The 144,179-nt window shown below is 49.5% G+C and overlaps 1 protein-coding gene across 1 annotated transcript; it reads left to right on the top strand.

The window, feature by feature from the left end:
• The first annotated feature begins 58,153 nt into the window (after positions 1–58,153).
• LOC139263734 (cadherin-20-like) lies at positions 58,154–124,728 on the top strand. Its single transcript, XM_070879766.1, has 11 exons — positions 58,154–58,357; positions 59,298–59,592; positions 62,880–62,999; positions 65,705–65,872; positions 75,084–75,271; positions 83,705–83,958; positions 104,957–105,093; positions 108,500–108,621; positions 114,654–114,771; positions 120,144–120,395; positions 124,223–124,728. Exons 1-11 carry the CDS (start codon positions 58,154–58,156, stop codon positions 124,726–124,728), a joined length of 2,364 nt encoding a protein of 787 aa, XP_070735867.1.
• Positions 124,729–144,179: the final 19,451 nt, after the last annotated feature.

Raw genomic sequence — 144,179 nt, 5'->3', positions numbered from 1 at the left:
GGAGTGCTGCACTGTCGGAGGGACAGTACTGAGGGAGCGCTGCACTGTTGGAGGGACAGTACTGAGGGAGTGCTGCACTGTCGGAGGGACAGTACTGAGGGAGCGCTGCACTGTTGGTGGGACAGTACTGAGGGAGCACCACACTGTCGAAGGGGCTGTACTGAGGGAGCGCTGCACTGTCGAAGGGGCTGTACTGAGGGAGCGCTGCACTGTTGCAGGGACAGTACTGAGGGAGTGCTGCACTGTCGGAGGGGCAGTGCTGAGGGAGTGCTGCACTGTCGAAGGGGCAGTACTGAGGGAGCGCTGCACTGTTGCAGGGACAGTACTGAGGGAGTGCTGCACTGTTGGAGGGACAGGACTGAGGGAGCGCCGCACTGTCGGAGGGGCAGTACTGAGGGAGAGCTGCACTGTCGGAGGGACAGTACTGAGGGAGCGCTGCACTGTTGGAGGGACAGTACTGAGGGGGGGGCAGCACTGTCGGAGAGGCTGTACTGAGGGAGCGCCGCACTGTCGAGGGGCTGTACTGAGGGAGCGCCGCACTGTTGGAGGGGCAGTACTGAGGGAGCGCCGCACTGTCGGAGGGGCAGTACTGAGGGAGTGCTGCACTGTCGGAGGGGCAGTACTGAGGGAGCGCCGCACTGTCGGAGGGGCAGTACTGAGGGAGTGCTGCACTGTCACAGGGGCAGTACTGAGGGAGCACCACACTGTCTAAGGTGCTGTCTTTCATATGAGACGTTAAATCGAGGCCCTCTCAGGTGGAAGTAACAGATCCCATGGCACTATTTCGAAGAACTGGGAAGTTATCCCCGGTGTCCTGGGGCCAATATTTATCCCTCAATCAACATACCAAAAACAGATTATCTGGTCATTATCACATTGCTGTTTGTGGGAGCTTGCTGTGCGCAAATTGGCTGCCGTGGTTCCCACATTACAACAGTGACTACACTTCAAAAGTACTTCATTGGCTGTAAAGCGCTTTGGGACATCCGGTGGTCATGAACGGCACTATAGAAATGCAAGTCTTTCTTGAAAAAAGAAGGCAGAGGGGTGAGCTACAACAACAACAACAACAACTTGCATTTATATAGCCCCTTTAACATCGCAAAACATCCCAAGGAGTGTTACAAGACAAAAAAATAAATTTGACACCGAGCCACATAAGGTGATATTAGGGCAGGTGACCAAAAGCTTGGTCAAAGAGGTCGATTTTAAGGAGCGTCTTGAAGGAGGAAAGAGAGGTAGAGAGGCGGAGAGGTTTAGGGAGGGAGTTCCAGAGCTTGGGGCCCAGGCAGCTGAAGGCACGGCCACCGATGGTGGAGCGATTATAATCAGGGATGCTCAAGAGGGCAGAATTAGAGGAGCGCAGACATCTCGGGGGGTTGTGGGGCTGGAGGAGATTACAGAGATAGGGAGGGGCGAGGGCCATGGAGGGATTTGAAAACAAGGATGGGAATTTTGAAATTGAGGCGTTGCTTAACCGAGGGCCAATGTAGGCCAGTGACCTAATAGCGGTATTGGAAATGATGAAAGGTTTTGATAGAGTGGATACAGAGAGAGTGTTTCCACTTGTGGGGAAGAGCATAACTAGAGGCCATCAATATAAGATAGTCACCCAGAAATCCAATAGTGAATTCAGAAGAAACTCCTTTATCCAGAGAGTGGTGAGAATGTGGAACTCGCTGCCACAGGGAGGGGTTGAGGCGAATAGTATCAATGTATTTAAGGGGAGGTTGGACAAGCATATGGGGGAGAAGGGAATAGAGGGTTATGCTGATAGATTTAGATGGGGAAAGACAGGAGGAGGCTCGAGTGGAGCATAAACGCCGGCACGGACTGGTTGCGCCCAATGGTCTGTTTCTGGGCTGTATATCCTGTGTAGCCCCTAGCGTCTCTGTGGCATTATTGATAGAACCAAATGTTCTGATGTTTCATATGGATACACTCTGCCGTTTTTTTGGGTGGATGTATTCAATCACTGCCATTCCTTCCAGCGGAAAATTCCAGAAGTATCAGCAGGCTGCAGGGAGCTGGTATAACGGCTCCCCGCCTGAGTTACGAAGAACAATCTGTGGTACAGCTGTTTATTGCACTGCCCAACGACGCAAAGCTGTGGTGATTATTATTTATTCGTTCACGGGATGTGGGCGTCGCTGTCAAGCCCCGGCATTTATTGCCCATCCCTAATCGCCCTCGAGAAGATGGTGGTGAGCCACCTTCTTGAACTGCTGCAGTCCCACGATACTTCTTTGTCGCAGTTTGGTATTTAACCATTTCAGAGGGCAGTTAAGAGTCAACCACATTGCTGTGGGTCTGGAGTCACGTATAGACCAGACCGGGTAAGGGCGGCAGATTTCCTTCCCTAAAGGGACATTAGTGAACTAGATGGGTTTTTACGAAAATGCAGTAATTCAATGGTCGCCATTACTGATACTAGCTTTTTATTACAGATTTTAATTTTTAACTCCGCAGTCATGGTGGGATTTGAACTAATATCTCATTGGCTTGTTAGCCCAGGCCTATGGATTACTAGACCAGTAACATAACACTATGCTACCCCGTACCCTATAGATTGAGCCATGGCATACTGTCAGAGGTCTACCCTTCGTAAACTAGAGGCGATCCAAAACTCGGCTGCCCCGTGTCCTAACTCGCACCAAGCCCCGCTCACCCATCACCCCCTGTGCTCGCTGACCCGTGTCCTAACTCGCACCAAGTCCCGCTCACCCATCACCCTCTGTGCTCACTGCCCCGTGTCCTAACTCGCACCAAGTCCCGCTCTCCCATCGTCCCCTGTGTTCGCTGACCTACATTGGCTCTCGGTTAAGCAACACCTCGATTTCAAAATTCTCATCCTTGTTTTCAAATCCCTCCATGGCCCTCGCCCCCTCCCGATCTCTGTAATCTCCTCCAGCCCCACAACCCCCCGAGATGTCTGCGCTCCTCTAATTCTGGCCTGATTATAATCGCTCCACCATCGGTGGCCGTGCCTTCTGCTGCCTGGGCCCCAAGCTCTGGAACTCCCTCCCTAAACCTCTCCGCCTCTCTAACTTTCTTTCCTCCTTCAAGACGTTCCTTAAAACCTACCTCTTTGACCAAGCTTTTGGTCACCTGCCCTAATTTCTCCTTATGCGGCTCGGTGTCAAATTTTTATCTCATGATACTCCTGTGCAGCGCTTTGGGACGTTAAAGCCGCTATATAAATACAAGTTATTTTTGTCTAGTGGCTGTTACAATACTTTTTTTGTAATGTCAAGGTCTGTTTGGATTCATGTGACAATAAAAGTTGCTGGTCGGGTTTAAGGCCCTATCAATAGTGACGGAATGTGTGCCACAAATATTTTTTGAGCCCTTCCATTGAATGTAAACATTTAGTGCCGAATATCGCAAAACAGAAATGCATGCACACGACTTGGCGCGCCTATTATACAACAAATCAACGTTTAGTTCCTCTGGACAATTACTGTTTATGATGTGATGCAACATCGTGTGACAGAAATTCAAATGTGTTTGCTCTCCCTGGTGTCATATTCCCGGTGTCAAGTGCTGTCATTTCAAGGTTGATGCTCGCACAGGCATCGCATGTGATGGATCTGTGGAGCTCAATTTGAATACTTAAACGTTAATTAGCGAGACACTTCAGGACGTGTTTTCCCAACCTCTCATTTATATTTAAACTTGGACGCAAGAGCTGACAGAGAGAGAGATTTCTGCTTGAAGCAGTCAATGGGACAACAAACTTGCGAGGATAGGTTGAGTAGGTTGGACATCTCTCAGAAGACTGAGAGATGATCTTATCGAAACTTATAAGATAATGAGGGGGCTCGACAAGGTGGATGCAGAGAGGATGTTTCCATTGATGGGGGAGATTAGAACTAGAGGACATAGTCTCAGAATAAGGGGCCGCCCATTTAAAACAGAGATGAGGAGGAATTTCTTCTCTCAGAGGGCTGTAAATCTGTGGAATTCTCTGCCCCAGAGAGCTGTGGAGGCTGGGCCATTGAATATATTTAAGGTGGAGATAGACAGATTTTTGAGCGATAAGGGAGTAAAGGGTTATGGGGCGCGGGCGGGAAAGTGGAACTGAGTCCATGATCAGATCAGCCATGATCTTATTAAATGGCAGAGCAGGCGCGAGGGGCCAAACTCCTGCTCCTATTTCTTATGTTCTTATGTTCTTACCCGGTCTGGCCTATATGTGACTCCAGACCCACAGCAATGTGGTTGACTCTTAACTGCCCTCTGAAATGGCCCAGCGAGACACTCAGCTGTATTTAAAAAGATGGCTTCTGGCGGGCAATTAGGGATGGGCAATGGCCTTACCGACGGCACCCAGAATATGTCAATAAAAAATACAACTTTGAGCACGGCAGGGCATTCAGAGCTGATCAACCGGTTGCTTTCTCACTCTCCACAACAAAAGGAAAAGAAAGACTTGCATTTATATAGCGCCTTTCACAACCTCAGGACGTCGAAAGCACCTTACAGCCAATGAAGTACTTTTTATAGTGTAGTGACTGTAGTAATGTAGGTAATGCGGCAGCTAATTTGGGCACAGCAAGCTCCCACAATCATCATCATTATAGGCAGTCCCTCGGAGTCGAGGAAGACTTGCTTCCACTCTAAAAGTGAGTTCTCAGGTGACTGAACAGTCCAATACGGGAATTACAGGCTCTGTTACAGGTGGGACAGACAGTGGTTGAGGGAAAGGGTGGGTGAGGAGTCTGGTTTGCCGCACGCTCCTTCCGCTGCCTACGCTTGATTTCTGCATGCTTTCGGCGATGAGACTCGAGGTGCTCAGCACCCTCCCGGATGCACTTCCTCCACTTAGGGCGGTCTTTGGCCAGGGACTCCCAGGTGTCGGTGGGGATGTTGCATTTTATCAGGGAGGCTTTGAGGGTGTCCTTGTAACGTTTCCTCTGCCCACCTGGGGCTCGCTTGCCGTGTAGGAGTTCCGAGTAGAGCGCTTACTTTGGGAGTCTTGTGTCGGGCATGTGGACAATGTGGCCTGCCCAACGGAGCTGGTCGAGTGTGGTCAGTGCTTCGATGCTGGGGATGTTGACCTGAGCGAGATCACCGACGTTGGTACGTCTATCCGGCCAGCACACGTAAAAAAAATCCATGCACAGGCATCTTCCACCCTTCAACATGTAGTTTGCAACCTGGAATATTAGGTCCTTCATTGAAACATCTCTGAACTCATCTCTTTTTGGTGTGGAAGCAAGTAATCCTTGATACGAGGGAGCGCCTATGATAATGATGATGGATTTGCAGGATCTTGTGGAGGCAGCGTTGGTGGTATTTCTCCAGCGATTTGAGGTGTCTACTGTATTTGGTCCACGTCTCTAATTCATAAAGGAGGGCGGGTATCACAACTGTCCTGTAGACCATGAGCTTGGTGCCAGATTTGAGGGCCCGATTTTCGAACAATCTCTTCCTCAGGCGACCGAAGGCTGCGCTGGCGCACTGGAGGCGATGTTGGACCTCATCGTCGATGTCGGCCCTTGCTGACAGTAGGCTCTCGAGGTATGGATAGTGGTCCACGTTGTCCAAGGTTGTGGCCAACTGCAATGTAGTAACGAGCAGATAATCTGTTTTTTTTTAGTGGTGTAGATTGAGGGATAAATATTGGTCAGGACACCAGGGAGAACACCCCTAATCTTCTTTGAAATGTCCACCTGAGAGGTCAGACAGGGCCTCGGTTTAATGTCTCATCCAAAAGACGGCACCTCCGACAGTGCAGCACTCCCTCAGTACTGCCCCTCTGACAGTGCAGCACTCCCTCAGTATTGCCCCTCCGACAGTACAGCACTCCCTCAGTACTGCCCCTCTGACAGTGCAGCACTCCCTCAGTACTGCCCCTCTGAAAGTGCAGCACTCCCTTAGTACAGCCCCTCCGACAGTGCAGCACTCCCTCAGCACTGCACCTCCGACAGTGCGGCACTCCCTCAGTACTGCCCCTCCGACAGTGCGGCGCTCCCTCAGTATTGCCCCACTGACAGTGCAGCACTCCCTCAGTACTGCCCCTCCGACAGTGCAGCGCTCCCTCAGTACTGCCCCTCCGACAGTGCAGCACTCCCTCAGTACTGCCCCTCTGACAGTGCAGCACTCCCTCAGTACTGCCCCTCCGACAGTGCAGCACTCCCTCAGCACTGCACTCGGAGTGTCAGCCTAGATTTTTGTGCTCAAGTCTCCGGAGTGGTACTTGAACCCACAACCTTCTGACACAGAGGCGAAGGTGCTGCCCATTGAGCCACAGCTGACACTTGAAGGGTTCAAAGGCGTGAGAGGCTTTGTCTGCTCGATATAAAGTATGAAGGGTGGCTTCTTCACCATTTATTGTGCTGGTGGTTAAGTTGTGAATAATAATGATTTCAAAAAACAAGAATCTGTCTTTCATTATTGACAGAACGCTTATCTCTTGAAGAACATTATAAACGATGACATGTGGCTCAAAGAAAGGCTCAAAAAAATACTAGGCCTCCTGCTCAGGATCTCACCAGCAGAGGGAGCTATAGCTGCATGTTCCTTAGAGACACACTGGGGCATGGAAAGGGATCCTTGTAAACTTGCATCAAACTTGTTGTCATGATTTTTGGTCATGCTTTTCTATCAATATTTTACCTTTGTAAATTGCCCTCCCATTTAATTTTGTTGTGCCAATCATTACGATGCAGTGGCCAGGACAGCCACTAGGTGGAGCTGGGTAGTGAGTTTCTGAAGCCTCCCTCCAGACTCCAATGCCATCTTGTGACTATATACACATATATATATATATATATATATATATATTCATCATGTATCCATGACAGAGTGTCAGCCTTGGCTCAGTTATAGCACTTATCGCTCTCTCATTCAGAAGGTTGTGGGTTCAAGCACCCACTGTAATGTATTTGCTTCATGGGTTCTTTGCTTAAGAATTCATAGCAACACATTGTTATTGAGAACTAGTTGGTTTATTAACAAAGGTTTAGCAATCACACTACACCTTACCAGTTCATCCACCAGGCTCACAACCATCTGCCTCATCGTGGGTCCCCCGAACCCAACTGGCTGGGGTTTTATTGACCCTTGTGAACATCACATGACTGACTAAGCCACTCACAACTCAACAGCTCTACCACGCTTTTAAAAGTAATTTTAAATCAAGTGACTTTTTTTTGAGTGCACCTGTTGTGTATCTGTAAAGCATGCACTCCCAAGTTCCTCCACCAGGGAGCGCATCCCCTGAATTCCCAAGGGATCCCAGCATCCCTTGGGAGCATTGTATATAAGCCGGCCCCTAAGGCCTGTTCCTCACTCTGGAGTGTCTTAATAAAGACTGAGGTCACTGTTACTTTAACCTCCCTGTGTGCAGTCTCATCTGTGTTAGGAACGCAATAACTGGCGACGAGTGTACGAATCCAACGTAAAGATGCAGCAAACTGTCGGCATCCTGGAGAAGTTCTTGGAGGGTGAGGACTGGGAAGCCAATGTTGAATGGCTAGACCAGTACTTTGTAGCCAACGAGCTGGACAGAGAAGGAAGCGCTGCAAAAAGGAGAGCGGTCCTCTTCACGGTCTGCGGGGCACCGACCTACAGCCTCATGAAGAATCTTCTGGCTCCGGTGAAACCCACAGATAAGTCGTATGAGGAGCTGTGTACACTGGTTTGGGAGCATCGTAACCCGAGGGAGAGCGTGCTGATGGTGAGGTATCGGTTCTGCTCGTGCCAGCGATCTGAAGGTCAGGAAGTGGCGAGCTATGTTGCCGAGCTAAGGTGACTTGCAGGACAATGTGAGTTTGACGGCTACCTGGAGCAGATGCTCAGAGACTTTTTTGTATTGGGCATTGGCCATGAGACCATCTGACAAAAACTTTTGACTGTAGAGACACCGACCCTCAGAAAGGCCATTGCGATAGCACAGGCGTTTATGTCCACCAGTGATAACACCAAACAAATCTCTCAGCACACAAGTGCTAGCAATGTTCATAAATTAACTGGAACTGTGTTTGCGAGCAGAAATGTACAGGGCAGAACCCAAGAGTCTGCAACTGCCAGCAGGCCTCAGGTGACCCAGATGACTCAGAGTCCACAACAAAGGATGAATGCAAGGCAATTCACACCTTGTTGGCATTGTGGAGGCTCCCATTCAGCCTATTCATGCCACTTCAAAGGGTATGTTTGCAAGAGCTATGGAACAATGGGGCACCTCCATCGAGCTTGCAGATGAGCTGCAAGCTCTGCAAAACCTGCTAACCACCACGTGGCAGAGGACGATTGGTCCATGGTGAATCAAAGCAATTTCAAGTCTCAGAGAGAGGAGGCAGATGCTGAAGTACACGGGGTGCTCTCATTTTCGACGAAATGTCCACCTATAATGCTAAATGTAAAATTGAATGGCTTACCCATAGCCATGGAACTGGACACTGGTGCTAGCCAATCCATCATGAGTAAAAAGATGTTTGAGACTGGTGCAACAAGGCACTCAGACCAGCCCTGAGCCCCATCCACACGAAACTGAGAACATACACCAAAGAGCTCATCACTGTCCTGGGCAGCGCCATGGTCAAGGTCACCTACGAGGGCACGGTGCGCAAACTGCCACTCTGGATTGTCCCGGGCGATGGCCCCACACTGCTTGGAAGGAGCTGGCTGGGCAAAATCCGCTGGAACTGGGATGACATCCGAGCGCTATCACATGTCGATGAGACCTCATGTACCCAGGTTCTGAACAAGTTTCCTTCCTTTTTTGAGCCAGGCATTGGAAACTTTTCCGGGGCGAAGGTGCGGATCCACTTGGTCCCAGAGGCAGGACCCATTCACCACAAGGTGCGAGCGGTACCTCACATGATGAGGGAGAGAGTGGAAATTGAGCAGGCTGCAATGCGAGGGCATCATCTCCCCAGTGGAATTCAGCGAGTGGGCCAGCCCGATTGTTCCAGTACTCAAAAGTGATGGCACGGTCAGGATTTGCAGCGATTATAAAGTAACTACTAATCGTTTCGCGCTACAGGACCAATACTCGCTACCTAAGTCAGACGACCTATTTGCGACTCTGGCAGGAGGCAAGACATTCACCAAGCTCGACCTGACTTTGGCCTACATGAAGCAGGAGCTGGAGGAGTCTTCAAAGGGCTTCACCTGCATCAACACGCACAAGGGACTGTTCATCTACAACAGATGCCCGTTTGGAATTCAGTCGGCTGCAGCAATCTTCCAGAGAAACATGGAGAGCCTACTCAAGTCGGTATCACGCATGGTGGTTTTTCAGGACAACATATTGGTCACGGATCGGGACACCGTCGAGCACCTACAAAAACTGGAGGAGGTCCTCCAGCGACTGGATCGCGTGGGGCTGCGGCTGAAGAGGTCGAAATGCGTCGTCATGGCAGCAGAAATGGAGTTTTGGGGGAGAAAGATCGAGGCGGATGGCATTCGGCCCACAGACGCCAAGACAGAGGCTATCAGGAACGCGCCCAGGCCAGAGAACGTCACGGAGCTGCGGTCGTTCCTGGGACTCCTCAACTATTTTGGTAACTTCTGACCGGGGTTAAGCACCCTCTTAGAGCCCCGACATGTGTTATTGCATAAAGGTGAGAACTGGGTATGGGGAAAAAACCAAGTAATTGCTTTTGAGAAAGCCAGAAACATTTTATGCTCCAACAAGCTGCTTGTATTGTATAACCCGTGTAAAAGACTTGTGCTAGCATGTGATGCGTCGTCGTATGGAGTAGGGTGTGTATTACAACAAGCTAATGTTGCGGGGAAGTTGCAACCTGTCGCCTATGCTTCCAGGAGCTTGTCTAAGGCTGAGAGGGCCTACAGCATGATTGAGAAAGAGGCATTAGCGTGTGTGTTCGGGTTAAAGAAAATGCATCAGTACCTGTTTGGCCTCAAATTTGAGCTGGAAACCGATCACAAGCCCCTCATATCCCTGTTCGCTGAAAACAAGGGGATAAATACAAATGCCTCAGCCCGCATACAAAGGCGGTCACTCACGCTATCAGCGTATAACTATACCATCCGCCACAGGCCAGGCACCGAGAACTGTGCGGATGCTCTCAGTCGGCTACCATTGCCCACCACGGGGGTGGAAATGGCACAGCCTGCAAACTTGTTGATGGTGGCGCAGCCCGCAGACTTGTTGATGGTCATGGAAGTGTTTGAAAATAATAAATCACCTGTCACGGCCCGCCAGATTAGGACTTGGACCAGCCAAGATCCTCTGCTGTCCCTAGTAAAAAACTGTGTACTGCATGGGAGCTGGGCCAACATCCCCGTTAAAATGCAAGAGCCAATCAAGTCGTTCCAGCGGCGAAAAGACGAGCTGTCCATTCAGGCAGACTGCCTGTTGTGGGGTAACCGTGTAGTGCTACCCAAAAAGGGCAGGGAGATGTTCATCTCGGATCTCCACAGCACACATCCGGGTATAGTAATGATGAAAGCGAGAGCCAGATCCTATGTGTGGTGGCCCGGTATCGACTCTGACTTAGAGTCCTGTGTACGGCAATGCAGCGTGTGTGCTCAGTTGAGCAACATGCCTAGATAGGCACCACTAAGTTTGTGGTCCTGGCCCTCCAGACCATGGTCGAGGATCCATGTCGACTATGCGGGCCCGTTTCTCGGTAAAATGTTCCTGGTGGTGGTGGATACTTTTTCAAAATGGATTGAATGTGAAATAATGTCGGGAAGCACCGCCACCGCCACCATTGAAAGCCTGAGGGCCATGTTTGCCACCCACGGCCTGCCTGACATACTGGTCAGTGACAACGGGCCATGTTTCACCAGTGCCGAATTTAAAGAATTCATGACCCGCAATGGGATCAAACATGTCACCTCGGCCCCGTTTAAACCAGCCTCCAATGGGCAGGCAGAGCGGGCAGTACAAACAATCAAACAGAGCCTTAAACGAGTCACAGAAGGCTCACTCCAAACCCGCCTGTCCCGAGTACTGCTCAGCTTCCGCACGAGACCCCACTCGCTCACAGGGGTGCCCCAGGCTGAGCTACTCATGAAAAGGACACTTAAAACCAGACTCTCGCTGGTTCACCCCAACCTGCATGATCAGGTAGAGAGCAGGCGGCAGCAACTAAATGTAAACGATGATCGCGCCACTGTATCACGGGAAATTGATCTGAATGACCCTGTGTATGTGCTAAACTATGGACATGGTCCCAAGTGGATCACGGGCACAGTGATAGCTAAAGAAGGGAATAGGGTGTTTGTAGTCAAACTAGACAATGGACAAATTTGCAGAAAGCACCTGGACCAAACGAGGCTGCGGTTCACAGACTGCCCTGAACAACCCACAGCAGACACCACCTTTTTTGAGCCCACAACACACACCCAAAGGATCAACGACACCACCCCGGACCAGGAAATTGAACCCATCACATCCAACAGCCCAGCAAGGCCAGACTCACCCAGCAGCCCTGCAGGGCCAACAACACACCAGCCCAGCGAGGGCACAGCCAACACACCAGAACAGACATTTGTACCGAGGCGGTCGACCAGGGAAAGAAAGGCTCCCGACCGCCTCACCTTGTAAATAGTTTTTACTTTGACTTTGCAGGGGAGTGAGGTTGAGTATCTGTAAAGCATGCACTCCCATGTTCCGCCACCAGGGAGCACATCCCCTGAAGTCCCATGGGATCCCAGCATCCCTTGGGAGCACTGTATATAAGCCGGCCCCTAAGGCCTGTTCCTCACTCTGGAGTGCCTTATTAAAGACTGAGGTCACTGTTACTTTAACCTCCCTGTGTGCAGCCTCATCTGTGTTAGGAACGCAATTGCACCAAAAATCACAATTTAACAATTGGAAATTAAAGGGAACCCCTTTCAAATCCGATCAAATTAAAATTCTGTTCCCCGTTGAAATTATGCACTACAGTCCCTCCGGTGCCCACCTCTCGCGGAAGGCCACGAGCGTACCGATGGACACCGCGTGCTCCATCTCCAGGGACACCCTGGCTCAGATGTAACCGCGGAAGAGAGGCAGGTAGTCGGGATGAACGACCCCCTCGACCGCCCGCTGCCTGGACCGGTTAATGGCCCCCTTGGCCGTGCCCAGGAGCAGTCCTACGAGGAGGTCTTCCGACCTGCCCGCTCCCCTCCGCACAGGGTGCCCAAAGATCAGGAGCGTGGGACTGAAGTGCAACCAAAAATCAAGGAGCAGCCCTTTCAAATATTGGAAGAGGGGCTGCAACCTCATACACTGAACATACCCGTGGAACATGGACTCCTCCAGACTACAGAAATTGCAGGCGGCCTGGGAGCCCGTGAACCGACTTAAAAATTTATTGCACAGGACTGCTCCGTGCACCACCCTCCAGGCCAAGTCCCCAATAAATAGTGGGAGAACTCCCGCGTAGAGTGCACTCCATTGGGGACCCCCGCCTCCTCCGGATGGCAAGATGGTGCTCCATGGCGTGTCCGGACGGCAGACGAGGATGGCAAGGTGGAGAGAGTGCAGGAGCAGTCCGTACAGGAAACCCCTCCACGCAGAACTAAAAGGCACGGAGGGGATTTCCCCGAGGAGGCTCAAGTTGTGAGGAGCCGGCTCCCGAGGGAGGTTTCAGGGCTTGGTGCCGATGAGGAATTCCATCCGGACGGGGGTCAGTTCAGATCAACAGCTCTACAAACCAGTGCATACATTACACCCTCTGCAGAGACTTGAGCACAAAAAATCTAGACTGACTCTCCAGTGCAGTGCTGAGGGAGTGCGGCACTGTCGGAGGGGCAGTACTGAGGGAGCGCTGCATTGTCAGAGGGGCAGTACTGAGGGAGTGCCGCACTGTCGGAGGGGCAGTACTGAGGGAGCGCTGCACTGTCGGAGGGGCAGTACTGAGGGAGTGCCGTATTGTCAGAGGGGCAGTACTGAGGGAGTGCCGCACTGTCGGAGGGGCAGTACTGAGGGAGCACTGCACTGTCGGAGGGGCAGTACTGAGGGAGTGCCGCACTGTCGGAGGGGCAGTACTGAGGGAGTGGCGCATTGTCAGAGGTGCCGTCTTTCGGATGAAACTTTAAACCGAGGCCCTGTCTGCTCTCTCAGGTGGATGTAAAAGATCCCGTGGCACTATTTCAAAGAAGAGCAGGGGAGTTATCCCCGGTGTCCTGGGGCCAATATTTATCCCTCTATCAACATCACTAAAAAGCAGATTATCTGGCCATCATCATACTGCTGTTTGTGGGAGCTTGCTGTGCGCCAGTTGGCTGTCGCGTTTCCCACATTACAACAGTGACTGCACTCCAAATATACTTCATTGCTGTAAAGTGCTTTGGGACGTCCGGTGGTCTAAAAAAGGCGCTATCGAAATGCAAGTCTTTGTTTAACTCAGAAAAACATCCCAAGGCACTTTGCAAAGGTGTAATCAAACAAAAAAATTGATGTCCAGCTAAAGAACGATGTGTTAGGTGGATTTTATTTAGGGTCTTAAAAGGAGGAGGGTGAGATGGAGAGTCAGAGAGGTTTAGCAAAGAAATTCTAGAGCTTGGGGCCTAGACAACTGAAGGAATGACTGCCATTGGTGGCACGAAGGGAGGGGGAGATACATAAGAGGCCATCGTTGGAGGAATGCAGAGTTGTAGGGGGATGTGGGGCTTGAGGATATTACACAGCTAAGGAGGGGCAAGGCTACAGAGGAATTTAAACACGTGGATGAGAATTTTAAATTGGAGACATTGAGGGACCAGGAGCCAATATAGGTCAATGAGGACAAGGGTGATGGGTGAGCAGGACTTCGTATGAGATTCATCATCATGGGCAGTCCCTCGGAATCGAGGAAGACTTGCTGCCACTCTAAAAGTGAGTTTTCAGGTAACTGAACAGTCCAATACGAGAGCCACAGTCTCTGTCACAGGTGGGACAGACAGTGGTTGAGGGAAAGGGAGGGTGGGACTGGTTTGCCGCACGCTCCTTCCGCTGCCTGCGCTTGATTTTCTGCATGCTCTCGGCGACGAGACTCGAGGTGCTCAGCGCCCTCCCGGGTGCTCTTCCTCCACTTAGGGCGGTCTTTGGCCAGGGACTCCCAGGTGTCGGTGGGGATGCTGCACTTTATCAGGGAGGCTTTGATGGTGTCCGTTTAACGTTTCCTCTGCCCACCTGGGGCTCGCTTGCCGTGTAGGAATTCCGAGTAGAGCGCTTGCTTTGGGAGTCTCGTGTCTGGCATGTGGACAATGTGGCCCGGCCAGTGGAGCTGATCAAGTGTGGTCAGTGCTTCGATGCTGGGGATGTTGGCCTGGTCGAGGACGCTAACGTTGGTGCGTCTGTCCTCCCAGGGGATTTGTAGGATCTTGTGGAGGCATCGCTGGTGGTATTTCTCCAGCAACTTGAGGTGTCTGCTGTACATGGTCCATGTCTCTGAGCCATACAGGAGGGCGGGTATTACTACAGCCCTGTAGATCATGAGCTTGGTGCCAGAGTTGAGGGTCTGGTCATCAAACACTCTTTTCCTCAGGCGGCAGAAGCCTGCATTGGCTCACTGGAGGCAGTGTTGAATCTCGTCATCAATGTCTGCTCTTGTTGATAAGAGGCTCCCGAGGTATGGGAAATGGTCCACACAGCCATGGTCGCGTCTCACTATCTCCTGTTAGAAGAGATTCCTCTGGATCAAAAGATAGCTTGTGTGGTTTTGTCTGCAGATCCTTTGAGCCAAGCATCGAGGGGTTGAAATTCATTTCTAACATCATCCCTTTCCATCTGAGGAAGTAAAGGATGGTATCAAACTGAAAACAAAGGCATACAATGTTGCGAAGAACAGTGGAAGGCCAGAGGATTGGGAAATTTTTAGAAACCAGCAAAGGCCGACTCAAATAATGATAAAGGGAGAGAAGATAGCGTATGAGAGTAAACTAGCAAGAAATATAAAAACAGATATCAAAAGCTTCTACAGGTATATAAAAAGGCAGCGAGTAGCTAAAGTAAACATTGGTCCCTTAGTGGATGAGACTGGATAATTAATATTGGAAAAGGGAAATTGCAGAGAGTTTGAACAAATATTTTGTCTCGGTCTTCACGCTAGAAGGCACTAAAAGAATCCCAATAATTGATAATCAAGGGGCTATTGGTGGGGGGCGGGGGCAGGCGGGGGGGGCGATGGGGGAACTTAACACAATCACTATCACTGGAGAAAAAGTACTAGGCAAACTAATGGGACTAAATGTGGACAAGTCCCCTGGACCTGATGGCCTGCATCCTAGGGTCTTAAAAGAAGTGGCTGCAGAGATAGTGTAATTGACTGTAATCTACCAAAATTCCCTGAATTCTGGGGAAGTCCCAGCAGACTGGAAAATCACAAATGTAATGGCCCTATTTAAGAAAGGAGGCAGACAGAAAGCAGGAAACTATAGACCGGTTAGCCTAACATCTGTCGTTGGGAAAATGCTGGAGTGCATTATTAAGGAAGCAGTAGCAGGACATTTAGAAAATCATAATTCAACCAAGCAGAGTCAGCATGGTTTTATGAAAGGGAAATCATGTTTGAAAATTTGCTGGAGGATGTAATGAGCAGGGTGAATAAGGGGGAACCAGTAGATGTCGTGTATTTGGATTTCCAGAAAGCATTCGATAAGGTGCCACATAAAAGGTTACTGTACAAGATAAAAGCTCACGGGGTTGGGGGTAATATGTTAGCGTGGATAAAGGATTGGCTAATTAACAGAAAGCAGAGAGTCGGGATAAATGGGTCATTTTCAGGTTGGCAAACGGTAACTACTGGGGTGTCACAGGGATCAGTGCTGGGGCCTAAACTATTTTCAATTTATTTTAATGACTTGGATGAAGGGACCGAGTGTAATGTAGCCAAATTTGCTGATAATACAAAGATAGGTGGGAAAGCAAGTTGTGAGGAGGACACAAAGAATCTACAAAGGGATATGACAAGGTAAGTGAGTGGGCAAACATTTGGCAGATGGAGTATAAATGGGGAAAATGAGGTTATCCACTTTGGTAGGAAAAATAAAAAAGCAAATTATTATTTAAATGGGAAGAGATTACAAAATGCTTTGGTACAGAGGGACCTGGGGGTCCTTGTACATAAAACACAAAAAGTTAGTATGCAGGTACCGCAAGTGATCAGGAAGGCAAATGGGATGTTGGCCTTTATTGCAAGGGGGATAGAGTATAAAAATAAGGAAGTCTTGCTAGAACTGTACAGGGCATTGGTAAGGCCACACCTGGAGTACTGCGTGCAGTTTTGGTTTCCATATTTAAAAAAGAATATACTTGCTTTGGAGGCAGTTCAGAGAAGATTCGCTAGGTTGATTTCGGGGATGAGGGGGTTGACTTATGAGGAAAGGTTGAGTAGGTTGAGCCTCTACTCATTGGAGTTCAGAAGAATGAGAGGTGATCTTTTGAAATGTATAAGATTCTGAGGGGGCTCGACAGGGTGGATGCAGAGAGGATGTTTCCCCTTGTGGGGGAATCTAGAACTAGAGGGCATGGTTTCAGAATAAGGGGCCGCTGATTTAAAACTGGGATAAGGAGGAATTCCTTCTCTCAGAGGGTTGTAAATCTGTGGAATTCTCTGCCCCAGAGAGCTGTGGAGGCTGGGTCATTGAATATATTTAAGGCAGAGATAGACAGATTTTTGAGCGATAAGGGAGTAAAGGGTTATGGGCAGCGGGCGGGGAAGTGGATCTGAGTCCATGATCAGACCAGCCATGGTCTTATTGAATGGCGGAGCAGGCTCGAGGGGCCAAATCGTCGACACATGCTCCTATTTCTTATGTTCTTATGTTCATCGGAGACGGGCGGCTAAGTACCTAGTTAGCCGGGCAGTGGGGGCAGCGATAAGAAGGGCCGCTGCGTGCTCTGCCGCCGCTCACGTGGTGACATCATCGGGCGCGCTACGCCCCCTTGCCGCCACCGCTGCGATATTTGGTGAGTGCGGTGGCCTTATCGGCAGGCATCCATCCGTGCGGCCTGGGAAAGGTGGCGGGACAGCGGGGGTCCCGGGGGGGGGGCATGCAGGGATCAAGGTAAGCGGTTATGTTTATTGTTTTCAGCATTTATGTATTAATGATGTAGGGTGTTTGTCGTTCACTCTACTCTGATTCTAAGACCTCGGAACTTATAGTGGGAAAGGACAAAAGATTTTTGACAAGGTCCCACACAAGCGATTAGTGTGCAAAATTAAAGCACATGGTATTGGGGGTAATGTACTGACGTGGATAGAGAACAGGTTGGCAGACAGGAAGCAAAGAGTAGGAATAAACGGGTCCTTTTCAGAATGGCACGCAATGACTAGTGGGGTGCCGCAGGGTTCAGTGCTGGGACCCCAGCTATTTACAATATACATTAATGATTTGGATGAAGGAATTGAATGTAATATCTCCAAGTTTGCAGATGACACTAAGCTGGGTGGCAGTGTGAGCTGTGAAGAAGGCAAGTGGTATGTTGGCCTTCATAGCTAGGGAATTTGAGTATAGGAGCAGGAAGGTCTTACTGCAGTTGTACAGGGCCTTGGTGAGACCAGACCTTGAATATTGTGTACAGTTTTGGTCTCCTAATCTGAGGAAGAACATTCTTGCTATTGAGGGAGTGCAGTGAAGGTTCACCAGACTGATTCCTGGGATGGCAGGACTGACATATGAGGAAGGACTTTGGCTGGGGGCGGGATGTACATGGACTGGGGTAAGGCACTTCGGCTGGGGGAGGCACGCACTTGGACTGGGCTGAAATTGGTACTGAAGTTGTAAAAACCGCTTCCAGTTCCCTATAAATTATTGTTAAGCTCTCAGCAGCCTTTCATCAAATTCTCCCGTTTTCAAAATGGCGTCCGTACTGTCCGCTTAAGATGGGCTAAGATCAGGTCAAAACTTACTTTCCAGGACGGTATTTAGGTGATCAAATTTGCGTTCTTGGAGCCGTGGGCAATAAGTGGCAGTAATTGGTTTTATTTCATCAAATTTGCATTTCTGGGCAGTAACGGGCAGTAACATGATGAATTTCCAGCCCATAATATAATTCTGTGATTCTATAAACCTCCAACCAGATGAATAATTCAACTACGCCTAATTCTGTGCATGTTCTTTTATCCTCTGCCCAGATCTCAAATTGATCCAAAAGTGCTCAATCCCACCCATGAAATTTCAGGCAGAATTTCACCCTGCCCCGCCCATCCCCTCCCCCGCCCATCCCCTCCCCCGCCCCCCCCCCCCCCCCCACACCTAGTAAAACAAAGCAATCGTTCCAAATTTTGCAACTGCTCAGAATTCATGCCTTGTTTCCAGGGATGAGGGACTTCAGTGACGGGCATAGACTGGAGAAGCTGGGGTTGTTCTCCTTGGAGCAGAAAAGGTTGAGAGGGGATTTGATCGAGGTGTTCAAAATCATGAGGGGGTCTGGACAGAGTAGATCGAGAGAAACTGTTCCCATTGGCGGAAGGGTCGGGAACCAGAGGACACAGATTTAGGGCGATTGGCAGAAGAACCAAAGGCGACACGAGGAAAGACCTTTTTTACGCAGCGAGTGGTTAGGATCTGGAATGCGCTGCCTGAGAGGGCGGTGAAGGCAGACTCAATCGCGGCTTTCAAAAGGGAGTTGGATAAGTGCCTGAAGGAAATAAATGTGCAGGACCACGGGGAAAGGGCGGGGGTTGTGGGACTGGCTGAGGTGCTCTTACAGAGAGCCGGCACGGGCTCGACAGGCAGAATGGGCTCCTTCTGTGCTGTAACCGTTCAGTGACTCTGTGTGATCTGTGCCCTCTCTGCCACCATCTGCCCCACCTCCCTGTCTTCGGATGTTAACATGTCTGGGTGTTGTTTTACCGTGCCCCGAGTACATGTCTGCAGGGTGACTGTATCAAATCTATTGTCGGTAGCCGCGGTCGGTCTTGTTCCTGGGCTCCTTCCATTTTCACCGTGACGAGGGGCGACTCGGCTAAGCTCCCATTCAATTTGTTCTGGCAATTAGGCGATGGCTTCCACTACAGTGAAAGCCAGGCCCAGTGTTGCGGAAGGCCACCCAGCTCTAGTGCGTGGGGGCGGAGAGGGAGAGCGCGGTGGTGGGGGGAATGGAGAGACAAAAGGACACAGCCTTTTCTGATGGTTCACTCAGGCTTGTAGAGACAGGTTGCCTGGGTCATCAAACTGCTCGAGGCTGATTGCTAACACAGCAGTCGGGGAAATTAAGAAAAGGCCACACAAATGGGAGAAGTTATTCGATGCAAAATGTTTGATCAATTAAGGCGAGTTGATTTTAAAAAAAAACTTCAAGCCTTTGACCCACTGTCACTGTCTGATTATGTTGCGTTTTTGAAACCATTATCTGTATTTTGACTCATCCGACACATTCAATTGCTGTTTTGTGCAGCTGAAATTACTTTAAGAATAGAGAGCTGGCTGTTCTGGAAGAGAGAATTGTCCTGTCTCGCAGTTCAAAGAGGGAACAGTTTTTTTTTGTGACAAGGCTGCCGCAGAAATCAATATTTAAAATCTTGAAAGCAATTTCTTTCCCAAATGATCCCTCTATTTTTCTTTCTGAACCGTGTTTCACCCAGGAAGACGGGTTCTACATAATAATGTGGTTTTATTGAATGTTAATGAAACAGGGTTTTAAAAAAAAGAGCTTTGAGTGAATCGTGTCGCTCCTCAGCGGAGAGGCCTGTGTGTGCGCGCTGAGCGAGCGGGCACAATAATGAAAGGACTTTTGAGCCTGGATGGGTTGAAAATTGGAAAGGGGCTTGCGACAAATGTTTGGGATCGTGACAGGTTGCAGCGCTAAGATATTGTTCCACCCCGCCCCCAGCACCGTCTCTTAGTCCTTGCGGCGTAAGAACCAAAGTGGCGAAGCTTTCTGCACTTGACTTGCAAATACTTAAAACATGAAACCGGTCTCATTGTTCTTCTCTGACCTCCCGTTCACTCTGCCTCACCATTTTCCCAGTGACTGCCCCTCTCTCTACGACTGGTAGCTGTGCGTTTTCGAATGTAATTTGTATCCTTAACTTTTCGCTGGAAATAAACCTTGCCCCACCCCCGCACTCCCTCCCCAACCCTCCCACCAACTTTGAAAAATCTGCCTTTTCCCTGATTTGGTCCTACTTTAGGGAACTCTTGTCAAAGAAAGTCGATTTGATTGTCTAAAGGCTCTGCAAGTTATTTCGGAGGCAGCTGCGTTAAGTGTGTGTGTGTTGCAGCACAGTGCTCAGGGGGATCGCTACCAACCAAAGCCCTACCATACAGGACATGCGAGGGGCGATGGGTCACTTGCTGTTGCCAGCTTAGCAGCAAAATACAGCTTTCCTTACTTCAGCCAAAACGGACGTACTAAAGATCTCCCATCAGCTAATATTCCAGGAGGTAAGGATCGATGTTTCGTTTTTACAAAAGGTAACGATAAAAGCTGCTCTGATTGCCTTCAGTCCTCGAGGGCGAGGTTTCATCGTTGCATTCGTATCTTTCCTGGCTTTTCTCCTCGTTCGTCTTCCGTTGAAGCATTCACTGAAATAACTACATGAAGTTTGCCCGTGGGAGGCACCGCAATGATTTTTGATCTCGCTCGTTTCATTCCAGTTATCCATGAGTTCACGGCCGTGTTTCTACATCTGAGGGAGATGCAGAAATTGCAGGTGGCAAAATATGTTATCGAGAGTGGGAAATTGCAGCTATAAGCTGCTCGATAGCTGTTGAGACTTTGACAGCACGGAAACACATAGGATACTGAGGGGGCTGGACAGGGTGGATGCAGAGAGGATGTTTCCCCCTCGTGGGGGAATCTAGAACTAGGGGGGCATAGTTTCAGAATAAGGGGTCGCTCATTTAGAGCGGAGATGAGAAGGAGTATCTTCTCTCAGAGGGTTGTAAATCTGTGGAACTCTCTGCCCCAGAGAGCTGTGGAGGCTGGGTCATTGAATATATTTAAGGTGGAGGTGGACAGATTTTTGAGCGATAAGGGAGTAAAGGGTTCTGGGGAGCGGGCGGGGAAGTGGAGCTGAGTCCATGATCGGATCAGCCATGATCGTATTGAATGGCGGAGCAGGTTCGAGGGGCCGAATGGCCGACTCCTGCTCCTATTTCTTATTATCCTCACAGATTGGAAAGAAAGGTGGAAAGGCAGAAAAAAAGAGCAGATGTTGGACAGAGATAGAGAGAAACAGAAAGATGGAAAGCAAGATAGAAAGATAGAACACTGGGAAAGTGGAGTAACGTGGAGATGAATTGTGATGTAGAGATTAGTTTTATTCGTGTTTTTCTGCAAACCTTTCTGTATTACATTTAATAAAAGGCATTTTCCTTCTCCCACATTTTAGATTCTCACCTTCCCCAACATTTGTCACCACTTGGTACAAGAAGATGCACAAGAGAACCCCTCCTGCTTTCTAATTTATTCTCTCTCCCTATGGGAGGAGTTTATTCTCCACTTCCGCAGCATTTGACAGTCAAGATCACAGCCTATGTGAGCTTTGGTGCACCGATATTTTTTTTTAATTTGTTCCTGGGATGTGGGCGTCGCTGGCAAGGCCGGCATTTATTGCCCATCCCTAATTGCCCCTCGAGAAGGTGGTGGTGAGCCGCCTTCTTGAACCGCTGCAGTCCGTGTGGTGGAGGTGCTCCCACACAGTGCTGTTAGGGAGGGAGCTTCAAGATTCTGACCCAATATGATGTACCCTGACTGCTCACCCTGAGTGTTCTTAGAGCTGGAGGACATTGCTGCGTAACCTGAAGTACCAGAGGAGGCAGCATTTCGCCACCAGCTGCAAGGGACATTCAGCAGACCTTAATGCAGAACCTGTTCTCCCAATTTCCCCATGAACCATTCCCAATACTGGCCTCCTCCGCATCATCCCATCCTCTGCAATAAATCACAGTGCACAATAACAACTTGCATTTATATAGCGCCTTCAACATAGCAAAACGTCCCAAGGCGCTTCACAGGAGTGCTATGAGACAAAAGGTTTGACACCGAGCCGCATAAGGAGAAATTAGGGCAGGTGACCAAAAGCTTGGTCAAAGAGGCAGGTTTTAAGGAGGGTCTTAAAGGAGGAAAGAGAGGTAGAGAGGTGGAGAGGTTTAGGGAGGGAGTTCCAGAGCTTGTGGCCCAGGCAACAGAAGGCACGGCCACCGATGGTGAAGCGATTATAATCAGAGATGCTCAGGAGGGCAGAATTAGAGGAGCGCAGACATCTCGGGGGATTGTGGGGCTGGAGGAGAGTACAGAGATAGGGAGGGGCGAGAGCCATGGTTGGATTTGAAAACAAGGATGATAATTTTGAAATCGAGGCGTTGCTTAACCAGGAACCAATGTAGGTCAACGAGCACAGGGGGTGATGGGTGAGCGGGACTTGGTGCAAGTTAGGACATGGGTCAGCCGAATTTTGGATCACCTCTAGTTTACATAGGGTAGAATGTGGGAGGCCAGCCAGGAGCGCATTGGAATAGTCAAGTCTGGAGATAACAAAGGCATGGATGAGGGCTTCAGCAGCGGATGAGCTGAGGCAAGGGCGGCGACGAAGGTGGAAATAGGCGGTCATTGTTATGCTGCCGATAAATGGTCGAAAGCTCATTTCAGTACTAGTACTGTTCAACTTGGAACCACCTACCCAACAACCACCCCCCCCCCCCCCCCCCCACTCCCCATCCCCACAGCGGCTATAGTAATGTAAAGTTCCCCAGAGTCACTCAGGCGCGGGAAGAATGCGATCATTATAGGGAAAAAATTCAAAGTGATGTAAACAAGGGTATTTATTGCCAGTGAGCTATGTGGGGAACCCTTCTAAAGGTGCCATGGTTAGCCAAAGAATAGATCTACCTCACAAACAATGAAGCTCAACGCAAGCTCGAGGAACAGCAGCTCATCTTTCGATCAGCCTTCCGGACTCAACATCGAGTTCAACAATTTCAGATAATAAACTCTACTCCCATTTTTTCGGACAGAAGATGTCGGTAATGATTCTGGTTTTTGCCATGTCATAGGCAGTCCCTTGTATCGAGGATGACTTGCTTCCACAACAAAAAGGGATGAGTTCACAGGTGTTTCGATGAAGGACCTAATATTCCGGATCCCGAACTACATCCTGAAGGGTGGAAGGTGCCTGTGCGTGGATTTTTTTAACGTGGGGTGACCGTTGCACACCAGCCACCACACGGGCTTGGCAGAGCGAGGTCTTGGTCCAGTGGCAAGGGTTAACCAGGACGACTGGAGACCAGCTCTGCTGCACGGACCTAGTGCGCGTACATATCGCAGTGTGGGCTGGGCCCGTGCTGCCCCTGGGCCCTCGCCTCTCCTGGGCCCCGATCACATCCATCGACAATCACTCGCTGCTCCTTCGCCCCGACCTCGCTGCTCCTGCTGTACCTGCCCACGCTCCAATCACCGACCTGGATCTTGGTGACGTCCAATCCAGACGCCCTCTTCACTGCCATCGCCCTCTTGCACCAGCTCGTGCTGCTTTGCTATGTACAGCTCCTCGAGACCCATCTTTTGTTTGTTTACTTGTGCCATCACGGTACGGTATGGTGACATGTTAGTTATGTTCTGATTCTGATTCCTGGGATGGGGGGATTGTCCTATGAGGAGAGATTGAGTGCACCAGGCCTCTATTCCCTAGAGTTTAGAAACATACAAAATTCTTACAAGGCTCGAGAGGGTAGATGCTGAGAGGATGTTTCCCCCGGGCTGGGGAGTCTAGAACCAGGGGTCACAGTCTCAGGATAAGGGGTCGGCCATTTAGGACTGAGATGAGGAGGAATTTCTTCACTCAGAGGGTGGTGAATCTTCGGAATTCTCTGCCCCCTGAGGGCTGTGGAGGCTCAGTCGTTGAGTATATTCAAGGCTGAGATCGATAGATTTTTGGATATTAATGGAATCAAGGGATAAGGGGATAGTGCAGGAAAGTGGAGTTGAGGTCGAAGATCAGCCATGATCTTATTGAATGGCGGAGCAGGCTCGAGGGGCTGAATGGCCGACTCCTGGCTTACTAGATAAATATCGGATCCAATGAAGGACTAATAGAAATTCTGTTTGTGAACGCCTTAGAGAGGGCACAGAAAAGATTTACGAGAATGGTTCCAGGGATGAGGGACTTCAGTGATGTGGATAGACTGGAGAAGCTGGGGTTGTTCTCCTTGGAGCAGAGAAGGTTGAAAGGAGATTTGATTGAGGTGTTCAAAATCATGAGGGGTCTGGACAGAGTAGATAGAGAGAAACTGTTCCCATTGGTGGAAGGGTCGAGAACCAGAGGACACAGATTTAATGTGATTTGGCAGAAGAACCGAAAGCGACATGAGGAAAAACCTTTTTACGCAGCGAGTGGTTAGGATCTGGAATGCACTACCTGAAAGGGTGGTGGAGACAGACTCAATCGTGGCTTTCAAAAGGGAGTTGGATAAGTACCTGAAGGAAATTGCAGGGCTTAGGGGAAAGGGCGGGGGAGTGGGACTGGCTGAAGTGCTCTTGCAGAGAGCCGGCACGGGCCGAATGGTCTCCTTCTGTGCTGTAACCATTCTGTGATTCTATGATTGTTGTTCCTGTTGATATGAATTAGATAGAAATTACAACATGGAGGTATTCAACTCAACCAGTGCGTGTTGTTCTTTATCCTTCATGTCAGCAGGAGCCCTATTCCCATGGTCCTACCTTATTCCCAGACTCAGTGTTCCCTTTAATTGTTTCGGGGTGCGTGGCCCCTTTAAGGGGGGGAAAAGTCCAGAGCGCTGCGTGGTCACGTGACCGGCAAGCTTAAAGAGACCGTTGCCCATAAACCTTCACCATCCCATTCCTTCAACCACCTAACTAATCTGTTGTTAAATATTAACCTGGTCTCCGCTTCAGTTACTAACTCCCGTTGTTCGATTTTAAAATTCTCATCCTTGTTTACAAATCCCTCCATGGCCCTCGCTCCTCCCTATCTCTGTATTCTCCTCCAGCCTCACAACCCCCCCGAGATGTCTGCACTCCTCTAATTCTGCCCTCCTGACCATCCCTGATTATAATCACTCCACCATCGGTGGCCGTGCCTTCTGTTGCCTGGGTCCCAAGCTCTGGAACTCCCTCCCTAAACCTCTCCGCCTCTCTCTCCTTCAAGATGCTGCTTAAAACCTATCTCTTTGACCAAGCTTTTGGTCACGTGTCCTAATTTCTCCTTATGTGGCTCGGTGTCAAATATTTGACTTATAATACTCCCCGTGAAGTACCTTGGGACATTTCACTACGTTATCATCAGAGGCAGTCCCTCGAACGAGGATGACTTGCTTCCACGAGTTCACAGATGTTTCACTGAAGGACCCGATGTTCCAGTCTTGAACTCCAGTTGAGGGGGTGTAAGATGCCTGTGCGTGGATTTTTTTAACGTGGGGTGACCGTTGCACACCAGCCACCACACGGGGCTTGACAGAGCTAGGTCTTGGTCCAGTGGCAAGGGTTAACCAGGACGACTGGAGACCAGCTCTGCTGCATGGACCTCGTGCGCACACATATCGCAGTGTGGGCTGGGCCGTGCTGCCCCTGGGCCCTCGGCTCTTCTGGGCCCCGTACCTTCATTCGCCGCACCTCCGCCTACAATATTCCAGTACCCATTACGTTAAAGGCGCTAGACAAATACAGATTGCTGTTGTTGATGTTCTGCGGAGCTGTCCAGAGACACTAAGCACCAAGCCTGAATGTTATTCTTCCATAACATGTCAGAACCCACACTGACACACTGCCTCGAGGTACCGTGTCATCCATTTCCAGTGTTTTACGCTGCCAGATAAATATTAATCAGACTGCTTATGCCAAATCGTTGTGACATGGAAATATTCCATCAGGCCATCAGGAAAAAAACATCTTCAGTGATAAATTCAGAAGTGTTGAATATTCCATCACACTCCTGACTTGTGCCTTGTAGATGGTGGAAGGGCTTTGGGGAGTCAGGAGGTGAGACACTCACCGCAGAATACCCAGCCTCTGACCCGTTCTTGTAGCCACAGTATTTATGTGGCTGGTCCAGTTACGTTTCTGGTCAATGGTGACCCCCAGGATGTTGATGGTGGAGGATTCAGTGAGGGTAATGCCGTTGAATGTCAAGGGGCGGTGGTTAGACTCTCACTTGTTGGTGATGGTCATTGCCTGACACTTGTGTGTTGCGAATACATTTAAAAATTTAATTTAAGACAGAGATAGACGGTTTCTTAACCGATAAGGGAATAAGGGGTTATGGAGAGCAGGCAGGGAAATGGACCTGAGTCCATGATTGGATCAGCCATGATCGTATTAAATGGCGGAGCAGGTTCAAGGGGCCGTATAGCCTACTCCTGCTCCTATTTCTTATGTTCTTATGAATGTTACTTGTCACTGATCAGCCCAAGCCTGAATGTCGTCCAGGTCTTGCTGCATGCGGGCACGGACTGCTTCATTATCGAAGGAGTTGTAAATGGCACTGAACACTGTGCAGTCATCAGCGAACATCCTCACTTCTGACCTGATGATGGAGGGAAGGTCATTGATGGAGCAGCTGAAGATGGTTGGGCCGAGGGCACTGCCCTGAGGAACTCCTGCAGCGATGTCCTGAGGCTGTGATGATTGACCTCCAAAAACAATTGGATAAATACTTGTAAAGGAAAAGTGTGCAGGACTATGCGGAAAGAGTTGCGGCGTGGGATTAATGGGAGAGCTCTTTCAGAACCGGCACAGGCACAATGGGCTGAATGGCCTCCTTGCATGCTGTATCGTTCTATAATTCTATGATTCTATAATGCTGCAAATACATGTCCCTTATTTTCCGACTTTCCTATGTGACAGTAAGGAAGATATTGTGATTTTCCATTACAGAGTCGGTATGTGGCTATTAGATTCCATAACTGGTGCACCACATGTAATGAAACAGTATTACAGAAAAACAAGGATCAAATTATAGAACATGATCTGGTATCAAAACACTGGGGAAATTAGTCTGCAGAGGCATTTTATACTTGTTTGAAAATGTACCCAGGACTTAACCATCTCAGAGAGAGTAAAAAGAAAATTAAGTCTTGCATTTATATAGCGCCTTTCACAACCACCGGACGTCTCAAAATGCTTTACTACCAACAAAGTACTTTTGAAATGCAGTCACTGTTATAATGTGCCAATTTGCACACAGCAAGCTCCCACAATCAGCAATCTGATAATGACCCAGATCATCTGTTTTTTGTTATGTTGATTGAAGGATAAATATTGGCCCCAGGACACCGGGGATAACTCCCCTGCTCTTCTTCGAGATGGTGCCATGGGATATTTTACATGCACCTGAGAGAGCAGACGGTTTAATGTCTCAACCGAAAGGCGGCACCTCCGACAGTGCGGCGCTCCCTCAGTACTGCCCCTCCGACAGTGCAGCACTCCCTCAGTACTGCCCCTCCGACAGTGCAGCACTCCCTCAGTACTGCCCCTCCGACAGTGCAGCACTCCCTCAGTACTGCCCCTCCGACAGTGCAGCACTCCCTCAGTACTGCCCCTCCGACAGTGCAGCACTCCCTCAGTACTGCACTGGGAGTGTCAGCCTAGATGATTTTTGTGTTCAAGTCCCTGGAGTGGGACTTGAACCCACAACCTTCTGACTCAGAGGCGAGGGTGCTACCCACTGAGCCACTGTTATAAAAGCAATGGTGAGAAGGAATCAGTGGTGTGTGCTGAGGGAAAGCACTGCGACGGACTGCATTTAGGGGCGGGAGAGAAAAGCTTTATACATTTGGTTTAATTGCTTTGTGGAATCACTGATTAAATTTTTTTTTAAAACCTTTAAGTGTTGCTAACAACGCAAAGGCTGTGTAATGAATTGAACATTAACTAAGCACTGTATTATAGTCATTTCATATTGAATTGAGTTTGTAGCACAAAGCCATTAAGGTCACGCAAAAGCGGAATGCTGCGGATGCTGGAATCTGAAATAAAAACAGAAAATGCAGGAAATGAGTTAATCACTCGTCATTTATGTAGGTGCTGGCAATTCTTGAATGTCAGTATTATATCTCTTTATTGTGTGCACCTATTAAATATTCATATAAAGTATTCAGATGATACCTGTTATGTCTTGAATAAAGAGTCAGACTAGATACTGCAGGCTCAAAGTAAGGTGTGACCGTAATCCTTTATTACAGATCTCAGAGTGCCTCTCCAGCCTGTGAGGCCTCCTTATATACAGGTGCTCCCAAGGGATTGTGGGATATCTTGGGACTCCAGGGGATGAGCCCCCTGGTGGTTAAACATGGTATTTACAGGTTTACATACATAACACTACCCATCTTACAAACTGTGCAACAATCCGTAACCCGTTCACTCCTGAAAACCCTTTCTGACTTTCAAAATGACGTTATACCTTGAGCAGCTGCAGGGTAGATGCCTCCCATTGCCAATGGTGTGATCCAGAACTGGCAAAATCTAAGGGTTGGAAATTCGTTACTGCCCACTTTCAGGCGGTGACGGTGGCGGAGCGCGACCTTTAGCACTGGGCGATGTCTACCGCCTCAAAGTGAGATATTCGGTTGTGTCGCGCCAAGAGGGGAGTGGAGCGCGAAGGGAAGCGTTGGACACTGCTCCTTGGGTGGTAACGGAGCGATCGCGCAGGAGGCCGACTCAATGTTTTCCTGCTGGGATGCCGGCATCCTAACGTCTGAAGCTGGAAAAACAAAGATCCTGTTGAAAATGTCATTAAAACCTCACCCACACTTCCCCCACCGCTGCAACAAATACATAGAAGTTTAAAGACTGAACTTTCAGCAGTGACCTCGCACTGCGGACGATATCGCCCCCGGGATCTTCGCCGGACCAACTGCTTTCCCCCCGCCGGTATCAGGGCCCGGCTGTGTGGGATTGGTTAGCAGACAGAAATCAGAGTGTGGGAATAAACTGCATAGTTTCGGGATGGCAGGCTGTAACTAGTGGGGTACCGCAAGCGGAGAGGAGAGGACGGACGAGGAGCGGAGGTCGGGACGGGCGAGGAGCGGAGCGACGAGACACGGAGGTCGGGACGGGCGAGGAGCGGAGCGACGAGGCACGGAGGTCGGGACGGGCGAGGAGCAGAGGGACGAGGCACGGAGGTCGCGATGGGCGAGGAGCGGAGGGACGAGGCACGGAGGTCAGGACGGGCGAGGAGCGGAGGGACAAGGCACGGAGGTCGGGACGGGCGAGGAGCGGAGGGACGAGGCACGGAGGTCGGGATGGGCGAGGAGCGGAGGGACGAGGCACGGAGGTCGGGACGGGCAAGGAGCGGAGGGACGAGGCACGGAGGTCGGGATGGGCGAGGAGCGGAGGGACGAGGCACGGAGGTCGGGACGGGCGAGGAGCGGAGGGACGAGGCACGGAGGTCGGGACGGGCGAGGAGCGGAGGGACGAGGCACGGAGGTCGGGACGGGCGAGGAGCGGAGCGACGAGGCACGGAGGTCGGGACGGGCAAGGAGCGGAGCGACGAGGCACGGAGGTCGGGACGGGCGCGGAGCGGAGGGACGAGGCACGGAGGTCGCGACGGGCGAGGAGCGGAGCGCCGAGACACGGAGGTCGCGATGGGCGAGGAGCGGAGGGACGAGGCACGGAGGTCAGGACGGGCGAGGAGCGGAGGGACAAGGCACGGAGGTCGGGACGGGCGAGGAGCGGAGCGACGAGACACGGAGGTCGGGACGGGCGAGGAGCGGAGGGACGAGGCACGGAAGTCGGGACGGGCGAGGAGCGGAGGGACGAGGCACGGAAGTCGGGATGGGTGAGGAACGCAGGGAGCGGAGTGGTCGGAGCCCAGAGGTGGAGCAGCGTGGACAAGACCAAGGGAAGGCACAGCACGAGCCAATAGCGAGGTGGTGAGGCTCACATTGCGTCCTGTGAATCCCACGTAGAGAGAGGTCCTGTGGGAGGGAGGAAGGAAGGACAGTAGGAGTATGTTTGAGTGTGTGTGTGTGTGTGTGTGTATTGGCACATGCGGCAGAGCAGGTCTCCAGTCGTCCTGGTTAACCCTTGCCACTGGACCAAGACCTCGCTCCGACAAGCCCTTGTGGGGTCTGGTGTGCAACGACCACACCCTGTTAAAAGAATTCACGCACAGGCATCTTCCACCGTTTAAAATGAGCTCATCAGTCACCTGAGAACTCATTTTTAGTGTGGAAGCAGGTCATCCTCGACCCTGAAGGACTGCCTATGATGATCAGCGCCGGGCGCTAGCGCAGGCGGAAGAGCCAATTTAGCAAACAAGGGGATACGGGGGCGTTGCCCACTCGGTGATGTCACCCAGTGGGCGGGGCTAGCGAGCGCAGTGGAATCTGTCAGCGCCGTTGCTAAACCGTCACTGAAGTTCATGGCAGGCGCTGACAGCACGGCGCTCGGGCGCGAGATCTTTAGCGCCCCTCTCTGGCACAAACGGTGGCGCTAAGCAGTCCAATTTCTCCCCCTTAAGAGTCGATAGAACATATCGTAAACAAAAGGATTCTTCTGAAACAAAATTTTTTATTTTGATTTTACTTTGGGCCGTAGAGAGCTTTAATATTTCTGTGTTGCAACTCAGGCTGTGAGCTCATGATAAATCGTTTCATCTTGCCAACGTGTAACTTTTATACCCCTACTAATGTCTCGTTTCGAAAAAGACTGCCTTCATCTGACACTGCAGGAAACACTGCTGTGTTTATCATGGGATTTATTCTGCCATTGCACAGCGAAAGAAAGGCTTGCATTTATATAGCGTTTTTCACGGCCACCGGATGTCCTAAAGGGCTTTACAGCCAATGAAGCAATTTTTGGAGTGTAGTCACTGTTGGAATGTGGCAAATGCAGCAGCCAATTTGTGCACAGCAAGCTCCCACAAACAGCAATGTGATAATGACCGGATAATTTGTTTTAGTGATATTGATTGAGGGATAAATATTGGCCCCAGGACACCGGGGATAACTCCCCTGCTCTTCTTCGAAATAGTGCCACCTGAGAGAGCAGACAGAGCCTTGCTTTAATGTCTCATTGAAAAGACGGCGTCTCCGACAGTGCAGCGCTCCCTCAGCGCTGCCATTCTGACAGTGCGGCACTCCCTCAGTACTACCCCTCCGATAGTGCGGCGCTCCCTCAGTACTGCCCCTCTGACAGTGCGGCACTCCCTCAGTACTGCCCCTCCGACAGTGCGGCACTCCCTCAGTACTGCCCCACCGACAGTGCGGCGATCCCTCAGTACTGCCCCTCCGACAGTGCAGCACTCCCTCAGCACTGCCCCTCCGACAGTGCGGCGCACTCTCAGTACTACCCCACCGACAGTGCGGCGCTCCCTCAGTACTGCCCCTCCGATAGTGCGCGCTCCCTCAGTACTGCTCCTCCGATAGTGCAGCACTCCCTCATTACTGCTCCTCCAACAGTGTGGCGCTCCCTCAGTACTGCCCCTCCGACAGTGCGGCACTCCCTCAGTATTGCCCCTCCGACAGTGCGGCGCTCCCTCAGTATTACCCCTCCGACAGTGCAGTGCTCTCTCAGTACTGCCCCTCCGACAGTGCGGCACTCCCTCAGTACTGCCCCTCCGACAGGGCGGCGCTCCCTCAGTACTGCCCCTCCGACAGTGCGGCACTCCCTCAGCACTGCACTGGGAGTGTCAGCCTAGATTTTTGTGCTCAAGTCTCTGGAGTGGGACTTGAACCCACAACCTTCTGACTCAGAGTTGAGTGTGCTGCCCACTGAGCCATGGCTGACACATTGGACTTACGGAGACAGCCTGATGCAGATTAATTGTCTTGTTAATAAAGTCTGAGAGGCAGACACATTCACCATTCACCTACCGTGGCTCTTGCAAATGTTGTTAGCCGACCTCAAACCTTCTTTAAGCAACATGCGAGGAGGTTTGTGTTGATCATGGGTGTTGCCACATTGAGTGACTGTCCCTAGACCAGAAGAGAACTGCCAAGATGATCAATAGATCTCCTGGATACACAGGATTACATCGGATATACGGCACAGAAACAGGCCATTCGGCCCAACCAGTCCGTGCCGGCGTTTATGCTCCACTCGAGCCTCCTCCCGTCTTTCCTCATCTAAATCTATCAGCATAACCCTCTATTCCCTTCTCCCCCATACGCTTGTCCAGCCTCCCCTTAAATACATCGATACTATTCGCCTCAACCCCTCCCTGTGGCAGCGAGTTCCACATTCTCACCACTCTCTGGGTAAAGAAGTTTCTTCTGAATTCCCCATTGGATTTCTTGGTGATTATCATCATCATCATTATCATAGGTAATCCCTCGGAATCGAGAAAGACTTGCTTCCAATGTTAGAATGAGTCCTTAGGTGGCTGAACAGTCCAATATGAGAGCCACAGTCCCTGTCACAGGTGGGACAGACAGTGGTTGAGGGAAAGGGAGGGTGGGACTGGTTTGCCGCACGCTCCTTCCGCTGCCTGCGCTGGCTTTCTGCATGCTCTCGGCGACGAGACTCGAGGTGCTCAGCGCCCTCCCGGATGCACTTCCTCCACTTAGGGCGGTCTTTGACCAGGGACTCCCAGGTGTCGGTGGAGATGTTGCACTTTATCAGGGAGGCTTTGAGGGTGTCCTTGTAACGTTTCCTCTGCCCACCTATGGCTCGTTTGCCATGAAGGAGTTCCGAGTAGAGTGCTTGCTTTGGGAGTCTTGTGTCTGGCAATCCCAGCGGAGCTGGTCAAGTGTGGCCAATGGATATATGGATACAGATATCCAGTATGCCCTTAGGTACTTGGGATCAAAGTTCCCTTTAAGTTGTCTGGCCATGCAGCGCTCATTGAGCTCCCGTGTAGCCGATGAGCCGGCCACTTTAAAAATTTTAAATCGCACATGCGTGGAATCTTGTATGGTCCACGCAGCCCAAAAATAAAATGACAGGGTGTAAAGTAAGCACCTGTGAGGATGCTCACAGCTTTGTCGAGCTGTTGTCACTCTCCACATTCCCATCCTCGTCTGCCGTCCGGACACGCCATGGTGCACCATCTTGCCGTTGGAGGAGGTGGGGGTCCCCTATAGAGTGTACTCAATGCAGGAGTCCTCCCTCTATTTATTGGGGACTTGGCCTGGAGTGTGGTGCACGGAGCAGTCCTGTGCAATAAATTTTAAAGTCCGTTCACGGGCTCCCAGGCCGCCTGCAATTTCTGCGGTCTGGAGGAGTCCGTGTTCCACGGGTATGTTCAGTGTGTGAGGTTGCAGCCCCTGTTCCATTATTTGAAGGGGCCTGCTCCTCAAATTCTGGTTGTACTTCAGTCCCACGCCCCTGATCTTTGGGCACCCTGTGCGGAGGGGAGCGGGCAGGTCGGAAGGCCTCCTCGTAGGACTGCTCCTGGGCACGGCCTAGGGGGCCATCAGCCGGTCCAGGCAGCGGGCGGTCGAGGAGGTCGTTCAGCCCGACTGCCTGCCTCTCTTCCGCGGTTACATCTGAGCCAGGGTGTCCCTGGAGATGGAACACGCGGTGTCCATCGGTACGCTCATGGCCTTCCGCGAGAGGTGGGTACCGGAGGGACTGGAGTGCATCATCACCCCGGCAACCAAATTTTTATTTGATCCACTAATGTCTAAAGTTTAATTTGTTTTAAGTTTGTCGGTTTTAGTGACCCGCTTTAATCAGGGGGCACTTGATTGATGGTTTCAACTGAAATAGTTGTAGGGCTATTGCATTGTGAGTGGCTTAGCCAGTCACGTGATGTTCAGAAGACTCAATAAAACCCCAGCCAGTTAGGTCTAGGTCATCCATGATGAGGTATGCAATTGTGATGCTGAATGAGGGTTCGGGGGCCCAGAAGAGGCGAGGGCCCAGGGGCAGCACGGACCAGCCCACACTGCGATATGTGCGCGCACTAGGTCCGTGCAGCAGAGCAGGTCTCCAGTCGTCCTGGTTAACCCTTGCCACTGGATCAAGACCTAGCTCTGTCAAGCCCGTGTGGTGGCTGGTGTGCAACGGCCACCCCACGTTAAAAAAATCCACGCACAGGCATCTTCCACCCCCTCAACTGGAGTTCAGGACTGGAACATCGGGTCCTTCATTGAAACATCTGTGAACTCATGTGGAAGCAAGTCATCCTCGTTCCAGGGACCGCCTAAGAAGATGATGATGCAGTTGTGAGCCTGGTGGATGAACTAGTAATGTGTCATGTGATTATTAAACCTTTGTTCATTAACTAACTAGTTCTTAATCGCAATGTGTTGCTATGAATTCTTAAGCAAAGAACCCATGAAGCAAATACAGTACACAGGGAACATTTCTTGGGATTGTTCTTTGCCTCCCCAGTTCCCCTTAACGCCCTCGTCAAACCATGCTATGCATAAAAGTGGGCCTTTGTGTGCTGGTACACAGATGCCTTTGTGTTTGATGCCATTAGAGCACTGGGAACACAAAGCAACTCAACCGTTCGCCACGACTGGCTTCCAGTGCGGCCAGAGATGTGTACATGTGTATCGAGGATTGGTCTCCCTTCCTCCCACTCCCCTCCTCCCACTCCCCTCCTCCTCACTCCCCCCACTACTCCCATCTCCCTTCCCCCGCCCACTCACCCCCTCTCCCCACTCTCTCCTCCCCCACTCTCTCCTCCCCCACTCTCTCCTCCCCCACTCTCTCCCCCCCACTCTCTCCCCCCGCCCCACTCTCTCCCCCCCACCCTCACTCACTCGCCCCCACTCCCCCCATCCGACCCACTCTCCCTCCCTCCCCCCATTCCCCCCCTCACTCCCTCCCTCCCACTCTCCCCCCACTCTCCACCCCTACTCCCCCGCTCCTCCCACTCACCCCCCCCTTCCACTCTCCCCACTCTCCCCCCACTCACCCCTCCTCTCACTTCCCCCCCTACTCTTCCCCCCATTCTCCCCCCACTCACCTCTCCTCTCACTCTCCCTGACCCACTCTCCCTGACCCACTCTCCCTGACCCACTCTCCCCCACCCACTCTCCCCCACCCACTCCCCCCCACTCACCCCTCCTCTCACTCTCCCCCCCCACTCTTCCCCCCACTCTCCCTGACCCACTCTCCCCCACCCACTACCCCCCCACTCACCCCCACTCTCACTCTCCCCCTCCACTCTCCCTGACCCACTCTCCCTGACCCACTCTCCCCCACCCAATCTCCCCTCCCACTCTCCCCCCTCTCACTCACCCCTCGTCTCCCCCCCAATTCTCCCCCCCCACTCTCCCCCTCCTCCCACTCTCCCCCCCTCCTCCCACTCCCCCCCTCCTCCCACTCTCCCCCCTCCCACTCTCCCCCCTCCCACTCTCCCCCTCCACTCTCCCCCCCTCCCACTCCCCCTTCCTCGCACTTTCCCCCCACGCTCCCCCCACTCTCCCCCCACTCACCCCTCCTCTCACTCACCCTTCCTCTCCCCCCATTCTCCCCCACTCTCCCCCTCCCACTCTCCCCCCCCTCCACTCTCCCTCCTCCCACTCCCCCTCCTCCCACTTTCCCCCCATGCTCCCTCCACTCTCCCCCCCACTCCCCCCCCTTCTCCCACTCTCCCCCCCCACTCTCCTCCCACTTCCCCCTTACACTCCCCTCCTCCCACTCCCCCTCCCCTCCACTCCCCCTCCCACCCCCACTCCCCCCCCACACCTACCCTCCCCCTGCCCTGACTTCCCCCTCCCCCCTCATTCCCCCCCACTCCCCACTTCCCCTCCCTCCCACTCCGCTCCTCTCACTCCCCCCCCCCCCCACCCCCTGCCACACAACAACTGAGATTCATCCATCATTCCGACAGGCGCCTCCGTCACTGGCTGACGGATCGGATGTGTCCGGCTTAATTTGTTTAATCCGTCTTTCAGACAAGATGTTAAAACTGAGGCCCCCTGTCTACTCTCTCGGGTGGACGTAAAAGATCCCACGACCACTATTTCGAAGAAGAGTTCTCCCCGGTGTCCTGGAGCCAATATTTATCCCTCAATCAACATCACTAAAACAGATTATCCGGTCATTATCACATTGCTGTGTGTGGGAGCTTGCTGTGCTCAAATTGGCTGCTGCATTTCCCACATTACAACAGTGACTACACTTCAAAAAAGTACTTCATTGGCTGTAAAGCGCTTTGGAACGTCCGGTATCCGTGAAAGGCGCTATATAAATGCAAGTCTTTCTTTTTTTCTTTCTAAAACAAGATTCATTCTATCCCGTCTCGAAGGTGTGAAGAATTCAGTGCTCGTGCAAGACAGAAGTAGTAGCTAACACATTGGCCCTGAAATTCCGTTTTCGCCTTCACGCGGGCATTTTAGAGAAAAAATACGCTGCCTACGTTCGACTTCCCGACGCTGAGGCTTCTTCTGACTGCCAGTCGCAGCCCGTGCACGGCGACGCGTGCGCAGGCCTCGAGCTGGAGTCACATGGCTCTGGGCAGCCAATCAGGTAAAGTATCATAGTAATAGGAGTTCCGCAGGGTCCTAAACTCCTATTACTATGATTGTGACAGAGCCCTAAACACCCAAAACACTAATAAAAAATAGAAAATAATTACACTAATTTAAATTAAAGTTATTAATGTCTTAAAAAGAAATAATTTCCCTATTTTTAAAAAAGTTTTTTTAAATAAACTTACCGTGGTGGAGAGGGTTTTTAATGATAATATATGTTTTAATAACTTTATTTTTATATGTTTTTTAAAACACTTGCGCCTGTAACAGTAGGCTATGAGCCTGCTTTTTCAGGCGCAAGATTTTTGAGGACATTTGTAAGTGTAAATATTGGAAATTTGCACTCACAAGGGTCTTCGCTCCCGATCTGGCTACAATCTGTCAAGCCAGAAAATTGATCGATCAGAAATGCCTAGGGGTGTCCAGCGCATGCGCATTGCGCGCTGGAAACCAGCATTTCCGATGCCTTCCAGGGTCCGTAGGAACTCCGTACGGATCTGGGGAGGCCGGGATTTCAGGGCCAATGTAAAGAAGGGCTTGCTGTTCAACACTGTTTTGGAAATGTACAGAGTTGTAAGAACATTGCCAAGAGTATTGATCAAAGGGAGCAGATGAATTTTATACTTCTCTCCTAGAACTCCTTCTCAACCATATCTCTGGGGTCTACCACCCAGTTCATGCCTAGAGGCTATAGATGCCTGAATTTGGCTTGCAAAACAGTCTTACATCAATCGATGTGGATTCTGCTCGCTTTGATGCCGCCATCCTCCTGTTACTGGCCTCACCAGCTGAGGAGTGAATAAATAACCCTTGACTGGATAAGCTGGGCTTGTTCGTCTTGGAACCGAGAAGGCGGAGAGGCGACTTGATAGAGGAGGTCAAAATCGTGAAGGATCGAGACAGAGTAAATAAGGAAAAAACTGTTTCCAATGCCTGATAACCAGAGGGCACAGAATCAAGGTGATTGGCAAAAGAACCAGATGCGATATGAGGTAAAACATAGAAACATAGAAAATAGGTGCAGGAGTAGGCCATTCGACCCTTCAAGCCTGCACCGCCATTCAATATGATCATGGCTGATCATGCAACTTCAGTACCCCATTCCTGCTTTCTCTCCATACCCCTTGATCCCTTTAGCCGTAAGGGCCACATCTAACTCCCTTTTGAATATATCTAACGAACTAGCCTCAACAACTTTCTGTGGTAGAGAATTCCACAGGTTCACAATTCTCGGAGTGAAGAAGTTTCTCCTCATCTCGGTCCTAAATGGCTTACCACTTATCCTTAGACTGTGACCCCTGGTTCTGGACTTTCCCAACATCGGGAACATTTTTACCCAACGAATGGTTATGATCTGTTAGGGCAGTGAAGACAGATTCAATCGTAGCCTTTAAAAGGGAATTGGATAAAGATTGAAGGAGAAGAAATTGCAGGGAAATGGGGAAAAAGCAGAGGGGAGTGGGACTAACTGGATGGCTCTTCAAAAGATGGGCCGAATGGCCTACTTCTGTGCTACACTGTTCTATCATTCTATGAACTGCACCTTCTCGCACTATCCACACATCCCTTACTATCCAAGAATCTATCGATCTCTGTCTTGAATATTCTCGACAAATAAGAAACACAATCAATACCCTACCACAGAAAGTTGTTGATGCCAATTCATGAGATATATTCAAGAGGGAGTTAGATGTGGCCCTTACGGCTAAAGGGATCAAGGGGTATGGAGAGAAAGCAGGAATGGGGTATGAAGTTGCATGATCATATTGAATGGTGGTGCAGGCTCGAAGGGCCGAATGGTTTCTATGTTTCTATGGTACAAGACTTGGAGCTGACAGAAAGGCAAGGTGGTGCCCCCTTGTGTCAAAGCAACACAGTTGGACTTTCTGCAGCAGGTATCATGAGCAGTCTTGATCAACATCATGTGAGCACTGTTTTAAAAAAAATCCCCACAGCTAGAAATTAAAGAAAGACTTGCATTTATATAGCACCTTTCACGACCACCGGATGTCTCAAAGCATTTTACAGCTAATGAAGTACTTTTTGGAGTGTAGTCACTGTTGTAATGTAGGAAATGCAGCAGCCAATTTGTGCACAGCAAGCTCCCACAAACAGCAATGTGATAATGACCGGATAATCTGTTTTTAAAAATTTTGATTAAGGGATAAATATTGGCCCCAGGACACCGGGGATAACTCCCCTGCTCTTCGTCGAAATAGTGCCATGGGATCTTTTACATCCACCTGAGAGCAGACGGGGCCTCGGTTTAACGTCTCATTTGAAAGACGGCACCTCCGACATTGCAGCACTCACTCCCTCAATACCGCCCCTCCGACAGTGCAGTGCTCCCTCAGTACTGCCCCTCCAACAGTGCGGCACTGCCCCTCCGACAGTGCGGCACTCCCTCAGCACTGCCCCTCCGACAGTGCGGCACTCCCTCAGCACTGCCCCTCCGACAGTGCGGCACTCCCTCAGCACTGCCCCTCTGACAGTGCGGCGCTCCCTCAGCACTGCACTGGGAGTGTCATCCTAGATTTTTGTGCTCAAGTCCCTGGAATGGGACTTGAACCCACAACCTTCTGACTCCGACGTGAGGGTGCTGCCCATTCAGCCACGGCTGACAGATTAGTGATACAGGTGCGCTCAACACATTCATGTGGCATTCATATTCTCATTATTTTAAGGTAGCCATTAACCTGTTTGTGTTAAATGGGTAAATACCTGCACCATCATCACCAGCATCATAAGCAGTCCCTCGGAATCGAGGAAAACTTGCTTCCACTCTTAAATTGAGTCCTTAGGTGACTGAACAGTCCAATACGAGAGCCACAGTCCCTGTCACAGGTGGGACAGACAGTGGTTGAAGGAAAGGGTGGGTGGGGAATCTGGTTTACCGCACGCTCCTTCCGCTGCCTGCGCTTGATTTCTGCATGCTCTCGGCGACGAGACTCGAGGTGCTCAGCACCCTCCCGGATGCACTTCCTCCACTTAGGGCGGTCTTTGGCCAGGGACTCCCAAGTGTCGGTGGGGATGTTGCACTTTATCAGGGAGACTTTGAGGGTGCCCTTGTAACATTTCCTCTGCCCACCTTTGGCTCGTTTGCCGTATAATAGTGGACAAAGCAATTGGTACATATTAGGCTGTTCACTCCTAATAGCCGTTACAGTCATATCTCGGCTTATTATGGTAAAAAGCTTATCTCTGATATTTTACATTTTTATTTGAGGTCATTAACTGGGGGCATAGTTTTATAATCTAAGAAATATGGTAGCCAATTTGCGCGCAGCAAGCACTCTCAAACATCAATGTGATAACAATCGGATGGATTGGACGTCACCAAGGTCCAGGTTGGTGATTGGAGCGTGGGCAGATACAGCAGGAACGGCGAGGTCAGGCGAAGGAGCGTCGAGAGATTGTGGAGCGCGTGATCAGGGCCCAGGGGAGGCGAGAGTTCGGGGCTCAAAAGAGGCGAGGGCCCAGGGGCAGCACGGTCCAGCCCACACTGCGATATGTGTGCGCACTAGGTGCGTGCAGCAGAGCTGGTCTCCTGTCGTCTTGGTTAATCCTTGCCACTGGACCAAGACCTAGCTCTGTCAAGCCCGTGTGGTGGCTGGTGTGCAACGGCCACCCCTCGTTAAAAAAATCCACCCACAGGCATCTTCCACCCTTCAGGATGTAGTTCGGGATCTGGAATATTAGGTCCTTCATTGAAACACCTGTGAACTCATCCCTTTTTGGCGTGGAAGCAAGTCATCCTCGATACGAGGGACCGCCTAATGATGTTGACAAGATTTAAACATAAGACATAAGAATTAGGAGCAGGAGTTGGCCATACGGCTCCTCGAGCCTGCTCCGCCATTCAATGAGATCATGGCTGATCTTCGACCTCAACTCCACTTTCCCGCCCGATCCCCATATCGCTTGATTCCCCGAGAGTCCAAAAATCTATTGATCTCAGCCTTGAATATAGAAACATAGAAAATTGGTGGAGGAGTAGGCCATTCAGACCTTCGAGCCTGCACCACCATTCAATATGATCATGGCTGATCATGCAACTTCAGTACCCCATTCCTGCTTTCTCTCCATACCCCTTGATCCCTTTAGCCATAAGGGCCACATCTAACTCCCTTTTGAATATATCTAACAAACTGGCCTCAACAACTTTCTGTGGTAGAGAATTTCACAGGTTCACAATTCTCTGAGTGAAGAAGTTTCTCCTCATCTCACTCCTAAATGGCTTGCCCTTTATCCTTAGACTGTGACCCCTGGTTCTGGAATTCCCCAACATCGGGAACATTCTGCATCTAACCTGTCCAATCCCGTCAGAATTTTATATGTTTCTATGAGATCCCCTCTCATTCTTCTAAATTCCAGTGAATATAAGCCTAGTCGATCCATTCTTTCTTCACGTGTCAGTCCTGCCATCCCAGGAATCAGTCTGGTGAACCTTCGCTGCACTCTCTCAATAGCACGAATGTCCTTTCTCAGATTAGAAGAACAAAACTGCACACAATACTCAAGGTGTGGTCTCACCAAGGCTCTGTACAACTGCTATAAGACCTGCCTGCTCCTATATACAAATCCACTCACTGTGCAGGGCAGCATGCCATTTGCTTTCCTTACTGCCTTCTGTACCTGCATGCCTATCTTCAATGACTGATGTACCATGACACCCAGGTCTTGTTGCACCTCCCCTTTTACTAATCTGTCACCATTCAGATAATATTCTGCTTTCCTGTTTTTGCCACCAAAGTGGATAACCTCACATTTATCCACATTATACTGCATCTGCCATGCATTTGCCCACTCACCTAACCTGTCCAAGTCACCCTGCAGCCTCTTACCATCCTCCTCATAGCTCGCACTGCCACCCAGCTTAGTGTCATCTGCAAACTTGGAGATATTACATTCAATTCCTTCATCTAAATCATTAATATATATTGTAAATAGCTGGGGTCCCAGCAATGAACCCTGTGGCACTCCACTAGTCACTGCCTGCCATTCTGAAAAGGACCCGTTTATTCCCACTCTTTGCTTCCTGTCTGCCAACCAGTTCTCTATCCGTGTCAATACATTACCCCCAATACCATATGCCTTAATTTTGCACACTAATCTCTTGTATGGGACCTTGTCAAAAGCCTTTTGAAAATCCAAATACACCACATCCACTGGTTCTCCCTTGTCCACTCTACTAGTTACATCCTCAAAAAACTCTAGAAGATTTGTCAAGCATGATTTCCCTTTCATAAATCCATGCTGACTTGGACCGATTCTGTCACTGCTTTCCAAATGTGCTGCTATTACACCTTTCATAATTGATTCCAGCATTTTTCCCATCACCGATGTCAGGCTAACCTGTCAATAATTCCCTGTTTTCTCTCTCCCTTCTTTTTTAAAAAGTGGGGTTACATTAGCTACCCTCCAATCCATAGGTACTGATCCAGAGTCCATGGAATGTTGGAAAATGACCACCAATGCATCTACTATTTCTAGGGCCACTTCCTTAAGTACTCTGGGATGCAGACTATCAGGTCCTGGGGATTTATCGTCCTTCAGTCCCTTCAATTTCCCTAACATCATTTCCTGACTAATAAGGATTTCTCTCAGTTCCCCCTTCTCGCTCGACCCTCGGTCCCCTAGTATTTTCGGGAATTTATTCATGTCTTCCTTAGGTGAAGACAGAACCAAAGTATTTGTTCAATTAGTCTGCCATTTCCTTGTTCTCCATTATGAATTCACCTGATTCTGACTGCAAGGGACCTACATTAGTCTTCATTAATCTTTTTTTCTTCGCATATCTATAGAAGCTTTTGCAGTCAGTTTTTATGTTCCCTGCAAGCTTAGTCTCATACTCTATTTCCCCCCTCCTAATTAAATCCTTAGTCCTCCTCTGCTGAATTCTAAATTTCTCCCAGTCCTCAGGTTTGCTACTTTTTCTGGTCAATTTATATGCCACTTCCTTGGATTTAACACTTTCCCTAATTTCCCTTGTTAGCCACAGTTGAGCCACCTTCCCTTTTTTATTCTTACGTCACACAGGGATGTACAATTGTTGTAGTTCATCTATGTGATATTTAAATGTCTGCCATTGCCTATCCACCGTCAACCCTTTAAGTATCATTCTGCAGTCTATCCTAGCCAATTCAAGTCTCATACCATTGAAGTTTCCTTTCTTTAGGTTCAGGACCCTCGTCTCTGAATTAACTGTGTCACTCTCCATGTTAATGAAGAATTCTACCATATTATGATCACTCTTCCCCAAGGAGCCCCGCACGACCAGATTGCTAATTAATCCTCTCTCGTTACACAAGTCCCAGTCTAGGATGGCCTGCTCTCTAGTTGGTACCTCGACATATTTGTCGAGAATACCATCCCTTATACACCAGGAAATCCTCCTCCACCGTATTGCTACCAGTTTGGTTAGCCCAATCTATATGTAGATTAAAGTCACCCATGATAACTGCTGTTCCCTTATTGCACGCGTCCCTAATTTCCTGTTTGATGCCATCCCCAACCTCACTACTACTGTTTGGTGGTCTGTACACAACTCCCACTAGCGTTTTCAGTCCTTTGGTGTTTCGCAGCACTACCTATATAGATTCCAAATCATCCAAGCTAATGTCCTTCCTTATTATTGCATTAACCTCCTCTTTAACCAGTAACGCTACCCCACCTCCTTTTCCTTTCTGTCTATCCTTCTTGAATGTTGAATACCCCTGGATGTTGAGTTCCCAGCCTTGGTTAACTTGGAGCCATGTCTCCGTAATCCCAATTATATCATATCAGTTAACAGCTATCTGCGCAGTTAATTCATCCACATTATTACAAATGCTCCTCACATTGAGACTCAGAGCCTTCAGGCTTGTTTTTTTTAACACTCTTTGTCTTTTTAGAATTATGTTGTAATGTGGCCCTTTTTGATTTTTGCCCTTGATTTCTCTGCCCTCCATTCTTGCTTTTCTCCTTCCTACCTTTTGCTTCTGTCCCCTTTTTACAGTGCTGAGGGAGTGTTGCATTGTCGGAGGGGCAATACTGAGCGAGCGCCGCACTGTCGGAGGGGCAGTACTGAGGGAGTGCCGCACTGTCGGAGGTGCCATCTTTCAGATGAGGCATTAAACCGAGCCCCTGTCTGCTCTCTCTGGTGGATGTAAAAGATCCCACGGCACTATTTTGAAGAAGAGCAGGGGAGTTATCCCCGGTGTCCTGGGGCCAATCTTTATCCCTCAATCAACATCACTAAAAAACGGATCCATTATCACATTGCTGTTTGTGGGAGCTTGCTGTGTGCAAATTGGCTGCCATGTTTCCTACATTACAACAGTGACTACACTTCAAAAGTACTTTATTGGCTGTAAAGCGCTTTGGGACATAGGCGGTCGTGAAAGGCGCTATATAAATGACAAAGGAGCCATGGTTTACTCCACGTTCGTTAGTAAACAGAGATATAAAGTTCTTTCCAGTGTGTAAATCCGTGTTGATGATCCTGGGTGTTTATCCCTCAATCAATATCGCTAAAAAAACAGATGAGCTGGTTCATTATCACATTACTGTTTGTGGGAGCTTGCTGTGCACAAATTGGCTGCCGCGTTTCCTACATTAAAACAGTGACTACACTTCAAAAAGTACTTTATTGGCTGTTTTTGTTCCCGATATGACTCGTCATATGGGTTCCTGTCCTGACATTGTCAGCAGTCACCAATTGACCTAACTGCGGGGCCACTTGTACAGAAGCTATTCAAACCCATTGCCGTGTAGATAGAGGGACGTTTTGTGCTTGCTGAATGAATAATGAGGCTCATAGAACACGACAACAAAACAAAAACAAAAAGGAAGGGAAAAAAAATCGTGCCTGAACTCGCCGAGGTCTGGGGCTAATTTGAATTGATCTCAACAAAAGGCCTTTAACTTGGGAGAAAACCTGCTCCTGGACACTAGCCGAGGCTGTCAGGTTAGAGAGAGAGGAGACCCTGGAGCAAATAAATGCTAATTCTCAGGCGACGTGACCACCAGTATCCTGAGCTGCTGAATTATTTAGCGACCCTGGCATATATTGTCGACAGACTTCCATCAAACAACTGCCCAACTCTCCCAGTGTTTCTGCACTTTAAAGCCCTCTCGAGAAAGAATCTTGAACCTTTCCTCGTTTGTTTACACACGTAGAGGCAAATCGCCGAATCGAATTGAAATGCATCGTGTCACTTGTGTATATTGTCGCACGAACAAAAATCTTCTTCTCCCTCCCAACAGAAAGGATTGGCAATCATTACTACAGCAACGCGTTCACCTCTCTACAGCATATCTGATTTTTATCACGCTCCTACTTCTGATGGGTTAAATGACCTGCTAAATTTATTATGTATAGCGTCTTAAGCACTGTGATTTGCTATCAGGCCCCTGTCTTGAAATGACTTATCTTTTATTCCATGGGGTCCACTTTAAACCACAAGCTGTACTCGTGAAAGTGTCTCGGGTTCATTAACCTATTCCCAAGTATCAGTGTAGATTAATTGAAAGCAGCAATAAATTCCCTGCCTAAACCTCTCGGCCTCTCTACCTGTCGCTCATCCTTCAAGATGCTCCTTAAAACCTACCTCTTTCACCAACCGGTCCTAATACATCCTTACAAAGAAAGAAAGATTTGCCTTTACTTTGGTGGCAAAAACAGGAAGGCAGAATATTATCTGAATGGTGACAGATTAGGAAAAGGGGAGGTGCAACGAGACCTGGGTGTCATGGTACATCAGTCATTGAAGCTTGGCATGCAGGTACAGCAGGCACTGAAGTAGGCAAATAGCATGTTGGCCTTCATAGCTAGAAGATTTGAGTATAGGAGCAGGGTGGTCTTACTGCAGTTGTGCAGGGCCACACCTGGAATATTGTGTTGAGTTTTGGCCTCCTAATCTGAGGAAGGACGCTCTTGCTATTGAGGGGTTACAGCGAAGGTTCACCAGATTGATTCCCAGGATGGCGGGACTGACATATGAGGAGAGACTGGATCAACTGGGCTTGTATCCACTGGGGTTTAGAAGAATGAGCGGGGATCTCATAGAAACATGTAAAATTCTGATGGGATTGGACAGGTTAGAGGCAGGAAGAATGTTCCCATTGCTGGGGAGTTCCAGAACCAGGAGTTACAGTCTAAGAATAAGGGGTAAGCCATTTAGGACCGAGATGAGGAGAAACTTCTTCACTCAGAGTGGTTACCCTGTGGAATTCTCTACCACAGAAAGTTGTTGAGGCCAGTCCGTTAGATATAGTCAGAAGGGGGTTAGGTGTGGCCCTTACGGCCAAAGGGATCAAGGGGTATGGAGAGAAAGCAGGAAGGGGGAACTGAGGTTGAATGATCAGCCATGATCTTATTGAATGGTGGTGCAGGCTTGAAGGGCCGAATGGCCTATTCCTGCACCTATTTTCTATGTTTCTATGTTTATATAGCGCCTTTCACGACCACCGGACACATCGAATCACTTTACAGCCAATGAAGTACTTTTTGAAGAAGAGTTGCTGTTACAATGTACAAAAGCAAAATACTGCTGTTCTGCAAATCTGAGATAAGAACAGAAAATGCTGAAGGTGCTCAGCAGGTCAGGGAGCATCTGTGGAGAGAAACACAGAGTTCATTTTCCCCAATTATCTGCACCGTTTTTTTGGCATGCACCGTTTATTTTGGAGTAAATAAATATCTCCAAGTTTCCCCACAGTTTCTGCACCAGCGTAATTCAGTTAGGTTATGATTTGTTTGCATCATGGGGGCGTAACCTTATGTCTGCGCCAGGTTTACACATTTAAGCAAGTTTGGCCAACTTACATTTTTCCTAGGACGGCACATGTGACCGCTCCCGAAAAACCTTCTGGGCAATTAAGAAAAACCAGCGCACATTACGAAATCGGCGCAGAAAGACACCATTGTTTTTAGATAAAGTTGTGGAGGGTGTCAAGATGGCAAAGAAGATGGATCATAATTCTTAATTGTTTCAAAGTCAAAAGGGAGAAAATGGAAGTCTGATGCAATTCTTCACATTTTGATTTTTTTTCAAAGTAGCACCCCATCACCGAACGCGCAATCGCTCCCTCACCCGGACACAGGGGCTCGGGGCTCGGCTTCAAAAGAAGCCCCGGGGAGGGGGGCGATGGGGCGGGGGTGGAATCCCAACTGAACTGCCAGCCACTTATATAAGGGATAAATGAATCTGCCGGCCAACGCTCCGACCGCGAGCCCGGCGAGGAGACGTTCGGTGATGTGGTGCTACTTTGAAAAAAATCAAAAATGAAAGAATTGCATGAGATTTTGTTGCCGCAAATGTCTTCATTAAATGCCTAGCTTGCTGATCTAAGCAAGCCTATTGTGTGTGTGCAGACCAGGGTGTGGTCCATACTTGGGCGTCGACCTTGGGGGGAGAGAGGGAAGAAGGTGTGAGTGCTTTGAATATATTTTATTCAAAAGTTTAATACTTGTTTGTACTTAACTTTAATAAAAATATTCTTGTATCAAACTTTAAAGTATTCAGTTAAGATCACTTACAAACTTTAAGATCACTTACAAACTTTAAGATCACTTACAAACTTTTAAACTTGTAAATTTACATAACTTACAAAAAACTTTTAAATTGAGAACAGTTACAACAGTAACAACAATAATAACAACATCAGCAGCAAAGAAAGGCTGCACCCATCTCTCCTCCGCCTTATTCCAAGACCGCCCGCTGCGCTTGGTCTTGGTGACTCCACCCCTGCCCGCAGGCGCTGGCGCAGTGTTTCTCGGGTTGCTACCAAGCTTATTCTTTCGAACATCTCGGGTAATGCGCACTTCTTGATGGGAGGCGTGGAGGCGGGCAGGCGGTAATGTGGAAGTCCCGGCTTGGGCCTCTTCAGAGGCCGGTCTGAGGATTGGAGTGGGAGTGGCAGTTGATTCTGTCAATGGCCGCCGGGTCTGGGCGTGTTCCCTTATAGCAGCAGCTACCTGCGGCATTCCCTCCCTCTTGTGTACCAACAGTGTATCAGCTACCTGAGACATTCCCTCCCTCATGTTCCCGGATTGTGTTCCCATTTCTCGTGAGAGTGCCGTTACTTCTCCCGACAGTCCCGATACCTCACCATCCACCCCACTGATGGTGTCGAGGAGTGATCGGGTAAGGTCAATGCTCTCCGCACTCATTGCCATCATCTGAACCACATCAGTTGAATCCTGCACCTCAGGAGAGCGCGGTCAAGCTCTGCTTCTCCTCCTCACCCTGGGTGTGCCTCGCTGCATCCCACTGGGTCCCGCGGCCTCGGACTGTGTGAAGCCATGAAATGTCCCAACACTCGCACCATTCAGGGAAGGGCCTGGCACCTCAATGGGCGGCACGTCCTCCAGAGTGAGTACAACAGTGGGGGCTTCAATCTCCCCCTCCCCCTCCCCCTCCCCTCCATGCTCTTGGTCTGGAAGGTAGGATTGCAAGATGTTCTCCTCTGCAGGCTCGCCCGTGCCTGAATCTTTTTCTGCATCGGCTTCTGCCTCATCAAGGCTGGCCTCAAGTTCTACAAAATATAACAGAACAGACAAATGGTTCGCAGTAGAGGAGGGGGCAGGGTGGGTGGTATGAGTAGGCTCACACAGCGCAGGCAGCAGGCTGATTTGAAGGACCACGATGAATGATATCACATTGCATCAACTGAAGCGTAGCTGATGGAGACATCCCCATGAACCGAAGCATGGCTAGCCCGCGCAGTACTTAACATTTAGCAAAGCCAGACTGTGGAATTTGCAGGACTTACCCTCTCCCTCGAGTGTGGGCCCAGCTTGTGCAGTGGTGGTTGCTTTTCTCCAGGCAGGACCCATCAAAGCAGCGACCCTCTTTTCCAAAGGTGTCAGTGGGTGCAGATTTGCCGGGCCTCCTCCTGTTCGAGTTCCTTCCCTTTTGTTGTGTGCCACTTTCCTCTACAAAGATGAAAATATAACTTTTTAGAGAGGGTGTCTTTCTGCTGGGTGGGACATATATAACTGGTCACATTTACAATTGCAATTCCAGTGAATAAATGAAAATATTACTTACACTAACTGCTTGACCAAGGTCCAGCCACTTCTTTTTGCGCTGGCCTCCAGACCTCGGGGTGGTCACTATTGCACAGTAATCTTCTGCAAGTTGGTTCCAGTGTTTCTTCATTTCTTTTGGTGAAACTTTTATTTGACCTCTGCTGGTGTCCAGCTCATGCCATCAATTACAGTAACCAGTGCCTCCACTTCATCCTGAGGGAAATTCTTGGTCCTTGAGCCGCGTTGCATATTGCAGCTCCGATTTTAAGTTCTCACACACCACTCAGAATTAAAGTTCTCACACACAACTGGCTCTTTAAAAATGGCCGAATGCAGACCGGGAGCTATACTGGGCACGCGCGCGCCCGTAGTGGTCACGTTAAAAAAAAGGGCCTTTTTTTTCCGCGCATGCGCAGAAGGGGTGATCATCATTTTTTCGGCGCAGACATTAGGCTCCACCCCCTGAAACTACAGGACAGGCTGCGCGGCACCAATTAAAAAAATTAGAATGGGGAAACTTTCAAGTTATTTTTTTGGCGTAGTCGGGCCCAAAAAAAAACGGACGTAACTCTTGAAAAAATGGCATTGGGGAAAATTGAGTCCAAATGTTTCAGGACAATGGCCTTCCATCAGAACTGGTAAAAGTTAGAGATGTTCTGACGAAGGGTCATCGACCTGAAATGTTAACTCTGTTTCTCTCTCCATGTTAAATCTGCGTCTTAATGGGGGAGAAGATCTCCTGTTTAAATAATAGGGGAGGATATATGGGCAGTGCTTGATAATGGCATTGTGCTTTATTACAGTGTTGGGGTTTAACACATGGGAGTTTGAGGGTTAAAATGTAAGGGTCTGCAGACCCTCTTTAATGTCAGATACTACCTGACCTGCGGAGTACTTTAAGAACGTAAGTGTTATGTATGTATAATGTATGTACTATAACACTAGACCACTGAATGTATCTTCACACTGTATACACCATACCTGTACCACCAGAGGGTGCAACTGGTGGAGACCTAAGGGTCACCTGCACACTGCAAGTAACCAGGTATAAAAAGGGAGCTCACCTCATTGTGTCCTTACTCAAGGAGCTGCAATAAATGGACAAAGGTCACTACAGTTCAAGTACAATACCCTTACCTCGTGGAGTCATTATTAGAGTGCTTGCATATACTACAATAAAAACATAAGAAATAGGAGCAGGACTAGGCCATACGACCCCTCGAGCATTCTCCGCCATTCAATAAGATCATGGCTGATCTGATCACGGACTCAGCTCCACTTCCCTGCCCACTCCCCATAACCCCTTATTCCCTTATAGGTTAAGGAACTGTCTATCTCTGTCTTAAATTTACACACTTTAGCATTTTTCTGTTTTTATTTCTAATATCTCCTTATGCAGCTTGGTGTTAAGTTATTGCTTGATAACGCTCCTGTGAAGCGCCTTGGGACATTTTACTACGTTAAGGGCGCTATATAAATGCAAGTTTTTGTTGTTGTTGTATTGAAGACTGCCCTTTGTCAAGTAATTCACTGTTAAAAAACATTCAAGTTCTTCAAAGTGATATATCTAAGTGTTGAGTTACTCATTCAGATCGATTTTAGAACTTTAAACTGTTTCCCCTTTGTGCCAATACCTCGAAGTTTTATGTGCAAAAGCACCAAATCGGTAATTGCACCTTTAGGGTCTCAGAACCATTTGGTTCTGTAGTTAGCGGGGTTTCGCTACTTTTTTGCAGTCAGCAGCCTGTGAATTTCCACTCACTAAAAAAGTGAATGGTCGGAGAAAAATGTGAATGAGCAAAAAATCTTGGCCAGGACAAAGTCACGGCAGAAAATCCAAACCCATAAGCACATTTTAAATGGTGTTTAAATAATGTGCAATTGTTATTCTGTTACACATGAGTGAAAGGGATTTAGTTTAACGATTGCATTCAAAGATATTTTTACTGAAGTGCGGTGGTTTAAACACTGCTTCTGTACACTGTGCAGTCAGAAGTGAGATTATTCGGGGGAGAAATTCACTTTGGCCGCGTTTGGTGACGCTAATTTTGAAAAGATTGAAAAGTTAACGCCAGGCGCTAACGATTTCTAACTTGTAAAAAATTCACCGCTTGCGTTCCGAGAAGGAAGCGGAGTGCTAAATTGAGCGTTTCACTTCCTTCCGGGAGCGCTATCGGCAGCAGGCAGGGCGGAAACCTAAAACGGTGCTGTGCACTGGGCCGTGCAGCGCTGCCGTGTTCAAAGGGAGGGGCCATTGCAGCAGGCTCCACCATGTAAAACCGTTCCAACCTGGACCACCCAGGGAGCGCCGATCCCGCGGGGTCAGCCTGCCGCTCAAGCCGAGTGCCGGGCTGAACGGTCGCGGGGCGAGAACCCGCGAGAAAAGACCGGAACAAGAAAGGTACGTTTATTTTTTACTTACACCGCCATTAACCATCGCCGCCTGCCCGATCCGCGCATCCTGCCGCTGACGGTGTTTTCACCCGGCGATGCCACAGTGGGGGCAGGAGTGAATTTTAGGTCCGGGGCACTGAAGGGGCGATGCCCGCGGCGATGACATCACGATCTCCGGGCGCAGGGGTTCGGGGTGCGACGTCATAGCGCCGCTGCTAAAGCCCCGTCCAACATAGCAGGAGGCATTAACAGCGCCGCGCCCGGGGGCGGTAACAGGAGTCGCAAAGGTACCCAATTTCACCCCCTGAAGTCTTGTGTCATCAGAACCCATTTACAAAAACGCAAATACCCACAAAGAATTATGAAGAGCATTAACATAAGATCATAAGAATTAGGAGCTGGAGCCGGCCATTCGGCCCCTCGAGCCTGCTCCGCCATTCAATACGATCATGGCTGATCTGGCCGTGGACTCAGCTCCACTTCTCTGCCCGTTCCCCATAATCCCTTAATCCCTTTATCATTTAAAGACAGAAAAAGACAGTTTCTTAATGTCCCAGCTTCCACAGCTCTCTGAGGCAGAGAATTCCACAGATTTACAACCCTCTGAGAAGAAATTTCTCCTCATCTCTGTTTTAAATGGGCGGCCTCTTATTCTAAGATCATGCCCTCTAGTTCTAGTCTCCCCCATCAGTGGAAACATCCTCTCTGCATCCACCTTGTCAAGCCCCCTCATAATGTTTTACGTTTCGATAAGATCACCTCTCATTCTTCTGAATTCCAATGAGTAGAGGAGGCCCAACCTACTCAACCTTTCCTCATAAGTCAACCCACTCAACCCCGGGATCAAGCTAGTGAACCTTCTCTGAACTGCTTCCAAAGCAAGTATATCCTTTCGTAAATATGGAAACCAAAACTGCACGCAGTATTCCAGGTGTGGCCTCACCGATACCCTGTACAGCTGTAACTCTCCAGCCAGGGAGAAACAGCCTCTCAGCATCTGTCAAGCCCTGTAAGAATTTTATACGTTTCAAGAGATCATCTCTCATTCTTCTAAAAATCTAGGCGTCGTTGACACTACTGGAACACGGGCTGGAAGGGTTCACTGACCCCAACAGCATGAGGGATCAGGGAGAACATTAGCAGAGGTACAGCCATTAACCCCGCAATCATTAACTGTCGAGGTTAATTAAGCTCCTTCATATGAGGCAGTACTGCCCCATTCCTGCTGGTCACACCAAAAGATTAACGCAATCATAAATCTTTGTAACTCTTTGTTTCTGTCAAAGGTTCCTGATAGTAAGGTTTCCTCTTGTCAGTTCCAGTATCAGCCACCCACAGAATAAATGGGCTATTTTACCAAAAGTGAGTTCCAGGCATTCCTTTTGTTAATGTCATCATCATCGTAGGCAGCCCCTCGAAGCGAGGATGACTTGCTTCCACGCCAAAAAAGGATGAGTTCACAGGTGTTTCAATGTTCCAGATCCCGAACTAATATTCCGGATCCCGAACTACATCCTGAAGGGTGGAAGATGCCTCTGCGTGGATTTTTTTAACGTGGGGTGACCGTTGCACACCAGCCACCACACGGGGCTTGACAGAGCGAGGTCTTGATCCAGTGGCAAGGGTTAACCAGGACGACTGGAGACCAGCTCTGCTGCACGGACCTAGTGCGCGCTCACATATCGCAGTGTGGGCTGGGCCCGTGCTGCCCCTGGGCCCTCGCCTCTCCTGGGCCCCGGTCACCTCCATCTACAAACTCTTGCCGCTCCTTCGCCCCTCCAGCTGTGCCTGCCCGCACCGCAATCAGCGACCTGGCTTCGCAGCCGTCGCCCTCCTGCAGCAGCACGCGCTGCAAAGCATGGGATCACTCGAAGAGCATTCGACCAGCTCAACTTCTATTTTGCACCCCACCCCCCCCCCCCCCCCCCACCACCGCCGCATCGTCTGAATGTAGAAGAGCCATCATTACTCACTAAAGCCTGAGCACTTTTTTTTTGGCTGCTGCCAACGAACCGGAAGCGTTCTGCGCATGCGCATTTCAGTTTCGTCACTGTAGTGTATACACATGTGACCATGCTCGCAGGCCTGTGGAGCTGTTGCACTGTGAGTGGCCCGACTTTGGTGCTTACCATTGATCCGCTGAGTTCCTGGTGGTACAGGTGCAGTATCCCGAATCCAGAACCCTCGGGACTGAGGCCGTTCCGGATTCTGCGTTTTTCCGGACTCTGGAACATCTTTCTGACATCACGAATCCGGAAACACCCAAGCCCAGGTTTGGGTATTTCCGGATATCGGAACGTCAGAAGGTGGGGGGGGGGGGGGGTGGGGAGTGGGGGCTACCTGCCGAGGAGTTTTTTGGGCCATCCAGGGCCCGCTGAGGAGGTGTTTGCATCAAGGTCTCGAAGTCAGGGCCAGCGGCGGGACCCCGAGATCGGCAGGGTCGGCGGTTCCGGATTCCGGAGCATTTTACGGATTCCGGACGACCCTGCCACCGATTCGTCTGGAGTCCAGATCCTGGAACATTCCAGATTCTGGAACACCAGATTCTGGAACATTCTGGATTCCGGAATGCCGGATTCTGGACGCTGCACCTATATCACGGCGGCCCGTCGATTTTCACCGTTGGCAGACTGCCGAGATGCAAGGCCTCAACTTTGATCGCCTTCTTGTCGGCGGTCTGCTGATGTTGCGCGAGTGTTGCACAGCCGGGTGGTCTGGCAGCGTGGAGTCGGTCCAGGGAAAGGCTTTCCTTGATCGACGGTATCGCGGCGCACTGCGTATGCGCGAATTTTTCAAACCACTAAAGGCACTCCCAAAAAGCCTTCTTCGTTTTAAACTGACTATTTAAAGCCACTTACCCCAACTTCAGTGTTCTCCTCCAACTGGTAATGTTTTTCTCTGGTGTTCCCGATTTTTTAAATAATCATAATAACCTTCAGAAATCTTTCTTTCCCTCCAAAAAATGCTGTGCTCCAATGCTCCTGCTTATCTCCAAATGCCGCTGCTTCTCCCGATGTCCGAATGAACGCACCGCGGATGATCACCCACGTTACTCAGCATAAGAGCCTGTTTTCCTAAAACGGTGTGCGTCAGAGTGGTCATCATCATCATCATATCATAGGCGGTCCCTCGAACGAGGATGACTTGCTTCCACAAGAGTTCACAGGTGTTTCAGTGAAGGACCCGATGTTCCTGTCCTGAACTCCAATTGAGGGGGTGGAAGATGCCTGTGCGTGGATTGTTTTAACGTGGGGTGACCGTTGCACACCAGCCACCACACGGGGCTTGACAGAGCTAGGTCTTGGTCCAGTGGCAAGGGTTAACCAAGACGACTGGAGACCTGCTCTGCTGCACGGACCTAGTGCGCACACATATCGCAGTGTGGGCTGGGCCCGTGCTGCCCCCTGGGCCCTCGCCTCTTCCGGGCCCCGTACCCTCATTCGCCGCACCTCCGCCCGCGATGTTCCAGGGCCCGGTGCTCCAGCTCTATTTATAGCCCCGACCTGCGGTGGTACATCAGCAGTGAGTGACCAATGTTGGAGCTTTCGGCGGTATGCCGGATCTTCGGTGTTGGCAGACGGTGCGCATACCGCTCGGCGGGATGTCAGTCACCAAAGTCGCGCCGGGCGGTATGTCGGTGGCGTGCAGCTGTTTTTCCACCAAACTTCCCGTTCTCGGCAGTATGCGGGTGTTCCGCAGGCGGTAGTAGACGATATGTCCACCAAACCCAGGCCCCGAGTGGCTTAGCCGGTCACGTGATGTTCACAAGACTCAATAAAACCCCGTCCAGTTGAGTTCAGGTTCCCCACAATGTGACATGCCATTGTCAGCCTGGTGAATGAACTGGTCGGGTTCAGTGTGATTGTTAAACCTTTGCTAATAAACCACCAATTCTTTACAGCAAATGTGTCGCTGTGAATTGTTAAGCAAAGAAGCCCATGAAGCAAATACATCACCCCCACGAGAAGTAGCGGGCTCCTGGAAAAAAAACAGAAGCTTCCGATTACAGAGTAACGCGCGTTACGCTTCTGTGCAGCTTCCAGTCATTGGTAGTAGTCACTCTGTTTGACTTATTGGTAACAGAGGGTTGATGAGGGCAATGCGGTTGATGTAGCGTACATGGATTTCCAAAAGGCGTTGACAAAGTGCCACATAATAGGCTTGCCAGCAAAGTTGGAGCCCCTGGAATAAAAGGGACAGAGGCAGCATGGATACGGAATTGGCTCAGTGACAGGGAACAAAGAGTAGTGGTGAATGGTTGTTTCTCGGACTGGAGGAAGGTATACAGTGGTGTTCCCCAGGGGTCGGTTCGCGGACCACTGCTTTTCTTGATGTATATTAATGACTTGGACTTGGGTGTACAGGGCACAATTTCAAAATTTGCAGATGACACAAAACTTGGAAGTATAGTGAACAGTGAGGAGGGTAGTGATAGACTTCAAGAGGATCTAGACAGGCTGGTGGAAAGGGCGGACACGTGGCAAATGACATTTAACGCAGAAAAGTGCGAGGGAAAACCAATATAAACTAAAGGGTACAATTTGAAAGGGGCAAATGTGCACAACTCGTTGCCACGGTGACAGGGCAGGTTGAGAAAATGATTAAAAATGCTTACAGGATCCCGGGCTTCATAAATAGAGACATAGAGTACAAAAGCAAGGAAGTTATGATGAGCCCGAATAAAACACTGGTTCGGTCCCAACTGGAGTATTGTGTCCAATTCTGGGCACCGCACTTTAGGAAGGATGTGAAGGCCTTAGAGACGGTGCAGAAAAGATTTCCGAGAATGATTCCAGGGATGAGGGACTTCAGTTACGTGGATAGACTGGAGAAGCCGGGGTTGTTCTCCTTGGAGCAGAGAAGGTTGAGAGGAGATTTGATCGAGGTGTTCAAAATCATGAGGGGTCTGGACAGAGTAGATCGAGAGAAACTGTTCCCATTGGTGGAAGGGTGGAGAACCAGAGGACACAGATTTAAGGCGATTGGCAGAATAACCAAAGGCGACATGAGGAAAAACATTTTTACGCAGCGAGTGGTTAGGATCTGGAATGTGCTGCCTGAGAGGGTGGTGGAGGCAGACTCAATCGTGGCTTTCAAAAGGGAGTTGGATAAGTACCTGAAGGAAAACAATTGCAGGGCTACGGGGAAAGGGCGGGGGAGTGGGACTGGCTGAGGTGCTCTTGCAGAGAGCCGGCACGGGCTCGACGGGCCGAATATCCTCTTTCTGTGCTGTAACCATTCTATGATTCTACAGCTCATTGAGATGTTATTCTTCAAACTATCTAGCCGAAACAGTCAAAAAATAAGTAACAGTATTACTAAATCTCATGGTGAGCATAAAAATCTAGGCTGACACTCCAGTACAGTATTGAGGGAGCGCTGCACTGTCAGAGGTGCCGTCTTTCGGATGAGGCGTTAAACTGAGGTCCCGTCTGTAATGTATTTGCTTCATGGGTTCTTTGCTTAAGAATTCATAGCAACACATTGCTATTAAGAACTAGTTGGTTTATTGGCAAAGGTTTAACAATCTCACTACACATTACCAGTTCATCCACTAGGCTGACAACTGCATACCTCATCGTGGATAACACAGACCCAACTGGCTGGGGTTTTATTGAGTCTTGTGAACATCACATGACTGGCTAAGCCACTCACAATGCAACAGCTCTACAACTATTTTTGTAGAACCAATAATCAAGTGACCTCTGGTTAAAGGGGGGGTCACACTCCAAAAACTTTCAATCAAGTGTCCCCTTGTCTTTTTTTTTTTGAGAGCGCCATAAACACAAATTATACAAGTGCCCCCTGGCTAAAAGGAGGGTGGGGGGCACTAAAACCGATAAACGTAAACAAATTAAACTTTAGACATGTGGTTCAAATAAAAATTTGGTTGCTGGGGGTGATGATGCACTCCAGTCCCTCTGGCGCCCACCTCTCGCGGAAGGCCGCGAGCGTACTGATGAAGCAACAGCTCTACAAACCTGTGAGCATACATTACACCGTCTGCTCTCTCAGGTGGACGTAAAAGATCCCACGGCACTATAATGAAGAAGAGCAGGGGAGTTATCCCCGGTGTCCTGGGGTCAATCTTTATCCCTCAATCAACATATCTAAAAAAACAGATTATCTGGTCATTATCACATTGCTGTTTGTGGGAGCTTGCTGTGCGCAAATTGGCTGCCGCGTTTCCTACATTACAACAGTGACTACACTCCAAAAAGCACTTCATTGGCTTGTAAAACACTTTGGGACATCCATTGTTTGAAAGTGGCTATATAAATGCAAGTCTTTATCACACACAAACAAACGTGTGCAGAGAACCCTTCCTGATATAAGCATCATCATCATAGGCAGTCCCTCGGAATCGAGGAAGACTTGCTTCCACTCCTGAAGTGAGCTCTTTGGTGGCTGAACAGTCCAATACAAGAGCCACAGACTCTGTTATAGGTGGGACAGATATTTGCCGAGGGAAGGGGTGGGTGGGACTAGTTTGCCGCGCGCTCCTTCCGCTGCCTGCGCTTGACCTCTTTACGCTCGCAACGTTGAGATTTGAAGAGTTCAACACCCTCCCGGATGCACTTTCCCCACCTAGGGCGGTCTTCGGCCAGGGACTCCCAGGTGTCAGTGGTGATGTCGCACTTTATCAGGGAGGGCGTCCTTGTAACGTTTCCGCTGCCCACCTTTGGCTCGTTTGCCGTGAAGGAGCTCCGCATACAGTATTTGCTTAGGGGATCTCGTGTCTGGCATGCGTACTATGTGACCTGCCCAGCGAAGCTGATCGTGTGGTCAGTGCTTCAATGCTGGGGTTGTTAGCCTGGACGAGGACGCTAACGTTGGTGCGCCTGTCCTCCCAGAGGATTTGTAGGATCTTGCGGAGACATCGTTGATGATATATCTCCAGCGAGTTGAGGTGTACATAGTCCATGCCTCTGACCATACAGGAGGGCAGGTATTACTACAGCCCTGTAGACCATGAGCTTGGTGGTAGATTTGAGGGCCTGGCCTTCGAACACTCTTTTCCTCAGTTGGCCGAAGGCTGCACTGGCACACTGGAGGCGGTGTTAGTTAGTCGTGCGGCGTGCTTAATTGAACCATTTTTTGTTATAAGTAAGGCTGGTTACAAGTAGGCTTTGTTTTCACATCGGCCTATTGCATGTCAGAGGACTCAATGGTGCATGTGCTATAAGGTTTGATGATAAATTCTGAAACCTTTTGCAGTTCGTTACGCTCACAGCACATTGTTGAAAGCTCCCTTGTGTTATCTTTGCAGGTCGAGCATTGATGAAGTTTCGCCGGATTCCCTTGGATTAAAAGGATTTAAACATTGCCAGCAATGAAGTGAATAACACAAGTCTGAGGAGACCTGCTGTCCCCTAATGCTTGACAAGGATATTACTTGACCAAGGACTGTCACGCCAAGTTTACAAAAAAAAGAGTTTGCAACGGCTTGGCCCCTGTCTGTCCCAGCTTCACCGAGATTTCCTGCAACGATTGCCCGCGTGGATTCACAATACAATGGCAAACAAATACTTACTGGGGACAAGCCTATTGCTGTGTCTCGCTGATTTGGTGCAAGTGTTCGGAGCCCAGCCAGTAACAGCGGCGGAGATCAAGCAGCAACGTGACAGGTTGCATCATCGTGTGAAGAGGGGTTGGGTGTGGAACCAGTTCTTTGTGTTGGAGGAATACACTGGGACAGAGCCGTTATATGTCGGCAAGGTAAGATCCGGGAATCACAGCCCAGCTTCCAAACCGGCTCCAAGTCAGGGAGCTTTCCCGGCCCCAACACCTCCAGCCACAGAGTTTTTTTTAAACCCACCACACATCCCACCATCCCCCCCGCACCTCCTCCCCTGCACCCCCCACACCTACCCTGCACACCACCCCACACCACTCCCCCGCAACCCCCACCCCGCGCACCCCTGCAACCCCCGCCACTCCGAACCTCTCCCCACCCTGCACCCCCCCGTACCCTCCCCTCCCGCATACAGACTCCCCCCGCACCACTCACCCCGCACCCCGTCTGCACCTCGCGCCCCCACCCCCATACCACCCCCCCGCACATCCACCCCCGCCCTGCACCTCCCCCCGCACCCCTCCCACTCCACACCCCACCCCCACCCTGCACCTCCCCCCACACCTCTCCCCGCACCCCCCCACTCCCCACCCCGCCCCCGCCCTGCACCTCCCCCCGCAACCCCCCACCCGCACACACCCCACCTGCATCTCACCCCCCCACCGTGCCCCCACCCCTCACCCCTTTCAGGCAGTGCGTTCCAGATCACAACAACTCGTCTTATCTCCCCTTCTGGTTCTTTTGCCGATCACTTTAAATCTGTGTCCCCTGGTTACCGACCCTACTACCACTGGAAACAGTTTCTGCTTATTTCCTCCGAGCAAAACCCTTTGTGATTTTGAACGCCTCCATCAAATCTCCTCGTGACCATCTCTGCTCTGAGGCAAGCAGCGCGGGGATGAAATAGTCAGAGGTGTAAACATGTACCGGGGCTCCGTGGGCCGCACCCGCCCAGTATCTCCAGCGAAGGAGAAAGTAAGACAGCGGGGGAAACCAGCAAGGTTGGATATCGGAAGAGATTAATTGGGGGGAGGTGGGAAAAGCCAAGGGTAATAAAACCAGCTTCTCATTCTGTAATTGTAGCTTCATTCTGACATGGACAAAGGAGAAGGGTCAGTCAGATACATCCTGTCTGGTGACGGGGCAGGCACTGTTTTCACCATTGACGACAACACCGGAGACATTCACGCCGTCCAGAGACTGGATCGCGAGGAGAAGACGCACTACACCCTGCGTGCACAGGCCCTGGACAGATGGACCGGGAGACCCATGGAGCCCGAGTCCGAATTCATCATCAAGATCCAGGACATCAACGACAATGAGCCCCAGTTTCTCGACGGACCTTATGCAGCGAGCGTTCCTGAGATGTCCCCGATGGGTAAGCAGTGACCTTGCGGTAGCTTCCTCAAAGAAATTGGTCATTTTAGAACATTCCTGCCTATTATTTCTATTGGAATCATAGAACGGTTACAGCACAGAAGGCGGCCATTCGGCCCGTCGAGCCCGTGCCGGCTCTCTGCAAGAGCACCTCAGTCAGCCCCGCACATTTTTTTCCTTCAGGTACTTATCCAACTCCCGTTTGAAAGCCGCGATTGAGTCTGCCTCCACCACCCTCTCAGGCAGCGCATTCCAGATCCTAACCACTCACTGCGTAAAAACGTTTTTCCTCATGTCGCCTTTGGTTAACATAAGAACATAAGAAATAGGAGCAGGAGTCGGCCATACGGCCCCTTGAGCCTGCTCCGCCATTTAATACGATCATGGCTGATCCGATCATGGACTCAGCTCCACTTCCCTGCCTGCTCCCCATAACCCTTTACTCCCTTATCGGTTAAGAAACTGTCTATCTCTGTCTTCAATTTATTCCATGTCCCAGCCTTCTTTTGCCAATCTGTGTCCTCTGGTTCCCAACCCTTCCACCAATGGGAACAGTTTCTCTCTCTATCTACTCTGTCCAGACCCCTCATGATTTTGAACACCTCGATCAAATCTCCTCTCAACCTTCTCTGCTCCAAGGAGAACAACCCCGGCTTCTCCAGTCTATCCACGTCACTGAAGTCCCTCATCCCTGGAACCATTCACGTAAATCTCTTCTGTACCCTCTCTAAGGCCTTCACATCCTTCCTAAAGTGTGGTGCCCAGAATTGGCCACAATGCTCCAGTCGAGGCCAAGCCAGTGTTTTATACAGGTTCATCATAACTTCCTTGCTTTTGTACTCTGTGCCTCTATTATGAAGCCCAGGATCCCGTAAGCTTTTTTAAACACTTTTTCAACCTGCCCTGTCACCGTGACAACGATTTGTGCACAGATACCCCTTTAGGATTGCACCCTGTAGTTTATAATGCCTTCTCCTCGTTCTTCCCACCAACATGTATCACTTTGCACTTTTCTGTGTTAAATTTCATCTGCCTCGAGTCCGCCCATTCCCCCAGCCTGCCTTACATCCCATATCGCACAACTCACTCAGTCAGGGGCCCTGAAAGTATCAGAGTGTCGGCTGGCATCACTTGCACAAGGTTGGCTTGTCCTGCCCACTGAACTTTTGCTGCTCGTGTCACCCTGATTTACCGGCTCTTAACGCCAAAATACACAGCTGGATATCTAGGGAACGTTCAATGGATAGAAATACATTATGGTGATTTTTACCAAATTGGCAATTACATCTGCATGTCGGATTTTAAGGTGCTGGAACAACTCACAAAATGATTCCGTATAAATATTAACCGCATCGACAAAACATAATTTTATAAATTATATGGATTGATATCTGTGCTTTTTCTCGAAACTGCCTTCTTGTTGATATGGTAAAGGCGCTTAAAGGACAAAGAATGTCTTTGAATTAAGGTCATCTTCATGATTGTAGCAGATAATAACAAAGTTAAAGGTATTTCCTTGTTTTGAAAGGTTATTTTTTTAAAGAAATAAAGGGGCAGAAAATACCCTCTGACGAAGTGTAACACGCTCAGCGTCCTTGAGGATTTTTCTCCGTCGGGGCGGAGGATCAACCGATATTCAGCTCCTGGATTTTTTTTCTCGGTCGGCCGTCGCTCCGAGACATCAGCGACGCGCTGACGCGTCACGAAATCCACCTCCCTTGAGTTAAAGGGGCAGGCCGCTGCGAGCTCTGCACGGGGTTTAGTTAGGCCACACTGGGCCACCAGGGAGGGTTTGGGCCGGGTACACGAGAAGGGGGTGACAGGGCTGCCTGGCGACCTTTGAGTCGGGTCAACGATTAAAATAAAATGGGGGCGCCAACAACGCATCTTCCCCTTTAAGGGGGGACACATGCCTAGGTGTACACAGCGTCTCGCCGGGGGAAAGCTGTCAGCGGCACTGACCGGGGCTTTTCCCACGCGGGGTCATCGATGGGCGGTGTGGGGTCGGCGTAGGACAGGGTCAACCCATCCGTCTGCCCCCGCTCGGTGTGACCTATCCCTAGAGACGGTAATGGAGCTTCAGGAGGGGGGAGTTACTTTCGGCCCCAACTACTTGCATTTATATAGCGCCTTCCACGACCAGTGGACGTCCCAAAGCGCTTTACAGCCGATGAAGCACTTTTGGGAGTGCAGACGCTGTTACAATGTAAGGAAACGCGGCAGCCAATTTGCGCACAGCAAGCTCCCACAAACAGCAATGTGATGATGACCAATTCTCCTATTGGTGCCACAGGAGCAGGCTCGAGGGTCGTATGGCCTACTCCTGCTCCTATTTCTTATAATCTGTTTTTTTAGTGATGTTGACTGAGGGATAAATATTGGCCAGGACACCGGGGATTACTCTCACTGCTGAGCCCAATGATTTCAGTAATGGGACCATCCCTCATGTCCTGGAGTGAATCCATTGCAAACAACAGGGCCTGGCTATGGGAGGTCCTTCAATGATCCCTTTGGATGTTCCCGCGCTTTCTCCCTCTAACTCCGGGGCTCATGGGGAATTTGTCTAATGGGTGCCACAGGAACAGTAAAGTCAAGTGTCTCCATGTAAGTGATAAAAACCGAGTAAGTCTAAAAATTATTACCGGCACAACTGTTAATAAAAGAACGATTTGAGCCAAAGGTACTGCCCAAGAATTCCCTTCCCCTTCCCCTTTAAGAGAAACACAATTGACCATCATCATAGGCAGTCCCTCGGAATCGAGGAAGACTTGCTTCCACTCGAAACATGAGTCCTTACATGGCTGAACAGTCCAATACGGTAACCACAGACTCTGTCACAGGTGGGACAGACAGTGGTTGAGGGAAAGGGTGGGTGGGGAGTCTGGTTTGTCGCACGCTCCTTCCACTGCCTGCGCTTGTTTTCTGCATGCTCTCGGCGATGAGACTCGAGGTGCTCAACGCCCTCCCGGATGCACTTAGGGTGGTCTTTGGCCAGGGACTCCCAGGTGTCGGTGGGGATGTTGCACTTTTTCAGGGAGGCTTTGAGGGTGTCCTTGTAACGTTTCCTCTGCCCACCTTTGGCTCATTTGCCATGAAGGAGTACCGAGTAGAGTGATCATTGAAACATAGAAACATAGAAAATAGGTGCAGGAGTAGGCCATTCGGCCCTTTGAGCCTGCACCACCATTCAATATGATCATGGCTGGCGGAGCAGGCTTGAGGGGCCGAATGGCCGGCTTCTGCTCCTAATTCCTTATGCTCTTATGCTTGGCTCCCATCTCTGTGCAGGTACATCTGTAATACAGCTCACAGCGAGCGACGCCGATGACCCCACATACGGAAACAGTGCTCGGGTGGTCTACAGCATCCTCCAAGGGCAGCCATACTTCTCCGTGGAGGCAAGGACAGGTAGGCCATAACTTTCTCGCCATGCGGTTCCATGCCCGAAGGAGCTGTGGGTGTCTGGTCAGGTGCTTGCTTTGCCGCTGGATTTAAGATCTCTTAAAGTTAACTCGCCCCCCCCCCCCACTTCCCGCCGGTTCCTTTGCTCCAACTACCCAGCCGTCTCCACAAACCTCTCTCTCTGCCGCCCCTTCAGACTCACCCCTAACAACAAGGGTTGTTAAGATCTGGAACACACCGTCTAAAAGGTTTCTGCCAGCAGATTCCATAGGAACTTCCAAACGGCAATTGGACATGCACTTGAAGAGGACGAAATCTGCAGGGTCATAGAGGCGGGGGGAAGGATCTGGAGTGTGGGACTAAACTGGGCAGCTTTCAAAGAGGCACGACAGAGAGATTTGCCTCCTTCTGCGCTGTAAGGTTCGATCATTGATTCGAAATCACGGAACGGTTACAGCACAGAAGGAGGCCATTCGGCCCGTCGAGCCCGTGCCGACTCTCTGCAAGAGCACCTCAGCCAGTCCCACTCCCCCCCCGCCATTTCCCCGTAGCCCTGCACATTTATTTCCTTCAGGTACTTATCCAACTCCCTTTTGAAAGCCGCGATTGAGTCTGCCTCCATCACCCTCTCAGGCAGCGCATTCCAGATCCTAACCACTCGCTGTATAAAAATACTTTTCCTCATGGCCTTTGGTTCTTCTGCCAATCGCCTTAAATCTGTGTCCTCTGGTTCTCAATCCTTCCGCCAATGGAAACAGTTTCTCTCGATCTCCCCTGTACACCCCTCATGATTTTGAACACCTCGATCAAATCTCCTCTCGACCTTCTCTGCTCCAAGGAGAACAACCCCAGCTTCTCCAGTCTATCCACGTCACTGAAGTCCCTCATCCCTGGAACCATTCTCGTAAATCTTTTCTGCACCCTCTCTAGGGCCTTCACATCCTTCCTACAGTGCTGTGCCCAGAATTGGACACAATACTCCAGTTGTGGCCCAACACTTCAAACAGCAAACCAGAATGTGTCAGAGAGCCCGACTTTAAATCACAACACGACTGATAATGGTCACTTTGCTGGCACCAGATTAGTCCCAGAGGAGCTTTACCCTAAGATAGGGTGACCATATTTCCTAACCATTCCTAAATCCACGGACATATGGGTTTGGGAACACAGTGAAGTAACTGGGGGAAGTTTCAAGAAAACTGGAATGACGACTTTGTTGCTTCAGTGAGTGGAATACGCGTAGAGACAACACCATTTTCGCTTTACGCAGAATCTCCAATCCTGCGAGTGTTCTGCCAATAGTGCTGCACCATCTATACCCGCCCCCAAATACCCTAACTGTTAATTTCTCAATTGTAAATCCGTTCCAAACAGACTGAGGTTTCCCACACAATGTGTGAAGCTCCCTCTGTCTCTCAGAGGGTTTCAGAATCCTCCTCCCGGGGGGGAGAGTTTAGAGTTTGCCTTATTCAGTAAAACACCGCCCTCCCGTACTGATCTCTAAGGTAAAGTTGCCCCACCAGCTCCCGCCGTGCATTTTAAAGATTCCGTCCTGCCAGCCAGTCACCATTGGCCGAAACAACGGGGTCAGGTGACTCAATCCCCTCCCCGAGTGCAGTGCAACCCGAGCCATCGATGGGGCCTTTTCTCCGCCGCACTGCATTGTGGGAAGGTGGGGCCGCCATCGCCGCCTCTGTTCAACCGGCTCTTGGAATCGGTTCCTGATCTCAAACCGGGCGGGAAACGGCCGAGAATCTCCCCGCGCCCCCCGGGGTTCCCGTACATTCGCGTTTTGAAAAAGAAACAAGGGCCGAGAAATTCGGGTCGTCTGCACCTCCAGTTAGCGGCCCCAGGAAACGTCTTTTCACCACGGCGCGCCGCTACTACCGACTCACGCTAAATTCGGCGGGTGTTTAGTGGCGGTGGTAACCCATAGCGCCCCGCTCCGCTGCGCTGTCATCACTGTGCGCAGCGCAGCGACCCCGTTAGCGCCCCGGACCCTAAATTGGGTGTCACCCTCCCCCGCCCCAGTGCTGCGCCGGGGCGATGCTAGCGACAGAATCACGGTGCGCATACTGGGCGGCCATCCGCTCGCGGCGGGGGGGGGGGGCGTACGTTAAAGGGGGAGGTGTGGACCTTTGAACAAAAATCTCTCCGATTTTGTCCTGCTTGGCGCTTTGGACGCGGGGTCGTGCCGCGATTGGTCAGCCCGGCGCTTTGCTTGCGTGCCGGGCTGTTGGCATGGCAACCGCCGCCGCCCCCCGCGTCCTGCTGATCTAAGGGGGAGCCTTTCATTACTGCAGAGTTTGCAACTTGAGACCTTCGCTCTATGCGGGCAGTGCTAAACGGTCCAGTGTGTAGCGCTGCGGCCCGCTCCCAGCCTGTCCTTCCCACCAGCAATTGGCACGCAAAATAACTGGTCGCTGTGCAATTTCCGCCCCAAAAACTCTAAACGGGGACGGGTTTTCTGAACCGGGTTTGCCTGGGGTCACGGGACCACATCCGGAGACGTTCCCCGGAAAACGGGGGCGGACAGTCAGCCTATCCTGAGATAAAATTAACCTAGTCTTTGTGTAATGTGCGTCGCTGCTAATCTTGGGTTTGTGTTGAAACCGATTCTGACAGTAGTATTGGTGCCCCCTGCTGATTGCTTCTCAAAAATGCACTGTTACCGGGGCTGCAGTTCAGAATAAATCCTCTTATTTCCGCAGGTATCATCAGGACAGCTTTATCAAACATGGACCGAGAGGTTAAGGATGGATACCAAGTGGTCGTGCAAGCTAAGGACATGGGCGGGCAAATGGGGGGATTGTCGGGGACAACAACTGTGAACATCACTCTCACCGACGTCAACGACAATCCTCCCAGATTCCCACAAAGTGAGTACCTGTGTCAATGCATCGATTGGTTCAGGGGCTTATTGTTAAGAATGTGCAGCACAGAAACAGGCCATTCGGCCCACCGCCCCGTGCCGGTGTTTATGCTCCACACCAACCTCCTCCCACCCCCACTTCATCCAACCCTGTCAACACGTCCCTCTATTCCTTTCTCCCTCATGTGTTTATCCAGCCTCCCCTCACATCTTCTTCAGTGATTGAATGCTGTCCAATGTCAATCAGTTATCTCAAACAGCCTAGCCGTTGCGATCTTCCCTCTGGCAGTTCTTAAAGAACAAAGAAGGAAAGACTTGCATTTATATAGCACCTTTCACAATGTTCCAAAGCGCTTTACAGCCAATGAAGTACTTTTTGGAAGAATAACAGCTGGAAGGAAGCTGTGTGGCTCAGTGGGCAGCACCCTCGCCTCTGAGTCAGGAAAATTGTAGGTTCAAGTCCCACTCAACAAAACTTGAGCAGAAAAAGCTGACACTCCAGTGCAGTACTGAGGGAGTGCCACACTGTCGAAGGTGTCATTGTTCTGAAGTGTAGTCACTGTTGTAATGTGGGAAACATGGCAGCCAATTTGCAGACAGCAAGCTCCCACACAGAGCAATATGATAACGACCAGATACTCTGTTTTTTTGTTACATTGACTGAGGGATAAATATTGGCTCCACCCTGCTCTTCTTCGAAATAGTGCCATGGGATCTTTTATATCCACCTGAAAGAGCAGAAGGGGCCTCAGTTTAACATCTCATCTGAAAGACAGCACCTCCGACAGTCTAGCGCTCCTTCAGTACTGCCCTCCGACAGTGCGGCGCTCCCTCAGTACTGTCCCTCCACCAGTGCAGCACTCCCTCAGTACTGCCCCTCCGACAGTGCGGCACTCCCTCAGTACTGCCCCTCCGACAATGCGGCGCTCCCTCAGTACTGCCCCTCCGACAGTGCAGCGCTCTCTCAGTACTGCCCCTCCGACAGTGCAGCGCTCCCTCAGTACTGCCCTTCCGACAGTGCGGCACTCCCTCAGCACTGCACTGGGAGTGTCAGCCTAGGTTTATGTGCTCAAGTCCCTGGAGTGGGACCTCAACCAGCTGAATTTCCTACTTAGAAACGCATCGTCTTTCTATCCATTCTACGATGTTACAGTCCGATAAAGGCCCTGTATAAATACGAGTTGTTGTTGCTGAGGTGGATGTTAACAATCCCACGGCATTATTGAGAGTAGATTGACTTTCCTTCCTGAATTAACAGGATTGAAAAGAGATTAACCGGTCTCATGGAGGCAGAATGACTGCTACATTTGTAAAGAAGACAACACCAAAGTGTAAATGGTGTAAACCACTTCGTGCTAAAAATTCGTTACCGCCCGGTTTGAGGCGGTGACACCGCATGTCCGCTAACGTTAGCGCCACGCGATGTTTACCGCCTCCAACCGGGATATTGGGTTTTAGCGCCCCCAGGAGGGGAGAGGAGCTCTAAGGGAAGTGTTCCCCACCCCTCTCGAGGCACTGACCCCGATTCCTGAGGCACTATCGCGGGAGCGCTGCTGAAGTCCCGGCGCCAGGAAACGGACATCCCAGTGCCGAAAGGGGAGGTCGGCCGGACTACCCGAAATGTTACAGAGAATGCAAGGGGAGATTAGCAACAGTGTTGAACACCTAAGAGAGATACAATGGTACAAATAAATTCCACTTTAACCGCCCGCCTGCCCACCCGTTGAAATATCGCCGTGGCAGCATCTCCGTGACGCCTGCTTCCGATGTCGGGATTAGCGTCGGGCGCTACGGCAGGAGAAAGCAGTCAAGTTCGCGATCACGGCGCTATGGGGGGGGTGCGTTGCACACCCGGTGACGTCACCCAGTGGGCGGGGCTAGAGTACACAGCGCTAACTGTTAGCACCGCCGCTAAACCTGCACTGAAGGCGGCGGGAGGTGCTGGTGCAGCGCACGGTCGGTAAGGGCTCAGCGGGTCCATTAGCGCCCCGACCGGGTGCTAACAACTGGCGCTAACCAACTGAATTTCTCGCTCAGATGTAAGTCTTCAACGCGAAAGGTGATATGTAAACACAGGGACATGGGACTGCATTCAACATATATCACCAGACTATATTTCTTCTGAAGTCAGTCTTACAAAGGTTATTTGATCCAGTTCCAATTTATTCACACTGACATTATGTATTAGTTCTGAAGGGCAAACGTGCAAAGGCTCGTTAATCCATTACCGAGTTACTCAGTGGACGGACCTTTGCGTGCGTTGGGGATGAAAAGGCTCTGGCTTTTGAGCCCAGTATCAGACCAGCAGGAACCCCAGCAGTGTGCGAGATCGCGGGGAAAGAGGGGGAGGGGGGGAGGCGTCGGTCATTCTGATAACCCTGGCACATCTTGGGGAAGAACGTAAAGATCTCACAGAGGCTGCACATTCTGGTGTAGGGGGTGGAGAGATTGCTAGCTCCACCCCCACCCCCTCTTGGAATCATTCCACATTGTTGCGCAATGCCATCCCCTTCGCCCCTCCTAAAAAAAAAAAATCATCCTATGACAAAATGCCTTCAGGGATCAAGGCCACACCCCAAGTGGAGCCCACGGCAGCGAGTATACCTACGTTCAATGGGCATATCGGCCGCTGCTATTCCGCCAGGCTGAGCGAAAGGAAACTCCAACACGAGCAGCCCGCGTCCCCCAGCCACGCCCCCTTTTTAAAATTCGTTCGCGGGATGTGGACGTCACCAACAAGGCCGGCATTTATTGCCCATCCCTAATCGCCCTCGAGAAGGTGGTGGTGAGCCGCCTTCTTGAACCACTGCAGTTTTTCATAGCAGACAATTGAGTGAACTTGAGCAGGGATTTCAACACAAAAATCTAGGCTGATACTCCCAGTGCAGTGCTGCGGGAGTGTTGCACTGTCGGAGGGGCAGTACTGAGGGAGTGCTGCACTGTCGGAGAGGCAGTACTGAGGGAGCGCTGCACTGTCAGAGGGGCAGTGCTGAGGAAACGCCGCACTGTCAGAGGGGCAGTACTGAGTGAGTGCTGCCCTGTCAGAGGGGCAGTGCTGAGGGCGTGCCACACTGTCGGAGAGGCAGTACTGAGGGAGCGCTGCACTGTTGGAGGGGCAGTACTGAGGGCATGCCACACTGTCGGAGAGGCAGTACTGAGGGAGTGCTGCACTGTCAGAGGGGCAGTGCTGAGGGAGCGCCGCACTGTCGGAGGGGCAGTACTGAGGAAACGCCGCACTGTCAGAGGGGCAGTGCTGAGTGAGTGCTGCCCTGTCGGAGGGTCAGGACTGAGGGAGCGCTGCACTGTTGGAGGTGGCTTCTTTCGGATGAGACATTAAACCGAGGCCCCGTCTGCCGTCTCAGGTGGATGTAAATCCCATGGCCACTATTTCGAAGCAGAGCAGGGGAGTTATCCCCAGTGTCCAGGTTAATATTTATCCCTCAGTCAACATCACTAAGAACAGATTATCTGGTCATTATCATATTGCTGTTTGTGGGAGCTTGCTGTGTGCAAATTGGCTGCCGTGTTTCCCACATTACAACAGTGACTGCACTCAAAAAGTACTTCATTGGCTGTAAAGTGCTTTGAGACGTCCGGTGATCATGAAAGGTGCTATATAAATGCAAGTCTTTTTATCTTTCAAGTATCTGTGTTGATTAGCGATTAGGAAACCTTGGTCAGGTTTTCCAAACATTATGGCCCGATTGATATAACTTGCATCAATGTGCATTATTGTGTTAGGTGCAAGCAACACCATCACAATGAAACGCTACTCCGTTGTTTCAACATTCCATCGTCCTTCCAAATTTCAAAGATCTTTAAAAAAATAAGTGGCCAAGAGAAAAAGTGAACCAAGATGATTCCTTCACAGCTTCATGATGGTTTCCGAAGTAATTTATGAGGATGCTGCCTGGACTGGAGAATTTTAGCCATGAGGAGAGATTGGATAGGCTGGGGCTGTTTACTTTGGAGCAGAGGAGACTGAGTAGAGACCTGATTGAGGTGTATAAAATGATGAGGAGCTTAAATAGAGTGGATAGGACGGACCTGTTTCCCTTAGCAGAGGGATCAATAACCAGGAGGCATCGATTGAAAGCAATTTGTGGGAGGATTAGGGGGGATTTGAGGGGAACTTTTTTCACCCAGAGGGTGGTGGGGGTCTGGAACTCACTGCCTGAAAGGGTGATAGAGTCAGAAACCCTCACCACATTTAAAAAAAATACTTACATATGATTCACTAGGTTGATTCTGGGGATGAGGGGGTTGACTTATGAGGAAAGGTTGAGTAGGTTGGGCCTCTACTCATTGGAATTCAGAAGAATGAGAGGTGATCTTATCGAAACGTATAAGATAATGAGTGGGCTCGACAAGATGGATGCAGAGAGGATGTTTCCACTCATAGGGGAAACTAAAACTAGGGGACATAGTCTTAGAATAAGGGGCCGCCCATTTAAAACTGAGCTGAGGAGAAATTTTTTCTGAGTTGTAAATCTGTGGAATTCTCTGCCCCAGAGAGCTGTGGAGGCTGGGTCATTGAATATATTTAAGGTGGAGATAGACAGATTTTTGAGCGATAAGGGAGTAAAGGGTTATGGGGAGTGGGCAGGGAAGTGGAGCTGTGTCCATGATCATATCAGCCACAATCTTATTGAATGACGGAGCAGGCTCGAGGGGCAAGGTGGTCGACTCCTGCTCCTATTTCTTATGTTCTTATATGCACTAGAAGTTCTGTAACCTACAGGGCTACGGACCAAGAGCTGGAAAGTGGGATTAGGCTGGGTAACTCTTTTTTGGGCCGAGTGACCTCCTGCTGTGCGTTAAATTTCTAGGCTTCTACGATGTGGAGAAGGCACTGGCCAGGGGCTGTGAGGGCCAAGCCTCTTCTCCCATTGACTCCCAATAATTGAGAGATATTTCATTGGCCACACAGCTTGCACTCTCCACAATGGGAGCCAATTAAATGGTGAAGGGTGAAAGTGTTCCCCTGGCAGTGACCACACACTGATCATTTCTGGAGTGGGCTGAATACCAGCAACTGAGCGACGTAATGTTCCTGTTGTAATCAGCACTGATCGAAGCACTGACCACACTCGACCAGCTCCGCTGGGCGGGTCACATTGTCCACATGCCCGACTCGACACTCCTAAAGCAAGCGCTCTACTCGGAACTCCTTCACGGCAAATGAGCCCCAGGTGGGCAGAGGAAACGTTACAGGGACACCCTCAAAGCCTCCCTGATAAAGTGCAACATCCCCACCGACACCTGGGAGTCCCTGGCCAAAGACCGCCCTAAGTGGAGGAAGTGCATCCGGGATGGCGCTGAGCACCTCGAGTCTCGTCGCCGAGAGCATGCAGAAATCAAGTGCAGGCAGCGGAAGGAGCGTGCGGCAAACCTGTCCCACCCTCCCTTTCCTTCAACCACTGTCTGTCCCACCTGTGACAGAGACTGTAATTCCTGTATTGGACTGTTCAGTCACCTGAGAACTCACTTTTAGAGTGGAAGCAAGTCTTCCTCGACTCCAAGGGACTGCCTACGATGATGATGAATGAGCCTAAATGAGATGCTAATTACAATGCTGCAGCTTTAACACAGCTGGCCGTAATCTGCCCTCTTCATCATTCAGCTTAACACCACTTGGCACCGATGTAAGAATCATATTGAATATTAATTTTTATTTACATTTCAATTGTACGCAACTTTCCAACTCTGAGCACAAGAGAGTTTAACTTCCGAACATTAGACTCTTTTTAGAAACAAGAAAATACCCTTGGCTCTACAAAGAAAGAAAGATTTGCATTTCTATAGCGCCTTTCACGACCACCGGACGTCCCAAAGCACTTTACAGCCAATGAAATACTTTTTGAAGTGCAGTCACTGTTTTAATGTGGGAAATGTGGCAGCCAATATGCGCACAGCAAGCTCCCACAAACAGCAACGTGATAATGACCAGATTTTCTGTTTTTTGTGATTTTGATTGAGGGATAAATATTGGCCTCAGGGGATAACTCCCCTGCTCTTATTCAAAATAGTGCCATAGGATATTTTACGTCCACCTGAGAGAGCAGACTGGATCTTGGTTCAATGTCTCATTCGAACGACGGCCCCTCCATCGGTGCGGCGCTCCCTCAGTACTGCACTGGGAGCGTCAGCCTAGATTTTTGTGCTCTAGTCCCTGGAGTGGAACTTGAACCCACAACCTCTGACCCACAACCTTGCAATTGACCTTTGATCCCGCCTACCTGCCTCTCACTCTGTCAAGGATATTTAATCACAGATTTTTTTATAAATTAATGCTGAGGATTTGGGCGTCGCTGACAAGGCCGGCATTTATTGCCCATCCCTAGTTGCCGTGAGAAGGTGGTGGTGAGCCGCCTTCTTGAACCGCTGAAGGTTGTAGTGGTACTTAAGAGTGAGCAACAACAGTTTGCATTTATAGGCGCCACACAAAAGGTTACTGCACAAGATAAAAGTTCACGGGGTTGGGGTAATATATTAGCATGGACAGAGGATTGGCTAACTAACAGAGAACAGAGAGTCGGGATAAATGGTTCATTCTCTGGTTGGCAACCAGTAACTAGAGGGGTGCCTCAGGGATCAGTGCTGGGACCCCAACTATTAACAATCTATATTAATGACTTGGAAGAAGGGACTGAGTGTAACGTAGCCAAGTTTGCTGACGATACAAAGATGGGAGGAAAAGCAATGTGTGAGGAGGACAGAAAAAATCTGCAAAAGGACATAGACAGGCTAAGTGAGTGGGCAAACATTTGGCAGATGGAGTATAATGTTGGAAAGTGTGAGGTCATGCACTTTGGCAGAAAAAAATCAAAGAGCAAGTTATTATTTAAATTGAGAAAGATTGCAAAGTGCCGCAGTACAGCGGGACCTGGGAGTACTTGTGCATGAAACACAAAAGGATAGTATGCAGGTACAGCAAGTGATCAGGAAGGCTGATGGAATCTTGGCCTTTATTGCAAAGGGGATGGAGTATAAAAGCAGGGAAGTCTTGCTATAGCTACATAAGGTATCGGTGAGCCCACACCTGAAATACTGCGTGCAATTTTGGTTTCCATATTTACAAAAGGATATACTTACTTTGGAGGCAGTTCGGAGAAGGTTCACTAGGTTGATTCCGGAGATGAGGGGGTTGACTTATGAGGAAAGATTGAGTAGGTTGGGCCTCTACACATTGCAATTCCGAAGAATGGGAGGTGATCTTATCGAAATGTATAAGATTATGAGGGGGCTTGACAAGGTGGATGCAGAGAGGATATTTCCACTGATGGGAGAGACTAGAACTAGGGGGCATGATCTTAGAATAAGGGGCCGCCCATTTAAAACTGAGATGAGGAGGAATTTCTTCTCTCGGAGGGTTGTAAATCTGTGAAATTCGCTGCCTCAGAGAGCTGTGGAAGCTGGGACATTGAATATATTTAAGACAGAAATAGACAGTTTCTTAAACGATAAGGGGATAAGGGGTTATGGGGAGCGGGCAGGGAAGTGGAGCTGAGTCCATGATCAGATCAGCCATGATCGTATTAAATGGCGGAGAATGGCTCGAGGGGCCGTATGGTCTACTCCTATTCCTATTTCTCACATTCTTATGTTCTTATATAGTGCCTTTAACGTAGTAAAACAAATAATTTGACACTGAGCCACGTGATGAGATATTAGGACAGGTGACCAAAAGCTTGGTCAAAGAGGGTAGGTTTTAAGGAGCGTCTTAAAGGAGGAAAGAGAGACGGAGGGGTTTAGGGAAGGAATTCCAGAGCTTGGGGGTCTACACAGCACATTTTTATTAATTCGCGGCATGTGGATGTCGCTGGCAAGGCCAGCATTTATTGCCCATCCCTAATTGCTTTCGAGAAGGAGGTGGTGAGCTGCCTTATACAACTGAGTGGCTCACTAGGCCATTTCACAGAGCAGTTATGAGTCAACCACTTTGCTGTGGGTCTGGAGTCACATATCGGCCAGACTGGGTAAGGGCGGCAGATTTCCTAAGTGAACCAGTTGTGTTTTTATGGATAATCCACCAGTTCCATGGCCACCATTCCTGATACCAGCTTTTTATTTAATTAATTGAATTTTTTATTTTAATTCCCCGAGCTGCCATGGTGGGATTTGAACTCACAGTCCGCCGGATCATTAGCCCAGACCTCTGGATTACCGGTCCAGTAACATAAGCATTATGCTATCATAATCCGTGAAGCGTAGCTGCCAATGCTGGAGTGATTAAAACAATTTCTCCTCACTATATATTAGCAGCAGTAAAATAATACCACGCCAGCAAAGGAAAGGAATTATTTGGAGAATTATGTGTTTTGTTCATCTTTAGATGCCCTAAAAAAGGAGATAATTTCAGAATGGGATGAAATTAGAGTTTCTTTCCAGTGCCACTAGGGGGCAGCCTGCTGCCGTTGCTCACTGTTGACGTCCAACCTCTAGTTTCTTCAAATTAGCTCTCAACGTTCACATAAATGTTGGCTTTCTGGTACTTGGGAGAGGGACAAAAGTTCAATAACATAGTTCATTATTCAGTGGCAATTTCTCAGGGCCCATTACATAAGAACATAAGGAATAGGAGCAGGAGTAGGCCATACAGCCCCTCGAGCCTGCTCCGCCATTCAATAAGATCAGGGCTGATCCGATCATGGACTCAGGTCCACTTCCCTGCCCGCTCCCCATAACCCCTTCATTTAAGAAACTGTCTATTTCTGTCTTAAATTTATACAATATCCCGGCTTCCACAGCTCTCTGAGGCAGCGAATTCCACAGATTTACAACCTTCTGAGAGAAGAAATTCCTCCTCATCTCAGTTTTAAATGGGCGGCCCCTTATTCTAAGATCATGCCCCCTAGTTCTAGTCTCCCCCATCAGTGGAAACATCCTCTCTGCATCCACCTTGTCGAGCCCCCCTCATAATCTTACACGTTTCGATAAGATCACCTCTCGTTCTTCTGAATTCCAATGAGTAGAGGCCCAACCTCCTCAAACTTTCCTCATAAGTCAACCCCCTCATCCCCTGAATCAACCTAGTAAGTTCAATGAGAACTTCCTTTTAAAGTGAGTAATCCAAATTGCAGACGCAAATTGTTTCGTCACGCGTTAAGCGTGGCGCAGGGCGGTGGCAGGATTGTAAAGTTTGACGGTTGTCTGTTTAAATTGCAAACCTTTCTCAGTAATAGTGTACGTGTGTGTGTGTGTTTTCCCCCGCTCAGAACTCTACCAGATGAGCGTGTTGGAGTCGGCCATGGTAGGCTCTGCCGTGGGCAGGATTCTGGCTCAAGACGCAGACGAGGGTTCGAACGCCGAGCTCAGTTACAGCTTCATCGATGGCGAGGGGATGAACATGTTCGACATTGTCACAGACAAAAGCAACCAAGTTGGGGTCATCACCTTGAAGGAGGTAGGACGAGCACTTCTGGATGAGCAGAAACTTTCTCCAATCGAATATTGGGAAGACCATTGTTTTCGGTCCCCGCCACAAACTCCGTTCCCTCTCCACCGACTCCATCCCTCTCCCCATCTTCTGTCTGAGGCTGAACCAGACTGTTCGCAATCTTTGGTGTCATATTTGAGCCCAGAAATGAGCTTCCGACCACATGTCCGCAGCATAACCAAGACCGCCTGTTTCCACCTCCGTAACATCGCCCGTCTCCGCTCCCTTGCCTCAGCTCATCCGCTGCTGAAGCCCTCATCCATGCCTTTGTTACCTCTGCACTTGACTATTCCAATGCACTCCTGGCCGGCCTCCCTCATTCTACCCAACATAAACTTGAGGTGATCCAAAACTCGGCTGCCCGTGTCCTAACTCGCACCAAGTTCCACTCACCCATCACCCCCTGTGCTCGCTGACCTACATTGGCTTCCGGTTAAGCAACGCCTCAATTTCAAAATTCTCATCCTTGTTTTCAAATTCCTCCATGACCCTCGCCCCTCCCTAGCTCTGTAATCTCCTCCAGCCCCACAACCCCCAGAGATGTCTGCGCTCCTCTAATTCTGGCCTCTTGAGCATCCCTGATTATAATCGCTCCACCATCGGTGGCCGCGCCTTCTGTTGCCGGGGCCCCAAGCTCTGGAACTTCCTGCCTAAACCTCTCCGCCTCTCTACCTCCCTTTCCTCCTTCAAGACGTTTCTTAAAACCAACCTCTTTGACCAGGCTTTTGGTCACCTGCCCTAATTTCTACTTAAGTGGCTCGGTGTTCATTTTTTTTAAATACTCCTGTGAATCGCCTTGGGATGTTTCACCATGCTAAAGGCGCTATATAAATACAAGTTGTTGTTGTTGAGGTAAGAACATTCCGGAGTGGAACTTTGGTAATGCACAACGTAGTGGCAGAATGTGGACTTCTGACCTGCTGCACCATGGTCCGACAGAATACTGTCGGCGATCCACTTCTCTGGCTTTCTGATCTCACCTTGCTGTCAGCAGGAGATCCAACAACTTGCACTCATCATCATCATAGGCAGTCCCTCGGGCTCATAAGAACATAGAAAATAGGAGCAGGAGTAGGCCATACTGCCCTTCGAGCATGCACCACCATTCAATAAGACCATGGCTGATCTGATCATGGACTCAGCTCCACTTCCCCGCCCGCTCCCCATAACCCTTTACTCCCTTATCGCCCAAAAATCTGTCTATCTCCGCCTTAAATATATTCAATGACCCAGCCTCCACAGCTCTCTGGGGCAGATAATTCCACAGATTTACAACCCTCTGAGAGAAGAAATTCCTCCTCATCTCCGTTTTAAATGGGCGGCCCCTTATTCTGAAACTATGCTCCCGAGTTCTAGTCTCCCCTATGAGTGGAAACATCCTCTCTGCATCCACCTTGTCGAGCCCCCTCATTATCTTATATGTTTCAATAAGATCACCTCTCATTCTTCTGAACTCCAATGAGTATAGTCCCAATCTACTCAACCTATCCTCATAAGTCAACCCCTTCATCTCAGGAATCAACCGAGTGAACCTTCTCTGAAATGCCTCCAATTCAGGTATATCCTTCCTTAAATATGGAGACTAAAATTGTACGCAGTACTCCAGGTGTGATCTCACCAATACCCTGTACAGTTGTATAACGCTTTTATACGTTAGGATGACTTGCTTCCACATTAAAATGAGAACTCAAGTAATTGATGAGCTCATTTTAAACGATGAAGATGCCTGTGCATGGATTTTTTTAACGTGGGGTGACCGTTGCACACCAGCCACCACACGAGCTTGACAGAGCTCGGTCTTGGTCCAGGGGTAAGGGGATCCAAGACGACTGGAGACCAGGCTCCACCGCATGTGCTAATACACACACACACAGAGTCAAACATACTCCTACTTTCCTCCTTCCCACAGGACCTCTCTCTACGTGGAATTCACAGTATGCAATGTGAGCCTCATCACCTCACAGCCTCGCTATTGGCCCGTGCTGCGCCTTCCCTTGGTCTTGTCCACGCTGCTCCACCTCTGGGCTCCAGCCCCTTTGTCCCTCCATGCCTCGTCCGTCCACTCCTCGCCTGTCCCTACCTCCGCTCCCCTCTGCTTCCGATCTCTGGTCCTCGCCGGTCCCAACCTCCTTACCTCGCCTGTCCCTCCCTCTCCCCCTCCGCTCCTGCAGCTTCCGATCTCCGGACCTCGCCGGTCTTAACCTCCAGACGTCGCCCGTCCTGACCTCCGGAATTTGTATTCACCCCTGTGCTCACTGACTTACATTGGCTCCCAGTCCGGCCACGCCTCGATTTCAAAATTCTCGTCCTTGTTTACAAACCCCTCTATGGCCTCCTCACCCCTCCCTATCTCTGTAATCTCCTCCAGTCCCACAACCCCCTCCCCCCGCCAAGATCTCTGCGCTCTTCCAATTCTGGCCTCTGGCGCATCTCCGATTTTAATCGCTCGGCCATTGGCGACCGTGCCTTCTGTTGCCTGGGCCCCAAGCTCTGGAACTCCCTCCCTAAACCTCTCTACCTCTCCTCCTTTAAGACACTAAGACCAAGCTTTTGGTTATCTACCCTAATATCTCCTTATGTGGCTCGGTGTCAAATTTTGTTTGATAACGCTCGTGTGAAACGCCTTGGGACGTGTTACTGCGTTAAAGAGGCTATATAAACGTAAGCTGTTGTAGTTTATAGATTACCTTTGATGGAGTAAAACGTCTCAAGGTGCATCACAGGAGCATTCGGGCCCATATCCTAACTCGCACCGAGTCCCGCTCACCCATCACCCCCTGTGTTCGCGGCCCCGTGTCCTAACTCGCACCAAGTCCCACTCACCTATCACCCCCTGTGTTCACTAACCTACATTGGCTCCTGGTTAAGCAAACCTCCCTCTTTGACCAAGCTTTTTGGTCATCTGCCGTAATATGTGGCTCGGTGTCAATTTTTTGTTGTTGTTGTCTTATACCACTCCCGTGAAGCACCTTGCGGTGTTTCACGACATTAAAGGTGCTATATAAATACAAGCTGTTGTTGGAGCAGCTGAAGGCACGGCCGCCAATGGCGGAGCGATTAAAATCGGGGAGGCGCGAGAGGTCGGAATTGGAGGAGCGTAGAAATGTCGGAGGGTTGTGGACAATGTTCCTACCGTCTGCCGATCCCACACATCCCGTGAACGGCTTTCCGAACGTGATGTTCTGTGCCTGAATAAGAACAAAAGAAATAGGAACATGGGTCAGCCATACGGCCCCTCGAGCCTGCTCCGCCATTTAATTCGATCATGGCTGATCCGATCATGGACTCGGGTCCACTTCCCCCCCGCTCCCCATAACCCCTTATCCCTTATTAGTTAAGAAACTGTCTATCTCTGTCTTAAATTTATTTAATGTCCCAGCTTCCACAGCTCTCTGAGGCACCGAATTCCACAGATTTACAACCGTCTGAGAGAAGAAATTTCTCCTCTGTGTTTTGAATGGACGGCCCCTTATTCGAAGATTTTGCCCCCTACTTCTAGTCTTCCCCCATCAGTGGAAACATCCTCTCTGCATCCACCTTGTCAAGCTCCCTCATAATCTTATACGTTTCGATAAGATCACCTCTCATTTTTCTGAATTCCAATGAGTAGAGGCACAACCTCCTCAATCTTTCCTCATAAATCAACCCCCTCATCCCCGGGATCAACCGAGTGAACCTTCTCTGAACTGCCTCCAAAGCAAGTATATCCTTTCGTAAATATGGAAACCAAAACTGCACGCAGTACTCCAGGTGTGGCCTCACCAATATCCTGTATAACCGAAGCAAGACTTCCCTGCTTTTATACTCCATCCCCTTTGCAATAAAGGCCAAGTATCCCATTGGCCTTCCTGATCACTTGCTGTACCTGCATACTATCCTTTTGTATTTCATGCACAAGTACCCCCAGGTCCCGCTGTACTGCGGCACTTTGCAGTCTCTCTCCATTTAAATAATAACTTGCTCTTTGATTTTATTTCCACCAAAGTGCATGACCTCACACTTTCCAACATTATGCTCCATCTGCCAAATTTTTGCCCACTCACTTGGCCTGTCTATGTCCTTTTGCAGATTTTTTCTGTCCTCCTCACACATTGCTTTTCCTCCCATCTTTGTACTATATTGGCAGGCACCTCTCTCTTTTCCGTGAAATGATGCCTGGAAAAGGAAGAGCTAATTAGAGGGAGATTGTCTTCCAAAAGGAACGTTAAGACTCTTTTGGCATCCTGATAATTGCTTGAGAGGAACATAGATATAACGAGCGTAACCACTTAGCACTGCTTTGCCTCTTTGTACTAGTCTGTCCAATTAGAGTTAAATACACATTGATTCTGCTGGGCAAACTTTAGACTAGTGGTTCATTAAAACATAATTCCATCAACGAGTTTATTTCTGCGATGCCGTAACACCAGGGCGCAGAGCATCACTTTAGAAATATTGGCTGGGTTTTTCCAGTATTGTGGAATCCCACTGCATCTTTGGGGTTTAAATCTTCCCTCCATCACCCATAGCAACACTGGCCAGGAACATATCTGTGCAAGTGATAGGAAATATATTATATATACTTCTTTGTAGCAGTTCTGTACAGCAGAGTGACTTGCTGGGCCATTTCAGAGGGCAGTTAAGAGTCAACCACATTGTCGTGGGTCTGGAGTCACATATAGGCCCAGACCGGGTAAGGGCGGCAGATTTCCTTCCCTAAAGGACATTAGTGAACCAGATGGGTTTTTACGACAATCCAGTAGTTTCATGATCACCATTACTGAAACTAGATTTCTTAGTTCCAGATTTATTTAATTAATTGAATTTAAATTCCCCAGCTGCCGTGGTGGGATTTGATCTCGAGTCTCTGGATTATTAGTTCAGGCTTCTCGATTACGAGTTCAGTAACATAACATAGGTTCCATGCTAGCAGATATAGAGGGCTTTAACATTTTCCATTGGGTAGCAGTGTGTGAACCTTGTAATGTTGGAAATACCAGCCTGTTATTTTCCAGTCGTTAATCTCTTCAAGGGAAGTAACTCTGCCCCACATGCAGGTTCTGATACAATTAACTTTCATCAGTTTGCAATGTACGTTGCACTGATTAGAAATGCTAATCACTGCTTATTTTTTGTACTGGAACTCCCTTTGTAAAGCGTCCTTATACACCAGTCATTGAAAGCAAACACGCAGGTGCAGCAAGCAGTTAGGAAGGCAAATGGTATGTTGGCCTTCATTGCAAGAGGATTTGAGTAAAGGAGCAAGGATGTCTTACTGCAGTTATACAGGGCCTTGGTGAGACCGCACCTGGAGTATTGTGAGCAGTTCTGGTCTCCTTACCTGACAAAGGATATACTTGTCACAGAGGGAGTGCAGCAAAGGTTCACCAGACTGATTCCTGGGATGGCAGGACTGTCTTATGAGGAGAGATTGGCTCGACTAGGCCTGTATTCACTAGAGTTTAGAAGAATGAGAGGGGATCTCATTGAAACGTATAAAATTCTGACGGGGTTGGACAGACTGGATGCGGGGAGGATGTTTCCCCGGGGCTGGGAAGTTTAGAATAAGGGGTCACAGTCTCAGGATACAGGGGAGGAAATTTAAGACCGAGATGAGGAGAAATTTCTTCACTCAGAGAGTGGTGAACCTGTGGAATTCTCTACCACAGAAGTCTGTGGAGGCCAAGTCACTGAATATATTTACGAGGGAGATCGACAGATTTCTGGACACAAAAGGCATCAAGGGATATGGGGAAAAAGCGGGAACATGGTGTTGAGATAGAGGATCAGCCATGATCATATTGAATGGCGGTGCAGGCTCGAGGGGCCGAATGGCCTACTACTGCTCCTATTGTCTATGTTTCTATGTTTATAACTTCCTTTATTAAGCTTTGAGACATCTGATGGTTGTAAAAGGCGCTATATAAATCCAAGACTTTCTTTATGACTCGTTCTTTATAAGAACATAAGAATCAGGAGCAGGAACAGGCCACACGGCCCCTCGAGCCTGCTCCGCCATTTAATGAGATCACGGCTGATCTTTGACCTCAACTCCACTTTCCCGCCCGATCCCCATATCCCTCGATTCCCTGAGAGTCCAAAAATCTAGCGATCTCAGCCTTGAATATACTCAACGACTCAGCATCCACAACCCTCTGGGGCAGAGAATTCCAAAGATTCACCACCCTCTGAGTGAAGAAATTCCTCCTCATCTCAGTTCTAAATGGCCGACCCCTTATCCTGAGACTGTGACCCCTGGTTCTAGACTCTCCAGCCCGGGGAAAACAACCTCTCAGCATCTACCCTGTCAATCCTCCTTAGAATTTTACATGTTTCAATGAGATCACCTCTCATTCTTCTAAACTCCAGAGAGTATCGGCCCAATCTGCTCAATCTCTCCTCATCGGACAACCCTCTCATCCCATTCTTGCTTAGGACCGAGAATTTCCTCAAGCCTTTTCCGTCGGCACTGCTGTGACCTTTTGGGGGAAAGCTCATTTCAGGCGACAGAGGCCGCGAAGAAATCAATGGAGACCCGCGGAGGATCTGGTCTTCTGCGTTCCGGCACAGCCGTCTTTCCAGAGCCATCCATGTTGAATGCGGGAGACCGGGAGATGTTTCCTGCACATTGTTAAGGCTTTTTGGAGGTAGTTCAGAGAAGGTTCACTCGGTTGATTCCGGAGATGAGGGGGCTGACTTATGAGGAAAGGTTGAGTAGGTTGGGCCTCTACTCATTGGAATTCAGAAGAATGAGAAGTGATCTTATCGAAACGCATAAGATTATGAGGGGGTTTGACAAGGTGGATGAAGAGAGGATGTTTCCACTGATGGGGGAGACTAGAACTAGAGGGCACAATCTTAGAATAAGGGGCCGCCCAATTAAAACAGAGATGAGGAGAAATTTCTTCTCTGAGTGTTGTAAATCTGTGGAATTTGCTGCCTCAGAGAGCTGTGGAAGCCGGGACATTGAATATATTTAAGACAGAAATAGACAGTTTCTTAACCAATAAGGGGATAAGGGGTTATGGGGAGCGGGCGGGGAAGTGGAGCTGAGTCCATGATCGGATCAGCCATGATTGTATTAAATGGTGGAGCAGGCTCGAGGGGCAGTATGGCCTACTCCTGCTCCTATTTCTTATGTTCTTATGTTTTCCTTATTTATTTCATCTGAAGCTCTCATAATAGATTAGGTTTAATTTGAGTGTGTGACCACTTCTGGGCAGCTCACGTTAGGCAGGATGTCAAGGCCTTGGCGAGGGTGCGGAGGAGATTTACGAAAATGGTTCCAGGGAATGATGGACTTCCGTTATGTGGAGAGGCTGGAGAAAATGGGATTGTTCTCCTTCAAACAGAGAAGGTCAAGGGAAGTTTTAATAGAGGGGCTCAAAATCGTGAGGGGTTTTGATAGAGTAAATAAGGAGAGACTGTTTCCAGTGCCTTGAGGATCGGTAACCAGAGGACACAGATTTAAGGCACTTCACAAAGAAAGCAGAGAGGGAGACGATCATTTTATTTTTTACGCAGCAAGTTGTTGTGATCTGGAACGCGCTGCCTGAAAGGTCGGTGGGAGCAGATTTAATAGTAACTTTCAAACGGGGGAATCGGATAAATACTTGTAAAGGAAACATTTGCAGGACTACGGGGAAAGAGCAGGGGGAGTGGGATTAATTGGAGAGCTCAATCAAAGATGGGCTGAATGACCATCTCCTGTGCTGTGTGACTCTTGCTACAATTGTACAGGGCCCTGGTGAGACCACACCTGGAGTACTGAGCACAGTTTCGGTCTCCTTATTTAAGACAGGATATACTTGCCTTGGAGGCGGTACAACGAGGGTTCACCAGACTGATCCCTGGGGTGAGAGGGTTGTCTTATGAGGAGAGATTGAGTAGATTGGGCTGATACTCTCTGGAGTTTAGAAGAATGAGAGGTGATCTCATAGAAACATTCAAGGTCCTGAGGGGGATTGAGGGGGTAGATGCAGGGAGGATGTTTCCCCCGGGCTGGAGAGTCGAGAGCCAGGGGTCACAGTCTCAGGATAAGGGGTCGGCCATTTAGGACTGAGATGAGGAGGAATTTCTTCACTCAGAGGGTGGTGAATTTTTGGAATTCTCTGCCCCGGAGGGCTGTGGATGCTGAGTCTCTGAATATATTCAAGACTGAGATTGATAAACTTTTGGAATCTAGGGGAATCCAAGGATAAGGGATTGACCTCTAGACTTGACTATTCCAACGCACTCCTGGCTGGCCCACATTCAAGGGATATGGGGATCAGGCGAGAAAATGGTCAAAGGTCAGCCGCGATCTCGTTGAATGGCGGAGCAGGCTCGAGGGCCCGTGTGGCCTGCTCCTGCTCCTGATCCTTATGTTCTTATGACGCCAGTCAATAAATTCCTGACGCATAATTATTTATCCCTCTGCAGCCGCTGGATTTTGAAAGCAGAGGCAGCTACATGTTGACAGTGGAGGGCACCAATACCCATCTGGACCTGCGCTTCCTGAACTCCGGCCCATTCCGGGATACGGCCAGGGTGCGCCTGTCCGTCGAGGACGTGGACGAGCCGCCGCGGTTCGAGGCCGCCTCCTACCTGGTGGAGGTGTACGAAGACGTAGGCATCGGTGCCACCATCCAGACGGTTTCGGCCAAAGACCCGGATGCGGCCAACAACTCGATCAGGTAGGAAATAACTTTGGCAACAGCCTCCGTACCCGAAAAAGAAGGACTTGCATTTATGTAGCGCCCTTCACGACAACCGGACGTCAATGAAGTACTTTTTGGAGTGTAGTCACTGTTGTAATGTGGGAAATGCAGCAGCCAATTTGCACACAGCAAGCTCCCACACACAGCAATATGATAATGACCAGATTATCTGTTTTTTAGTGATGTTGACTGAGGGATAAATATTGGCCCCAGGACACCGGGGATAACTCCCCTGCTCTTCTTCGGAATAGTGCCATAGGATCTTTTACCTGAGAGAGCAGAGGGGGCCTCGGTTTAACAACTCAACCGAAAGACAACACCTCCGTCAGTGCGGCACTCCCTCAGTACTGCCCCTCCGACAGTGCGGCGCTCCCTCAGCACTGACCCTCCGACAGTGCGACGCTCCCTCAGCACTGCCCCTCCGACAGTGCGGCGTTCCCTCAGCACTGCCTCTCCGACAGTGCGGCGCTCCCTCAGCACTGCCCCTCCGACAGTGCGGCGCTCGCTCAGCACTGCCCCTCCGACAGTGCAGCGCTCCCTCAGCACTGCCCCTCCGACAGTGCGGCGCTCCCTCGGCACTGCCCCTCCGACAGTGCGGCGCTCCCTCAGCACTGCCCCTCCGACAGTGCGGCACTCCCTCAGCACTGCCCCTCCGACAGTGCAGCACTCCCTCAGTACTGCACTGGAAGTGTCAGTCGAGATTTTGTGCTCAAGTCCCAGGAGTGGGACTTGAACCCACAACCTTCTGACTCAGAGGCGAGAGTGCTGCCCACTGAGCCACAGCTGACACAGTATCCTAACCCTAAAGACTTAAAAAGTCTCACCTCATGAAGGGCACCGCTGAATCAACACTACTATCCCAACTGCTAGAATTCCTCCAATAACTGGTCCACTGACCCTTGGTGTCCCTCGATAGCTGTTTAAGTACCACAAATGCAATGTATAAGTCACAACGTGGGGTAGGTTTTATAGCCTGGTTGTGCAATTTATGAGCGAGCGCATGTCTCATTTTTCTGGCTTGCGGGACAGTTTAAAAGTCATTTGTTTGATCAATGCACGGTTGCATATAGTCTAACTCAGATTATTCATGGTCCCCGGGATGAGAGGGTTGTCCTATGAGGAGAGATTGAGTAGATTGGGCCGATACTCTCTGGAGTTTAGAAGAATGAGCGGTGATCTCATTGAAACACACAAGATTCTGAGGGGGATTGACAGGGTAGATGCTGAGAGGATGTTTCCTCCCGGGCTGGAGAGTCTAGAACCAGGGGTCACAGTCTCAGGATAAGGGATCGGCCATTTAGGACTGAGATGAGGAGGAATTTCTTCACTCAGAGGGTGGTGAATCTTTGGAATTGTCTACCTCAGAGGGCTGTGGGGGTTCAGTCGTTGAGTATATTCAAGGCTGAGATCGATAGATTTTTGAAGTCTAGGCAAATCAAGGGATATGGGGATTGGGCGGGAAAGTGGAGTTGAGGTTAAAGATCATAGCAAATAGGAGCAGGAGTAGACCATTCGGCCCTTCGAATCTGCACCACCATTCAATATGATCGTGGCTGATCCTCTATCTCAACACCATATTCCTGCTGTCTCCCCATACCCCTTGATACCTTTTGTGTCAAGAAGTCTATCTATCTCCTTCTTAAATATATTCAGCCTTCTGTGATAGAGAATTCCACAGGTTCACCACCCTCTGAGTGAAGAAATTTCTCCTCATTTCGGTCCTAAATTTCCTACCCCGTATCCTGAGACTGTGACCCCTTGTTCTAGACTTCCCAGCCCGGGGAAACATCCTCCCTGCATCCAGTCTGTCCAACCCCGTCATAATTGTATACATTTCAAAATCAGCCACAATCTGATTGAATGGCGGAGCAGACTCGAGGGAGCGTGTGGCCGATTCCTGCTCCTATTTCCTATGTTTGTACGATGTGAACCAGTTCCCTCTGCCATATTTTTGACACATCTCCAGGTCTTTCATAATTTATAATGCACGGATATACTAGCTGCAGTTTAATTCCTCCCTCTATTTACTCCCATGCTGTAGAGCACTGAATAGTGTGTGAACAGTGATATACTGCAACATCCCTATCAGTGCCCTGTAATCACTCCCTAGGGCCTGTGTCTGAAACACAAAAGCATCTGGCAATCGGCCAACGCATTCCTCTCGAGGTAACCTGCTCCAGATTGAGCCTTTTGTTGTGTGTTGTGTGTGTTTTTGTTTCAGTCTTCCGTGTCCTTGTGAATTAATTTAACACAAATATAGACAGGTCCCACTTATCATTCTTTACATCCCCAACCCAACACGAGAAATGTAACTGGTCAGCAAGTCAAGACGCTGCTATAATATGGGGCGAGAAATTTGTTACCGCCCACTTTGAGGCGGTGATGGCGTCGGGGCGCTACCCTTAACGCCGGGCGATGTCTACCGCCTCAAAGTGGGATATTCGGTTGTATCATGGAAACATAGAAACATAGAAAATAGGTGCAGGAGCAGGCCATTCGGCCCTTTGAGCCTGCACCACCATTCAATATGATCATGGCTGATCATGCAACTTCAGTACCCCATTCCTGCTTTCTCTCCATACCCCTTGATCCCTTTAGCCATAAGGGCCACATCTAACTCCCTTTCGAATATATCTAATAAACTGGCCTCAACAACTTTCTGTGGTAGAGAATTCCACAGGTTCAAAACTCGCTGAGTGAAGACGTTTCTCCTCATCTCAGTCCTAAATGGCTTACCCCTTACCCTTAGACTGTGACCCCTTGGTTCTGGACTTCCCCAACATCGGGAACACTCTTCCTGCATCTAACCTGTCCAATCCCGTCAGAATTTTATATGCTTCTAAATTCCAGTGAATATAAGTCTAGTTGATCCAGTCTTTCTTCATATGTCAGTCCTGCCATCCCGGGATTCAGTCTGGTGAACCTTCGCTGCACTCCCTCAATAGCAAGAATGTCCTTCCTCAGAGTAGGAGACCAAAACTGCACACAATATTCAAGGTGTGGACGCTAAGGGAAGCGCTCCACACTGCTCCTCGGGCGCTAATGGAGTGATAGCGCAGAAGGCCGAATCAATTCTTTGCCAGCAGGATGACGCCTGATGAAAAAATTCAATAAACCTCACCCACACATTCCCAAAAAAGGGTAAATTTAGCAAACGCGGGGACTACAGGGGAGGGGCGTGGCGCGGTTGGCGATGTCACCCAGTGGGCGGAGCTAGCGAGCGCAGCGCAAACTGTCAGCGCCACCGTTAAACCATCACTGAAGGTCGCGGCAGGCACTGACAGTGCGGCATTCGAGCGGGAGGTATTTAGTGCCCCTCTCTGGCGCTAAACAGCCTAATTTCTCGCCCCTATGTTTTACTTTCTATAAAGAAGGTAGGAGCAGCAGGGACAACAAGAGAGAGATGGGGCGCAAAGGAACATCGGTGACTATTACCAAACAGAAAGAAAACAAATTTGCTCTGGGGAGACAGTGAAATTCCAAAGAGATCGACTCAAGCCGATCTCCTTTGCTGCATTCGGTAAGACCAGCGCAAGTACTTTCTATTGTGTTCCTAACACAGATGAGGCTGCACACAGGGAGGTTAAAGTAACAGTGACCTCAGTCTTTAATAAGACACTCCAGAGTGAGGAACGGGCCTTCGGGGCCGGCTTATATACAGTGCTCCCAAGGGATGCTGGGATCCCTTGGGACTTCAGGGGATGAGCTCCCTGGTGGCGGAACATGGGAGTGCTTGTTTTGCAGATACACAACACTTTCTGTTCTCACGGCCATCAAAATTGAAAGCATCAGAAAGCAAAGGTTGTGTAAACAATTCTAGGTCATTGCAAATGATTCATGAAAGCCATGTGCTTTTTTTTAGTAAAGTGTTGGTTAATTTCTGCTTTTACGGCAGTCTCTGGCTCTTGGCTCAGTTAGTCTCTGAGGAAGAACATTCTTGCCATTGAGGGATTGCAGCGAAGGTTCACCAGACTGATTCCTGGGATGGCAGGACTGACATATGAAGAAAGACTGGATCGACTAGGCTTATATTCACTGGAATTTAGAAGAATGAGAGGGGATCTCATAGAAGCATATAAAATTCTGACGGGATTGGACAGGTTAGATGCAGGAAGAATGTTCCCGATGTTGGGGAAGTCCAGAACCAGGGGTCACAGTCTAAGGATAAGGGGTAAGCCATTTAGGACCGAGATGAGGAGAAACTTCTTCACTCAGAGAGTTGTTAACCTGTGGAATTCTCCACCACAGAAAGTTGTTGAGGCCAGTTTATTAGATATATTCGAAAGGGAGTTAGATGTGGCCCTTATGGCTAAAGGGATCAAGGGGTATGGAGAGAAAGCAGGAATGGGGTACTGAAGTTGCATGATCAGCCATGATCTTATTGAATGGTGGTGCAGGCTCGAAGGGCTGAATGGCCTGCTCCTGCACCTATTTTCTATGTTTCTATGTTTCTATGATACAACCGAATATCCCACTTTGAGGCGGTAGACATCGCCCGGCGTTAATGGTAGCGCCCCGACACCATCACCGCATTTTGTTACCACCAGCCTGTCATGCCCTCTCTTATTTTGTCAGCGTGCATTATGTGGCTTTTGTTGCCACTATAAGCGTATCATACTCCGAGCTCCGTCACGGCAAGCGAGCCCCAGGAGGGCAGAGAAAACGCTTCAAGGACGCCGTCAAAGCCTCCTTGAAAAGAATGCAACATTCCCACCGACACTTGGGAATCCCCTGGCCCGAGACCGCTCAAAGTGGAGGAGAAACGTCCGGGAAAGCGGAGAACACCTCGGGTCTCTTCGCCGGGAGCACGCGGAAGCCAAGCGCAAACAGCGGAAGGAACGCACGACAACCCAAGCCCCCCCCACCCACCCACCCGTCCCTCCAACCACCGTCTGCCCCAGACACCGCCTGTGACAGAGACTGTAGGTCCCGCATTGGTCTCATCCGTCACCTGAGAACTGGTGTTAGTGTGGGAGCAAGTCATCCTCGACTCTGGGGGACGGCCTAAGAAGAGGATGCATCATAAACGGCCATGTTAAAAAGTTTGCGGATGACGTCCCGACAATGACTGCGTCATTTCCCAGTGCTGTTTTTGTTGCTGTTTTGCACTAATACTTGATCCAAGTTGGAGCAGGTTTTATATCCCTGCTCTACTGCGCGTGCTTTGCACAGGGACTGGCAACACTTCGCAGGCGCACGTGTTCGTAACCCTGAGTCTCGTACAACTATACAACTCGTCGAATTTGCAGGAAACCGGTCCTTTTGTTTGATAACGCACCTGCGAAGCGGCTTGGGGTGTTTTATTACGTTAAAGGCGCTGTATAAATGCAGGTTGTTGTTGCTGTTGGTACTCGAGGAGAGATCGCTTGCTGTTCAGGAAGTGACGCAACAATGGGGCAGCCAGCATTTAAAACCGCTGCCCATATCGGGTTTCCTCTCCTCCTTTTCATTTATCAACCCCCCCCCCACCCCTCCCCCACCCACCCCCCACCCACCACCGTTTCCCCCACCCACTCCTCATCTCAGTTTTAAATGGGCGGATCCTTATTCTAAGATCATGCCCTCTAGTTCTAGTCGCCCCCATCAGTGGAAACATCCTCTCTGCATCCACCTTGTCGAGCCCCCTCATAATCTTATACGTTTCGTTAAGATCACCTCTCATTCTTCTGAATTCCAATGAGTAGAGGGCCAACCTCCTCCACCTTTCCTCATAAGTCAACCCCCTCATCCTCGGAATCAACCGAGTGAACTTTCTCTGAACTGCCTCCAAAGCAAGTATATCCTTTCGTAAATATGGAAACCAAAACTGCACGCAGTATTCCAGGTGTGGCCTCACCAATACCTTATATAGCTGTAGCAAGACTTCCCTGCTTTTATACTCCATTCCCTTGTGTATTCTCTCCTTGTAATTTAACCATTGAAGTCCGGGTATCATTCTGGTAAACCCACCCTGCACGCCCTCCGAGGCCAATATATCCTCCTTAAGGTGTGGGACCCAGAACTGCTCACAGTGCTCCTGGTGTGGTCTAACCAAGGCTTTGTACAGCTGCAGCATAACCTCTACCCCCTTGTATTCTAGTCCTCCAGATATAAAGGCCAGCAGTCCATTAGCCTTTGTGGATTATTTTCCGTAACTGTTGAAGGATGAATTTAACTGCGATCGGTGCCTTGAGCAATGGTACGAACTAGGTTTTGTGCTTCCATGTCAATCTGCTTCTTGTGCTCTACATGATGATGTGGAACCGGTGGAATTAGCTCCGAGATAAATCAGAGGTTTTTCTGGGATTTGCGGGCTCCGCTGTTTCCCAGCAATGGTCCTGCAGCATTCCAGATTCCTGAGAAAAAACAAAAAGTAAATACTGTGGTCCAAGTTTGCCGTTGGCAGCTCTATTTGAAATGGGTTCTTTCAAATAAAAAAAAACTAATGTAACATTTTTGCAAAAGAAATAAAAGTTTAGAAGTTTCACATTTTTATTGCATTTTTAAGGTTTGATGCAATAAAATATAATACTGCTCTGCAGGGATTTCAGAAGAAACTTCTTTACCCAGAGAGTGGTGAGAATGTGGAACTCGCTGCCACAGGGAATGGTTGAGGTACATTTAAGGGCTAGACAAGCATACGAGGGAGAAGGGAATAGAGGGTTACGCCGATAGATTTAGATGAGGAAAGACGGGAGAAGGCTCGACGGGAGGAGCATAAACGCCGGCATGGACTGGTTGGGCCGAATGGCCTATTTCTGTGCCGTATATCCTATGTACACAAAGGTTATTTTGGGGTTTTGCTGCAAGGATATAAAGACGGGAAATACACACACAAGCCCTTAAGTGGACACCGCGGTAGCTGTTTATCGGACACAGAAACACTGGAGTCTGAACCATTCTGTGGTGCACCAGAGGTGGCCCACATTGGGCATGTCCCACGTGTTTATAAGAACATAAGAACATAAGAAATAGGAGCAGGAATTGGCCATTTGGCCCCTCGAGCCGGCTCTGCCATTCAATAAGATCATGGCTGATCTGATCATGGTCCCAGCTCCACTTCCCTGCCCACTCCCCATAACCCTCGACTCCCTTATCGCTCAAAAATATGTCTATCTCAGCCTTAAATATATTCAAGGCATTCTGTATCTTAATTTTACAAACGCTTTTACTGAAAACCCAAGGGAATCCTATGATCAGGTGGTGAGGGATATCCATGGTATGCTGCAAATCATCAAAAATCCAGTCACCTTTTTTCCTTACCAGCGAGGAATATAGGAACAGGAGGAGTTCTCCTCCCAGTCACACACCATCCTGACTTGGAAATATATCGGCCGTTCCTTCATCGTCGCTGGGCCAAAATTTTGGGACTCCCTCCCTAACAGCACTGTGTGGGAGCACCTTCACCACACGGACTGCAGCGGTTCAAGAAGGCAGCTCACCACCACCTTCTCAAGGGGCAATTAGGGATGGGCAATAAATGCTGGGTCTTGCCAGCGACACCCACATCCCAGGAACGAATAACTTTTTAAAAACAGGAGGAGGCCATTCAGCCCCTCGAGCCTGTTCCACCATTCAATGAGATCAGGGCTGATCTGTGACCTAACTCCATATACCCGCCTTGGCTCCGTATCCTTTTATTATCCGTTTAAATATCCGTATTTAAGGAGGGATATACTTGCATTGGAGGCTGTTCAAAGAAGGCTCACTCGGTTGATTCCAGAGATGAGAGGTTTGACTTATGAAGATAGTTGTGTAGGTTGAGATGAGGAGGAATTTCTTCTCTCAGAGGGTTGTAAATCTGTGGAATTCTCTGCCCCAGAGAGATTTGGAGGCTGGGTCATTGAATATATTTAAGGCGGAAATAGACAGATTTTTGAGCGATAAGAGAGTAAAGGGTATGGGGAGCGGGCGGGGAAGTGGAGCTGAGTCCATGATCAGATCAGCCATGGTCTTATTGAATGGCAGAGCAGGCTCGAGGGGCCGTATGGCCGACTCCTGCTCCTATTTCTTATGTTCTTATACTCTGGGCTAATAAAAGACGATCGACCTCAGATTTAAATTGTTAATCGAGCTAGCATCTATTGCTTTTTGCAGGAGGGAGTACCACATTTCTCACACCCTTTGTGTATAGAATTTTTCCTAACTTCTCTCTTGAATGGCCTGCCTCTGATTATCGGGTTATGTCCCCTTGTCCCAGTCTCCCCCAACAATGGAAAACTTTTCTCTCCAAATTCCTTTCAAAATCCTTGAAACCTCAATCCAATCAACCCCTGAACTTCTGTATTCCAGGGAATGTCTGTAGTCAGAAAATCTGTAGCCTGTTCCTCATAATCTGAGCCTTGGGAGTTTCAGGGACTGCTGCATTTCATCATCAGCTCAACCCGGCCCATTTAACAGAGATTCTTTCAATGGCTCCTCGCTGCGAGGAAGCTGAATAACAGGGTAGAATGTTACAAAGAGTAAGTGTAAATATAGATGATCAAACGCTACATGGGACTAGATGGTTTCGGTGCAAATGGGATTTTGAAAACAGCGATACATTGAAGCTAGTCAGTGTTAAATAATGTAGGTTGTAATAGAGGCAGGAATTTTGCTCAGCATTTTTTGGAATGCGGGTTAAAAAAAGTTTCAAACTACTCAATCTGTGCAAAGACTTTACCTGTGATTAGTCAGTTCTCTCAGGAAATTAGTAGATCAGGACTATTGCACTATATCGAAGGTCGATATCAGTGAGTACACAGTTCCAACACAGTCTGATTTGCCTTTGGGAGTCTCGTGTCAGTGCAACATCCCCACCGACACCTGGGAGTCCCTGGCCAAAGACCACCCTAAGTGGAGGAAGTGCATCCGGGAGGGCGCTGAGCACCTCGAGTCTCGTCGCCGAGAGCATGCAGAAACCAAGCGCAGGCAGCGGAAGGAGCGTGTGGCAAACCAGACTCCCCACCCAACCCTTTCTTTCAACCACTGTCTGTCCCACCTGTGACAGAGACTGTAATTCCCGTATTGGACTGTTCAGTCACCTGAGAACTCACTTTTAGAGTGGAAGCAAGTCTTCCTCGATTTCGAGGGACTGCCGATGATGATGAATTGCCCTTGGCCTATTTGCCACTGCTCACACTCTCAACACCGGGGACTGGATTTTCGGCTTTGCTGATTTCGGGGCGTTAATGGCGGCGGGGCAGGAATGTTTGCGCCCGGGAACAGTTTGCGCCTCAGTCAGGAAAATTCATCAGCTGGGCCCTGAAAGTGGGGTGGAGCGGGGCGCTAAGGGAGGCGTTGCACACCTCTCTCAGGGCGTGAGCATGGGAAAATCCCAAGCTAAACAGTCGGCCTCGGAGCGCTCCCAGAGAGGCGAGGAAAGGGAAAAACACCAAAAACATTCCCAATCCATAATATCATCATCATAGGCAGTCCCTCGGAGTCGAGGAGATGTAATGTATGTATATAAGGACTACCCACCACCAGGGGGCACTACCGTTGGAGGTCCTAGGGTCATAGGTACACCCGTGCTGGGCCCGGTATATAACCTGAACTTCACCTTTGTATCTTCACTTCTGGAAGCCATTAAAGACTGACCAGGTTACACCTAGTCACTGGCTCATCTATGGCTCATTTATGTACTTGAGCCCAAAACCTTCTGCCTCAGAGGCGAGGGTGCTGCCCACTGAGCCAAGAACTGCCATGTGCTCCCACCTCATCAATAACAGGTTCCTGACCGGCCTCCTCTGCCGTACTGCACTTGATATCTGTCCACTGACAGCCCTGTTGACCGGGAACTACAAGGGGTCCACCTTCCCGGAGAGTTCAGCTCCCACGCTGTCTGGAATGTCAAATGATGTTCTGATGGCAATTTCCTCGCTGTTAATCTTCGGCAAGCCAGACGTTGACCGGTCAACGTGTCCTTCACTGAAAAATCCACCAGGATTCTCAGCTGCTTCAGTGTTGTGACACAAATCAGCAACAAATTCACTCACGCCCACATTCCTGCAGCAAAACAAAGGGTGGGGGATTTTGCGGGGGGGGGGGGGGGGATTTTGCGGGGGGTGGGGGGGGCAGGGGGGAGGGGGCAAGCATGCAGCGAAAATCCTCCGGTGAATTATCTTGCTCGATGTCAACAACAATACCTTGCATTTATATAGCGCCTTTGATGCAGCGTCAGCTGTGGCTCAGTGGGCAGCACCCTCGCCTCTGAGTCAGAAGGTTGTGGGTTCGCGTCCCACTCCAGATGCTTGAGCACGAATATCGAGGCTGACACTCCCAGTGCAGTTCTGAGGGAGAGTCGGAGGGGCGGTACTGAGGGAGAGTCGGAGGGGCGGGACTGAGGGAGAGTCGGAGGGGCGGTACTGAGGGAGAGTCGGAGGGGCGGGACTGAGGGAGCGCCACAGTGTCGGAGGGGCGGGACTGAGGGAGCGTCGCAGTGTCGGAGGGGCAGTACTGAGGGAGTGCCGCACGGTCGGAGGGGCAGTACTGAGGGAGTGCCGCACTGTCGGAGGGGCAGTACTGAGGGAGTGCCGCACGGTCGGAGGGGCAGTACTGAGGGAGTGCCGCACTGTCGGAGGGGCAGTACTGAGGGAGTGCCGCACTGTCGGAGGGGCAGTACTGAGGGAGTGCCGCACTGTCGGAGGGGCAGTACTGAGGGAGCGCCGCACTGTTGGAGGGGCAGTATTGAAGGAGTGCCGCACTGTCGGAGGGGCAGTACCAAGGGAGCGTCGCACTGTTGGAGGGGCAGTATTGAAGGAGCGCCGCACTGTCGGAGGGGCAGTACCAAGGGAGCGTCGCACTGTCGGAGGGGCAGTGCTGAGGGAGTGCCGCACTGTCGGAGGGGCAGTGCCGAGGGAGTGCCGCACTGTCGGAGGTGCTGTCTTTCGGATGCGATGTCAAAAAAACAGAGACCTCAACTGTTCTCTAAGGGTCAATGTAAAAGATTTCACGGCAATATTTTCGAAGAAGAGCAGGGAAGTTATCCCTGGTGTCCTGGGGCCAATATTTATCCCTCAATCAACATCACAAAAACAGATTATCTGGGTCATTATCACATTGTTGTTTGTGGGAGCTTGCTGTGCGCAAATTGGCTGCCGAGTTTCCCACAATACAACAGTGATTACACTTCAAAAAGTACTTCATTGGCTGTAAAGCGCTTTGAGACATCCAGTGGTCATGAAAGGCAGTATTTCAATGCAAGTCTTTCTTTCGTTTTAGTAAAAAGTGCCAAGGCGTTTAAGAAACAAAATTTGATACCGAGTCACGTAAGGAGATATTAGTGCAGATAAGGTTAAAGAGGTAGGTTTTAAGGAGTTTCTTAATGGAGGAAAGAGAGGTAGAAAGGCAGGGAGGTTTAGGGAGGGAGTTCCAGCCAAGACAGCTGAAAGCAAGGCCACCGATGGTGGGGCAATTAAAATCAAGAGGGCAAAATTAGAGCATCACAGACATCTCAGGGGGTTGTGGGGCTGGAGGAGATTACAGAGATAGGGAGGGGCGAGGGCCATAGAGGGATTTGAAAACAAGGATGAGAATTTTAAAATTGAGGCGTTGCTTAACCGGGAGCCAATGTAGGTCAGCGAGCACAGGGGTCAAAAGGTTGTGGGTTCAAGTCCCACTCCAGCACGTAAATCTAGGCTGACACTCCTGTGCAGTGCTGAGGGAGCGCTGCACTGTCAGAGGGGCAGTGCTGAGGGAGTGCCACACTGTCAGAGGGGCAGTGCAGAGGGAGTGCCGCACTGTCAGAGGGACAGTACTGAGGGAGTGCCGCACTGTCGGAGGGGCAGTGCTGAGGGAGCGCCGCACTGTCGGAGGGGCAGTGCTCAGGGAGTGCTGCACTGTCGGAGGGGCAGTACTGAGGGAGCGCTGCACTGTCGGAGGGGCAGTACTGAGGGAGCGCCGCACTGTCGGAGGGGCAGTACTGAGGGAGTGCTGCACTGTCGGAGGGGCAGTACTGAGGGAGTGCTGCACTGTTGGAGGGGCAGTTCTGAGGGAGTGCTGCACTGTCGGAGGGGCAGTACTGAGGGAGTGCTGCACTGTCGGAGGGGCTGTACTGAGGGAGGTGCTGCACTGTCGGAGGGGCAGTGCTCAGGGAGTGCTGCACTGTCGGAGGGGCAGTACTGAGGGAGCGCTGCACTGTCGGAGGGGCAGTACTGAGGGAGCGCCGCACTGTCGGAGGGGCAGTACTGAGGGAGTGCTGCACTGTCGGAGGGGCAGTACTGAGGGAGGTGCTGCACTGTCGGAGGGGCAGTGCTCAGGGAGTGCTGCACTGTCGGAGGGGCAGTACTGAGGGAGCGCCGCACTGTCGGAGGGGCAGTACTGAGGGAGTGCTGCACTGTTGGAGGGGCAGTACTGAGGGAGGTGCTGCACTGTCGGAGGGACAGTACTGTGGGAGTGCTGCACTGTTGGAGGGGCAGTACTGAGGGAGGTGCTGCACTGTCGGAGGGGCAGTGCTCAGGGAGTGCTGCACTGTCGGAGGTGCCGTCTTTGAGATGAGGCGTTAAACCAAAATCCTGTCTGCTCTCTCAGGTGCACGTGAAAGTTCCTGCGGCGCTATTTCAAAGAAGAGCAGGGATTGGTGCAGATAAAACACTTGATGGGCCAAATGGCCTGTTTCTGTCTGGCAACCAGTTATGTCGCCCATTTTTTTTTGAATGACATTTGCCTCTGGGATCCATTGCGCTGGGTCTCCGCTCCCTTCAACATTGCCACGGAGATATCTGGGGACAACCCCGGACGGTTGACGAGGGCCTTCAGCTCCAATAGAGATTGACCCAGTGTCTGAATGATAACAAGATTGGTTGAGGGAGGGGGAACGGAGGAGGGGAGGTATTCTCGGCCTTCCTGGACAATATTTATCCCTCAATCAACATCACTAAAACAGACTATCTGGTCATTATCACATTGCTGTTTGTGGGAGCTTGCTGTGCGCATATTTGGCTGTCGTGTTTCCCACATTGCAACAGTGACTGCACCTACTCAGGCATGATGGGCCGAATGGCCTCTTCTGTGCTATATCATTCTTGCAAGGGGGGTAGAGTATAAAAGCAGGGAAGTCCTGCTACAACTGTAAAGGGTATTGGTGAGGCCACACCTGGAGTACTGTGTACAGTTTTGGTCTCCGTATTTAAAGAGGGATATACTTGCAATGGAAGCAGTTCAAAGAAGGTTCACTCAGTTGATTCATGAGATGAAGGGGTTATCTTATGAAGAAAGGTTGAGTAGGTTGGGTCTGTACCCATTGGAATTTAGAAGACTGAGAGGTGATCTTATTGAAAGCTATAAGATTGTGAGGGGGCTTGACAGGGTAGATGCAGAGAGGATGTTTCCCCTCATGGGGGAATCTACAACTAGGGGGCATAGTTTCAGAATGAGGGGCCGCCCATTTAAAACTGAGATGAGGAGGAATTTCTTCTCTCAGAGGGTTGTAAATCTGTGGAATTCTCAGCCCCAGAGAACTGTGGAGGCTGGGTCATTGAATATATTTAAGGCGGAGATAGACAGATTTTTGAGTGATAAGGGAGTAAAGGGTTATGGGGAGCGGGCGGGGAAGTGGAGCTGAGTCCATGATCAGATCAGCCATGATCTTATTGAATGGCGGAGCAGGCTCGAGGGGCCATATGGCCGACTCCTGCTCCTATTTCTTATGTTCTTATGTTAAAAGGCCAGGAGCAGCAGAGGTTTCTCCTCCAGACCATGATGGGAAAGTCAGGGCCTCCCCTCCCCCAGAATCCCCTCCCCCAGAATCCCCTCCCCCAGAATACCTTCCCCCAGAATACCTTCCCCCAGAATACCTTCCCCCAGAATCCCCTCCCCCAGAATACCTTCCCCCAGAATCCCCTCCCCCAAGCTCCCCTCCCTGGGAATACCCTCCCCCAGAATACCCTCCCCCGGAATACCCTCCCCCGGAATACCCTCCCCCGGAATACCATCTGTCGCCAAAGTCACCGAGCTCCGTGTCCCATCCACAAGCCCAATGCTTTACACACATCGGCCACTAGCATGAGGGTGAGGCCCAGAAGCTAAAATACCCCTGGACCTCAAACACAGGCCAACGACTGTGTTTTGCACCAGCCTGCTGTAATGTTTTTGTTTCATGGGTTCTTTGCTGAATAATTCATAGAAACATAGAAATTTACAGCGCAGAAGGAGGCCATTTCGTCCCATCGTGTCCGCGCCGGCCGACAAAGAACCGCAAGGCCCTTGGTCAGCAGCCCTGAAGGTTACATACAAACCCATGAACAATAACGGAAAGGCAAAGAGCACCCAGCCCAACCAGTCCGCCTTACACAACTGCGACACCCCTTACACTGAAACATTCTACACTCCACCCCAACCGGAGGCATGTGATCTCCTGGGAGAGGCAAAAACCAGATAAAAACCCAGGCCAACTGGGGGGAAAAAAATCTGGGAAAATTCCTCTCCAACCTATCCAGGCGATTGAAACTAGTCCAGGAGATCACCCTGGCCGTGTTCGATTCCCTGCAGTACTTACCATTATATCTGCACCGACCAACAAAAGGTCATCCAGTCTAATCCCAATTACCAGCTCTAGGTCCGTAACCCTGCAGGTTACTGCACTTTAAGTGCCCATCCAACAATCTCTTCAAAGTGGTAAGGTTTTTTGCATCCACCACCCTTTCAGGCAGCGAGTTCCAGATCCCCACAACCCTCTGTGTAAAGAAGCCCCCTCTCAAATCCCCTCTAACCCTTCCACCAACCACCTTAAAACTATGTCCCTCATAATAGCCCCCTTCACCAATGAAAATAGACCTTTACTATCCACTATGTCCTGGCCCCTCAATATTTTGTACAACTTGATGAGGTCTCCTCTCAACCTCCTCTGTTCCGAAGCGAACAAACCCAGCCTATCCAATCTGTCCTCATCACTAAGATTCTCCATTCCAGGCAGCATCCTAGTAAATCTCCTCTGCACCCTCTCTAGTGCAATCACTCCCTTTCTATAATACGACAACCAGAACTGCATGCAGTACTCCAGTTGTGGCCTGACCAAAGTATTATACAATTTAAGCATAACCTCCCTGCTCTTATATTCTATGCCTTGGCCAATAAAGGCAAGCATTCCGTATGCCTTCTTAACCACCTTATCCACCTGGCCTGCTACTTTCAGGGATCTGCCAAAAAGAGTTCTGTGTTCCAAAAAGAGTTCTGTGGACAAGCACTCCAAGGTCCCTTTGTTCCTCTACACTATTAAGTGCCCACCGCTTAATGTGTATATCCTTTCTTTATTAGTCCTCCCAAAATGCATCACCTCACACTTCTCTGAATTAAATTCCATTTGCCACTGCTCTACCCACCTGACCAGTAGATTGATATCCTCCTGCAGCCCATAACTTTCCTCTTCATTATCAACCATACAGCCAATTTTAGTGTCGTCTGCAAACTTCTCAATCATACTTCCTATATTCAAATCTAAATCGTTGATATATACCACAATACTGAGCCCTGCGGAACCCCACTGGAAACATCCTTCCAGTCCCAAAAACATCCATCAATCATTACCCTTGGCTTCCTACCTCCAAGCCAATTTTGGATCCAACTTGCCACTTTGCCCTGTATCCTATGGGCTTTAACCTGCATGACCAGTCTACCATGCGGGACCTTATTAAAAGCCTTGCTACAGTCCATATATACTACATCGTACGCACTACCCTCATCGACCCTCTTGGTTACCTCCTCAAAAAATTCAATCAGGTTAGTCAAACACGATCTTCCCTCAACAAATCCGTACTGACTGTCCCTAATTAATCCTTGCTTATCCAAATGCAGATTTATCCTGTCTTTCAGGATTTTTTCCAATAATTGTCCCACCACTGAGGTTAGGCTGACAAGCCTGTAATTAGTCAGCCTATCCCTTTTTCCCTTCTTAAACAAGGGTACGACATTATCAGTCCTCCAATACTCCAGCACCATGCCTATATCAAAGGAATATGATGGTCAAGGCCTCTGCTATTTCCTCTTTTACTTCGCTCAACAACCTGGGATGCATTTCTTTTGGGCCTGGGGACTTATCGACTTTCAAAGCTGCTAAACCCCTTAATACTTCCTATCTCACTATATTTATTTCATCCAGAATATCACACTCCTCCTCGATAGCAGTATCTGTATTACCTCTTTCCTTTGTGACAACAGATGCAAAGTATTTGTTAAGAACCCTCCCAACATCTTCTGCCTCTACACAAAGATTACCCTCATGGTCTCTAATAGACCCTACCCTTTCCTTAGTTACCCTTTTACTCTTAATATATTTATCGAACTTCTTAGGGTTTTCCTTAATTTTACTGGCCAAGAATTTCTCATGCTCTCTCTTAGCATTCCTAATATCAGTTTAAATTTTACCTCTTATCTTTCTATATTCCTCTAAAGATTCTAAATTATTTAGCCATTGATATGTGACATAAGCATCCCTTTTTTTTTTAATCGTCCCCTGCAAGTCCCGAGACATCCAAGGGGCTCTAGAATTATTTTTCCCAGCTTTTTTCTTTAAGGGCACATGTTTGACCTGAACCTTTCGGAGCTCCTCCTTGAATGTCTCCCATTGTTCCGACACTGATTTACCCACAAGTAGAAGTTTCCAGTCCACTATGGCCAAATCACTCCTTAACTTAGCAAAATTAGCTTTTCCCTAATTCGGAACTTTTATTCCAGGCCTATTCTTGTCCTTATCCATAACCAACTTGAATCTGACTGAATTATGGTCACTGGCACCCAAGTGCTCTCCCACTAATACTCCTTCAACCTGCCCAGCTTCATTTCCCAAAACTAAATCCAAGACCGCCCCCTCTCGTGTTGGGATTGATACATACTGACTAAAAAAGTTCTCTTGAATGCATTTCAAGAATTCCACACCCTCTATACCCTTCAGACTAAATTTGTCCCACTCAGTACTTGGATAGTTAAAATCCCCTACTATTACTACCCTATGGTTTTTAGACTTCACAGCAATTTGCCTACATATTTGCTCCTCTATCTCCCTCCCACTGTTTGGGGGTTTATAATACACTCCCAGCAGTGTGATGGCTATTAAGAACGAGTTGGTTTATTAACAAAGGTTTAACAATCACATCACACATTACCAGTTCATCCACCAGGATCACAACTGCGTACCTCATCGTGGATCCCCTGAACCCAACTGGCTGGGGTTTTATTGAGTCATGTGAACATCACATGACTGGCTAAGCCACTCACTCTTCAACAGGCTGTGAGCATAATCACAAGTGTATACATTACAGGCGGGCCCACTCCACACACTCAAAATCCACTGGGTGTTAAAATCAACCACACCAGCTCTACATTGGAATATTTCTCAGCAGTTTAGCTTAAGCATGGTGACAGTCCTCCCAGTTGTCTCAGGCACATCGCTGACCCCAAAAAATTATGAGTATTCCAGGTATTCTTTCGCCTGAGTGAAGAGCATAATAACCACCATGCATCGGAATGACGCTGTTCCTTAGCTTAGGACAGAAGATCGAACTTCTTCCTGCTCTATAGCTGAGGCTTTCTCACTCTCTACGCTCTGTAGAATTCATCCATTACTTTCCTGGATGGTTCATGGAGCTCGTCAATAATTAATGTTCTGAGCATATTACACTCTATGCAATTCTATTCTTTCCGGGATTTGGGCGTCGCTGGCAAGGCCAGCATTTAGTGCCCATTCCTAATTGCCCCTTGAGAAGGTAGTGGTGAGCCGCCTTCTTGAACCGTGTGGTGAAGGTGCTCCCACAGTGCTGTTAGGGAGGGAGTTCCAGGATTGTGACCCAGCGATGATGAAGGAACGGCCGATATGTTTCCAAATCAGAATGGTGTGTGACTTGGAGGGGAACGTGGAGGGGGTGGTGTTCCCATGCGCCTGCTGCCCTTGTCCTTCTAGGTGGTGGAGGTCGCAGATTTGGGAAGTGCTGTCAAAGAAGCCTTGGCGAGTTGCTGCAGTGCATCTTGTAGATGGTACACACTGCAACCAAGGTGCGCTGGTGGTGGAGGGAGTGAATGTTGAAGGTGATGGATGGGGTGCCAATCAAACGGGCTGCTTTGTCCTGGATGGTGTCGAGCTTCTTGAGTGTTGTTCTCATATTGGTAATTCAAAAACACTGAAACAGCATCGAAGCACTGACCACACTCGACCAGCTCCGCTGGGCGGGCCACATTGTTCGCATGCCAGACACAAGACTCCCAAAGCAAGCGCTCTACTCGGAACTCCTACATGGCAAGCGAGCCCCAGGTGGGCAGAGGAAACGTTACAAGGACACTCTCAAAGCCTCCCTGATAAAGTGCATCATCCCCACCGACACCTGGGAGTCCCTGGCCAAAGACCGCCCCAAGTGGAGGAAGAGCATCCGGGAGGGCGCTGAGCACCTCGAGTCTCGTCGCCGAGAGCATGCAGAAAACAAGCGCAGGCAGTGGAAGGAGCGTGCGGCAAACCAGACTCCCCACCCACCCTTTCCTCCAACCACTGTCTGTCCCACCTGTGACAGAGACTGTAATTCCCATATTGGACTGTTCAGTCACCTGAGAACTCACTTTTAGAGAGGAAGCAAGTCTTCCTCGATTTCGAGGGACTGCCTTTCAACAACAATTTGCATATTATTGCGCCTTTAACATAGTAAAGCTTCACAGGAAATCTATCAACAAAACAAATTGACACCGGGCCACATAAGGAGACATCAGGACAGGAAAGAGGTGGCTTTTAAGGATTTGCTTCGAGGAGGAAAGCGAGGTGGCGAGGCGGAGAGGTTTAGGGAGGAAATTCTGGAGCTTAGGACCTTGCAGCTGAAGGCACTGTCTGCATTAGTTGTGGAGCGATTACAATCTGGGATGCGCGACAGGCCAGAATTAAGAGGGGCACAGAACTCTCGGGGGGTTGTGGGGCTGGAGGAGATTACAGAGATAGGGAGGGGCGAGGGCCATGGAGGGATTTGAAAACAAGGACTAGAATTTTAAAATGAATATTGCCAGGAGTTGGCTATGGCCAAATTGTATTATAACCATCAGAGCATGTCCCAGTTTATTGAGTCTAGTGAGTGCAGACATGAGACCTGTATGCACGTGAGTTCGGTTCTGTCCAAGGCCTTACTTGATATTCAAGGATAAAGATCCCAATACGGTGGAAATCTCATGTAATAATATTTGGCCAGTGAAGTTAGAAAACAAAATAACAATTATCTGTGAAACTTGGGTTGATCTTAAAGGACTTGTGCATTGAACCATAGGATCAGGAGGAGGCCATTCAGCCCCTCGAGCCTGCTCCGTCATTCAATGAGATTATGGCTGATTTGATCATGGACTCAGCTCCGCTTCCCCGCCCGCTCCCCATAACCCCTTATCCCCTTATCGTTTAAGAAACTGTCTATCTCTGTCTTAAATTTATTCAATGTCCCAGCTTCCACAGCTCTCTGAGGCAGAGAATTCCACAGATTTACAACCCTCTGAGAGAAGAAATTCCTTCTCATCTCAGTTTTAAATGAAAGGCCCCTTATTCTAAGATCATGCCCTCTAGTTCTAGTCTCCCCCATCAGTGGAAACATCTTCTCTGCATCCACCTTGTCAAGCCCCCTAATAATCTTATACGTTTCGATAAGATCACCTCTCATACTTCTGAATTCCAATGAGTAGAGGCCCAACCTACTCAACCTTTCCTCATAAGTCAACCCCCTCATCCCCAGAATCAACCGAGTGAACCTTCTCTGAACTGTCTCCACAGCAAGTATATCCTTTCGTAAATATGGAAACCAAAACTGCACGCAGTATTCCAGGTGTGGCCTCACCAATACCCTGTATAACTGTAGCAAGACTTCCCTGCTTTTATACTCTGCAATTTGTGCACAGGTATTTCTTAACTTCACTCCTGAAAGGCCTGGCTCTAGACTATTGCCCCTGGTTCTACACTCCCCAACCAGCGGAAATAATTTCTCTCCCTCTACCCTATCAGCTCCCCTTGATATCTTGAAATCCTCGATCAAATCACCCCTTAATATTCTAAATTGCAGGGAATACAACATCTCTAACTTTTTCCAGTTCTGACGAAGGGTCATCGACCTGAAACATTGACTCTGTTCCTCTCTCCACAGACGCTGCCCGACTCACTGAGTGATTCCAGCATTTTCTGTTTTTATTCCAGGGAATACAGCCCTGGTTTCTGTAATCGCTCCTCATAATTTAACTCTTGGGGAGAGAAATTCGGGAGAGACCCTTTCGGGCGCTAACTTTCAAAAGTTGAAAAAATTAGCGCCAGTTTTTCAACTTTTAATAAATTCGGCGTTTTGTGCTCGAGGAAGGAAGAGAAGCGCTAAATCAAGCGCTAACACTTCCTTCCTGGAGCGCAAGAGGCAGCGTGCAGGGCAGTCGGAGTGCTGCACTGCCACTTTGGGAGGCTCCTCCCCTCCCTTAAAGGGACAGGCCATCGCTGCAGGCTCTGCAAAAACAGGACTTACCTTCTCCCCGGCATCAGCCGTGATCCGGTCCAATCAGCCCCGTGCACCGCGGCAGAGTGCCAGGCCGATCGATCAGGAACGAAGATCATCGAGAGAAAAAAACACAAAGAGCATTTCAGCAGAGGGCGGGGGGGGGGGGGTTCATTTCATTTCAGCAGCCCCACACCGTGACGCGCCCGTCCTCCCGATCCTCCTGCAGCTGCCGGTGTTTTCGCCCGGCGCCATTGCAGGGGGCGGGGCGCTAACCGGGGCAGTGGGGGACGCGCGCGGCGGTGACGTCACGATCTCCGGGCGAAGGAGATCACTGCCACAACGCCGTACCACCGCCGCAATAACCTCTCGCCGAATACGGCGGGGAAATCGCTGATCTCGCCGCGCCTGGGACGATAAACGCTTAGCGCCCCCGTTATCGCCCCCCCCCCCCGGAAGCAACAACGGGAGGCGCGATGGAGGCCAATTTCTCGGTCATGGAGTCCCAAGGGTTGGGTTGCTTTCTGCAAATGCAGGAAAATTATGAGAATTATTAACAGTGGCTTTTCCTCCCCTTTTTCTCCACCCGTTGCAAGATATTCAATCGACCGGTCTACCGATCCTACAAGGTTCTTCTACATTGACATAGCCTCAGGGGCTTTGATGACTGCAAAATCACTGGACCGAGAAGAACTCCCTTGGCACAACATCACAGTCCTGGCGATGGAAATGAGTGAGTACCTGAAGATTGTTCAATATTTGATAAGAATGATCCGTCTCTGTTCCCGTCATGGTTTGTTTGTTTTGCTGCAGTCTGATTAGATATTTGATCAGCCAAGTGTCGCACAAAGTAACAGGGAGAGGCAGTGCGGGATTGTGTTCAAATGCTGCGTGTCAGGAGCACCGGGGAACTCAACCCAGTTTTCGAGGAGCATTTTAAGTTGTCAACACTTTAGTTCTTATCTCGAATGCAGCCATTTTTCCCACAAATAATAAAGTTTGGCAATGAATGGATAGCTTCACGGTGAGACTAACTGGAAGTAAAAGCTAATACATCTTCAGGGTCACGACCTTCCCTCGGAGGAACGGCCTTTGAACCGGGAGGTTATCTAATCTTGCACAGCATTTTAAAGATATTTTCTCTCAGTGGAAAATCTTCTCTGTTTTAGAAACAATGGGGTCAGCTAGTGGCTCAGTGGGCAGCACTCTCACCTGTGAGTCAGGAGGTTGTGGGTTCAAGTCCCACTCCAGGGACTTGAGCACAAAAATCTAGGCTGTCACTCCCAGTGCAGTGCTGAGGGAGTGCCGCACTGTCGGAGGGGCAGTACTGAGGGAGTGCCGCACTGTCGGGGGGGCAGTACTGAGGGAGCGCCGCACTGTTGGAGGGACAGTACTGAGGGAGCGCCGCACTGTCGGAGGGGCGGTGCCAAGGGAGCACCGCACTGTCAGAGAGGCAGTACTGAGGGAGTGCCGTACTGTTGGAGGGGCAGTACTGAGGGAGTGCCGCACTGTCGGAGGGGCAGTACTGAAGGAGTGCCGCACTGTCGGAGGGGCAGTACTGAGGGAGTGCCGCACTGTTGGAGGGACAGTACTGAGGGAGCGCCGCACTGTCGGAGGGGCGGTGCCGAGGGAGCACCACACTGTCGGAGGTGCCGTCTTTCGGATGAGACGTTAAACCGAGGCCCCGTCTGCTCTCTCAGGTGAACGTAAAAGATCCCATGGCCACTATTTCAAAAGAAGAGCAGGGGAGTTATCCCTGATGTCCTGGGGTCAGTATTTATCCCTCAATCAACATAACAAAAACAGATTATCGGGTCATGATCACATTGCTGTTTGTGGGAGCTTGCTGTGCGCAAATTGACTGCCACGTTTCCCACATTACAACAGTGACTATATTTCAAAAAGTACTTCATTGGTTGCAAAGCACTTTGGGATGTCCGCTGGTTGTGAAAGGCGCTATATAAATGCAAGTCTTTCTTTTAAAATAGTGCTTCTGGCACGGAGCTATGAATGAGGTTAATACATATCGGGAATTTAGGCATGGAGATTAACAACACTCTGAAGCCTAAAGCTCATTGCAAGGCATCGTAAAATTGGCCCTCGTGCATTTATCTAAGATGAAGACGCTATTCTACATGAGAATCGGCAATTCTCTCACTCCCTGTTACATTTTTTAAATTATTCGTTCTTGCCGTCGCTCTCAAGGCCGGCATTTATTGCCCATCCCTAATTGCCCCTTGAGAAGGTGGTGGTGAGCCCCCTTCTTGAACCGCTGCAGTCCGTGTGGTGAAGGTGCTCCCACAGTGCTGTTAGGGAGGGAGTTCCAGGATTGTGACCCAGCGACGATGAAGGAACGGCCGATATATTTCCAAGGGTGGTGTGTGACTCAGAGGGGAACTTGAAAGTGATGGTGCTCGCATTGGCCTGCTATCCTTCATAGAATTATAGAGGTTTACATCACGGAAGGAGACCATTTCGGCCTATCGTGTCCGTGCTGGCCAACCAAGAACTACCCAGCCTAATCCCACTTTCCAGCTCTCGGTCCGTAGCCCTGCAGGTTACGGCACTTCAGGTGCACATCCAAGTACTTTTCAAATGTGGTGAGGGTTTCTGCCTCTACCACCCTTTCAGGCAGTGAGTTCCAGACCCCCGCCACCCTCTGGGTGAAGAAATTTCCCCTCAAATCCCCTCTAAACCTCCTACTGATTACTTTAAATCTATGCCCCCTGGTTGTTGACCCCTCTGCTAAGGGAAATAGGCCCTTTCTATCCACTATATCCAGGCCCGTCATAATTTTATACAACTCAATGAGATCTCCCCTCAGCCTCCTCTGTTCCAATGAAAACAAACCCAGCCTATCTAATCTGTCCTCATAGCTAAAATTCTCCATTCCCGGAAACATCCTCGTAAATCTCCTCTCTACCCTTTCCAGTGCTATCACATCCCTCCTGTAATGCAGTGACCAGAACTGCACGCAGTACTCCAGCTGTGCCCTAACCAGTGTTTTGTACAGTACAAGCATAACCCCCCCCTGCTCTTGTATTCTATGCCTCAGCTAATAAAGGCAAGTATTCATTATGCCTTCTTAACCACCTTATCTCCGTGGCCTGCTACTTTCCGGGATCTGTGGACATGCACTCCAAGGTCCCTTTGTTCCTACACTTCTCAGTATCCTACCATCTAATGTGTTTTCCCTTTCCTTGTTCGCTCTCCAAAAATCTCACACTTCTCCGGATTGAATTCCATTTGCCACTGTTCTGCCAACCTGACCAGTCCATTGATATCTTCCTGCAGTCTACAGCTTTCTCCTTCATTATCAACCACACAGCCCTTGTCCTTCTCCATAGTAGAGGTCGCGGGTTTGGGAGGTACTGTCGAAGATGTGTAACACAAAAGCAGGGGAGTTACCCCGGTGTCCTGGGCCAATATTTATCCCTCAATCAATGTCACTAAAAAGCAGATTATCTGGTCATTATCACATTGCTGTTTGAGAGAGCTTGATGTTCGCAAACTGGCTGCTGCGTTTCCCACATTACAATATTTTAATCGCTCCACCATTGGTGGCCGTGCCTTCTGTTATGTATGCAACTATGTAACTTGCCACCAGAGGGCGCGACTGTTGGAGTCCTAATGGTACCTGTACACATATGCAGGGCCAATATAAAAGGTTGGCTGCCATGTTGTTTAGGCACTCTGGAGTTGTAATAAAGAAGACTACGGTCACACTAGGTTTAACGCACAGTACTCAGCCACGTGGAGTTCTTGTATACGTAATACCTTCAGCTGCTGGGGCCCCAAGCTCTGGATCTCCCTGCCTAAACCTCTCCGCCTCTCTACCTCTCTCTTCTCCTTCAAGACGCTCCTTAAAACCTACCTCTTTGACCGAGCTTTTTAGTCAGCTGCCCTAGTTTCTTGTTGTGTGGCTCGGTGTGAAATTTTGCCTGATAATGCTCCTGTGAAGCGCCTTAGAAACATAGAAAATAGGAGCAGGAGTAGGCCATTCGGCCCTTCGAGTCTGCACCGCCATTCAATATGATCATGGCTGATCCTCTATTTTTACAACGTTAAAGGTGCTATAGTAATACAAGTTGTTGTTGCTGTTGTAGATGGCCCATTGGTAAAAGTTTGTTTCATTTCAGAGAACCCGACGCAAATTGGGAGCGTTTCCGTCACAATTAAAGTTCTCGATGTCAATGACAACCCACCAGAGTTTGTGAAGGACCATGAGGCCTACATCTGTGAAAACGCTAAGCCTGGTCAGGTAAGAGAAGGGGACTGTTGCTGTCATCTCACCAAACTCGTGCGCATTGAGAATTCTTTAACTTTAGGCAAGCGTATAGTGTAGTATTAGGCGGTACCTCATATTGACGAAGACTTGCTTCCACGCCAAAAAGGGATCAGTTCAATTAGGGACCTAATATTCCAGGTCCCGAACTACAACCTGAAGGGTGGAAGACGCCTGTGCGTGGATTTTTTTAACGTGGGGTGACCGTTGCACACCAGCCACCACACGGGGCTTGACAGAGCGAGGTCTTGGTCCAGTGGCAAGGGTTAACCAGGACGACTGGAGACCTGCTCTGCTGCACGGACCTAGTGCGCTCACACATATCACAGTGTGGGCTGGGCCCGTGCTACCCCTGGACCCTCGCCTCTCCTGGGCCCCGAACTCTCTCCTCTCCTGGGCCCCGATCAAAAATGGAGCAGTCAGCAAAGCGTATTAACCTGACCACAGCGCTTTCGCAAGATATTCACAGGGTAAAACCTGATGTTGTGTTTAAACGCAGAGAATATGACGATGAGAAACCGTTTGCAGTTTTTTTATATGTAGGAAAATTTTCCGACTTTTTCTTTTGCTACAAAAGCCTTTTCTCCGGGGAGCCCACATCCTAAAACTGCACACACACAGACAACGTGTCACTGAACAGAGAATTATTGGCCATTTGCTGGCGATTTCCCAACAGGCACACATTTTTCCTGTTGGGAACACAATCAGAAAATCTTTTAAGAACGTAAGAAATGCGAGCAGGAGTAGGCCATTTGTTCCCTCAAGCATTTGATGAGATCACGGCTGATCTTCGACCTCTACTCCACTTTCCCGCCCGATCCCCATATCCCTCGATTCCCCGAGAGTCCAAAAATCTATCGATCTCAGCTTTGAATATACTCAACGACTCAGCATCCACAGCCCTCTGGGGCAGAGAATTCCAAACATTCACCACCCTCTGAGTGAAGAAATTCCTCCTCATCTCAGTCCTAAATGGCCGACCCCTTATCCTGAGACTGTGACCCCTGGTTCTAGACTCCCCAGCCCAGGGGAAACATCCTCTCAGCATCTACCCTGTCAAGTCCTGTAAGAATTTAGCATGTTTCAATGAGATCACCTCTCATTCTTCTAAACATAAGAACATAAGAAATAAGAGCAGGGATAGGCCATGCGGCCCCTTGAGCCTGCTCCGCCATTTAATAAGATCATGGCTGATCTGATCATGGACTCAGCTCCACTTCCCTGCCCATTCCCCATAACCCCTTATTCCCTTATCAGTTAAGAAACTGTCTACCTCTGTCTTAAATGTATTCAATGACCCAGCTTCCACAGCTCTCTGAGGCAGTAAACTCCATAGATTTATAACCCTCTGAGAGAAGAAATTCTTCCTCATCTCAGTTTTAAATGGGCAGGCCCTTATTCTAAGATCATGCCTCCTAGTTTCAGTCTCCCCTCTTAGGGAAAAAACATCATCTCTGCATCCCTCTAGAAACTCTAGGGAATAAAGGCCTTGTCTACTCAATCTCTCCTCATAGGACAATCCCCCCATCTCAGGAATATCTCAAACTCCTGTATTTGGCCAAAATGTACATATTCTTGAGATTTTCTTCTTGTAGGGAACAAACTGACAGGGCTATGGGGAAGGAGCAGGGAAGTGGGATTAATTGGTTACCACTACCAAAGATCCGGCACAGGAAAGATGGGCCGAATGGCCTCCTGCTGTGTTGTATCATTCAATGGACAACTTGCTCCCTGCTCCAACTTTCTTTATTTTCTAAAGTTAAAGCGGGCATCATTTAATCATTAAATGCACAAAACTTTGTTTTTAATTGTTCACAAAAACAATGATACACATCAGTCCAAGACACAAGTCAGGAGTGTGATGGAATACTCTCCACTTGCCTGGATGAGTGCAGCTCCAACAACACTCGAGAAGCTCAACACCATCCAGGACAAAGCAGCCGCTTGATCGGCTCCCCATCCACCACCTTCAACATTCACTCCCTCCACCACCGGCGCACCGTGGCTGCAGTGTGTACCATCTACAAGATGCACTGCAGCAACTCGCCAAGGCTTCTTCGGCAGCATCTCCAAAACCCATGACCTCTACCGCCTAGAAGGACAAGGGCAGCAGGCGCATGGGAACACCACCACCTCCACGTTCCCCTCCCAGTCACACACCATCCTGACGCGGAAATATATCGGCCGTTCCTTCATCGTCGCTGGGTCACAATCCTGGAACTCCCTCCCTAACAGCACTGTGGGAGCACCTTCACCACACGGACTGCAGCGGTTCAAGAAGGGGGCTCACCACCACCTTCTCAAGGGGCAATTAGGGATGGGCAATAAATGCTGGTCTTGTCGGTGTCGCCCACGTCCTGTGAACAAATAGAAAAAAATCATATTGTTGTCTCACAGATAAAACTAATTGCACAACACGTTAAAAAAAAACAATTATTGTGCAATTTCTGAATAAAATTTCATTTTGTCAGAGAAATACAGTACATTTAAAATTTATTATAATTCCTGAATTTTGAAGGCACTTTAAGGCGTTCGCTTGGTGTTCTAAAATCCAACAAGGAACTGTTTTCCAACACCGTGGCATGATGATAATCCGTCGTCGATTATCATTTGGTTAGATCGGTAACTCCCAGAGTCCAGCCTCCTGCTTTGAAATTGTGATTGCTGCGCCTATTTTGAAGATTGGGAACTGAGATACATTTCAGAAACAAGCCCTGGCCCTTCAGCATCCTCCATGTGTGGTTCAGAGTCGTTAAATGTGGCTCCGCTTTTGAAGAGATGCCGGAGGGAGTTCAGAATTCCTCTTTCAACAAGAAACACAATGCTCGCTTTATTCCGCTAAAAATATTGCAGGAATGGATAACTTTCAAGCATGCAATTTACAAGGTTGTTAATCACGTTTTAAAAAAACAAGTATTCTGCAATTTCTGAATAATATTTCATCCTGTCGGAGAAACACAGTATATTTAAAATTTATTATAATTCCTGAATTTTGAAGGAACCTTAAGGTGCTCGCTTGGTGTCCTAAAATATAACAAAGAGGTGATTTAAAAAAAAATTTGTTCCTGGGGTGTGGATGTCGCTGGCAAGGCCGGCATTTATTGGCCATCCCTAATTGCCCTTGGGAAGGTGGTGGTGAGCCGCCTTCTTGAACCGCTGCAGTCCTGTGTGGTGAAGGTGCTCCCACAGTGCTGTTAGGGAGGGAGTTCCAGGATTGTGACCCAGCGACGATGAAGGAACGGCCGATATATTTCCAAGTCAGGATGGTGTGTGACTGGGAGGGGAACGTGGAGGTGGTGGTGTTCCCCTGCGCCTGCTGCCCTTGTCCTTCTAGGCGGCAGAGGTCGCGGGTTTGGGAGGTGCTGCCGAAGAAGCCTTGGCGAGTTGCTGCAGTGCATCTTGTAGACGGTGCACACTGCAGCCACGGTGCGCCGGTGGTGGAGGGAGTGAGTGTTGAAGGTGGGGGATGGGGTGTTTCAAGGTTGGATGGCATCGTTTTACCTTTGAGAAGAATGGTATGAAACTCTGATTCCCAGCGATATCGCACTAAGCCAACCTGTTGTCAGTGGCAGTAACAGATAACTGTGTTGCAAGTACTGGGTCCGAGGCAGTATTGCCTGAGATGTGAGGCTGTTTGTCGTCTATATGCAGCATTCTATTGTGAATAAAAAAGCAAATTGCACAGAGTCAGGTGTTGCAGCAGAAGGTTGGCACAAGAATGGCTTTCGTGAATAGTTTAAATTTGCTTATTTTCATAGAATCATAGAATGTACAGCACAGAAGGAGGCCATTCGGCCCATCGAGTCTGCACCGGCTCTCTCGAAGAGCAATCCCAGTCCCACCCACTCCCCCAGTTCTTTCCCCATATCCCTGAAATTTTTTTTCTCCTTCAAGTATTTACTCAACTCCCCTTTGAAGGTTACTATTCAGTCTGCCTCCACCACCCTATCAGGCAGGGCGTTCCAAACCCTAACCGCTCGTTGCGTAAAAAAGTTTTCTCTCATGTCGCCTCTGGTTCTTTTGCCAGTCGCCTTCAATCTGTGGCCTCTGGTTCAGCCGTAAATTAAGAACATAAAAATTAGGAGCAGGAGTCGGCCATTCGGCCCCTCGAGCCTGCTCCGCCATTCAATAAGATCACGGCTGACCTTCGACCTCAACTCCACTTTCCCACCCGATCCCCATATCCCTCGATTCCCCGAGAGTCCAAAAATCGATCTATTTCTGTCTTGAATATACTCAACGACTCAGCATCCACAGCCCTCTGGGGTAGCGAATAAATGCTGGCCTTTCCAGCGACGCCCATATCCCGGACCAAATTTTTAAAAACCCTCTGAGTGAAGAAATTCCTCCTCATCTCAGTCCTAAATGGCCGACCCCTTATCCTGAGACTGTGACCCCTGGTTCTAGACGCTCCAGCCAGGAGGAAACATCCTCCCTGCATCTACCCTGTCAATCCCCCTCAGAATCTTATCATCATCATAGGCGGTCCCTCATATCGAGGATGACTTGTTTCCACGCCAAAAAGTGATGAGTTCCCAGGTGTTTCAATGAAGGACCTAATATTCCAGATCCCGAACTACATCCTGAAGGGTGGAAGATGCCTGTGTGTGGATTTTTTTAACGTGGGGTGACCGTTGCACACCAGCCACCACACGGGCTTGACAGAGCGAGGCCTTGGTCCAGTGGCAAGGGTTAACCAGGACGACTGGAGACCAGCTCTGCTGCACGGACCTAGTGCGCACACATATCACACAGTGTGGGCTGGGCCCGTGCTGCCCCTGGGCCCTCGCCTCTTCTGGGCTTAGATTCCCGCCTCTCCTGGGCCCCGGTCACTTCCCTCTACGGACTCTTGCCGCTCATTTGTCCCTCCTGCTGTACCTGCCCGCACTGCAATCAGCGACCTGGCTTGGCAGCAGTCGCCCTCCTGCAGCAGCACGCGCTGCTCCCTGCAGTGGTATACCACCGCACGCTGCTCCCTCCAATATGTTTCAATAAGATCCCCTCTCATTCTTCTAAACTCCAGAGAATATCGGCCCAATCTACTCAATCTCTCCTCATAGGTCAGCCCTCTCAGCCCAGGGATCAATCTAGTGAACCCTCGTTGTACTGCCTCCAAGGCAAGTATGTCCTTCCTCAGATAAACAGACCAAAACTGTGCCCACTACAGCCATTAGGAAACAGTTTCTCTTTATTTATACTATCTAAACCCTTGGTGATTTTAAAATACTTCCATCAAATCTCTTCTTTGCCTTGTCTGCTCCAAGGAGAACAACCCCAGCTCCTCGAGTTGGCCTTCATAGCGAGGGGATTTGAGTATAGGAGCAGGGAGGTCTTACTGCAGTTGTACAGGGCCTTGGTGAGGCCACACCTTGAATATTGTGTTCAATTTCGATCTCCTAATCTGAGGAAGAACGTTCTTGCTATTGAGGGAGTGCAGCGAAGGTTCACCAGACTGATTCCCGGGATGGCAGGACTGACATATGAGGAGAGACTGGATCAACTGGGCCTGTATTCACTGGAGTTTAGAAGGATGAGAGGGGATCTCATAGAAACATATAAAATTCTGACGGGACTGGACAGGTTAGATGCGGGAAGAATGTTCCCGATGTTGGGGAAGTCCAGAATCAGGGGACATAGTCTAAGGATAAGGGGTAAGCCATTTAGGACCGAGATGAGGAGAAACTTCTTCACTCAGAGAGTTGTTAACCTGTGGAATTCTCCACCGCAGAGAATTGTTGATACCAGTTCATTGGATATATTCAAGAGGGAGTTAGATGTGGCCCTTACGTCTAAAGGGATCAAGGGTTATGGAGAGAAAACTGGAAAGGGGTACTGAGGTGAATGATCAGCCATGATCATATTGAATGGCGGTGCAGGCTCGAAGGACCGAATGGCCTACTCCTGCACCAATTTTCTATGTTTCCATGTTTCCAGTCTGTCCAGGTAACTGTAATGCCTCGTCCCTGGAACCATTCTAGTAAAACTCTTCTGTACCCTCTCTTCAACAGCTGATTCAGATGGTCAGTGCGGTGGACCCAGATAACCCCCAGGAAGGTCATCACTTCTACTACAGCTTGGCTCCTGAAGCGGCCGCCAACCCGAACTTCACTGTGCGTGACAATCAAGGTAAACTGAGTGTACCTGGGCAGCTCATTCATACCGCACCATGCCTTCCTTGGGCCTAATTATTCAGAGAGGTGTATTCAAGACAGCAACATTTTTAAAATTAAATTATAAAGTTCCTTCTTGAGCCTTGTTTTCAGTGTTTAAACATAACATAAGAATATAAGAAATATATACGGCTCCTTGAGCCTGGTCTGCCATTTAATACAATCATGGCTGATCTGATCATGGACTCAGGTCCACTTCCCCGCCCGCTCCCCATAACCCCTTACACCCTTATCGTTTAAGAAACTGTCTATTTCTGTCTTAAATTTATTCAATGTCCCAGTTTCCACAGCTCTCTGAGGCAGCGAGTTCCACAGATTTACAACCCTCAGAGAAGAAATTTCTCCTCATCTCAGTTTTAAATGGGCGGCCCCTTATTCTAAGATCATGCCCCCTAGTTCTAGTCTCCCCCATCAGTGGAAACATCCTCTCTGCATCCACCTTGTCAAGCCCTCTCATAATCTTATCATCTTTCCCTCAAATCCTCCCTGATAAAGTGCAACATCCCCACCGACACCTGGGAGTCCCTGGCCAAAGACCGCCCTAAGTGGAGGAAGTGCATCCGGGAGGGCGCTGAGCACCTCGAGTCTCGTCGCCGAGAGCATGCAGAAAACAATCGCAGGCAGCGGAAGGAGCGTGCGGCAAACCAGACTCCCCACCCACCCTTTCCCTCAACCACTGTCTGTCCCACCTGTGACAGAGACTGTAATTCCTGTATTGGACTGTTCAGTCACCTGAGAACTCACCTTTAGAGTGGAAGCAAGTCTTCATCGACCCCGAGGGACTGCCTGTGACTGACTTGATTGACTTTTTCTGTTTTGTGTCGCTAGTTGGGAGAAGTTGAGGGTGAGGTGAAGTGTATTTCATTCTGTGGGGAACGACAGTTCAGTATTTATGTATTTATTTCTGTGTTTATTTTATACCACATGTCCCTCCAAGTTCCCCTCCAAGTCACATAAGAACATAAGAAATAGGAGCAGGAGTCGGCCATACGGCCCCTCGAGCCTGCTCCGCCATTCAATACGATCATGGCTGATCTGATCATGGACTCAGCTCCACTTCCCTGCCCGCTCCCCATAACCCCTTATTCCCTTATCGTTTAAGAAACTGTCTATTCACATCTTAAATTTATTCAATGTCCCAGCTTCCACAGCTCTCTGAGGCAGCGAGTTCCACAGATTTGCAACCCACTGAGAGAAGAAATTTCTCTTCATATCTGTTTTAAATGGGCGGCCCCTTATTCTAAGATTATGCCCTCTAGTTCTAGTCTCCCCCATCAGTGGAAACATCCTCTCTGCATCCACCTTGTCAAGCCCCCTCATAATCTTATACGTTTCGATAAGATCACCTCCCATTCTTCTGAATTCCAATGAGTAGAGGCCCAACCGAATCAACCTTTCCTCATAAATCAACCTCCTCATCCCCGGGATCAACCGAGTGAACCTTCTCTGAACTGCCTCCAAAGCAAGTATATCCTTTCATAAATATGGAAACCAAAACTGCACGCAGTATTCCAGGTGTGGCCTCACCAATACTATATAACTATAGTAAGACTTTCCTGCTTTTATATTCCATCCCCTTTGCAATAAAGGCCAAGATACCATTGGCCTTCCTGATCACTTGCTGTATCTGCATACTATCCTTTTGTGTTTCATGCACAAGTACTCCCAGGTTCCGCTGTACTGCAGCACTTTGCAATCTTTCTCCATTTAAATAATAATTTGCTCTTTGTTTTTTTTCTGCCGAAGTGCATGACCTCACACTTTCCGACATTATACTCCATTTGCCAAATTTTTGCCCACTCACTTAGCCTGTCTATGTCCTTTTGCAGATTTTTTGTGTCCTCCTCACACATTGCTTTTCCTCCCATCTTTGTATCATCAGCAAACTTGGCTACGTTACACTCAGTCCCTTCGTCCAAGTCGTTAATATAGATTGTAAATAGTTGGGGTCCCAGCACTGATCCCTGCGGCACCCCACTAGTTACTGGTTGCCAACCAGAGAATTAACCATTTATCCCGACTCTCTGTTCTAGAAACATAGAAACATAGAAAATAGGTGCAGGAGTAGGCCATTCGGTCCTTCTAGCCTGCACCGCCATTCAATGAGTTCATGGCTGAACATTCAACTTCAGTACCCCATTCCTGCTTTCTCGCCATACCCCTTGATCCCCCTAGTAGTAAGGACCTCATCTAACTCCTTTTTGAATATATTTAGTGAATTGGCCTCAACAACTTTCTGTGGTAGAGAATTCCACAGGTTCACCACTCTCTGGGTGAAGAAGTTCCTCCGCATCTCGGTCCTAAATGGCTTACCCCTTATCCTTAGACTGTGACCCCTTATTCTGGAACTCCCCAGTATCAGGAACATTCTTCCTGCCTCTAATCTGTCCAATCCCGTCAGAAATGTATATGTTTCTATGAGATCCTCTCTCATTCTTCTAAACTCCAGTGAATACAGGCCCAGTTGATCCAGTCTCTCCTCATATGTCAGTCCTGCCATCCCGGGAATCAGTCTGGTGAACCTTCGCTACACTCCCTCAATAGCAAGAACGTCCTTCCTCAGATTAGGAGACCAAAACTGAACACAATATTCCAGGTCAGACCTCACCAAGGCCCTGTACAACTGCAGTAAGACCTCCCTACTCCTATACTCAAATCCTCTCGCTATGAAGGCCAACATGCCATTTGCTTTCTTCACCACCTGCTGTACCTGCATGCCAACTTTCAATGACTGATGTACCGTGACACCCAGGCCTTGTTGCACCTCCCCTTTTCCTAATATGTCGCCATTCAGATAATATTCTGCCTTCCTGTTTTTGCGAACAAAGTGGATAACCTCACATTTATCCACATTATACTGCATCTGCCATGCATTTGCCCACTCACCTAACCTATCCAAGTCACCCTGCAGCCTCTCGGCATCCTCATCACAGCTCACACCGCCACCCAGCTTAGTGTCATCTGCAAACTTGGAGCTATTACACTCAATTCCTTCATCTAAATCATTGATGTATATTGTAACCCCGTGAACTTTTATCTTGTGCAGTAACCTTTTATGTGGCACCTTGTCAAATGCCTTCTGGAAGTCCAAATACTCTACATCCACTGGTTCCCCTTTATCCACCCTGTTCGTTACATCCTCAAAGAATTCCAGCAAATTTGTCAAACATGATTTCCACTTCATAAATCCATGCTGACTCTGCGCCATCCTGTTTTGGAAATATATCGCCGTTCCTTCATCGTCGCTGGGAGAAAATCCTGGAACTCCCTCCCTATCAGCACTGTGGGAGCACCTTCACCACACAGACTGCAGCGGCTCACCACCACCTTCTCAAGGGGCAATTAGGAATGGGCAATAAATGCGGGCCTTGCCAGCGATGCCCACATCGTAGTCGCACGTTCTTCATTATACTGCGATGCTATTTATTCCCTTTTGTCATGATGCTTGTTGGGTTTCGCAGTCCGCACTGTTTGCTAAACACAGAATTGCTCAACGTAGTTAGAATCAATGTTCGACCATCTTTAATGTCGGCATAAGGGTCCGAGCATCTCGCACTTTAAAATAGATGCTGAGAGGATGTTTCCCCCGGGCTGGAGAGTCCAGAACCAGGGGTCACAGTCTCGGGATAAGGGGTCGGCCATTGAGGGCTGAGATGAGGAGGAATTTCTTCACTCAGAGGGAAGTGAATCTTTGGAATTCTCTGCCCCAGAGGGCCGTGGATGTTCAGTCGTTGAGTATATTCAAGGCTGAGATCGATAGATTTTTGGACTCGAGGGGAATCGAGGGATATGGGGATCGGGCGGGAAAGTGTCATAGAGACAGAGTTACTGAGCACTTGGACAAGTGTCAGCTGATCAGAGAGAATCAGCATAGATTTGCAACGGGGAGGTCATGTCTGACTAATCAAGCTGAACTTGTTGAGGTGGTCACGAACATGGTGGGTGTTGAGAGTGTAGAAACATAGAAACACAGAAATTTACAGCGCAGAAGGAGGCCATTTTGGCCCATCGTGTCCACGCTGGCCGACAAAGAGCCACACGGCCCTCGGTCAGCAGCCCTGAAGGTTACATATAAACCTATGAACAATGAACAATGGCGGGCAGGTAAAGAGCACCCGGCCCAACCAGTCCGCCTCACACAACTGCGACACCCCCTTACACTGAAACATTCTACACTCAACCCCAAACGGAGCAGTGTGATCTCCTGAGAGAGGCAAAAACCAGATTAAAAACCCAGGGCAATTGAGGAAAAATCTGGGAAAATTCCTCTCCGACCCATCCATGTCATCGAAACTAGTCCAGGAGATCACCCTGGCCGTATTCGATTCCCTGCAGTACTTACCATCATCTATGGATGTTCTCAATATGGACTTCTAGAAAGCGTTTTGTAAGCTTCCGGACAAGAGATTATTAGCAAGAATGAGAGCACGTGGAGTTGGAGGTAACCTGACATGGCTGGTAATTGTTGGGAGGTAGGAGACAAACAGCAGGGATAAACCCTTTGTTCTCAATCCGGGCAGGAAAGTGGAGATGAGGTTGAAGATCAGCCAGTTTCTTAAACGATAAATGGATAATGGGTTATGGGGAGCGGGCGGGGAAGTGGAGCTGAGTCCATGATCAGATCAGCCATGGTCTTATTGAATGGCGGAGCAGGCTCGAGGGGCCGTATGGCCTACTCCTGCTCCTATTTCTTATGTTCTTATTGAAAGAAGAAAGAAAGACTTGCATTTATATAGCGCCTTTCACGACCACCGGATGCCCCAAAGAGCTTTACAGCCAATGAAGTACTTTTGGAGCGTAGTCATTGTTGTAATGTGGGAAATGCGGCAGCCAACTTGCGCACAGCAAGCTCCCACACACAGCAATGTGATAATAACCAGGTAATCTGTTTTTGTTATGTTGATTGAGGGATAAATATTGGCCCCAGAACACAGGGGTTAACTCCCCTGTTCTTCTTCGAAATATTGCCGTGGGATCTTTTACATCCACTTGAGAGGGTAGACGGGGCCTCGGTTTAACGTCTCATCTAAAAGACGGCATCTCCGACAGTGCAGCGCTCCCTCAGCACTGCACTGGGAGTGTCAGCATTGTTTCTGTGCTCAAGTCTCTGGACTTGAACCTTCTGGCTCAGAGGCAAGTGTGCTGCCCACTGAGCCACGGCTGAATGGCACAGCAGGCTCGAGGGGCCCTATGGCCTACTCGTGCTCCCAAACACTAGTGTTCTTCAGTTGCAATACTTGGTAAACTGTGCACGATATGTACGTTTGAAACCAGTTATAACTTCTGTCCTGTGTGTGTGTGTGTATGTGGGTTTTTTTTTTCTTGCAGACAATACCGCCTGGGTCCTGACCAGACGGGGCGGCTTCAAACACCAGGAACAGGGTGCCTACTACCTGCCCATTCTGATCGCCGACGGCGGGCTCCCGGCACAGAGCAGCACCAGTACGCTGACCATCAGGGTGTGCGGCTGTGACAGCGATGGCAACGTCCGGTCCTGCAACATTGAGGCCTACAGCCTCCCCGCCAGCCTGAGCAAGGGGGCCCTGATCGCCATCCTCGGCTGCATCTTCATACTGCTGGGTGAGCCGGCATGCATCGTGACCCGTGACACCTTGACACACAGCTCCTCAAACACACACACACACACACTTCCAAAATGGCTCCTTCGTGGGACTGCGTCACATGACTTTGCCACATGACCCTGTGTTGTCATTACATCAGTAGCTGTTATACGTCAGTACAGAAAACAGATGCACACTATTTTGTTCTCACCATAATCAACAATGAAATAGATAAGACCATCAGGACACAAAATACATCAAGGGGTATGGGGAGAAAGCGGGAATCTGGTGTTGAGATAGAGGATCAGCCATGATCATATTGAATGGTGGTGGCAGGCTCGAGGGGCCGAATGGCCTACTCCTGCACCTATTTTCTATGTTTCTAAGGGCTCAATTTTCCCCAAAGCGTTTTTTTGGCGCACTTGAAGAGTTACGCCGGATTTTTTGGGGGCCTAAGTTGGATTTCTTCATTTTGGCATGGCGTAACCCGACCTTTAGTTTTGGGGGTGGAGCCTTGATCGGCGCCAAAAAGACCGGGCTGCCACGGTAACCAGGGACACAATGTGAGCTGAGGCTGCAAAGTGAAGCATACAGCCGGCTCCCAACACAGGAAAAGAATTGAAAAACACAAAGCAAGCAACTTACCTCCAACCACGCCCGAAGGGCTAGCCAGTCCGCTCCCATTCTCAGTCCCCCTCGCTCTCGTTCTCGCTCCCTGTGTGAGTGAACCGGGGACTGAGAATGGGACCGGACAGCCTTCGGGCGGGGCTGGGGGTACGTTGCTTTTCAATTCTTTCAGTGTGTCCGGGCAGCTGCTGCACCGATTCCCTTACCTGCGATTTCCTTAACTCTAGGGAAGGTTTTTCTGCAAAGGCCACATACGCTGGCCTAAGCACACCTGGAGTAACTCTCAGCTGGCCAAACTTCCCTAAATGGCCAGAATTGGCGCTGGGGGGGGGGGGGGCTGGTCACGCCCCCTTTGGCTGAAAACAAAACTGACCCCAAAAAATCGTAACTGAGTTACGGCTGGTGCAAGTTGATTGGGGAAACTGTGATTTTTTTTCAACTTAGCCCAAAAAGAGCAGCCTGCTCCAAAAAAAATACGGTGCAAATCACCGGGGAAAATTGAGCCCTGTGTTTCTAAACCGCGGTAGCTGTTATTACACCAGTCAACCGCCCACTTTATCGCACTTGCACCGGCACCAAGGGCGTTCCCAGCGATGGTTGCTGCCACCCTGGTAGCCAATTGAGCCGTGGTCGGCAAAGCTGTGGCACATCTGAACAAGAAGGGGCTCCACTCGTTGCCACCACCGAAACACAACCGCTCAGACCTGGGCGTTGGAAATTCAGCCGCGCCTCAGTTGGGGCGGTGTCCCGGGCGGGGCGGGTACATTTCTGCCGCCGCACAGATTTAATGGGCTGGGCCCTAAGTGTGGGGAATGGGGGGTGGGGAACGCACCTCTCTTCGAGCGCTAGGCCGGCTGAGCGAAGGGGGAAATCCCCAGCTACAGAGCTGTCCTCTGAACGCCCAGTGGGGGAAAGAAAACATTCAGTAAATGAAGCACCAAAGACATTCCCGATACGTAACTCACCACAACATAAGTTGCTAAAATGGAAAAATTGCACTTGCTTGAAGCCCACGTTCCTTCCCTCACTGCAGCCGCTAGTTCGGAACGCCCGCTGTCACAGACGGTGCCACCAGGGGGCGTTGCACATTTGCTCGCCCCCTCCCAGGCGATAATGGCCCAGACCTCCCCCCGCCAGCCCCCCGTCGATACCAGCACCGAGTGTCCCGTTGGAGCGCTGGAAACTGCCCACCCCACCCCCATCGCCCCTCCCCCCTGGGCACAGCTACCTTCGGCCACCATTGCTGCCCCACCAGAGCGCTAATAGAGGGAGGCAGAGAACTGAATTTCCACCCCTCCCGAGTATCTCCCTGACTGTGTATTTATTTTGCACAATCACCTGTGTCACCCTTATTTGAAGGATGGACAGTTAGGAACACAGGCACAGGAATCGGCCATTCAGCCCCTCGAGCCTGTTCTGCCATTCAGTGAGATCACGGCTGATCTGCGACCTAACTCCATATACCCACCTTTGCCCCATATCCCTTAATAATTTTGATTAACAAAAATCTTGGCTTTAAAATTAACAATTGATCCAGCATCAATTGCCATTTGCGGGAGAGAGTTCCAAACTTTGTGTGTAGAAGTGTTTCCTAATTTCACTCCTAAAAGGGCTGGCTCTAATTTTTAGACTGTGCCCCTAGTACCTCGACTCCCCACCCAGCCGAAATATTCTCTCTCTATCTACCCTCTCTGTTCTCCTTCATATAGAAACATACAAACATAGAAAGCAGGTGCAGGAGTAGGCCATTCGGCCCTTCGAACCGGCACCACCATTCAATATGATCGTGGCTGATCCTCTATCTCAACACCTAAGTTTTCTACCCTGTATCCTGAGACTGTGACCCCTTGTTCTAGACTTCCCAGCCCGGGGAAACATCCTCCTCACATCCAGTCTGTCCAACCCCGTCAGAATTTTATACGTTTCATTGATATAGTGATCATATTGGCCCCCAAACCACATGTATATATTGACCAGCAAATCTGCGAGACCACCGACCAATATTGAGTGCCACTTCCCCCTCTAAAGTGTCCACCGGGGCTCCATGACAGCATCCTCACCTCGGAGTCAGAAGGTTGTGGGTTCAAGTCCCACTCCAGGGACTTGAGCACAAACATCTAGGCTGACATTCCCAGTGCAGTGCTGAGGGAGTGCTGCACTGTCGGAGGGTCAGTACTGAGGGAGTGCCGCACTGTCGGAGGGGCAGTACTGAGGGAGTACCACACTGTCGGAGATACCATCTTTTAGAGCAGTGTAGTACCCTTGTTCTCTCAGGTGGAGATTGAGATGGCTCCAATACATCATGGAGAAAGATTGCAAAGTGCTGCAGTACAGCGGGACCTGGGGGTACTTGTGCCTGAAACACAAAAGGATAGTATGCAGGTACAGCAAGTGATCAGGAAGGCCAATGGTATCTTGGCCTTTATTGCAAAGGGGATGGAGTATAAAAGCAGGAAAGTCTTGCTACAGCTATACAGGGTATTGGTGAGGCCACACCTGGAATACTGCGTGCAGTTTTGGTTTCCATATTTACGAAAGGATATACTTGCTTTGGAGGCAGTTCAGAGAAGGTTCTCTCGGTTGATTCTGGGGATGAGGAGCTTGACTTATGAGGAAAGGTTGAGTAGGTTGGGCCTCTACTCATTGGAATTTAGAAGAATGAGAGGTGACCTTATTGAAACGTATAAGATTATGAAGGGGCTTGACAGGGTAGATGCAGAGAGGATGTTTCCACTGATGGGGGAGACTAGAACTAGAGGGCATGATCTTAGAATAAGGGGCCGCCCATTTAAAACTTAGATGAGGAGAAATTTCTTCGCTCAGAGGGTTGTAAATCTGTGGAATTCGCTGCCTCAGAGAGCTGTGGAAGCTGGGACATTGTATAAATTTAAGGCAGAAATAGACAGTTTCTTAAATGATAAGGGGGATAAGAGGTTATGGGGAGCGGGCGGGGAAGTGGAGCTGAGTCCATGATCAGATCAGCCATGATCGTATTGAATGGCGGAGCAGGCTCGAGGGGCCGTATGGCCGACTCCTGCTCCTATGTCTTATGTTCTTATCACGTGACTTTTACATCAGCAGTTGCATTACCACAGCCGTCCCCTAGGTGGAGCGGTAGTCCACTAGATGGCGCTCTGTGACAAGAGGTGGTTGTTGGTTGTTGTAATACGTTGGCCCAATCGCAGCTAACTCGCCCCGTTTGTTACCGTTCCCTTTCAGTGCTGATGCTGTTCATTTTGACGATGAGGAGGCACAGGAGGAAGTCGCTCGCCGCCGCCGACAAGGAGAACGTCCACGAGAATATTGTCCGCTACGACGACGAGGGCGGCGGGGAGGAGGACACGGAGGCCTTCGACATCGCCGCCTTGTGGAACCCCAGGGAAGTGCAGCTGGCCCGGTCCCGGCGGGACATGCAGCCGGAGATCGCCAGCCTCTCGCGGCGGGTGTCGCGGCGCGGGGGGGGCGGGGCCGGCGACGGCGGCGTCGCCGGCTACATCCTGGCCAAGCTGCGGGACGCCAACGCCGACCCCGGGGCCCCGCCCTTCGACTCGCTGCAGACCTACGCCTTCGAGGGGGAGGGCTCGGCGGCCGAGTCGCTGAGCTCCTTCGAGTCGGCCGCCGCGGACTCCGACCCGGACTACGACTACCTCACCGACTGGGGGCCCCGCTTCAAGAAGCTGGCGGACATGTACGGCGACTCCCGCAGTGCCGAAGACTCCTTGTAGCCAGCCGGCCGGCCAGCAGAGCAGACGCTCCGTCGAACTTGCCCCGCCCCCTCCCCACCGCGGACCACCACGGGAACTCTTCCCATTTTTCGGGGGGTGGGGGAGGGAGGTGGTCGAGAGGGGGCCCACCCTCCCCCCCCCCCCCCCCTTCCCCCCACTTCCCCCCCTTTTAGTCAAGCCTTTGGAATTCTGCCGGGATACAAACACGCCAGGCGAGAGATACTGAACCCTGCAGCCTTGGCAGTGCAGCCATTGCACAACTCCCCTCCCCCCCGCTGCGCGCATGACAGAAGATAACCGAAGATGTGATTCGCCCGCTGGCAAGAAGAGCAGAAAATAAAACGACATTACGAGGCAGGCTCGGTCTCGGAGAGTGGACGCGGTTTGCGTCCTCGCCTGTTGTGACACTGAGAAGGAGCCCAACATCTCGCGTTCTCCCCCCCCGCCCCCGCCTCCCACCCCTGACGCACATTCTTCAATCGGAATACGACTGACCTACACTGCAGGCTCGCAATTTTTTTTTCTCCAGTTTTTCTTTTCAAACTCGTCGTAAATACGCCCACCAGCTCAGCACTCGTCAATCAGACTCGCCGACTCGGTCACGCTGGTTTTTAATTCCCGACTTGGCGCGACGGCAGTGCGATGAACCAGCCGATCGCCCAGCAGTGAGCGAGACTCCTGCGTCCCTGCTGGCTTTAATCACACACCTCGTCGTTAACAAACGGCCCCTACCTCCCCGATATCATTTCATTGGCGGTCCCTCGAAACGAGGATGACTTGCTTCCACGCCAAAAATCAATGAGTTCAATGAGTTCCCAGGTGTTTCAATGAAGGACCTAATATTCCAGATCCCGAACTACATCCTGAAGGGTGGAAGATGCCCTGTGGGTGGATTTTTTTTAACGTGGGGTGACCCGTTGCACACCAGCCCCCACACGGGGCTTGACAGAGCGAGGTCTTGGTCCAGTGGCAAGGGTTAACCAGGACGACTGGAGACCAGCTCTGCTGCAGAGACCTAATCCCACTTTCCAGCTCTCGGTCCGTAGCCCTGTAGGTTACGGCACTTCAGGTGCACATCCAAGTACTTTTTAAAAGTGGTGAGGGTTTCTGCCTCTAACGCCCTTTCAGGCAGTGAGTTCCAGACCCCCACCACCCTCTGGGTGAAAAAAGTTCTCCTCAACTCCCCTCTAATCCTTCTATCAATTACTTTAGGGGGATTGACAGGGTAGATGCAGGGAGGGTGTTTCCCCCCGGGCTGGAGAGTCTAGAACCAGGGGTCACAGTCTCAGGATAAGGGGTCGGCCATTTAGGACGGAGGTGAGGAGGAATTTCTTCACTCGGAGGATGATGAATCTCTGGCATTCTCTGCCCCAGAGGGCTGTGGATGCTGAGTCGTTGAGTACATTCAAGGCTGAGATCGATAGATTTTTGGACTCTCGGGGAATGGAGGGATATGGGGAGCGGGCGGGAAAGTGGAGTTGAGGTCAAAGATCAGCCGTGATCTTATTGAATGGCGGAGCAGGCTCGAGGGGCCATGTGGCCTACTCCTGCTCCTAATTCTTATGTTCTTATGTTTAAATCTCATCATCATCCTAAACGGTCCCTCGTATCGAGGATGACTTGCTTCCACGCCAAAAAGGGATGAGTTCACAGATGTTTCAATGGAGGACCTAATATTCCAGATCCCGAACTACATCCTGAAGGGTGGAAGATGCCTGTGGGTGGATTTTTTTAACGTGGGGTGACCGTTGCACACCAGCCACCACACGGGCTTGACAGAGCGAGGTCTTGGTCCAGTGGCAAGGGTTAACCAGGACGACTGGAGACCAGCTCTGCTGCACGGACCCAGTGCGCGCACATATCGCACAGTGTGGGCTGGGCCCGTGCTGCCCCTGGGCCCTCGCCTCCCCTGGGCCCCGATCACATCCCTCTACAATCTCTCGCCGCTCCTTCGCCCCGACCTCGCCGCTCCTGCTGTACCTGCCCACGCTCCAATCACCGACCTGGATCTTGATGACGTCGTTCTCTTCGCTGCCGTCGCCCTCCTGCGCCTGCTCGCGCTGTACCTTGCCGTGGTACGCCCACGCCGCTCCCCAGGCCGCCACTCGCCGCTCCTTTTATGGCCCCGACCTGCCGCTGATATGTGCATCACACAAACTGGCGAGAGAGGAGGACACTGAAAGGCCAGCCTGCAGGCAAGCTCCACCCCGTGTAGATTCCGGTCTGAATGCACAGGGAAGTTTGCTGTGTGAGGCACCACTTCCCCACCTAGAGAGGGACCCCGGTTTGAACCCACAAAGTCTAGATTTTTTTATTATTTATTTTGAAAGCCTGATTTACCTTCGGTCATCCAACCGTTCCCGGCCACAGCGCTCTGCGTACTAATCCTAAAGCGGTCCCGTTCTATTAAAAAATACTTGGATGCGCGCTTGAAGCGGTGCCTGGTCTCCAGTCGTCTCGGACCCCCTTGCCACTAGATCAAGACCTTTCTCCGTCAACCCGTGTGGTGGCCGGTGTGCAACGGCCACCCCACACGAAAAGAACTCGCGCACAGGCATCTTCCACCCTTTGAGATGAAGTTCGGGACCTGGAATGTCAGGACCCTCAAGGCAACCTACAGGGCTACGGAGCGAGAAAGTGGGATTAGGCCGTGAGGCTCTTTGTCGGCCGGCGCGGACACGATGGGCCGAAATGGCCCCCCTTTCCGTGCTGTAAATTTCTAGGATTCGGTCGGTGCTGCCAGTCGGTCGATGCTGTTTGAGAAGAGGGGGGCCACTAAGCTGGAGAAACTAGGCTAGCGACAGGCGGCAGACGTTGGTTAAACACCGGCTTTTACTGGAATGCCGCTGGTCTCGAGACTCGACGCTGTCCAACGAGCTCAGCTGAGCCGTTGGTGGATGGCAGCGGGGGAATCAAACAAAGGGAGAATTTCAAAATGTAACCAAAAACAGGCATTGGAGTAAACATAGAAACATAGAAAATAGGTGCAGGAGTAGGCCATTCGGCCCTTCGAGCCTGCACCACCATTCAATAAGATCATGGCTGATCATCACCTCAGTACCTCTTTCCTGCTTTCTCTCCATACCCCTTGATCCCTTTAGCCGTAAGGGCCACATCTAACTCCCTCTTGAATATATCCAATGAACTGGCATCAACAACTCTCTGCGGAAGAGAATTCCACAGGTTAACAACTCTCTGAGAGAAGAAGTTTCTCCTCATCTCGGTCCTAAATGGCTTACCCCTTATCCTTAGACTGTGTCCCCTGGTTCTGGACTTCCCCAACATCGGGAACATTCTTCCTGCATCTAACCTGTCCAAACCCATCAGAATTTTATATGTTTCTATGAGATCCCCTCTCATCCTTCTAAACTCCAGTGAATACAGGCCCAGTCGATCCAGTCTCCTGCCATCCCGGGAATCAGTCTGGTGAATCTTCGCTGCACTCCCTTAATAGCAAGAACTTCCTTCCTCAGATTAGGAGACCAAAACTGAACACAATATTCCAGGTCAGGCCTCACCAAGGCCCTGTACAACTGTAGTAAGACCTCCCTGCTCCTATACTCAAATCCCCTAGCTATGAAGGCCAACATACCATTTGCCTTCTTCACCGCCTGCTGTGCCTGCATGCCAATGTTCAATGACTGATGAACCATGACACCCAGGTCTCGTTGCACCTCGCTTTTCCTAATCTGCCGCCATTCAGATAATATTCTGCCTTCGTGTTTTTGCCACCAAAGTGGATAACCTCACATTTATCCACATTATATTGCATCTGCCATGCATTTGCCCACTCACCTAACCTGTCCAAGTCACCCTGCAGCCTCTTCGCATCCTCCTCACAGCTCACACTGCCACCCAGCTTAGTGTCATTAGCAAACTTGGAGATATTACACTCAATTCTTTCATCTAAATCACTGATGTATATTGTAAATAGCTGGGTCCCAGCACTGAGCCCTGCGACACCCCACTAGTCACATTAGTCTGCCAGTTCCTTGTTCGCCATTATGAATTCACCTGATTCTAACTGCAACGGACCTACGTTTGTCTTCACTAATCTTTTTCTCTTCACATATGTATAGAAGCTTTTGCAGTCAGTTTTTATGTTCCCAGCAAGCTTCCTCTCATTTTCCCCTTCCTAATTAAACCCTTTGCCCTCCTCTGCTGAATTCTAAATTTCTCCCAGTTATCAGGTTTGCTGCTTTTTCTGGCCAATTTATAAGCCTCTTCCTTGGATTTAGCACTATCCTTAATTTCCCTTGTTAGCCACGGTTGAGCCACCTTCCCCATTTTATTTTTACTCCAGACAGGGATGTACAATTGTTGAAGTTCATCCATGTGATTTTTAAATATTTGCCATTGCCTATCCACCGTCAATCCTTTAAGTATCATTCGCCAGTCTATTCTAGCCAATTCACATCTCATACCATCAAAGTTACCTTTCCTTAAGTTCAGGACCCTAGTCTCTGAATTAACTGTGTCACTCTCCATCTTAATAAAGAATTCTACCATATTGTGGTCACTCTTCCCCAAGGGGCCTCGCACAACAAGATTGCTAATTAGCCCTTTCTCATTACACATCACCCAGTCTAGGATGACCAGCTCTCTAGTTGGTTCCTCGACATATTGGTCTAGAAAACCATCCCCAGTACACTCCAGGAAATCCTCCTCCACCGTATTGCTACCAGTTTGGTTAGCCCAATCAATATGTAGATTAAAGTCATCCATGATAACTGCTGCACCCTTATAGCATGCATCCCTAATTTCTTGTTTGATGCTGTCCACAACCTCACTACTACCGTTTGGTGGTCTGTACACAACTCCCACTAATGTTTTCTGTCCTTTGGTATTCCGCAGCTCCACCCATACCGATTTCACATCATCCAAGCTAATGTCCTTCATTACTATTACGTTAATTTCCTCTTTAACCAGCAACGCTACCCCACCTCCTTTTCCTTTCTGTCTATCCTTCCTGAATGTTGAATACCCCTGGATGTTGAGTTCCCAGCCTTGGTCACCCTGGAGCCATGTCTCTGTAATGCCAATTATATCATATTCATTAATAGCTGCCTGCGCAGTTAATTCATCCACCTTATTACGAATATTCCTTGCATTGAGGCACAGAGCCTTCAAGCTTGTCTTTTTAACACTTGTTCCCTTTAGAATTTTGCTGCAATGCGACCCTTTTTGATTTTTACTTTTCTTCTTTCTTTTGCTTCTGCCCCCATTCTACTTCCCTCTGTCTCCCTGCATAGGTTCCCATCCCCCTGCCATAATAGTTTAATCCCTCCCCAACAGCACGAGCAAACACTCCCCCAGGACATTGGTTCCGATCCTGCCCAGGTGCAGACCGTACGGTTTGTGCTGGTCCCACCTCCCCCAGAACCGATTCCAACGTCCCAGGAATTTGAATCCCTCCCTCCTCCACCATTCCTCAAGCCACGTATTCATCTGAGCTATCCTGAGATTCCGATTCTGACTAGCACGTGGCACTGGTAGCAATCCTGAGATTACTACCTTTGAGGTCCTACTCTTTAATTTAACTCCTAGCTCCCTAAATTCAGTTTGTCGGACCTCATCCCGGAGTGCATCATCATCCCCGGAATACAAACTTTGATTTGATTTGTTAGGTTTTCATCAGTATTTTTGCAGGTTCTAATGGGTGTGGCCGCTTTAACAAGGGCAGTGCGGGAGGGGGGTTCATGGTTGAATTGTATTATTTAAAAGATTTGTAACCAAAACTAGGCCAACATCCCCAGCATCGAAGCACTGACCACACTCGACCAGCTCCGTTGGGCAGGCCACATTGTCCGTATGCCCGACACGAGACTCCCAAAGCAAGCGCTCTACTCAGAACTCCTACATGGCAAGCGAACCCCAGGTGGGCAGAGGAAACGTTTCAAGGACACCCTCAAAGCCTCCCTGATAAAATGCAACAGCCCTACCGACACCTGGGAGTCCCTGGCCAAAGACCGCCGTAAGTGGAGGAAGTGCATCCGGGAGGGCACTGAGCACCTCGAATCTCATCGCCGAGAGCATGCAGAAAGCAAGCGCAGGAAGTGGAAGGAGCGTGCGGCAAACCAGACTCCCCACCCACCCTTTCCTTCAACCACTGTCTGTCCCACCTGTGACAGAGACTGTGGTTCTTGTATTGGACTGTTCAGCCGTCTAAGGACTCATTTTAAGAGTGGAAGCAAGTCTTCCTCGATTCCGAGGGACTGCCTATGATGATGAACCAAAGCAAAAATTGTATTTAAACAAACACACACACACACACACAGGACACAAAAACACTGCCATTTAAATCAGAGTGTAAAATGCAAAGCTCCTTTCCCCCTGACTGTGTTTTGCAGCTATTATGATATTGGAATCCAATGAGTGTAACTAAATGAGCGAAGTTATTCGAATTGCTGACTCCAGTCTGTTACAGTGCTCTGCGATGTGCTTTATGTGCAAATGGGTTCATTTTGAAAAGGGCTTATTTACCTGATTGATCCCACTGCTGGGGGAGGCATTGTTGAAACCAGGCGGCTCAACCCAGTCCGAACCGTAGCCCAGAGGCATTGTGACCGCAGGATTGTGGAGGGCAGTGTTTGGCTGCTGCCTTTGTGTGTAGCTGCACCACAGACACTTTTTTCGGCGCTCGCCAAGTTTTATCCGTCTTAACGACTGTGGTACCTGTCCAAGGCATGGAGAACTCGTGCATCTTCAAACAACAAATAGTGTATTTTCTTGTCCGATGGATACTTTTTGTACATTTGTTAATTTCTTAAAAAAAACAACAGTGGATTTGGATGCACTGACTGTCAGTGCGTTAGCAGCTGTTTTAATAAAAGTAAAACTTTGAGAGCAATTTTGTCACTCCTTCTGTTAGTGGAACGCAACAATCTATTCCGATGTCAGCCATGGCTCAGTGGGCAGCACTCTCGCCTCTGAATCAGCAGGTTGTGGGTTCAAGTCCCACTCCAGAGACTTGGGCACAAAAATCTAGGCTAACACTCCCAGTGCAGTGCTGAGGGAGCGCCGCACTGTCGGAGGGGCAGTGCTGAGGGAGTGCCGCACTGTCGGAGGGGCAGTGCTGAGGGAGTGCCGCACTGTCGGAGGAACAGTGCTGAGGGAGCGCTGCACTGTCGGAGGGACAGTACTTGAGGGACTGCTGCACTGTCGGAGGGGCAGTACTGAGGGAGTGCCGCACTGTTGGAGGGGCGGTACTGAGGGAATGCTGCACTGTCGGAGGGGCAGTACTGAGGGACTGCTGCACTGTCGGAGGGGCAGTACTGAGGGACTGCTGCACTGTCGGAGGGGCAGTACTGAGGGACTGCTGCACTGTCGGAGGGGCAGTACTGAGGGAATGCTGCACTGTCGGAGGGGCAGTACTGAGGGAGCGCTGCACTGTCGGAGGGACAGTGCTGAAGGAGTGCTGCACTGTCGGAGGGGCAGTAATGAGGGAGCGCTGCACTGCCAGAGGGGCAGTACTGAGGAAGCGCCACACTGTCGGAGGTGCCGTCTTTCGGTGAGACGTTAAACCGAGGCCCCGTCTACTCTCTCAGGTGAATGTAAACTATTCCATGGCGCTACTTTGAAGAAGAGCAGGGGAGTTAATCAACATAATAAAAACAGATTATCTGGTCATTACCCATTGCTGTCTGTGGGAGCAAGGGAGTTATCGCCGGTGTCTTGGGCAATATTTATCCCTCAATCAACATCAACTAAAACAGATTATCTGGTGATCGCTGTGTATGGGAGCTTGTTGTGTGCAAATTGGCTGTCGCATTTCCTACATGACAACAGTAATTAAATTCCAAAAGTACTTCATGGGCTGTAAAGCACTTTGGGATGTCCGGTGGTCGTGAAAGGTGCTATATAAATGCAAGTCTTTTTTTCTTTTCCAAGTTAACTGCCGGACAGTTGAAAATTGCATCTTGTTTAAATCACCCACCCAGCTCTATGTTTAGAATCATTAGCTCTGATTGGATGTATTCCTGGAGGTGTAATCACATGACCTCCCGCCTCCAACTCCCGCGCTCCCGCCATTGGTCGCCCCGCCTTCCCGCGGCCAAGCAGAAAGCAAACAGTCGTCACCTGATTGGATAATTCCTGAAATGTCCGTCAAAACAGCCCCTTTTCCCTCCCGTCACCACCTCCCCCCACCTCCCAATCTCCGATATTTTTATAAGTAATAAAGAGAAAATGAAAAAACATTTTAATGCCCCTGTGATTTTTCCCCTGTAGCAGTGTCCTGGAGAACGGGCTGTAATTTGCCGCTCCCTACGGGTGGGTACGTGTAGGGGCCACGCAGGTTCCGGGTTCAGACACGCGCTGCACATGCGCAGAAACCCGGAACTTGCGATCTGTCAACATTCTTCCAGGCAGACCGTACGCATCCCCGGGAGACGGGCCTCCGCGGGCAGAGAGTTGGGGCTATTTGCCCAAATTCTGCCCGTGAACTTATTACGTCTGGTACCAGACCAGTGTAAGTGTGTTAACAACCAGAAAAATAAACGGTTAACAATCATTTATACATTAAAACCCCTGTCCAGTAAGGTACGTTTATTTTTAGCCCGTTACAGCATGTAAATTTATATTTCACAAAATTAAATTTCATTTAAATGCCATTTTAATTATGTGATGCTTCTTTTAATTTATTTTAAGTGGATGTGTATTTTTGAGGTTATCCCCATTCATACTTGTGGGTTTTCTATAGATACGGAATCCCTTTAAGCATGAATGGGGATTCCCTTCTCTGATTGGTTGTGCTGGCCCACGTGATCCCAGGAACGCTTGTGAATCACCTGCACCCCAGGCATACGTGGGCCTCTAGCAGGAAGCCTCCGACCTCAAATTCAGGCCCGTTAAACTTCAATTCCTCGAAGACTGCAGGGCAACACTGTGGCGTTGGCACCCATGGCCCCGATATTTACTTGGACAGGAATACCGAGCCGCTGGGGTCTGGGGTCTAGGGGTGGGGGGGGGGGGGAGTTGCTGGGGGAGGAGAGTGGAGGGGGAGGAACGCCACGATGTTTTACCTTCGTGGTGTCCGCTGTTTTTCATTCAACAGGTGCCCATGTCCTAACTCGCACCCAGTCCCGCTCACCCATCACCCCCTGTGCCGGCTGCCCCGTGTCCTAACTCGCACCCAGTCCCGCTCACCCATCACCCCCTGTGCCGGCTGCCCCGTGTCCTAACCCGCACCCAGTCCCGCTCACCCATCACCCCCTGTGCTCACTGCCCCGTGTCCTAACTCGCACCCAGTCCCGCTCACCCATCAACCCCCTATGCTCGCTGACCCGTGTCCTAATTCGCACCAAGTCCCGCTCACCCATCACCCCGTGTGCTCACTGCCCCGTGTCCTAACTCGCACCAAGTCCCGCTCACCCATCACCCCCTGTGCTCGCTGCCCCGTGTCCTAACTCGCACCAAGTCCCACTCACCCATCAGCCCCTGTGCTCGCTACCCATGTCCTAACTTGCACCCAGTCCCGCTCACCCATCACCCCCTGTGCTCGCTGCCCATGTCCTAACTCGCACCGAGTCCTGCTCACCCATCACCCTCTGTGCTCGCTGGCCTACATTGGCTCCCGGTTAAGCAACGCCTCGATTTCAAAATTCTCATCCTTGTTTTCAAATCCCTCCATGGCCCTCGCCCCTCCCTATCTCTGTAATCTCCTCCAGCCCCACAACCCCCCGAGATGTCTGTGCTCCTCTAATTCTACCCTCCTGAGCATCCCTGATTATAATCGCCCAACCATCGGTGGCCGTGCCTTCTGTTGCCTGGGCCCCAAGCTCTGCAACTCCCTCCCTAAACCTCTCCACCTCTCTACCTCTCTTTCCTCCTTCAAGGCACGCCTTAAAACCTACCTCTATTGACCAACTGCGCTGATTTCTACTTATGCAGCTCAGTGTCAAATTTTTATCTCATAATACTCCTGTGAAGCGCCTTGGGACTTCACGAGAGGGATGGAGTACAAAAGCAGGGAGGTCCTGCTGCAACTGTACAGGGTATTGGTGAGGCTGCACCTGGAGTACTGCGTGCAGTTTTGGTCACCTTACTTAAGGAAGGATATACTAGCTTTGGAGGGTGTACAGAGACGATTCACTAGGCTGATTCCGGAGATGAGGGGGTTACCTTATGATGATAGATTGAGTAGACTGGGTCTTTACTCGTTGGAGTTCAGAAGGATGAGGGGTGATCTTATAGAAACATTTAAAATAATGAAAGGGATAGACAAGATAGAGGCAGAGAGTTTGTTTCCACTGGTCGGGGAGACTAGAACTATGGGGGAACAGCCTCAAAATACGGGGGAGCCAATTTAAAACCGAGTTGAGAAGGAATTTCTTCTCCCAGAGGGTTGTGAATCTGTGGAATTCTCTGCCCAAGAAAGCAGTTGAGGCTGGCTCATTGAATGTTTTCAAATCACAGATAGATAGATTTTTAATCAATAAGGGAATTAAGGGTTATGGGGAGCGGGCGGGTAAGTGGAGCTGAGTCCACGGCCAGATCAGCCATGATCTTGTTGAATGGCGGAGCAGGCTCGAGGGGCTAGATGGCCTACTCCTGTTCCTAATTCTTATGTTCTTATGTTCTTTTGTTGGGACGTTTCACTATGTTAAAGGCGCTATATAAATACAGGCTGTTGTTGTAGAGATCGCGGGGTGCGTACAGCGTAATTTGGAGGGTCAAGATGATTGCAAGGAGTCGGGGACCGATCGGGGCAGAGATGGTCGTGTTGGAGAGAAATCCTGTGGTGTACAAGTTCAAGGTGCTTCTGAAGTACAGCGTAGCGAAATGTGGCAGCCAATTTGTGCACAGCAAGTTTCCACAAACAGCAATAGGATAAATGAAGAGATTGTTTGTTTTAATGATACGCATCTGAGGGAATAAATTTTGGCCAGGACACAGGATGTGTATGTGTTCTTATCTCTGTAATCTCCTCCAGCCCCACAAACCCCCCGAGATGTCTGCGCTCCTCTAATTCTGCCCTCTTGAGCATCCCTGATTATAATCGCTCCACCATCGGTGGCCGTGCCTTCTGTTGCCTGGGCCCCAAGCTCTGGAACTCCCTCCCTAAACCTCTCCGCCTCTCGACCTCTCTTTCACAGCCAGCATTTATTGCCATTCCCTAATGGCCACTTGGTGGTAAGCCGCAATTTGAGAGGGCAGTTAAGAGTCAACCACAATGCTGTGGGTCTGGCGTCAAAGTAGAGGCCAGACCTTCCCTAAAGGACATCAGTGAAGCAGATGGGTTTTTACAACGATCCGATAGTTTCATTACTGACTCAAGCTTTAATTCCAGATTTATTTAATTAACTGTCGTGACAGCTGCCATGGGTGGGATTTGAACTCGTGATGTTAGATCATTACTTCTGTCTGCTGGATTACTAGTAACATCACCATTATGCTACCATACCCCTGATTGACAGGCTATCATTGACTATCAGTAAGGGCAGGCCTTGACGACGAGGTCCAACACCGCCTCCAGTGTGCCAGCACAGCCTTCGGCCGTCAGAGGAAAAGAGTGTTTGAAGATCAGGCCCTCAAATCTGGAACCAAGCTTATGGTCTACAGGGCTGTAGTAATACCCGCCCTCCTGTACCTCAGAGACATGGACCATGTACAGTAGGCACCTCAAATCGCTGGAGAAATGCCACCAACGCTGTCTCCGCAAGATCCTGCAAATCCCCAGGGAGGTAGACGCATCAATGTTAGTGTTCTCGATCAGGCCAACATCCCCGGCATTGAAGCACTGACCACACTCGACCAGCTCCGCCAAGCGGGCCACATTGTCCTCATGCCCAACACAAGACTCCCAAAGCAATCGCTCTACTCGGAACTCCTACACTGCAAGCGAGCCCCAGGTGGGCAGAGGAAACGTTTCAAGGACACCTTTAAAGCCTCCCTGATAAAGTGCAACATCCCCACTGACACCTGGGAGTCCCTGGCCAAAAACCGCCCTAAGTGGAGGAAGTGCATCCGGGAGGGCGCTGAGCACCTCGAGTCTCGTCACCGAGAGCATGCAGAAACCAAGCGCAGGCAGCGGAAGGAGCGTGCGGCAAACCAGTCCCACCCACCCTTTCCCTCAACCATTGTCTGTCCCACCTGTGACAGAGACTATAATTCCTGTATTGGACTGTTCAGTCACCTGAGAACTCACTTTTAGAGTGGAAGCAAGTCTTCCTCGACTTTGAGGGACTGCCTTTGATGATGATGATGACGGGTTTGGCTCCTAATTGCCCTTGAGAATTCCCGACTTACTCTTCTTCAAAGAGTGCCACGGGATCCTTTCTGACCCCTTGAGAGGGCAAATTGGACCTTGTTGTAATACCTTACAAAGACGACAGCACTCCATCAATACTGCAGTGAAGTGTCAGCCGAGATTATGTGCTGAAATCTCGGGAGTGGTCGTTTTTCAATTTCACTCTTAACTATTTCAGCACCATTCATGGAGTATGTAGACATCCCATTTTTTGCTTCCTGTAGGTAATATTTTAGACTTGTCCATATTAAATTATTTTGCCCACTTACATACTTTGTATAAATTACAGATTGAACCTCCCTTATCCAGAACTCCCTTATCCAGAACCACCCCTTGTCCAGAACCATTCCCGGCCACCGGGTGGCGCATGCGCTGAACTCCGACATAAGAAATCGAAAATCCTTCCTCGCTGCCGACTCCCGCAATCGCTGGCCTGACCCCGCAATCCACTGCACCCCTTCCTCCCCCCAACACCCCCACGATCTCTCTGGTACACTCCCAGCCCCAAGCCAGCCAGCCTCGATATCCCCTTGCTCAATACCTATACCATCCAATTTAACATGGCCACCCCTCGTCCGGAAAAATCCCTTATCCGGAACAGGCCAGGTCCCGAGGGTTCCGGATAAGGGAGGGTCAACCTAGTATTTGGTGGATGCCTTGCTGCCGCCTAAGATTCAAGTCGCCCCTTCCCCCTGCTTGATCGCTTTTACACATCTGGACAAGGGTTCCTTCGCCAAGAATCCCTAATATTAACTAGAAATAATAGGTCTCCTAAAACCAGTGTGTGGAGCAGTACATTCAGCACTTCCCCCTCCTCACCCCTCCCACCCCAACATAACCGGAGAAGCCGGGGTTGTTTCCCTTGGAGCAGAGAAGGCTAAGAGGCAATATGATTGAGGTGCTTAATCATCAAGAGTTTAAATACAGTAAATAAAGCGAAGTTTCCAATGGGGAAGGGTGCTAACAGAGTTAGCCAAGGTTCAGTAGGTAGCACCCTTCATCTCTGAGTCAGAAGATTGTCCCAACTCAAGAGACTTCAGCACAAAAATCTAGGCTGACACTCCCAGTGCAGTGCTGAGGGAGCGCCGCGCTGTCTGAGGTGCCGTCGTTCGGACAAGACATTAAACCGAGGCCCCGTCTGCTCTCCCAGGTAGGTGTAAACGATCAGACCCCTCCCTATCTCTGCAATCTCCTCCAGCCCCCCGAGATATCTGCGCTCCTCTAATCCTGCCTTCTTGAGCATCCCTGATTATAATCGCTCCACCATCGGTGGCCGTGCCTTCTGTTGCCTGGGCCCCAAGCTCTGGAACTCCCTCCCTAAACCTCTCCACCTCTCTACCTCTCTGCTCTCACAGGTTGGTGTAAAAGACCGCATGGGCTCTATTTCAAAGAAGAGCAGGGGGAGTTCTCCCTGGTGTCCCTGGCCCAATATTTATCCCTCAATCAACAGGGCAGAAAACGCTAGTGGGAGTTGTGTACAGACCACCAAACAGTAGTAATGAGGATAGGGACAGCATCAAACAAAAAATTAGGGATGCGTGCAATAAAGGTACAGCAGTTATCATGGGAGACTTTAATCTACATATTGATTGGGCTAACCTACTTGGTAGCAATGCGGTGGAGGAAGATTTCCTGGAGTGTATTAGGGATGGTTTTCTAGACCAATATGTCGAGGAACCAACTAGAGGGCTGGCCATCCTAGACTGGGTGATGTGTAATGAGAAAGGACTAATTAACAATCTTGTTGTGCAAGGCCACTTGGGGAAGAGTGACCATAATATGGTAGAATTCTTTATGGAGAGTGACACAGTTAATTTAGAAACTAGGGTCCTGAACTTGGGGAAAGGTAACTTCGATGGTATGAGACGTGAATTGGCTAGAATAAACTAGCGAGTGATACTTAAAGGGTTGAGGGTGGATAGGCAATGGCAAACATTTAAAGATCACATGGATGAACTACAACAATTGTACATCCCTGTCTGGAGTAAAAATAAAATGGGGAAGGTGGCTCAACCGTGGCTAACAAGGGAAGTTAAGGATCGTGTTAAATCCAAGGAAGAGGCATATAAATTGGCCAGAAAAAGCAGCAAACCTGAGGACTGGGAGAATTTTGTAATACAGCAGAGGAGGACAAAGGGTTTAATTAGGAGGGGGGAAATAGAGTATGAGAGGAAGCTTGCTGGGAACATAAAAACTGACTGCAAAAGCTTCTATAGATATGTGAAGAGAAAAAGATTAGTGAAAACAAATGTAGGTCCCTTGCAGCCACATTCAGGTGAATTTATAATGGGGAACAAAGAAATGGCAGACCAGTTAAACAAATACTTTGGTTCTGTTTTCAAGAAGGAAGAGACAACTAACCTTCCAGAAATACTAGGGGACCGAGGGTCTAGTGAGAAGGAGGAACTGAAGGAAATCCTTATAAAGCGGGAAATTGTGTTAGGGAAATTGGTGGGATTGAAAGCCGATAAATCCCCAGGGCCTGATAGTCTGCATCCCAGAGTACTTAAGGAAGTGGCCATAGAAATAGTGGATGCATTGGTGATCATTTTCCAACAGTCTATCAACTCTGGATCAGTCCCTATTGCCTGGAGGGTAGCTAATGTAACACCACTGTTTAAAAAAGGAGGGAGAGAGAAAACGATAATTATAGACCGGTTAGCCTGACATCAGTAGTGGGGAAAATGTTGGAATCAATTATTAGAGATGAAATAGCACGCATTTGGAAAACAGTGACAGGATCGGTCCAAGTCAGGATGGATTTATGAAAGGGAAATCATGCTTGACAAATCTTCTGGAATTTTTTGAGAATGTAACTAGTAGAGTGGACAAGGGAGAACCAGTGGTCTATTTGGACTTTCAAAAGGCTTTTGACAAGGTCCCACACAAGAGATTGGTGTGCAAAATTAAAGCACATGGTATTGGGGGTAATGTACTGACATGGATAGAGAATTGGTTGGCAGACAGGAAGCAGAGAGTCGGGATAAACGGGTCCTTTTCAGAATGGCAGGCAGTGGCTAATGGAGTGCCGCAGGGCTCAGTGCTGGGATCCCAGGTATTTACAATATACATTAATGATTTAGATGAAGGAATTGAGTGCAATATCTCCAAGTTTGCAGATGACACTAAACTGAGGGGCGTGTGAGCTGTGAGGAGGATGTTAAAAGGCTGCAGGGTAACTTGGACAGGTTAGGTGAGTGGGCAAATGCATGGCAGATGCAGTATAATGTGTATAAGTGTGAGGTTATCCAATTTGGTGGCAAAAACAGGAAGGCAGAATATTATCTGAATGGCGGCAGATTAGGAAAAGGGAGATGCATCGAGACCTGGGTGTCATGGTACATCAGTCATTGAAGGGAGGCATGCAGGTACAGCAGACTGTAAAGAAAGCAAATGGCATGCTGGCCTTCATAGCGAGGGGATTTGAGTATAGGAGCAGGGAGGTTACTGCACAAGGCCTTGGTGAGACCACACCTTGAGTATTGTGTGCAGTTTTGGTCTCCTAATCTGAGGAAGAACGTTCTTGCTATTGAGGGAGTGCAGCGAAGGTTCACCAGACTGATTCCCGGGATGGCAGGACTGACATATGAGGAGAGACTGGATCGACTGGGCCTGTATTCACTGGAGTTTAGAAGAATGAGAGGGGATCTCATAGACATATATAAAATTCTGACGGGACTGGACAGGTTAGATGCAGGAAGAATGTTCCCGATGTTGGGGAAGTCCAGAACCAGGGATCACAGACTAAGGATAAGGGGTAAGCCATTTAGGACCGAGATGAGAAGAAACTTTTTCACCCAGAGAGTTGTGAACCTGTGGAATTCTCTCTCACAGAAAGTTGTTGAATGCAGTTCGTTGGACATATTCAAAAGGGAGTTAGATGTGACCCTTACGGCTAAAGGGATCAGGGGGTATGGAGAGAAGGCAGGGGTGGGATACTGAGGTTGCATGATCAGCCATGATCATATTGAATGGTGGTGCAGGCTCGAAGGGCCGAATGGCTGACTCCTGCACCTATTTTCTATGTTTCTATGTTTCTAAAACTTCCCAAGGCGCTTCACAGGGACATAATCAAACAAAATTTGACACCGAGCCACATAAGGAGATATTAGGGCAGGTGACCAAAAGCTTGGTCAAAGAGGTAGGATTTAAGGAGCGCCTTGAAGGAGGAGAGAGAGGTAGAGAGGAGGGGGGTTTAGGGAGGGAGTTCCAGAGCTTGGGGCCCAAGCAACAGAAGGCACGGCCACCGATGGTGGAGCGATTATAATCAGAGATGATCAAGAGGGCAGAATTAGAGGAGCACAGACATCTCGGGGGGTTGTGGGGCTGGAGGAGATTACAGAGATAGGGAGGGGCGAGGGCCATGGAGGGATTTGAAAACAAGGATGAGAATTTTGAAATCGAGGCATTGCTTAACCGGGAGCCAATGTAGGTCAGCGAGCACAGGGGGTGATGGGTGAGCGGGACTTGCTGTTGGTTAGGACACGAGACAGCTGAGTTTTGGATGACCTCAACTTTACGTAGGTTGGAATGTGGGAGGCCGGCCAGGAGTGCATTGGAGTAGTCAAGTCTAGAGATAACAAAGGCATGGATGAAAGTTTTAGCAGCAGAAGAGCTGAAGCAGGGGCGGAGGCGGGCGATGTTACGTAGGTAGAAATAGGCGTTTTTAGTTATGCTGCGGATATGTGACCGGAAGCTCATTTCAGGGTCAGATATGAGAAATATCACAGATGAGAACCAAAGATTAGAATATCATACACAACAGATGTACAATGTCACCTCCGTGGAGTATTCCTCCCTGCCCCCTCCCCGATATAACCAGGAGTGAAACCAGGGATCAGTGCTGGGACCCCAACTATTAACAATCTATATAAACGGCTTGGAAGAAGGGACTGAGTGTAACGTAACCAAGTTTGCTGATGATACAAAGATGGGAGGAAAAGCAATGTGTGAGGAGGACACAAAAAATCTGCAAAAGGACATAGACAGGCTAAGTGACTGGGCAAAAATTTGGCAGATGGAGCATAATGTTGGAAAGTGTGAGGTCATGCACTTTAGCAGGAAAAAAATCAAAGATCAAGTTATTATTTAAATGGAGAAAGATTGCAAAGTGCTGCAGTACAGCGGGACCTGGGGGTACTTGTACATGAAACACAAAAGGATAGTATGAGGTACAGCAAGTGATCAGGAAGGCCACTGGTATCTTGGCCTTTATTGCAAAGGGGATGGAGTATAAAAGCAGGGAAGTCTTGTTATAGCTATACAAGGTTTTGGTGAGGCCACATCTGGAATACTGCGTGCAGTTTTGGTTTCCATATTTATGAAAGGATATACTTGCTTTGGAGGCAGTTCAGAGAAGATTCACTCGGTTGATTCTGGGGATGAGGGGGTTGACTTATGAGGAAAGGTTGGGCCTCTACTCATTGGAATTCAGAAGAATGAGAGGTGATCTTATCGAAACGTATAAGATTATGAGGGGGCTTGACAAGGTGGATGCAGAGAGGATGTTTCCACTGATAGGGGAGACTAGAACCTTAGAATAAGGGGCCGCCCATTTAAAACAGAGATGAGAAATTTCTTATCTTAGTGGGTTGTAAATCTGTGGAATTCGCTGCCTCAGAGAGCTGTGGAAGCTGGGACATTGAATAAATTTAAGACAGAAATAGACAGTTTCTTAAACGGTAAGGGGATAATAATTATGGGGAGCGGGCGGGGAAGTGGAGCTAAGTTCACGGTCAGATCAGGCAAGATCTTATTGAATGGCGGAGCAGGTTCGAGGGACCAAATGGCCTACCCCTGTTCCTAATTCTTATATTTTTATAAGAAATTGTATGAAAACACTTTCCATACTTTGCCTTGATCTTTTTGCATTCAGGGTCAGTCCAGCATTTTAAGTAAGATGCATAAGGATAGCGGCTGTCCACTGTCGTGTTAATCGTTATTTTAGATCCTTTCTCTAATGCAATGATCTTGTTTGCCAGAAGGGGGCAAAAACGCGAAGGCAGAATATTATCTGAATGGTGGCAGATTAGGGAGGTGCAACGAGAGCTGGGTGTCATGGTTCATCAGTCATTGAAAGTTGGCATGCAGGTACAGCAGACGGTGAAGAGGGCAATTGGTATGTTGGCCTTCACAGCAAGGGAATTTGAGTATAGGACCAGGGAGGTCTTACTGCAGTTGCACAGGTCCTTGGTGAGGCCTCACCTGGAATATTGTGTACAGTTTTGGTCTCCTAATCTGAGGAAGGACATTCTTGCTATTGAGGGAGTGCGGCGAAGATTCACCAGACTGATTCCCGGGATGTCGGGACTGACATATGAAGAAAGATTGGATCGTCTAGGCTTATATTCACTGGAATTTAGAAGAATGAGTGGCACTCTCATAGAAACACATAAAATTCTGATGGGATTGGACAGGTTAGATGCAGGAAGAATGTTCCCGATGATGGGGAAGTCCAGAACCAGGGGACACAGTCTTAGGATAAGGGGCAGGCCATTTAGGACTGAGATGAGGAGAAACTTCTTCACTCAGAGAGTGGTGAACCTGTGGAATTCCCTACCGCAGAGAGTTGTTGATGCCAGTTCATTGGATATATTCAAGAGGGAGTTAGATATGGCCCTTACGGCTAAAGGGATCAAGGGGTATGGAGAGAAAGCAGGAAAGGGGTACTGAGGTGAATGATCAGCCATGATCTTATTGAATGGTGGTGCATGCTCGAAGGGCCGAATGGCCTGCTCCTGCACCTATTTTCTATGTTTCTATGTTTCTATCACCAAGACAGATGATGTGGGTCATTATCACATTGCTGTGTGTGGGAGCTTGCTGTGTGCAAATTGGCTGCTGCGTTTCCCACATTACAACAGTGACTACACTTCAAAAAGTACTTCTGTTATGTATGCAATAAAGGTTCAAACTGAGTCCTGTTTAACTGAGCAAGGCACAACCTTCTGCTTTATTTTGGCCCAAAGTGCCTGACTCTCAATATGGCTGGCCTTTTATACCAGAGCAGCACCATGTGCGTGCTGCTCAGTGGCCTCCAACAATGACGCCATCTGGTGGCTGTAAAGTGCTTTGGGATGTCCGGTGGTCATGAAAAGCCGCTGTAGAAACGCGTCTTTCTTTCTGAAACCAAGCTGCAACTTAATGAACTTAAATAAACTCTATCCACAGAGATAGCTTTCTTGTCAGTCAGCTGGATGGG

This window comes from Pristiophorus japonicus, chromosome 5 (assembly GCF_044704955.1).
Source record: "Pristiophorus japonicus isolate sPriJap1 chromosome 5, sPriJap1.hap1, whole genome shotgun sequence".
NCBI lineage: Eukaryota > Metazoa > Chordata > Chondrichthyes > Pristiophoridae > Pristiophorus > Pristiophorus japonicus.
This window is presented reverse-complemented; position numbering and strand designations above follow the sequence as displayed.

Bases quoted from the DNA above. Each gene is read 5' to 3' on its own strand.
- LOC139263734 (XM_070879766.1), top strand. From the start codon at position 58,154: ATGGCAAACAAATACTTACTGGGGACAAGCCTATTGCTGTGTCTCGCT. The intron at 75,272-83,704 runs GTAGGACGAGCA...ATCCCTCTGCAG, and splicing joins GGGTCATCACCTTGAAGGAG to CCGCTGGATTTTGAAAGCAG. The intron at 83,959-104,956 runs GTAGGAAATAAC...ACCCGTTGCAAG, and splicing joins GCGGCCAACAACTCGATCAG to ATATTCAATCGACCGGTCTA.